Raw genomic sequence first — 144179 nt, 5'->3', positions numbered from 1 at the left:
TCACTTGACCTTAGCCCCCCCGCGCAGCCGAGGTCAGCGCTGACGCGGGAGAGGGAATCCCGGTGCAGGACACGCCCCTCTAGCAGAGGCCATGCCTCCCTTCCCCCTATAAAATAATGTGTTTACACCGGACGCGCAGCGGACGGGCGCAGCGGGCGCGCCGTCTGCGCGCCGAAGGCGCGCCTAAGGCAAGCCCGTCTGGGCCCGTCCGGGCCCGTACGGCCCTAGGCCCTGTCACCATGCCCAATTGCCCTAAGCGCCGTCTAACTTATACCCAAGACAGGCTTCTGGCACTGAACCCGCGTAAACACGCTAATTGTGAATACACCCATACTGGAGATAACTCCTTTACTTGCTGCAACCTCTGCAACCCGCCCCGCGCTGAGACAGAATGCCATGGCCCCCAGCTTGGCCTCCTCAACTGTAGGTCGCTTGTCAAACACGCCCACGAGATAAACCTCCTTATCCGAGATCACGCCATTGACATTCTGTTTCTTACGGAAACATGGCTCACACCCAACAAGGACTTTGATATCGTTAATGCCCTACCACCCGGCTACCAATCTGTTCCCTGAATAAACCTCTCGGGAGAGGAGGTGGCCTGGCCATAATATACAAAGATCACCTCACTTGCAGAATCGACAATGGCAACATTAAAGATTGCGAAAGCTGCCACTTCACTTTTCAGATCTCGCCTGCAACTTCTCTCTCTGGGTTGCTAGTATATCGTCCCCCAGGCCCACTTGCCGAGTTCCCTAGCAAGCTCATTGATCACGCCACCCTTATGGCAACCATATCCTCTAATTTCCTTCTCCTAGGAGATTTCAATCTCCACTTCCTGGACCCCACCGACACCATCGCAGCCGAACTGCTGCTGGACCTCTCTTCCGTTGGTCTATGCTTAATGAATCCACAGGCCACTCATGACAAAGGCCAGCTTCTGGACCCTATCTTCACTAATATCCATGACTTCAATACCCGCGTGCCCCTCCCTCTCCCATGGACAGACCACTTTCTGATCCCCATTGACTGGCATCTTGAGATTCCCCCCACTCCAACTGCCTAAAGCTCGAGCCCTCATCAGACGGTGGCACAAACTTGTACCGGAAGAATGGGCATCCAAGCTCAGGGAATCTACCCCCTCCCCCACTCTTGACCCCATAACCGCCGATATTGAATTTAATGCCTGGCTTACCCAATCATTGGACAGCCTCTTACCGCGATCCAGCACCCTTAAACGAGCTAAGAGAGTCAACCCTTCCCCCTGGTACACCCCTGAACTGAATGTTCTACGGAAGGAATGTAAGAGGACGGAACGCGCATGGAGGAGTCTGCAGATAAGAAAGACGTGTTCCGGACTTCCATAAGAATCTACAAACTTGCGCTTCGTAACACCAAATGTCTATTCTATGAGGAAAGAATTAAAAACTCCTCCTGCTCCGCTAAGGAAACTTTCACGATTCTAAAAGAACTTCTCCATGTCCCAGTTCCCCCAGCGAAATCCCTTGACCCCAACTCCGCGGAAGACAAATGTAACAAATTGGCAACATTCTTCAATGAGAAAATTCAAAAAATGCTCGCATCCCTACCCTCTATAGAAATCGGTTTTACAGGTGGTGACAGCTATAACTCTCCCCCCTGCACTAGTCCGCCTCCTGACACTCCTGCACCCTACCTGGACACCTTCGGTCCGGTAACTACAGAAGAGGTAGCCGCAATGTTTGCCACAATCAAAAGTGGCTCTCCCAGCGACCCAGTCCCCATGCTCTTCCTCAAGAAAGTTGCCCCCACTGTTGTCCCTCCGCTCACTGCCCTCATCAATGCCTCTCTACTGCAGGGAGAAGTCCCTCCTAGCTGGAAAGCAGCGGTTGTTAAAGGTCTCCTCAAAAAACCCTCTCTGGACCCTCAGGACTTAGCCAACTATAGGCCAATCTCCCTCCTCCCAGGGAATAGCAAAATCACGGAGAAACTAGTGAATCAAAAGCTGTCTCTATTTTTAGAATCTAACAACTTGCTCAGGAGCTCTCAGACGGGCTTCCGTCCAGGTCAGGGCACTGACACCGCCCTCCTGGCGGCAGTGGAGAAGGCCAGACACATTCTAGACACAGGAGGATCAGTGGCAGTGATCCTCCTGGACCTCAGTGCGGCCTTCGGCACTGTCAACCACCAGGTTCTAACCCAGCGTCTGGGAGATATCGGAGTAAAGGGCACAGCCTTGAAGTGGCTTGCGTCATTCCTCAATCATCGATCCTTCCAAGTCTGGGAGAATGACAGCCAATCCCCTGCAGTTCCCCTCCGATGTGGAGTGCCGCAGGGCTCGTCACTAAGCCCGACGTTATTCAACGTTTACATGTCCCCGTTGGAGGAGGTGGTCACCACGTTTGGAGTGACGATCATCAATTACGCTGATGATACCCAGCTGGTGGTAACCCTCTCCCACCCCAACCAAGAACCATCCAACCTCCACAGCTGCCTTACTGAAATTCATGGTTGGATGAACAACTCAGCACTAAAACTCAACGGGTCCAAGACCGAAATTCTGCTGCTTGGACGAAAAGGGCCCTCCCTGCCACCTAACATCTGGCCCGCCTGTCTAGGTGAACCCCCTGTCCCCAAAAATGAGGTCAAGAGCCTGGGAATATGGCTTGAGAAAGACTTGACCTTCAGAACCCAGGCAAAAAAAACGGCGGGTATCTGCTTTGGACTTCTTAGGGCAATGTAGGAAGGTGCTTTCCCTGCTCCCTCCCACTTACCGGAAATTGCTGATCCAAGGCCTTATTCTGTCTAGGCTGGATTACAGCAATGCCATCTACCTGGGAGCCCCTGAAGCCACTTTTAACACCTTACAGAGAATCCAGAATGCCGCCGCCCGACTTCTCACTAACACCCCAGCCAGAACATCTGCAAAGCCGGCCCTGAAGCAACTTCACTGGCTACCTGTCAGAGAAAGGGTGGTTTTTAAGGCTCTTTGCCTGGCACATAAGCTCCTTCATAACAAAGGTCCCCCCATCCTCAAAAACCTTATCACTCCCTACAAAGCTACCAGGTCACTCCGGTCGGACCATGAGAATTTCATCACAGTACACCGAGTGAAAAAAGCCCGGTCGGGGGGACGCCGTTTTTCGGTAAACACAGCAAAGTACTGGAATTCTCTCCCCCGGAAACTGAGAACAGAACCAAATCTTCTCCACTTTAGAAAAGCACTGAAAACTCTCCTTTTCCCTTGATCTTTCCGTCTTCTCTGCTACCGCTCTCTCCTGTTTATCTAGGTTCTAGCGCTGGGATGCCCCCGGGTTACTACGCGCTCTGCAAAACCTTAAAATAAATAAATAAATAAAAATCAGGCCAGTGGTCTTTAATGGCTACGAAAATAAAATTGTGGCCTACGCGGATGACCTCGTGGTTTTTACGACCGATCCTCAGCAGGCAATGTTGGTTCTGGCCGAACTCGCAAAGCAATTTGGTGGTCGATCTGGATATCTATTAAATGAATCAAAGACGCAGATAATTTGTACAAATAATATTGTTAAGACAGATTCTCGATATGTGGATACCGCTGTTTATCTAGGTGTGAGAATCAATGCCTCAGTTGATAAAATAGTGGAAGAAAACTATATCCCGCTTATTAGATCTATTGAGGTTGACCTGTAAAGATTAGATGTGCTTCACCTCTCCTTGATAGGTAGGGTGAACGCGGTCAAAATGACAATGTTTCCTAAGGTGCTATATCTGTTTCGGGCCATACCACTATTTCTTGAGGAGAAAATAATTAAAAATCTGGAATCTGTTTTTATCAGCTTTATCTGGCAATTTGGGAAGGTTAGGCATTCTACCAATTTGATGTCACTTCCAAGGGAAAAGGGTGGATTGGTCCTACCTAACTTAAGACTATATCATTGGGCCTGTCTTTTGACACAAATGTCGGTGCTCTTTCAATTAGAGACTACCCCCGGTTAAGCAAGCATTGAAGCCCAGATGCCCCCATCTATGTTCGAACTGTTGTTAGGAAGGAAGGCTTTGGGCTTAATGCTGTGCGAAGTTGACCGGAGATTTTATAAGAAGGCTAGATTTAAGATCTTGGACGGGGCTTGGCGTGTTTGGAAAGCTAGTGTAAAGGCTTTTAATATACCCAAGGTCAATTTTTATTTACATATATGCAACTATAGCCTTTTCTCTCAGATGGGGGTAGATAAGACCCTGAAGGTCTGGAGAGGGATGGGTATCAAGACCTTTCGGGATATTATGGAGGGAGAAGGGGCAGTGAATTTTGATGCCCTGCAAAGGAGGTTTGGAATCCCAGCAAATCATTGGTTTGTGTACGGCCAAATTATACGATCTCTGAAGGCATTAAGACCAAAACCGCCACCCCCAGTAAACATTCCCCTGCTTGATGTATTGACCAGGGGCTGTAAGAAGATTAATACTATATATAATATTTTTCTTGTGGGAATTCAAGATGATTTAGATAAGACAGAAGTAGCCTGGGCTTGGAGATTGGGGAACTCTGATGTGGATGTTGACCTGGCCCTACTCTTGAATAAAAAAATCTTCAGGGCCTCAAATCTGCAGGCTCAGCACTATAAAACGGTGTTTAATTTGTATCACACGCCCGCTAAATTATTTGCCTGGGGGGCCAGGGAAGATGACAGATGTCCCAGATGCAGGGCTGGGCAAGCAGATCTACTGCATATGTTTTTTAACTGCAGCCTGCTGATCCCAGTTAGGATTGAGATAGAGAAATTCTGGGAGGGGCTGCTAGGTCATAAGATCGATCTATCCCCTACCCTGATGATACTGGGCACAGATTCAAGTCTGAAGCTTGAAAAAGAAGAGGAAGCCCTGGTTTTTATTTTTGTGGCTGTTCTTAGGATTTTAATTTCTGCAGGGTGGAAAGATACTGTGGCCCCGTCCTTTCAAATGTGGCTTTCCAGACTTCTTGGAATACATAATATTGAGTCCTGCCTTTATGAACAAAAGGATCCGAAAACTCGGGATTTTGGAAGAGGGCTTTGGGCTCCGATTACAAAGTGGAGGGAGGCCAAGTTTTAATTGCCCGAATTTGTATGCCTTTTTTTTTTAAGGGGCCTGTTTAAAAATATTGTCTCTTGATACTATATATTGATGTTTAAGCTGTTTTTAATCCTCCTTAATTCTAACCTCTATTTATGTTCTACCATTGACTGTATATATTGATTGTGCCTGATTCCCCTGCTTGGTTATAATGTCCGGATCAAATGAATTTAATGTTTCTTTGTATTGCACTGATAAATACCAATAAAAATATCTAAAAAAAAAAAACCTCATAGGCAGGTCCTAGACTAGACAGTCCATGCTAGAATTAAAATTACATTCTCATTGTATGCCACGTAACAAGGATCATTTTTGTAAATGTAATATACATTTGAAACAGGCACTCTCTATGTGTACCCAAGGAACATTTGGATCTAAAAACAATGCTTCAGTGCCATCTTACAACACTGGTGGGGTTTTGCTTAAATAGGCTTTTTAAAGAGGAGCTCAAGAATGCCCCCATATATTTTAGTAACACTATCTCTGTCAATAAAGCCCTGATCTTTAATTAATGAAGATGCTTTTTCTAATATAAGATTTTTTTGAATAATAAGCCCATCTATCTATGGCCATTTACATCCTGAACTAACTTATCCTCAAGATACAATTTGAACTTTGATTATTTCTTAACAAAATACTTTGGGGATTTTTCAAAATTAATATTTACAAAATTTGAACTGCAATATTTTGTTAAAACAACCACCTTTATTTGCATTCCTAATGTCAATAATCCAATAAAATTAGATCATGAGCGTAAAGGAGGCAAGGAATAAGGACACCTCCAATTTTTGGCAAACTAGATTGTGAATTAATCTGTAAGTAGGATAGATCGGCTACATAAAGGCCAAAAAGGGATGGTGCCAATATATATCCCTGGCGTAGCTAATTTTTAATTTGTATTCTTTTTGAAAGCTGTCATGTGTGGTCAAGTTGCTCTTGTCCCCAGTTAGATCATCATAACACATTCTGTATGAACGATAGCACACCAACTAGGTTTTCCATTTAATAGGCTTTTCCCAGAGGCTTTTTCAATAGGCATCCTTGATCAACAGAATCAAATAGTGTTCAGAAGTCTACGAAATAACAATATAACTCTGGTTTATCTCCATTTGTTTCTGAATTATTGATCATGGAGTTAAATAGTGGTCTATCATGGAGTGACCCTCCCAGAACCCACCTTGCTCAATTAGACAAAGATAGCTATCTTTAATCCACTGATTCAAATGTTCCTAAAGCTCCTTTGCAAAAACAGTAAATGTTAAATTCAGTAACCATTCTATGATTACTATGCAAACTTCCATTTCCTTTTCATTAATATTGTCTTCATAAATGCATCTCTACAAAATGTTTGAACTTGAACAGTATTAGGTATCCGTTGAAACTAGATGACACATTTCCAGTCCACTGATTTATATTGATTTTTATTGTCACTGCAGGAATATTATCTAATGCAGTTGCTCTACTTAATTTAAAGGCTGATACAATAGTTCTTATTGTTTTCCTTTGAGAAGGATCTAATGATTCCAGTATCTGCAAAGTGAACCCAGAGAATTGGTATTATATTCGCATCTCCATATAACTTTTTTGCAAGTGAATAAATCAATTCTCGTCTACAAGCATAAAAGTGAGCACACAGTTAACCAATGTCTAATTTTTTTTTATCCATATCATTATAACATATTTAAGTTCATATTTCTGTGTGAAAAATAATACAAATAAATGAAGAAGAAATATTAATAATGAGTATTAATTACTATTTAATAAAGAGTTTAATGCAAGGTTTCGAAGTGTGTTTATTAACATGATTTAGTTATGTCACATTTTGGTTAAATCTCCATATTGGATTAAATGGATGCTGTGTCTGTCTCTGTTTCTCCTCCTGCATTTACTACCTGCCTTCAGTTTCCCTGTGCATCTTTTCTCCCCACAGGCTTCACAAAAGCGAAGGCAGCTGATGTAATGTTTTTTCAAAAAGTCATAAATACAAATGGTTATTATTGAAACTTTCGGTGTATTATATAGGTTGCAACATTCACGTTTTCTTCTACTGTGTTTCAATATCTAAGTTTAGTTTTGCACTTTCAAGACTTACCTTTGTTAAATGTTGCATATGTTTGTTCAAAACATATCTGGGTGAGAGAGACAGAGAAAAACGGAATACTTTCTTAGCAGAGGAGATCATGCTACCGTATAATGCTGTTGATGTGAATCATTCTAATTCTCCAAAGAAATGTTACATGGAGCCATGCCATGCTCAATGTGTGTGTTTTGCTAATTTCCTATACAAGAATTGTGTATAAGAGCCCTTGATTCTGGGGGTGAGCCAGAATTGTCTTTAGCTTTCCTAGATGCTAATAGGGATGCTATCCGACTTTTACATAATTTGCTGCTCATTTGAGATTTGGAATGATTTCTGATTTTTGACTATTGCATATTAACTTTGTACTGTGAACCTTCATGGTATTTATTCTGTACCATTTGATTGTGGTCTTTATTTACTAAAACGCTTTAACTATTTCCTGATCTATAACTCACTTATTGAGTGGGTTTAAGAACACGTTTACGCAATATCAAAGCAGATTGAAACTTCCTGAGTCAGGTTGGATTCAACAGGGTGGTCCACAGCAGCAGAAGAGTCCTGTTGCAGCAACATCAGGGCCTGGGCAGCAAAGCAGTACTTGGTCAGTAAGCAGGTCAGCAGGGCTCTTCTGCTGCTGTCGACCCCTGCTGAATCCAGCCTGCCTCTGTGGACCCACAAGTCCAGTAAATCCCCAAGGGTTAGTTGGCTGGCCCCCTGTCCTAAGCCACAGGAACATAACATGCTTCTTCAATGTCGACGCAACTGTCTGCATCTCAATGCAGCTCATCCTCAATGCAGATGCATCTCATCTCGAGTCCTTGCAATTCCCGGCAGTTTCCACAATGCCAGAGCAGAAGATTGTATCTCATCTCAACATTGACAGCTCTTCGACTAGTTACTGGGCGATGCATTTCCTAGATGACGGCTCAACAACCCGCCACTGCATGATGCATCTCAACACCCAACCACGCATCACAGCTCCTCGTCGATGGCTCTTCAACGCAGGCCTGCGCGGCACAAGGACTTTGCATCTCGACACCCAGGCCTCAAGGTACTTTCTAAGCGGGCTGAACTCAGTCCTGTATCAGGCCTGTGCGCCATCCTGGTCAGCCTGAATTTGTGACTTGGACCAGGTCTACCTTAACCATATATCCGCAGTTGGCGATTTTTATGGCTTGCTTTTCATGAAACATTTAAAGTTGCATATCTTAGGCTTTACTAATTGGATGTTTGTCATTTTGGTCTGAAATCATTTATTAAATTGTAATCCTGTTTTCTACAGTAGTGTGTGATTTTTTTTGTGTTGGTTTTTCACTCTATTATTGTTTGACCTACTGCATTAATTCTTTGCACATTGCTTTAAGGTAAGCCTGGCTGCTTTGTGTCAAGCTACCAGAGAGTTAAGCACATGTTAATTTGCAGTCTGCTTGTGTTTCACCCTGATAAGAACTGTGGATGCTGCTCGAATAGGGTTTCACTCCCCTCAACCAGTAAAACAATTTCTTACACTCTCCCTTTGCTTTTAGCAGCATTTCTCTTTTGAAAATTATTGCTAAAATTAATTTGTATCTGTTTGTTTATTCTGAAATACAACTGTCATCTTTTTATTGAGTTTTCTCTATATAGTAGAATGTTAATGTTAGCAGAGACTTTTAAACAACCATGAATATCATTTTGTTTTGCCAAAATTGGATGATAGGAAATCTGTTCTGATGAAAACTAATTTGCTTTTGTGTTGCATTGAGAATTACATATCAATGAAAACCCTTCTTTGAACTTCATTACTTTCACCAATATCATCATTTATATGCTTATCTTCATTTAAATCCAACACAGGTCATACGGATGTAGGGAGACAAATGTTAACTTGTTCCATTTCTACTAATATGGTTTTTAATACCTATGTTTGATATTGTTGATTCTTAAGAACTAACATCAGAACTTCTAAGATGCCTTATAGGGTACCTTGTAGTAAAATAATGACGTCTAGCAAAGATTCTGATAGATTCAAATTCATATTGGAAAATTTCATAGATGGAAGTGTGCTACTTGGCTCATTCATTAATCTGTCATTCTGTAGTGAAATTCATATGGAAACTGTATTAGCAGACTTAGGTCGCATGATTGCCTCTGATTATGACTCTCACACATTACTTAAATGGAACTGTGGCAATGAAAAGTGTGAATAAGATAATCGTGGACCATTATTTAAATATGATATTTAGAACTAATGGATCTCAACAAAACTATTCACATTTAACTCTCCTGTATCCTCACATACCACAGTATCAGCAATCATGTTATCTTTCTTACGTCAATTAAGATTTTTATGTGCTTGAGTTTGGCTAACAGAAATTATTTTTTCCAAGGGTGATACAATGAAGATTTTTTATCAGCGGTAACTTTTATAGATGTTCTAGTCACTTGTGGCACAAGCTTTAACTTCTTTTTAATCCTCACTTTTCCCTTTCTCCAACTCATAAATACTGCCAAATCTCAAAGCACTTGGGGAAGATGAGGTTTGTACCCCCATATCCCTAAATTACAATATTTTGATAAGCTTTTGGTCTTTATTTATCTCAGGCCAATAAAATATCCCTTAAGCCTTATAACATGAACAAAAAAGAGGTTCACAAAAATCAACTCAACACCACACAATAATTGGCCTGAACATATAAAGTTTGTGTAGTGTTAGCCTCCTAGATATTCATCCACTGCAATGTCTTAGTAGCTTTATGACCCTTTAAGTCACAATGAGGATTCAACTTTAATTAAAATACTTGCTAATCAAACAACATGCTGCTTCTTCTAAATCATAGCATACACAAAAGGTACTTACCTTCTTCTGTATCTCTGGGTCTCCATAAGGCTACACTGCCCTTTGGCTCAGATTTTACTCATTATGTATAAATGTAGAAATCAGTGAAGCACACAGATTTTTCAGCAATCACTTTAGATGTACACTATGGGGCAGATTTATGAAGGCCTTGCGCCGCCGGTGCGTCACTTTTTCCCATGTTAAAAATGACGCACCGGCGGCGCAAGGGCTTCATAAATCTGCCCCTAAGTATGCCCACTCACATTATAAAGCCTACAACAGTTTAGCACCAATCCCATAAGATTTCCTTTTAGAAAATATCTTCTTGTGTGCAGATACATGGCTGAGCCAGATGGTAGTCTCATATGCTCAGCCTGTACATGTGCACATGCCTGCGCTCAACTTTTCACATATAGCCATGCTAGAAACTTACCCTAGCTGCATAGCAACTGACCTTATCTTAAAAGGTCGACCATGGCAGTTAGCACTCTCAGTTATGACTTTGGCAGTCCGCTGACCGCCAGACTCACCGGGCGTGGCTGTTTCCCCACCGCCCTATTATGAGTTTGGTGGTGGAACTCCAGTGCCCTGCTATGGCCGCCATGGTCCTGCTGTTCCCTGGTGGTGTTGCAACAGTGTAGTAGCATCAGTACGCTTGGCGGACTGCTGCAGTCCGCCCAAGCATATTGTGAGTTTCCTCTCCCCCAGGGTTTTCATGTTGGTTCTTCCTCCATAAAAACACATCTAACATGGGCTTCGATTGGAATTCATAGAGCATATTATCAAGGCCATTATCGCCGCTTTATCGGCAGTTTCCTGCCGATAAAAGCGGCGATAATGTATCGCCTGTCCTTGATAATATGCCCCAAAGTTTATACATTTTATACATTTTCACACGGAGGCACAGAAGTTGGCCATTCGTCAAGTGTTTTCTCCTTCACCGCATTATACTCTTTCAGCTGGCTCAGCAAGTTTCTCCACAGTGTCACATGGTTTGTGCACACTGCAAGTTTCACTCATCACAGTTTGGTCAACTTAAAAATCATGGTGACTTGTCCATTTTCCAAAAGAACTAAAAACAGTCGTTTATTAATAAGGTGGTAATGAGACGTTCACTGTTAACCACCCTCCTTCACCCAAATCCGAGTTTCTAGTTATTCTAGCAAAGCATAAGCAAAAGCAACGTTAATTAGCATTTCTTGAGCATCACACAACATGCTTTTTAATACACCATGCTCACAGTTTGCAGTGCAAGGCATTCATAACACATTCTACTCACCATATTATTACATCCTCGGTTATTCAAGTTTGGTTAAGATAATTTCATGCATTTTGCATGGCGGTTCACCCTCATGTAATGTATACGTGTGCATTAGCATTCCATCTACTTAATATTAGTATATGTTACAAGGGTACTCAACAAGACCGGGTTTCTTTTTTCGAATCCCTGCTTTATCAGGTGCATAAAGTATTTTTCCTGACTATTTGTAATTTGTGGACTTTCCTAAGCATAAACCTCTGCATATTTTACACACAAACTTTCGATATTTCTTAGCGAGTGCTAGTCGATGTCGAAAATGGATGCGCTGTCTTCTCAAAAGTTAACTTAAAAACTCCTATACTCACAAAGATGGGGATGTGTGTGATCTATTTTTGTTACAGGAGCTTAAAGGAGGTGGAAAAGTAAATATTTTCATTTGAAAATCACATATGGAGAGCTTTGTAACCTACATGAAGTAAGTGCAAAAAACTTGTCACTACCCCAATTGGCTGCCTATCATTAGTCAACAGAGGTCAACGGATTGCATGGGCACTCGTGCACCTTCTCTAGTAGCAGAGATGCCCCAATGCTGGGGAGAGCATGGTAGCATTTAATGCTCTGATGGGTTTTGATCAAACAAAATGTCTATCCAACAGAATAAGATTAGTGACATTCCTAGCCTAGGTTCAAACATCTGGTCACTGTGTGTCCTACAAAAACGGTTGTCGCTTTTATCATACACAAATACATTTCATTTAACAATATTTTGATATTTTTAGAAATTCGAACATGTGAATGTTAAAACATTGCATGAGAACTTTCTGGGTTGTGAGATTAGTGTGAGAAAATGGGTTCGGCCCCATTTTGCCTCTCTGGATTTTTGCTTTTTGCACCAGCTGGGTTTTGGATTTCTGGTATGAGCGAGTCTCTCTAGCTGAGTCTCGTCACTATGAGTATCATAAAAATGGATTACTAGTGTGAGCTGCTGATGTGCGCCTTTGAAAATAAGTTTCACTCCTGCGCAGCTCAGCAAAGAGGCTCTGTCCAATAACTACGCACAGGTGGACTGTCGCAGAAAGAAACCTTAATGAATTGGTGATGATTCGAGCAGGCCTTATAATGTGTCCACCCTAAGCGTGGAAGGGTATACTCAGACATGAGTCCCTTGCTCATTGCACCATCAGGATTCAAGCAAGCCGGGCCGAAGACGGCTGTAATGCCAGAAACCGGTCCCCAGAAGCTTGTTTCCTTCCCAGTGTAAGAATTGGCTTTTGAAGTCTGGTCTGCCCTGTTCCCATGATGCACTGGGCCAGGGACAGACTAATTTGCATACAGCCAGGTTCTGAAACTGGGATGGTGCAATGAGCTAAAAAACGGTGTTGGATCTAGCCCTGATCTCTTGACTGGGTGAGAGTATTCTGCTTAATTCAGAGACTCTGTCCCTCACCACCCCTTGTTGTAAATATTTTTGTCCACCCTAAGCGTGGAAGGGTATACTCAGACATGAGTCCCTTGCTCATTGCACCATCAGGATTCAAGCAAGCCGGGCCGAAGACGGCTGTAATGCCAGAAACCGGTCCCCGGAAGCTTGTTTCCTTCCCAGTGTAAGAATTGGCTTTTGTAGTCTGGTCTGCCCTGTTCCCATGATGCACTGGGCCAGGGACAGACTAATTTGCATACAGCCAGGTTCTGAAACTGGGATGGTGCAATGAGCTAAAAAACGGTGTTGGATCTAGCCCTGATCTCTTGACTGGGTGAGAGTATTCTGCTTAATTCAGAGACTCTGTCCCTCACCACCCCTTGTTGTAAATACTTATAATGTGTGGGGCATTCACAATATACGTCTGCAATGCTTTTTTGATGTGTGTCATGCACTGTAGCGAGTATTATATGTGAAAGCTGCAGCTTGCCGCTGAGAGAGGGTCGACGAGTCATTTGAACTGCTTTCCGGCTTGGTGTTCCTGTACCCCAACCCACCTCCTCACCACCTCTTTACCCACTCCTTGCTGCCCCCGCGGGCCCCCGCTGCGCGGGTGCCGCTCGAGGCCAACGTCATCGGGGGATCACCGTTTGTCTGAAGAGCTGTTGGAGTCGCTTTCCGCCCTTGCGGGACTGCGAGGACCAGCGGGCGTAGCATCTCTTGACTCGCCACAGCTGGTCCTCTTCCCGCCCCCCTCCCGCCTGGACTAAAAGAGCTGCGGGCAGGGTCCTCAGCGCTTGCCGCTGAGAGAGGGTCGACGAGTCATTTGAACTGCTTTCCGGCTTGGTGTTCCTGTACCCCAACCCACCTCCTCACCACCTCTTTACCCACTCCTCGCGGCCCCCGCTGCACGGGAGCCGCTCGAGGCCAACGTCATCGGGGGATCACGGTTTGTCTGAAGAGCTGTTGGAGTCGCTTTCTGCCCTTGCGGGACTGCGAGGACCAGCGGGCGTAGCGTCTCTTGACTCGCCGCAGCTGGTCCTCTTCCCGCCCCCCTCCCGCCTGGACTAAAAGAGCTGCGGGCAGGGTCCTCAGCGCTTGCCGCTGAGAGAGGGTCGACGAGTCATTTGAACTGCTTTCCGGCTTGCTGTTCCTGTACCCCAACCCACCTCCTCACCACCTCTTTACCCACTCCTCGCGGCCCCCGCTGCGCGGGAGCCGCTCGAGGCCAACATCATCGGGCGATCACCGTTTGTCTGAAGAGCTGTTGGAGACGCTTGCCGCCCTTGCGGGACTGCGAGGACCAGCGGGCGTAGCGTCTCTTGACTCGCCGCAGCTGGTCCTCTTCCCACCCCCCTCCCGCCTGGACTAAAAGAGCTGTGGGCAGGGTCCTCAGCGCTTGCCGCTGAGAGAGGGTCGACGAGTCATTTGAACTGCTTTCCGGCTTGGTGTTCCTGTACCCCAACCCACCTCCTCACCACCTCTTTACCCACTCCTCGCGGGCCCCGCTGCGCGGGAGCCGCTCGAGGCCAACGTCATCGGGGGATCACCGTTTGTCTGAAGAGCTGTTGGAGTCGCTTTCTGCCCTTGCGGGACTGCGAGGACCAGCGGGCGTAGCGTCTCTTGACTTGCCGCAGCTGGTCCTCTTCCCGCCCCCCTCCCGTTATAACCAGGAAACGTCTTACGCGCACGCGGGACGCGCGCGGGGCCAAGCGTGGAGCGAAGCCTGGGCAAAGGGCGGGCCGTTTGAGGCCGTTCGAGGACGGCAGAGACCGGGACCGGGCCACCCCCCTTGGATTTCTACGTTGCCGCCTCCAGTACACGGGAGCTAAAATGTGTACTAGGGAGACAAGGAGCAAATCGACACTGGCTGCGGCAGGATCAGCTAAAGGTACACTTGATAACTATTTTGTTAAAGCGGGATCACTCTTGATAGAGGACATTGAAGGGCTTGAAAGACGCATTTCCCAGGAAATTGATTGGGTACGGAGATCATCGATAGGCCCATTGGCCCTGGCCAAAACACCAGAGGGAGGGCCTCTGGCCAACGAATTCATTAACGGGGCTCCAGTGGCCAACCACTCAATCACTAATTCCGACCTTGATGACATAAGCTTGTTGACCCTCCCAACGGGCCAAACACTACAAGTCACAATCCCAACCCCTTGCCTCGATTCGGTCTTAATCACCACCATCGAGAATGTCTCAGGTCTCACAAGGGGGGCAAAGGAAGGAGCCATCCAAAAAGGGAAGAGAGGAGAGTCTACTAAGTCTACTAAGGGAACTAAGGGAGGGAGAAATGTAAAAACCCCAAAACCCAATTCCATAAGGGTGCGGGATAGTAGTGCGGGCAATATATGTGAGGATAGACCAGAGGTCCCACCCACTGATATTGTACATCTAGAGCAATTACCTAACCTTAATAATACCACACTGCAATCCTCTTTCGAGGACATTACATTGACAGATATAGGTGCACTCATGAGGTCTCTTTTAAGTCCCCTAGAAGCCCGCCTGATAAAAATCGAAGCCAGGCTGGTTAAAATTGAAAAATCCACAGTGCAGCTGGCAGACAGCCTAAAACTGGAAACAAAGAGAGCTAAAGGGGGGTCAGAATCAATCCCTAATAAACCCCAGGACCTAACAACAGCAAACACAACAAAAAAAAAAGGCACATTGACTAGCGAAAATATGAAACAAAAACCTAGCGAAATCAAGACTCCCCAGCCCGTGCCAAAAGAAAATCCAATTGGCCAGCCTACACATACCCAACCGCCCCCACCCCCTGCATCAAATACAACCATCCATTCTAAAAATAATCCCAACCCTCCAAAAAAGCCACAGAGTGACCGGCAATCCCCAGGTTATAGGAAAAATAACACACATAGAACTGTGAACCTACCACCAGAGGCGTCCCCTTACACAGTAATCCTTGTGGGGGTACCCGAGTTAAAACCCACTACTATCGAGACGATGCCCTCCCTTAAAAACAAGGTCATTGATTGGCTATTTAAACATAGACCGCTGCCACCTGGAACAACCAGTGATATTCTCATGGTGAGAAGGGCCGCCGGGGTAGGCAATATGAGGAAAACGATCGGCGGGGACTGAGTCCTGGTCAGTTTTCGCGATACCATGACAGACCCATACATCTGTAGTTGGCCCCACCATGAGCAAGAGAACATCATCCAGTCCCTCTCCCTGTCATTCTTCTATCCTTCAAGCGCATACGCAATTGATGAACAGAGGTGGGGGCACCACCAGGAAACAGGGGGGGAATGGGAGATTAAAAATGGAGGCAGGGGGGATGCCTACTACAATAGGAGAAGGGGACATGAATACCCATCAATACATGATGATGAAGAGGGCTGGGAATTCCCTAACAGGAGGGGGAGCAGATGGAGGGGAGAAGTGAGAGAAGCCCCCAGGCCACACCGAAACTATCACCCAGCCTATTTTCCTACTTCTAACAGGTATAGTAGCCTTGAGACAGTCGATTGACAACTCAGGATGAATATTACAGGGCAGTCCCAATTAGAATTTATAGAGGATAGTGAGGAGGAAAACAACACCCCCGGACATTCCACGCTCCCGCGGGAAAAACTACCCTCACAGAAGGATCCCGTATCTTCACAAGATCAAGCAGATCCTACAGCAGACCAGTCCGACAGCAGCATGATTGTCGAGACAGCCGAGGGGGAAGTAGTAGACCACCCTATGGTAAATTTGGCAATAAATGAGATGAACTTTATCCCTCACTACCCAATAATGCCACCCCCATGGACCCTGATCTCATGGAACGTTGCCGGGCTGGGTAATAAACTGGACTGTGATGAGTAGGTTTCCTTCATTAACTCAAAAAATATCTGCCTGTTCCGGGAAACTTGGGCTAGAGAGGAGTACACTTGCCAGGGTTTTGCAACATTCTCAAAACCTGCAAAATTGGGTGGTCGGGATCGACTATCAGGAGGACTGGCTATTTGGGTAGCTTCCCATTTGGGCTGCAAGGCCAGCTCTTTAACTGTGGACTCGGACGATATACTAGCGATTTTGTTGGAATGGCCAAATTCTAACAAAATGGTAATAATAAATGTTTATTCGAGACCAGTACCTATAACAAGGGAATCTACCACGATTGAGGAACTCTCCACCTTTTTGAGCCAAATGCCAAGGGAGTCCCATTATTTGGTCGGTGGGGACTTGAACTCCCATTACGAGTTGCTGCCTGGCCTACTTGATGGACCCTCCCTAGAGGAGGATTCAAGATGGTTGGTACCGGCTCCGGAGTCACCCCCACCTAGGGCATGGACCCCCCTTGCCCTACAGATAACCGCCCTCACACTCAACTATGGCCTCAGGGCGTGCAATGGGCGCACCAAATCAGACAACCCAAGCAAATGTACCTTTAACAAGGTAGGAAGTGAATCTCGATTGGACTATGTCTTAGTTCAACTGTCATCCTGGGCACGAGTTATCGATTTTAAGATAATAGATAGAATGGACAGTCACCACAATGCCTTGGAGCTCGAATATGCCATGCTAGGCAATAAGGACATGGGACGGGAAGAGCAAAGGGTAAAATCAGGGCAACTTCTTGAGAACAACCGAAGGAGAGTGAAGTGGGAAAACTTGGTCTCACCTACATTCCATTTTGCTATTCTCAAATAGCGATTCCTTAAAAATCGCTATTTGGGAATCGCAAAATGGAAATTACCTACATATGCCCCTTGGTGTCACCTGAAGCAAAAATAGACCCAAGGACTTCTGACCCCCAATAGAAATGATGAATCAAGGGCTTCTGAATTCAGCTGGCACTTAAGATCTGTCTGCAGGCCAGAGGTAGTGGCCACGGACAACCTCTGAGGAAAGTAAAGGGCCATACCTGCTTGGGTGACCATAAAAAGAATGCATCAATAAGTGGGCAACCTGCAACTGAGGAACTCCTTACTGCTGCTGGCAAAGCTTCAACAAGCTAGAGACGGTAAGGATGGGGTTAAGGGAGGGTGGATAATATGCTGCAAACATAGAAGTAGGACTATAATGTTGCATTGACATTGACTGGAGGGGACAGAATGGTGCAATGAGCAACACTCAGTAACAAAGAAAAAACAAAGTGTCATTAAAGGGAATTAAATGCCACCCTCAGTTGTCAGTCTACCCACTAAAAAAACAGGACTGTATCTGATAATCTGAAATAAGGTCACCCTTTTTATTGCAAGATCACTCGCTGGTTTCTCCATGAGATGGCTGCCATCGGTAGTGAGCCACACGGACACTCTACGGCCTGACCAACGAACCCAGATATGTTACACCTCACCCCAGCCAGAGGAAATAAATAAAGGGGCCTAAGACTGCGCTAGGTCTTGTGCTCATGCAAGTAGCAGAGTGTTGGACTGGGCCCTTCTGGCAAGTTTTGCTTGTATATGTGTGACCTGGGGATGGTGATTCCCACTCTGAATGCGTGTAAATGAGAGAGGCCTGCCTCCCCATAGGGATACATGGGGAATGTGTGTGTCCCTGATAGTTCTGAATGCGTGGGGGGTACAGGGTCGAGTCTGGTATGTGTGGACTCGTGTGTTTAAATGCTGCAAGATGATGTATGCGGCGTGTGTGTGTCTAGGAGGGAAGTGCCACTTCTAGACATGGGTGTGTGTGTGCAGTAGGTGTGCTGGCGCGTGATTGGCTGAAGCCGACTGGGGAGCCTGGCTCCAAGAGTCTGTGTGGGTCTGCCCCGGTGGTGAATGGAGAGATTAACATGCTGATGTGAGGGAGGAGCTGTGCCTGTATCCTGTATGGGGCTGGGCTTTCCCCCACAATGCTGGCTCCGCCCCCCTGGGGTGCGTCTGATGACCTGTCTTGCCTGATGAATAAAAGGGGTGGTTGGGGAAAACAAGATACTCCCAAAACCAGCTGCGACTGGTTTCTCCCCCACCCAGCACCTTTAGACAAAGGAATTTATGGTATAAAAAGAGGCTGTGACCTCTTCTCAAATGTTCTTGTTCTCAACTTGAATCTGCCAGGAGCTGTTGCTGCTTGGGCTCAGGGGTGGCTTGCCCCCCTGAGCCCTGCCCTTCTCCTGGACTCCTGATGGCCTTGCCCTGCTAGGAGCTGCTGTGCTCCTCCTGAGGTCCTGGACTTTTATAGACTGATGCTATTTTTACTTAGCGCTTGGGAGCGCTCCATCTCTGCCCTAGCGCCTGAAAGCGCCTTACTTTCCACTATAGCGATGGGAGCACTGTCCCTTGACCTCCTAGCGCTGGAGAGCGCTTTTCCTGCCCATAGCGCTTGGGAGCGCTGTTTATTCGAGCCGGTGCCCACCTGGCATTTACCCTGAAATTTCCCCCGTCACCGCCGCAGCCCGGAGTCGGCTGGAGAGGCGCTGCGCCCGCCTCCCTATCCAGGGCCGCGCTGCCATTGGCGGCCCCGGAGAAGCATTGCCGCCATTCATTGGTCCCGGCCGCCGGGACTCCGATTGCCTCATTTCTGGGCCGCGCAGGGATTGGCCAGCCCTGAGGGCTTCCCCACGCGCACCCGGAAGTCCTGGGGGGCTCTACCGCCCCACCGAAGCTCTGCACCGCCGACCGGGGCTCCCATGTGAGGGGAGAGCCCCGGGGAGAGAGAGGGAGAAGAGCCGCCGCCCGAAAGAGAGCCGCCGCCGAGCACAACCCGGTGAGTGCAGAGAGAGGGAGAGGAGGGGCGTCGGGCCACATTGTCGGTGGCCGCCCCTCCCCTCCAGCTCGAGGGCCGAAATGCTCAGAGGCCTGAAGGTCCTCCCCTGAGGCCGGGTCCCCCGAGAAGGACCCCGCGCACTGTCAGGTGCCCAGAGCCCGAGAGGCTCCGATTAAAAACCGAGTCCCCCGAGAGGGACTCCGCCCCTGTCCTGCTGCTGCCCCGAGCCCAGTGGGGCTCCCACGATTCCCCGAGCCCAGCGAGGCTCCCACGATGTCCTGAGCCCTGAGAGGCTCCACCCCCCCTGAGTCCCGAGAGGCTCGTCCATCGTCCCAGAGCCCCGAGGAGGCTCCCATGTGTTCCGGCAGTACCGAGCCCCGAGAGGCTCCACCGTGGCCCTTTGTTCTTCGAGCCTACGAGGCTCAGTCCCTGCACCAGTGTCCCCGAGCCCCTAGAGGCTCCCTCATGGCGCTCATCCCTCCTGAGCCTGCGAGGCTCAACCCCGGCCCCTTGGCTTCGAGCCTGCGAGGCTCCATCGTGTGGCCCATCCATGGCCCTCAGCTGCCCAGCACTTCGTGGGCAGCTGCCACGTGTAGGTTTGTTCCTGGCTCCCTGCAGCCTGTCCTGACATTGAGACTTTGGGCGTCCTAGCCCCAGAAAAGGCCGCTGGGCTGTTGGAAGTTATTGTTTGATGTTCTATGTGATCCCTGAGAGAGTATTCTGTGTGCGCCTCCAAAGGTGCCCGTTATGTTACGTGCTTGTATTTCCTTCCCTCCTAGGTATCCTAGGTCTCATGTATATGGCTTCTGGTTAGAGTGAGTTCTACTGCTAGTTCTATTGAGTTCCAGGTTGTCATGTGTCCTAATGCTAGCCTGGTTGTTAGGTGTACTAGTACTAGTTCTAGGAAGCTCCCAGTGGTTGTGTGTCCTAATGCCAGTTCCATCAGGTGCATATTCCTGGCAGTGGTGCCCTGGCCCTGTCCTGTGTTCAGTCCCTTGTAATCCTTGCCCGTGCCCCTGGCACCTTGTAAATTGTGTATTTATCCCCAAGTATGTTTTTCAATACAAAGTCTATTTTTCATATATATCTTGTGTGGAGTCCCTTTTGTGTGGGGGCCTGGGAGGCTGTTGCTGGGGGTGCGTGCGCAAATGCTTTACACATGACCTCCGAGATAAGCCTGACTGCTCGTGCCAGCTACCAAGGGGGTGAGCAGGGATTGTCTTGAAGGGTGACTTCCCTACCCTAACTAGAAATGGTGATTTCTGCCTGGCCTTGGTGCAAGCCTTGGCCAACCAGGGATCCCATTTCTAACATTGCTGGCAGCGGTGGGATTTGGACTTGTGTTTGCGCAGTACCATAGCGATAGCCGGCCCCACTACAAAACTCTGCAGTTAGATGGTCGCAAGAAAATGAAACTATTGGTTGAGTTGCTAAAAATATTTGTTCCTGTGGAAAATGTGGTTCTGATGCACTGTGAGTTAGATGTCCCTAGCTCGGGAGGGTAGATCATCCCCCTAGTGCAATGTGTTTTCTGGATTCACCAGAAGGGTGGGATCCAGTGGTGGCAGCGAAATGGTGTCCAATGTGTGTGGTCCCTGCCCCTTCCCTAGAGTAATGGTACCTGTGCCACATGGGTCAGGTTGAGGAATCAGGGGCGGTGGAAACTGTCTTACCAGTCCAGGGGAGGGTGTGTGGATGAATGTTGAAGTTGTGCTGAATAATGGGTGTACGTTCTCTGGGATGGGGAGCATGCTGAATGATGGAGTGTAAGTTCTCTGAGAGGGGGAGCTTGCTGAATGAATGTTAAGTTGTATCCCGGACAAGGAAGCCCTGCTGACGCTGTCGCGGCTTGCCTTGGGGAGAGCTGAACTTGGAGCCCTGCTGACGTTGTCGCGGCTCATTGTGCTGTAGTGAATGTTCGGTGGTATCCCGAACAAGGAAGCCCTGCTGACGCTGTCACGGCTTGCCTTGGGGAGAGCTGAACTGAGCCCTGCTGACGTGGTCGCGGCTCATTGTGCTGTAGTGAATGTTAAGTTGTATCCCGGACAGGGGGGCCCTGCTGACTGAGTCGCGGCTTGCCTTGGGGAGAGCTGAACTGGAGCCCTGCTGACGTTGTCGCGGCTCATCGTGCTAAAGTAAATGTTAAGTTGTATCCCGGACAAGGAAGCCCTGCTGACTGGGTCGCGGCTTGCCTTGGGGAGAGCTGAACTGAGCCCTGCTGACGTGGTCGCGGCTCATCCTAGTACAAGAGGGAACTCCTGCCTGCGGAGGGAGGAGAGGAAGTATTAGATTCCAGTTTTTTTTCTTGTAAAAAGTCCTGGTGCGCCAGGCATCTGGCCGGTAGGGTACTGCCCGCGGTTGGGGAGCCAGTAGTCGGTGTTTCCGGATCTGGACGGCGGGGCGACTGTAGCCAGTGTCCTGGCCGGATTGTCTTCTAGAGGATCCGGTGAATTTAGTTCCCAGGTGGGAGACCAGTGGAGGGAGGAAGTTCTGAAACTGGTAGGAGAGCGTGTTCTGAGGGTGCTTCTCCTGGGAGAGCGCAGAACTTCAGAAGTAGAGGTAGGGTGGGGCATTCTTGCCCGTGACCTCTGGCCAGCCTGAGGGTGCGGACCCTAGGTGGAAGAGAAAGTGGTAAAGTGATACTACACGAAGAAAGGGAGTGGAGAATGGCTGTCGTGGGCCAGGGCTTACCACCCCCCCACTCCGGGTTTGCGTGGACCAGTGGTATCTGGGTGGCCTAGGGCCTGGTCCTAGCCGTGGTCCACTAAGGAGTACCAGTGGGGTAGCCTAGTTGGGCCTATGTTTTTTTTATTTTCTGTAATTTTTTATTTTTTTTGTAAAGTCTATGTGTATCGATAGATCAGCGTGGCGTAGAACTGGAGAGTGTCCCTGCAGTGCGGGCCCACGTCCATGTTTTTGCCACCCAAAGCAGGGAAGTCCATCACGGTGGTGATTAGCCTACCCTGCGTTTTGGCAGGTAGGGGGCTGTGTTGGACTGGGCCCTTCTGGCAAGTTTTGCTTGTATATGTGTGACCTGGGGATGGTGATTCCCACTCTGAATGCGTGTAAATGAGAGAGGCCTGCCTCCCCATAGGGATACATGGGGAATGTGTGTGTCCCTGATAGTTCTGGATGCGTGGGGGGTACAGGGTCGAGTCTGGTATGTGTGGACTCGTGTGTTTAAATGCTGCAAGATGATGTATGCGGCGTGTGTGTGTCTAGGAGGGAAGTGCCACTTCTAGACATGGGTGTGTGTGTGCAGTAGGTGTGCTGGCGCGTGATTGGCTGAAGCCGACTGGGGAGCCTGGCTCCAAGAGTCTGTGTGGGTCTGCCCCGGTGGTGAATGGAGAGATTAACATGCTGATGTGAGGGAGGAGCTGTGCCTGTATCCTGTATGGGGCTGGGCTTTCCCCCACAATGCTGGCTCCGCCCCCCTGGGGTGCGTCTGATGACCTGTCTTGCCTGATGAATGAAAGGGGTGGTTGGGGAAAACAAGATACTCCCAAAACCAGCTGCGACTGGTTTCTCCCCCACCCAGCACCTTTAGACAAAGGAATTTATGGTATAAAAAGAGGCTGTGACCTCTTCTCAAATGTTCTTGTTCTCAACTTGAATCTGCCAGGAGCTGTTGCTGCTTGGGCTCAGGGGTGGCTTGCCCCCCCTGAGCCCTGCCCTTCTCCTGGACTCCTGATGGCCTTGCCCTGCTAGTAGCTGCTGTGCTCCTCCTGAGGTCCTGGACTTTTATAGACTGATGCTATTTTTGCTTAGCGCTTGGGAGCGCTCCATCTCTTCCCTAGCGCCTGAAAGCGGCTTACTTTCCACTATAGCGATGGGAGCACTGTCCCTTGACCTCCTAGCGCTGGAGAGCGCTTTTCCTGCCCATAGCGCTTGGGAGCGCTGTTTATTCGAGCCGGTGCCCACCCGGCATTTACCCTGAAATTTCCCCCGTCACCGCCGCAGCCCGGAGTCGGCTGGAGAGGCGCTGCGCCCGCCTCCCTATCCAGGGCCGCGCTGCCATTGGCGGCCCCAGGGAAGCATTGCCGCCATTTCATTGGTCCCGGTGGCCGGGACTCCGATTGCCTCATTTCTGGGCCACGCAGGGATTGGCCAGCCCTGAGGGCTTCCCCACGCGCACCCGGAAGTCCTGGGGGGCTCTACCGCCCCACCGAAGCTCTGCACCGCCGACCGGGCCTCCCATGTGAGGGGAGAGCCCCGGGGAGAGAGAGGGAGAAGAGCCGCCCCCCGAAAGAGAGCCGCCGCCGAGCACAACCCGGTGAGTGCAGAGAGAGGGAGAGGAGGGGCGTCGGGCCACATTGTCGGTGGCCGCCCCTCCCCTCCAGCTCGAGGGCCGAAATGCTCAGATGCCTGAAGGGCCTCCCCTGATGCCGGGTCCCCCGAGAGGGACCCCGCGCACTGTCAGGTGCCCTGAGCCCGAGAGGCTCCGATTAAAAACCGAGTCCCCCGAGAGGGACTCCGCCCCTGTCCTGCTGCTGCCCCGAGCCCAGTGGGGCTCCCACGATTCCCCGAGCCCAGCGAGGCTCCCACGATGTCCTGAGCCCTGAGAGGCTCCACCCCCCCTGAGTCCCGAGAGGCTCGTCCATCGTCCCAGAGCCCCGAGGAGACTCCCATGTGTTCCGGCAGTACCGAGCCCCGAGAGGCTCCACCGTGGCCCTTTGTTCTTCGAGCCTACGAGGCTCAGTCCCTGTACCAGTGTCCCCGAGCCCCTAGAGGCTCCCTCATGGCGCTCATCCCTCCTGAGCCTGCGAGGCTCAACCCCGGCCCCTTGGCTTCGAGCCTGCGAGGCTCCATCGTGTGGCCCATCCATGGCCCTCAGCTGCCCAGCACTTCGTGGGCAGCTGCCACGTGTAGGTTTGTTCCTGGCTCCCTGCAGCCTGTCCTGACATTGAGACTTTGGGCGTCCTAGCCCCAGAAAAGGCCGCTGGCCTGTTGGAAGTTATTGTTTGATGTTCTATGTGATCCCTGAGAGAGTATTCTGTGTGCGCCTCCAAAGGTGCCCCTGTTAGGTTACGTGCTTGTATTTCCTTCCCTCCTAGGTATCCTAGGTCTCATGTATATGGCTTCTGGTTAGAGTGAGTTCTACTGCTAGTTCTATTGAGTTCCAGGTTGTCATGTGTCCTAATGCTAGCCTGGTTGTTAGGTGTACTAGTACTAGTTCTAGGAAGCTCCCAGTGGTTGTGTGTCCTAATGCCAGTTCCATCAGGTGCATATTCCTGGCAGTGGTCCCCTGGCCCTGTCCTGTGTTCAGTCCCTTGTAATCCTCGCCCGTGCCCCTGGCACCTTGTAAATTGTGTATTTATCCCCAAGTATGTTTTTCAATACAAAGTCTATTTTTCATATATATCTTGTGTGGAGTCCCTTTTGTGTGGGGACCTGGGAGGCTGTTGCTGGGGGTGCGTGCGCAAATGCTTTACACATGACCTCCGAGATAAGCCTGACTGCTCGTGCCAGCTACCAAGGGGGTGAGCAGGGATTGTCTTGAAGGGTGACTTCCCTACCCTAACTAGAAATGGTGATTTCTGCCTGGCCTTGGTGCAAGCCTTGGCCAACCAGGGATCCCATTTCTAACATTGCTGGCAGCGGTGGGATTTGGACTTGTGTTTGCGCAGTACCATAGCGATAGCCGGCCCCACTACAAAACTCTGCAGTTAGATGGTCGCAAGAAAATGAAACTATTGGTTGAGTTGCTAAAAATATTTGTTCCTGTGGAAAATGTGGTTCTGATGCACTGTGAGTTAGATGTCCCTAGCTCGGGAGGGTAGATCATCCCCCTAGTGCAATGTGTTTTCTGGATTCACCAGAAGGGTGGGATCCAGTGGTGGCAGCGAAATGGTGTCCAATGTGTGTGGTCCCTGTCCCTTCCCTAGAGTAATGGTACCTGTGCCACATGGGTCAGGTTGAGGAATCAGGGGCGGTGGAAACTGTCTTACCAGTCCAGGGGAGGGTGTGTGGATGAATGTTGAAGTTGTGCTGAATAATGGGTGTACGTTCTCTGGGATGGGGAGCGTGCTGAATGATGGAGTGTAAGTTCTCTGAGAGGGGGAGCTTGCTGAATGAATGTTAAGTTGTATCCCGGACAAGGAAGCCCTGCTGACGCTGTCGCGGCTTGCCTTGGGGAGAGCTGAACTTGGAGCCCTGCTGACGTTGTCGCGGCTCATTGTGCTGTAGTGAATGTTCGGTGGTATCCCGGACAAGGAAGCCCTGCTGACGCTGTCGCGGCTTGCCTTGGGGAGAGCTGAACTGAGCCCTGCTGACGTGGTCGCGGCTCATTGTGCTGTAGTGAATGTTAAGTTGTATCCCGGACAGGGAGTCCCTTTTGTGGGGGGGCCTGGGAGGCTGTTGCTGGGGGTGCGTGCGCAAATGCTTTACACATGACCTCCGAGATAAGCCTGACTGCTCGTGCCAGCTACCAAAGGGGTGAGCAGGGGTTGTCTTGAAGGGTGACTTCCCTACCCTAACTAGAAATGGTGATTTCTGTCTGGCCTTGGTGCAAGCCTTGGCCAACCAGGGATCCCATTTCTAACACAGAGTATATGTGTCTCTCTGCCAGTAGCAGAGTGTGTGTGTGGCTCTTTACCAGTAGCACAGTGTGTGTCTCTTTACCAGTAGCACAGTGTGTGTCTCTTTACCAGTAGCACAGTGTGTGTGTGTCTCTTTACCAGTAGCAGAGTGTGTGTGTGTGTCTCTTTACTAGTAGCACAGTGTGTGTGTGTCTCTTTACCAGTAGCACAGTGTGTGTCTCTTTACCAGTAGCACAGTGTGTGTCTCTTTACCAGTAGCACAGTGTGTGTCTCTTTACCAGTAGCACAGTGTGTGTGTGTCTCTTTACCAGTAGCACAGTGTGTGTCTCTTTACCAGTAGCACAGTGTGTCTCTTTACCAGTAGCAGTGTGTGTCTCTTTACAAGTAGCAGAGTGTGTGTGTGTCTCTTTACCAGTAGCACAGTGTGTGTGTGTCTCTTTACCAGTAGCACAGTGTGTGTGTGTCTCTTTACCAGTAGCACAGTGTGTGTCTCTTTACCAGTAGCACAGTGTGTGTCTCTTTACCAGTAGCACAGTGTGTGTCTCTTTACCAGTAGCAGTGTGTGTCTCTTTACAAGTAGCAGAGTGTGTGTGTCTCTCTTTACCAGTAGCACAGTGTGTGTGTGTCTCTTTACCAGTAGCACAGTGTGTGTGTGTCTCTTTACCAGTAGCACAGTGTGTGTGTCTCTTTACCAGTAACAGAGTGTGTGTGTGTCTCTTTACCAGTAGCACAGTGTGTGTCTCTTTACCAGTAGCACAGTGTGTGTCTCTTTACCAGTAGCAGTGTGTGTCTCTTTACCAGTAGCAGTGTGTGTCTCTTTACAAGTAGCAGAGTGTGTGTGTGTCTCTTTACCAGTAGCACAGTGTGTGTGTGTCTCTTTACCAGTAGCACAGTGTGTGTGTCTCTTTACCAGCAACAGAGTGTGTGTGTGTCTCTTTACCAGTAGCACAGTGTGTGTGTGTCTCTTTACCAGTAGCACAAAGTGTGTGTCTTTACCAATGGCACAGTGTGTGTGTCTCTTTACCAGTAGCACAGTGTGTGTGTGTGTCTCTTTACCAGTAACGGAGTGTGTGTGTCTCTTTACCTGTAGCAGAGTGTGTGTGTTTCTTTACAAGTAGCAGAGTGTGCGTGTGTCTCTTTACCAGTAGCACAGTGTGTGTGTGTGTCTCTTTACCAGTAACGGAGTGTGTGTGTCTCTTTACCTGTAGCAGAGTGTGTTTGTGTCTCTTTACCAGTAGCAGAGTGTGTGTGTGTCTCTTTACCAGTAGCATAGTGTGTGTGTTTCTTTACAAGTAGCAGAGTGTGCATGTGTCTCTTTACCAGTAGCAAAGTGTGTGTGTGTCTCTTTACCAGTAGCACAGGGCCCGAATCACAGAACTAACTTAAGACAAAATCCTAAACTTACTACTTTTGGTATTCACAGAAGTTAGGATTTTGTCTTAAGTTTGTCTTAAGACAGACTTAAGACAGACTTATGACAAAATTCTAACTTAAGTCTGTCTTAAGTCTGTCATAAGACAAACTTAAGACAACATCCTAACTTCTGTGAATACCAAAAGTAGTACGTTTAGGATTTTGTCTTAAGTTAGTTCTGTGAATCAGGCCCACAGTGTTTGTGTGTCTCTTTACCAGTAGCGCAGTGTGTGTGTCTCTTTACCAGTAGCAGAGTGTGTGTCTTTTTACCAGTAGCACAGTGTGTGTCTCTTTACAAGTAGCAGAGTGTGTGTGTCTCTTTACCAGTAGCGGAGTGTGCGTGTCTCTTTACCAGAGCAGAGTGTGTGTCTCTTTACCAGAGCAGAGTGTGTGTGTCTTTTTACCAGTAACAGAGTGTGTGTCTCTTTACCAGTAGCAGTGTGTCTCTTTTTACCAGTAGCATAGGGTATGTGTGTCTTTACCAGTAGCACAGTGTGTGTCTCCTTACCAATAGCAGAGTGTGTCTCCTTACCAGTAGTAGAGCAAGTGTGTGTCTCTTTGCTAGTGGCAGACTGGGTGGGTGTGTCTTTACCAGAAGCACAGTGTCTGTGTGTCTCTTTACCAGTAGCAGTGTGTATGTGTGATAAGCTACATAGTCTCTATGCTAAAATAATCCCAGTGTTGGAAAAGGCTTTTGCCCTAGGGGAAGAAACTAGCAATGGAGAAAATAGAATACAGCTAGGGCAAATACATGAGGATCTAATTAATACTTTGGAATTGGATCTCTTCGCTGAGGGAGTAGGTAGAACTAACAAGATACACAAAAAGACCTGGTACAATGCCACATGCCGAAACTCTAAACAAGATCTTTTGCTCGCTATAAAGGCGGGCCAAAGTAAGGAGGAAATCCATGCCAGGAGAGGGGCATACAAGAAACTCCTGGTAAACGCCAAGGCCGAATGGGACCAACACTATTGGGAGAAACTCTTGGGTGCACTAGTCACCAGAGACTCCCGCAAATTTTGGCGCATAGTTAATCACGGTTTGGAAGATCTCCCCTCGGCAATCGAACCTAACATCGCTCCGAGTGTATGGCAAAACCAGCCAACTACCGTCCCATCAGCCTCATCGACGTATCCCAGAAGCTCTTCGGTAGGCTGATGTTGGACCGACTCCAGAATTGGCTGGAGGACATGGATACCCTGAGCCCATACCAGGCGGGATTCAGGAGGGGGGTCTCCACGGTGGATCAGATATTTAGACTCAATCTCATGTACTGGAGGACTGCATTGGTCGACGGCGGCGCGCTGTACACGGTTTTCGTGGATCAGCGCGCCGCCTTCGACCTAGTTCCTAGACAGAAACTGTGGAGGGTTATGGCGGAGTTAAGCGTCCCAGAGGACATCTTGGCAGTCTTGATGAAATTACACAATAATAACTTTGCACGTGTCAGGTGCGGTTGAAGCGGCAAATTAACCGAAAGATTCCCCGTTCGCAGGGGGGTGAGGCAGGGCTGTGTGCTCGCACCGACCCTGTTCTGCCTCTTTGTGAACGGGGTGATCGAGCACCTGACAAGGATAGCCAACATTGACGCCCCGAAACTGTGCGGCAGCAGGGTGCCCGCAATAATGTTTGCGGATAACACCCTGCTGCTGTCCAGGTCGCCGATGGGCATCCAGCGAGTGTTGAATGTTTTTCTGGACTTCTGCGTAGCAAGGGGTCTTGAAGTAAACCCTCAGAAAACTAAATTCATGATTTTAAACCCCTCGCCCTCCAATCGCCCTAATCCCATGCTAGGTCCGGTAAGCTTGGAAAGGGTGTACACATTCGAGTACCTGGGGATGACACTGAATCAACATTTGACGTGGGGAGCACATCAAACAAAAGCTAACATGAAACTATCCCAGAAGGCGGGGGCATTCTAAGAATGGCCAGTAAATCATCCCTTCGCCCACTAGGCCCTGCATTGCAGATTTACAAAGTTCAGGCAAGGGGGGCAGTCACTCATGGGGGGGGGGAGCTCTGGGGCCACCTACAATCTCAGAGCCTTATTATTACAGAAAATAAATTCCTCAGGCAGTTGACTGCTCTCCCGCCAGGCACGCCATTACTACCCCTGAGATTGGATCTGGGGGTGAGGCCCATCACCGAGGAGCTTGGCCTCAAACCGTTAACTTTTTGGCGCCGCCTCTGGAGCAGCCAAGATCTTACTATTTACAGAACTGAGCTCCAGGAATTTTTAACATTACCTAATGTAGCCAATTTGCCCTGGCTAATTTACATCAGGAGGATCTGTGAAACTCTCAGAATGCCAGAACTGTGGTCAGACCCGGAAAATGCATGTACCAGAATCTCAAGGAAAATGCTGTCCAGAGCATATTACGACCACATGCTTACACGAGCTCTGGAGGGCGCTTGTGAGGGATCCTTATCATCTCAGTTTATCAAAAATAAGGATTCCTACAATCTGGAAGCGGTCTTGAACGATATATCTCCGCCCCTTACAAGAAAGCTATTCCTACAGTGGAGATACGGGATTCTTCCTCTCGGGTCCTTTACAAAAACATGGTCTGGCGAGTCTGGAAAAGGGACATGCCCGGTTGGGCCCAGTCTGAGGAGAACGAGGTTCATGTAGTATTCATATGCGGAGCTTACAGGAAAAGTAGAAAATACTGGCTTGTCCCCGTCCTTAAAAACTTGGGATTCGGAACACTGTTACCAGCATATAGAGTTCTAAAAACTGACTTATCCCCATTGATTGTCTTTTCCATGGCTAAATTTTTAACTGCAATGTGGTATGTTCGCACTAAACTGGTGAAGGGAGGTGGAGTCCCCCAATAATTTCTCGTCCCCATGATTAACTGAAGTTGTAATTAAAGCTGATCTTAACCATCAATGTATTTTAGAATAATGATAATTTTACTCTTCTATTTCTTTTCTCGTATTTGGGTTTTAAACAATGTAAGATAACATGTACATCTTTTATGATCAATTGATCGAAATAAAGATTTGAAAACGAAAGCTGCAGTGAAATATAGTTTGCCATTACAAGGTCCTAGAGATGAGCGTGACACACCAAACTCAAGGTAAACAAGGATCCCAAATGCAGATGTGTGCCTTTTCTTACATCTGCACTCGTTCTTGTACTTCACGACTTTCTTAATTACCTGATCCAATTCCTTAATTATTTCTTAATTTTGAATCATGGGCTAAGTTAATTGCTTTGCTGGCCAGCCCAGGGGATCAACTCTATCCTCATGCATTGGGTATTTGACAGTTATTTGGCTGTTTACTGGAAGGAGAAAATGTGGGACAAACCCTGTATATGTTAATGACTTTTTTCAGTACCTGGAAAGACTCAACCCAGGTGAAACAACGGAAAGTAGCCAGACCTACAGGCAGCTCTGTCATTTGTGGAAGTGGCTTCTGGTTTTCAGGGATCTCTTTCAACATACTACTTAAAGTAGCCATTTGGGAAAGTACCACGATACTATACAGGAGGCAGACACATGGGTGGATTGATGATGTGTCACTCTAGGATTGGGCAGAGTCACCTACTTTCTGGAACCTTTAATCCCCCCGTAAAAACCTATGCACATTTGAGAACATTCTGTACCTGGGAGAACATGTACTAAAATAATGCCCTTTTTAAAAGGACTTTGGGGCATATGTAGGTAGCCGTTTGCGATTCGGCGTTTTGACGGCGTTTTGATATGTAGGTGCCACTTAGCAAAATAAGGAATTGCAAAAATTACTTATAGCATTTAAGGAATCGCAATTTTGCAAGTCCTTTAATGCTATGTAGGGGTGCTTTAACAATTGCGATTTTTGCATAAGGAATCGCAAAATACCACCTACTTCAAGTAGATGGTATTTTGCAATTTCCTTCAAAAATGCATTTTTTTAAAAAAATTCAAAGTGCCATGTGGGGAACAGACATGCCCTAAGGGCATGCATGAGCATCATTCCTTAATTGCGATTCGCAATTTGTTAATCGCAATTAAGGAATGTTAGAGATTTGCAAAAAAAATTGCAAATTTTTACCTACATTTCATTTTGCTATTCTCAAATAGCGATTCCTTAAAAATCGCTATTTGGGAATCGCATGCCCCTTGGTGACACCTGAAGCAAAAATAGACCCAAGGACTTCTGACCCCCAATAGAAATGATGAATCAAGGGCTTCTGAATTCAGCTGGCACTTGAGATCTGTCTGCAGGCCAGAGGTAGTGGCCACGGACAACCTCTGAGGAAAGTAAAGGGCCATACCTGCTTGGATGACCATAAAAAGAATGCATCAATAAGTGGGCAACCTGCAACTGAGGAACCCCTTACTGCTGCTGGCAAAGCTTCAGCAAGCTAGAGACGGTAAGGATGGGGTTAAGGGAGGGTGGATAATATGCTGCAAACGTAGAAGTAGGACTATAATGTTGCATCGACTGGAGGGGACAGAATGATGCAATGAACAACACTCAGTAACAAAGAAAAAACAAAGTGTCATTAAAGGGAATTAAATGCCACCCTCAGTTGTCCGTCTACCCACTCTAAAAACAGGGTTGTCGGGGAAAGAACACAGTGAGATCCGCTGCTGTCAAAGTCGTGCGGTTGGAGGGGCTGGAAGCTAGGATCCGGAGCTGAATGCAGGGGAGACTTGAGTTGGCGGTGGAGATCTGCGTCTGAATGAATCAGAGGTATGCCGGGTGGGTTAATCCAAGGTGTAGCTTCAAGCAATGAATGCGGATCCTAGCTTCCAGCCCCTCCAACCGCACGACTTTGACAGCAGCGGATCTCACTGTGTTCTTTCCCCGACAACCCCGTCCTGATGATGATCCCGATTGATGAGGATCGAAACGCCGTCGACCACACAGCCTAATTTTATGGCGCCCTACCTGTTTTGTACTCCTGGAATTGAATCTTGTTTTAAGTGATTATTACTTAAATCCCTGGAGCCATTACTCTGTGTATTTTTCACTGTCACTTCGCGCCGACCACGCTGTTTTCACCCCTGCACTTGCACCACCGTCACTATTCACTGTACATATTCATGTATATATCACTTGCACCAAGTGCCACCGGGTTGTCACCCCATTTATTGTATACAGTGCTGTTTAACTGTATGATTTTGCAAAAGACCTGCCTAGCTTTCTAAATGGTGAATAATACCCGTTTGTTCTCAAATTTACAGTGACTCCTTTTTCTTTTCATTGTAATGCATATTGCATACACCCTTTGAACTGTCTTCCTATTGATACCTGTTGGGAATCTCTTTACCAGTAGCACAGTGTGTGTGTGTCTCTTTACCAGTAGCACAGTGTGTGTCTCTTTACCAGTTGCACAGTGTGTGTCTCTTTACCAGTAGCACAGTGTGTGTGTGTCTCTTTACCAGTAGCACAGTGTGTCTCTTTACCAGTTGCACAGTGTGTGTCTCTTTACCAGTAGCACAGTGTGTGTCTCTTTACCAGTTGCACAGTGTGTGTCTCTTTACAAGTAGCAGAGTGTGTGTGTGTCTCTTTACCAGTAACGGAGAGTGTGTGTGTCTCTTTACCAGTAGCAGAGTGTGTGTGTGTCTCTTTACCAGTAGCAGAGTGTGTGTGTGTCTCTTTACCAGTAACAGAGTGTGTGTGTGTCTCTTTACCAGTAGCAGAGTGTGTGTGTGTCTCTTTACCAGTAACAGAGTGTGTGTGTGTCTCTTTACCAGTAGCAGAGTGTGTGTGTGTCTCTTTACCAGTAACAGAGTGTGTGTGTGTCTCTTTACCAGTAGCAGAGTGTGTGTGTGTCTCTTTACCAGTAGCGGAGTGTGTGTGTGTCTCTTTACAAGTAGCAGAGTGTGTGTGTCTCTTTACCAGTAGCAGAGTGTGTGTGTGTCTCTTTACCAGTAGCAGAGTGTGTGTCTCTTTACCAGTAGCACAGTGTGTGTGTGTGTCTCTTTACCAGTAGCACAGTGTGTGTGTCTCTTTACCAGTAGCAGAGTGTGTGTGTCTCTTTACCAGTAGCAGAGTGTGTGTCTCTTTACCAGTAGCATAGTGTGTGTGTGTTTCTCTTTACCAGTAGCACAGTGTGTGTCTCTTTACCAGTAGCACAGTGTGTGTCTCTTTACCACTAACGGAGTGTGTGTGTCTCTTTACCTGTAGCAGAGTGTGTGTCTCTTTACTAGTAGCACAGTGTGTGTCTCTTTACCAGTAGCACAGTGTGTGTGTGTCTCTTTACCAGTAGCGGAGTGTGTGTGTCTCTTTACCTGTAGCAGAGTGTGTATGTGTCTCTTTACCAGTAGCGGAGTGTGTGTCTCTTTACCAGTAGCACAGTGTGTGTGTATCTCTTTACCAGTAGCACAGTGTGTGTGTCTTTACCAGTAGCACAGTGTGTGTGTATCTCTTTACCAGTAGCACAGTGTGTGTGTCTTTACCAGTAGCATAGTGTGTGTGTGTCTCTTTACCAGTAACGGAGTGTGTGTGTCTCTTTACCTGTAGCAGAATGTGTATGTGTCTCTTTACCAGTAGCGGAGTGTGTGTCTCTTTACCAGTAGCACAGTGTGTGTGTATCTCTTTACCAGTAGCACAGTGTGTGTGTCTTTACCAGTAGCATAGTGTGTGTGTGTCTCTTTACCAGTAGCGGAGTGTGTGTCTCTTTACTAGTAACGGAGTGTGTGTGTCTCTTTACCTGTAGCAGAGTGTGTTTGTGTCTCTTTACCAGTAGCGGAGTGTGTGTCTCTTTACTAGTAGCACAGTGTGTGTCTCTTTACCAGTAGCACAGTGTGTGTGTTTCTTTACAAGTAGCAGAGTGTGCGTGTGTCTCTTTACCAGTAGCACAGTGTGTGTGTGTCTCTTTACAAGTAGTGGAGTGTGTGTGTCTCTTTACCAGTAGCAGAGTGTGTGTGTGTCTCTTTACAAGTAGCGGAGTGTGTGTGTCTCTTTACCAGTAGCAGAGTGTGTGTCTCTTTACCAGTAGCAGAGTGTGTGTCTCTTTACCAGTAGCACAGTGTGTGTGTCTTTACCAGTAGCACAGTGTGTGTGTGTCTCTTTACCAGTAGCACAGTGTGTGTGTCTTTACCAGTAGCACAGTGTGTGTGTGTCTCTTTACCAGTAACGGAGTGTGTGTGTCTCTTTACCTGTAGCAGAGTGTGTTTGTGTCTCTTTACCAGTGGCGGAGTGTGTGTCTCTTTACTAGTAGCACAGTGTGTGTCTCTCTACCAGTAGCACAGTGTGTGTGTCTCTTTACCAGTAGCAGAGTGTGTGTCTCTTTACCAGTAGCATAGTGTGTGTGTGTTTCTCTTTACCAGTAGCACAGTGTGTGTCTCTTTACCAGTAGCACAGTGTGTGTCTCTTTACCACTAACGGAGTGTGTGTGTCTCTTTACCTGTAGCAGAGTGTGTGTCTCTTTACTAGTAGCACAGTGTGTGTCTCTTTACCAGTAGCACAGTGTGTGTGTGTCTCTTTACCAGTAGCGGAGTGTGTGTGTCTCTTTACCTGTAGCAGAGTGTGTATGTGTCTCTTTACCAGTAGCGGAGTGTGTGTCTCTTTACCAGTAGCACAGTGTGTGTGTATCTCTTTACCAGTAGCACAGTGTGTGTGTCTTTACCAGTAGCGGAGTGTGTGTGTCTCTTTACCTGTAGCAGAGTGTGTTTGTGTCTCTTTACCAGTGGCGGAGTGTGTGTCTCTTTACTAGTAGCACAGTGTGTGTCTCTCTACCAGTAGCACAGTGTGTGTGTTTCTTTACAAGTAGCAGAGTGTGCGTGTGTCTCTTTACCAGAAGCACAGGGCCCGAATCACAGAACTTACTGAAGACAAAATCCTAAAGTTACTACTTTTGGTATTCACAGAAGTTAGGATTTTGTCTTAAGTTTGTCTTAAGACAGACTTAAGACAGACTTATGACAAAATTCTAACTTAAGTCTGTCTTAAGTCTCTCTTAAGACAAACTTAAGACAAATCCTAACTTCTGTGAATACCAAAAGTAGTACGTTTAGGATTTTGTCTTAAGTTAGTTCTGTGAATCAGGCCCACAGTGTTTGTGTGTCTCTTTACCAGTAGCGGAGTGTGTGTGTCTCTTTACCAGTAGCAGAGTATGTGTGTCTCTTTACCAGTAGCAGAGTGTGTGTCTCTTTACCAGTAGCATAGTGTGTGTGTGTCTCTTTACCAGTAGCATAGTGTGTGTGTCTCTTTACCAGTAGCAGAGTGTGTGTCTCTTTACCAGTAGCATAGTGTGTGTGTGTCTCTTTACCAGTAGCATAGTGTGTGTCTCTTTACCAGTAGCGGAGTGTGTGTGTCTCTTTACCAGTAGTAGAGTGTGTGTGTCTCTTTACCAGTAGCAGAGTGTGTGTCTCTTTACCAGTAGCATAGTGTGTGTGTGTCTCTTTACCAGTAGCATAGTGTGTGTGTGTCTCTTTACCAGTAGCGGAGTGTGTGTGTCTCTTTACCAGTAGCAGAGTGTGTGTGTGTCTCTTTACAAGTAGCAGAGTGTGTGTGTGTCTCTTTACCAGTAGCACAGTGTGTGTGTGTCTCTTTACCAGTAGCACAGTGTGTGTGTCTTTACCAGTAGCACAGTGTGTGTGTGTCTCTTTACCAGTAGCACAGTGTGTGTGTCTCTTTACCAGTAGCAGAGTGTGTGTGTCTCTTTCCAGTAGCAGAGTGAGTGTGTCTCTTTACCAGTAGCAGAGTGTGTGTGTCTCTTTACCAGTAGCACAGTGTGTGTGTGTCTCTTTACCAGTAGCATAGTGTGTGTCTCTTTATCAGTAGCATAGTGTGTGTGTGTCTCTTTACCAGTAGCAGAGTGTGTGTGTCTCTTTACCAGTAGCAGAGTGTGTGTGTGTGTGTCTCTTTACCAGTAGCAGAGTGTGTTTGTGTCTCTTTACCAGTAGCAGAGTGTGTGTGTCTCTTTACCAGTAGCGGAGTGTGTGTGTGTCTCTTTACCAGTAGCGGAGTGTGTGTGTCTCTTTACTAGTAGCAGAGTGTGTGTCTCTTTACCAGTAGCATAGAGTGTGTGTGTCTCTTTACCAGTAGCAGAGTGTGTGTGTGTCTCTTTGCCAGTAGCAGAGTGTGTGTGTGTCTCTTTACCAGTAGCAGAGTGTGTGTGTGTCTCTTTACAAGTAGCGGAGTGTGTGTGTCTCTTTACCAGTAGCAGAGTGTGTGTGTGTCTCTTTACCTGTAGCAGAGTGTGTTTGTGTCTCTTTACCAGTAGCGGAGTGTGTGTCTCTTTACTAGTAGCACAGTGTGTGTCTCTTTACCAGTAGCACAGTGTGTGTGTTTCTTTACAAGTAGCAGAGTGTGCGTGTGTCTCTTTACCAGAAGCACAGGGCCCGAATCACAGAACTTACTGAAGACAAAATCCTAAAGTTACTACTTTTGGTATTCACAGAAGTTAGGATTTTGTCTTAAGTTTGTCTTAAGACAGACTTAAGACAGACTTATGACAAAATTCTAACTTAAGTCTGTCTTAAGTCTCTCTTAAGACAAACTTAAGACAAATCCTAACTTCTGTGAATACCAAAAGTAGTACGTTTAGGATTTTGTCTTAAGTTAGTTCTGTGAATCAGGCCCACCGTGTTTGTGTGTCTCTTTACCAGTAGCGGAGTGTGTGTGTCTCTTTACCAGTAGCAGAGTATGTGTGTCTCTTTACCAGTAGCAGAGTGTGTGTCTCTTTACCAGTAGCATAGTGTGTGTGTGTCTCTTTACCAGTAGCATAGTGTGTGTGTCTCTTTACCAGTAGCAGAGTGTGTGTCTCTTTACCAGTAGCATAGTGTGTGTGTGTCTCTTTACCAGTAGCATAGTGTGTGTCTCTTTACCAGTAGCGGAGTGTGTGTGTCTCTTTACCAGTAGCAGAGTGTGTGTGTCTCTTTACCAGTAGCAGAATGTGTGTCTCTTTACCAGTAGCATAGTGTGTGTGTGTGTCTTTACCAGTAGCATAGTGTGTGTGTGTGTCTTTACCAGTAGCGGAGTGTGTGTGTCTCTTTACCAGTAGCAGAGTGTGTGTGTGTCTCTTTACAAGTAGCGGAGTGTGTGTGTGTCTCTTTACCAGTAGCACAGTGTGTGTGTGTCTCTTTACCAGTAGCACAGTGTGTGTGTCTTTACCAGTAGCACAGTGTGTGTGTGTCTCTTTACCAGTAGCACAGTGTGTGTGTCTCTTTACCAGTAGCAGAGTGTGTGTGTCTCTTTCCAGTAGCAGAGTGTGTGTGTCTCTTTACCAGTAGCAGAGTGTGTGTGTCTCTTTACCAGTAGCACAGTGTGTGTGTGTCTCTTTACCAGTAGCATAGTGTGTGTCTCTTTACCAGTAGCATAGTGTGTGTGTGTCTCTTTACCAGTAACGGAGTGTGTGTGTCTCTTTACCTGTAGCAGAGTGTGTATGTGTCTCTTTACCAGTAGCGGAGTGTGTGTCTCTTTACCAGTAGCACAGTGTGTGTGTATCTCTTTACCAGTAGCACAGTGTGTGTGTCTTTACCAGTAGCATAGTGTGTGTGTGTCTCTTTACCAGTAGCGGAGTGTGTGTCTCTTTACTAGTAACGGAGTGTGTGTGTCTCTTTACCTGTAGCAGAGTGTGTTTGTGTCTCTTTACCAGTAGCGGAGTGTGTGTCTCTTTACTAGTAGCACAGTGTGTGTCTCTTTACCAGTAGCACAGTGTGTGTGTTTCTTTACAAGTAGCAGAGTGTGCGTGTGTCTCTTTACCAGTAGCACAGTGTGTGTGTGTCTCTTTACAAGTAGTGGAGTGTGTGTGTCTCTTTACCAGTAGCAGAGTGTGTGTGTGTCTCTTTACAAGTAGCGGAGTGTGTGTGTCTCTTTACCAGTAGCAGAGTGTGTGTCTCTTTACCAGTAGCAGAGTGTGTGTCTCTTTACCAGTAGCACAGTGTGTGTGTCTTTACCAGTAGCACAGTGTGTGTGTGTCTCTTTACCAGTAGCACAGTGTGTGTGTCTTTACCAGTAGCACAGTGTGTGTGTGTCTCTTTACCAGTAACGGAGTGTGTGTGTCTCTTTACCTGTAGCAGAGTGTGTTTGTGTCTCTTTACCAGTGGCGGAGTGTGTGTCTCTTTACCAGTAGCACAGTGTGTGTGTTTCTTTACAAGTAGCAGAGTGTGCGTGTGTCTCTTTACCAGAAGCACAGGGCCCGAATCACAGAACTTACTGAAGACAAAATCCTAAAGTTACTACTTTTGGTATTCACAGAAGTTAGGATTTTGTCTTAAGTTTGTCTTAAGACAGACTTAAGACAGACTTATGACAAAATTCTAACTTAAGTCTGTCTTAAGTCTCTCTTAAGACAAACTTAAGACAAATCCTAACTTCTGTGAATACCAAAAGTAGTACGTTTAGGATTTTGTCTTAAGTTAGTTCTGTGAATCAGGCCCACAGTGTTTGTGTGTCTCTTTACCAGTAGCGGAGTGTGTGTGTCTCTTTACCAGTAGCAGAGTATGTGTGTCTCTTTACCAGTAGCAGAGTGTGTGTCTCTTTACCAGTAGCATAGTGTGTGTGTGTCTCTTTACCAGTAGCATAGTGTGTGTGTCTCTTTACCAGTAGCAGAGTGTGTGTCTCTTTACCAGTAGCATAGTGTGTGTGTGTCTCTTTACCAGTAGCATAGTGTGTGTCTCTTTACCAGTAGCGGAGTGTGTGTGTCTCTTTACCAGTAGCAGAGTGTGTGTGTCTCTTTACCAGTAGCAGAGTGTGTGTCTCTTTACCAGTAGCATAGTGTGTGTGTGTCTCTTTACCAGTAGCGGAGTGTGTGTGTCTCTTTACCAGTAGCAGAGTGTGTGTGTGTCTCTTTACAAGTAGCGGAGTGTGTGTGTGTCTCTTTACCAGTAGCACAGTGTGTGTGTGTCTCTTTACCAGTAGCACAGTGTGTGTGTCTTTACCAGTAGCACAGTGTGTGTGTGTCTCTTTACCAGTAGCACAGTGTGTGTGTCTCTTTACCAGTAGCAGAGTGTGTGTGTCTCTTTCCAGTAGCAGAGTGTGTGTGTCTCTTTACCAGTAGCAGAGTGTGTGTGTCTCTTTACCAGTAGCACAGTGTGTGTGTGTCTCTTTACCAGTAGCATAGTGTGTGTCTCTTTACCAGTAGCATAGTGTGTGTGTGTCTCTTTACCAGTAGCAGAGTGTGTGTGTCTCTTTACCAGTAGCAGAGTGTGTGTGTGTCTCTTTACCAGTAGCAGAGTGTGTTTGTGTCTCTTTACCAGTAGCAGAGTGTGTGTGTCTCTTTACCAGTAGCAGAGTGTGTGTGTGTCTCTTTACCAGTAGCGGAGTGTGTGTGTCTCTTTACCAGTAGCAGAGTGTGTGTCTCTTTACCAGTAGCATAGAGTGTGTGTGTCTCTTTACCAGTAGCAGAGTGTGTGTGTGTCTCTTTGCCAGTAGCAGAGTGTGTGTGTGTCTCTTTACCAGTAGCAGAGTGTGTGTGTGTCTCTTTACAAGTAGCGGAGTGTGTGTGTCTCTTTACCAGTAGCAGAGTGTGTGTGTGTCTCTTTACCTGTAGCAGAGTGTGTTTGTGTCTCTTTACCAGTAGCGGAGTGTGTGTCTCTTTACTAGTAGCACAGTGTGTGTCTCTTTACCAGTAGCACAGTGTGTGTGTTTCTTTACAAGTAGCAGAGTGTGCGTGTGTCTCTTTACCAGAAGCACAGGGCCCGAATCACAGAACTTACTGAAGACAAAATCCTAAAGTTACTACTTTTGGTATTCACAGAAGTTAGGATTTTGTCTTAAGTTTGTCTTAAGACAGACTTAAGACAGACTTATGACAAAATTCTAACTTAAGTCTGTCTTAAGTCTCTCTTAAGACAAACTTAAGACAAATCCTAACTTCTGTGAATACCAAAAGTAGTACGTTTAGGATTTTGTCTTAAGTTAGTTCTGTGAATCAGGCCCACAGTGTTTGTGTGTCTCTTTACCAGTAGCGGAGTGTGTGTGTCTCTTTACCAGTAGCAGAGTATGTGTGTCTCTTTACCAGTAGCAGAGTGTGTGTCTCTTTACCAGTAGCATAGTGTGTGTGTGTCTCTTTACCAGTAGCATAGTGTGTGTGTCTCTTTACCAGTAGCAGGGTGTGTGTCTCTTTACCAGTAGCATAGTGTGTGTGTCTCTTTACCAGTAGCATAGTGTGTGTCTCTTTACCAGTAGCGGAGTGTGTGTGTCTCTTTACCAGTAGCAGAGTGTGTGTGTCTCTTTACCAGTAGCAGAGTGTGTGTCTCTTTACCAGTAGCATAGTGTGTGTGTGTCTCTTTACCAGTAGCATAGTGTGTGTGTGTCTCTTTACCAGTAGCGGAGTGTGTGTGTCTCTTTACCAGTAGCAGAGTGTGTGTGTGTCTCTTTACAAGTAGCGGAGTGTGTGTCTCTTTACCAGTAGCATAGTGTGTGTGTGTCTCTTTACCAGTAGCATAGTGTGTGTCTCTTTACCAGTAGCGGAGTGTGTGTGTCTCTTTACCAGTAGCAGAGTGTGTGTGTCTCTTTACCAGTAGCAGAGTGTGTGTCTCTTTACCAGTAGCATAGTGTGTGTGTGTCTCTTTACCAGTAGCGGAGTGTGTGTGTCTCTTTACCAGTAGCAGAGTGTGTGTGTGTCTCTTTACAAGTAGCGGAGTGTGTGTGTGTCTCTTTACCAGTAGCACAGTGTGTGTGTGTCTCTTTACCAGTAGCACAGTGTGTGTGTCTTTACCAGTAGCACAGTGTGTGTGTGTCTCTTTACCAGTAGCACAGTGTGTGTGTCTCTTTACCAGTAGCAGAGTGTGTGTGTCTCTTTCCAGTAGCAGAGTGTGTGTGTCTCTTTACCAGTAGCAGAGTGTGTGTGTCTCTTTACCAGTAGCACAGTGTGTGTGTGTCTCTTTACCAGTAGCATAGTGTGTGTCTCTTTACCAGTAGCATAGTGTGTGTGTGTCTCTTTACCAGTAGCAGAGTGTGTGTGTCTCTTTACCAGTAGCAGAGTGTGTGTGTGTGTCTCTTTACCAGTAGCATAGAGTGTGTGTGTCTCTTTACCAGTAGCAGAGTGTGTGTGTGTCTCTTTGCCAGTAGCAGAGTGTGTGTGTGTCTCTTTACCAGTAGCAGAGTGTGTGTGTGTCTCTTTACAAGTAGCGGAGTGTGTGTGTCTCTTTACCAGTAGCAGAGTGTGTGTGTGTCTCTTTACCTGTAGCAGAGTGTGTTTGTGTCTCTTTACCAGTAGCGGAGTGTGTGTCTCTTTACTAGTAGCACAGTGTGTGTCTCTTTACCAGTAGCACAGTGTGTGTGTTTCTTTACAAGTAGCAGAGTGTGCGTGTGTCTCTTTACCAGAAGCACAGGGCCCGAATCACAGAACTTACTGAAGACAAAATCCTAAAGTTACTACTTTTGGTATTCACAGAAGTTAGGATTTTGTCTTAAGTTTGTCTTAAGACAGACTTAAGACAGACTTATGACAAAATTCTAACTTAAGTCTGTCTTAAGTCTCTCTTAAGACAAACTTAAGACAAATCCTAACTTCTGTGAATACCAAAAGTAGTACGTTTAGGATTTTGTCTTAAGTTAGTTCTGTGAATCAGGCCCACAGTGTTTGTGTGTCTCTTTACCAGTAGCGGAGTGTGTGTGTCTCTTTACCAGTAGCAGAGTATGTGTGTCTCTTTACCAGTAGCAGAGTGTGTGTCTCTTTACCAGTAGCATAGTGTGTGTGTGTCTCTTTACCAGTAGCATAGTGTGTGTGTCTCTTTACCAGTAGCAGAGTGTGTGTCTCTTTACCAGTAGCATAGTGTGTGTGTGTGTCTCTTTACCAGTAGCATAGTGTGTGTCTCTTTACCAGTAGCGGAGTGTGTGTGTCTCTTTACCAGTAGCAGAGTGTGTGTGTCTCTTTACCAGTAGCAGAGTGTGTGTCTCTTTACCAGTAGCATAGTGTGTGTGTGTCTCTTTACCAGTAGCATAGTGTGTGTGTGTCTCTTTACCAGTAGCGGAGTGTGTGTGTCTCTTTACCAGTAGCAGAGTGTGTGTGTGTCTCTTTACAAGTAGCGGAGTGTGTGTGTGTCTCTTTACCAGTAGCACAGTGTGTGTGTGTCTCTTTACCAGTAGCACAGTGTGTGTGTCTTTACCAGTAGCACAGTGTGTGTGTGTCTCTTTACCAGTAGCACAGTGTGTGTGTCTCTTTACCAGTAGCAGAGTGTGTGTGTCTCTTTCCAGTAGCAGAGTGTGTGTGTCTCTTTACCAGTAGCAGAGTGTGTGTGTCTCTTTACCAGTAGCACAGTGTGTGTGTGTCTCTTTACCAGTAGCATAGTGTGTGTCTCTTTACCAGTAGCATAGTGTGTGTGTGTCTCTTTACCAGTAGCAGAGTGTGTGTGTCTCTTTACCAGTAGCAGAGTGTGTGTGTGTGTCTCTTTACCAGTAGCAGAGTGTGTTTGTGTCTCTTTACCAGTAGCAGAGTGTGTGTGTCTCTTTACCAGTAGCAGAGTGTGTGTGTGTCTCTTTACCAGTAGCGGAGTGTGTGTGTCTCTTTACCAGAAGAAGAGTGTGTGTCTCTTTACCAGTAGCATAGAGTGTGTGTGTCTCTTTACCAGTAGCAGAGTGTGTGTGTGTCTCTTTGCCAGTAGCAGAGTGTGTGTGTGTCTCTTTACCAGTAGCAGAGTGTGTGTGTGTCTCTTTACAAGTAGCGGAGTGTGTGTGTCTCTTTACCAGTAGCAGAGTGTGTGTGTGTCTCTTTACCAGTAGCAGAGTGTGTGTCTCTTTACCAGTAGCAGAGTGTGTGTGTCTCTTTACCAGTAGCAGAGTGTGTGTGTCTCTTTACCAGTAGCAGAGTGTGTGTGTCTCTTTACCAGTAGCAGAGTGTGTGTCTCTTTACCAGTAGCATAGTGTGTGTGTGTCTCTTTACCAGTAGCATAGTGTGTGTGTGTGTCTCTTTACCAGTAGCGGAGTGTGTGTCTCTTTACTAGTAACGGAGTGTGTGTGTCTCTTTACCTGTAGCAGAGTGTGTGTCTCTTTACCAGTAGCGGAGTGTGTGTCTCTTTACTAGTAGCACAGTGTGTGTCTCTTTACCAGTAGCACAGTGTGTGTGTTTCTTTACAAGTAGCAGAGTGTGCGTGTGTCTCTTTACCAGTAGCACAGTGTGTGTGTGTCTCTTTACAAGTAGCGGAGTGTGTGTGTCTCTTTACCAGTAGCAGAGTGTGTGTGTGTCTCTTTACAAGTAGCGGAGTGTGTGTGTCTCTTTACCAGTAGCAGAGTGTGTGTCTCTTTACCAGTAGCAGAGTGTGTGTCTCTTTACCAGTAGCACAGTGTGTGTGTGTCTCTTTACCAGTAGCACAGTGTGTGTGTCTTTACCAGTAGCACAGTGTGTGTGTGTCTCTTTACCAGTAGCACAGTGTGTGTGTCTTTACCAGTAGCACAGTGTGTGTGTGTCTCTTTACCAGTAACGGAGTGTGTGTGTCTCTTTACCTGTAGCAGAGTGTGTTTGTGTCTCTTTACCAGTAGCGGAGTGTGTGTCTCTTTACTAGTAGCACAGTGTGTGTCTCGTTACCAGTAGCACAGTGTGTGTGTTTCTTTACAAGTAGCAGAGTGCGCGTGTGTCTCTTTACCAGTAGCACAGGGCCCGAATCACAGAACTTACTGAAGACAAAATCCTAAAGTTACTACTTTTGGTATTCACAGAAGTTAGGATTTTGTCTTAAGTTTGTCTTAAGAGAGACTTAAGACAGACTTATGACAAAATTCTAACTTACGTCTGTCTTAAGTCTGTCTTAAGACAAACTTAAGACAAAATCCTAACTTCTGTGAATACCAAAAGTAGTACGTTTAGGATTTTGTCTTAAGTTAGTTCTGTGAATCAGGCCCACAGTGTTTGTGTGTCTCTTTACCAGTAGCAGAGTGTGTGTGTCTCTTTACCAGTAGCAGAGTGTGTGTCTCTTTACCAGTAGCATAGTGTGTGTGTGTCTCTTTACCAGTAGCATAGTGTGTGTGTCTCTTTACCAGTAGCAGAGTGTGTGTCTCTTTACCAGTAGCATAGTGTGTGTGTGTCTCTTTACCAGTAGCATAGTGTGTGTCTCTTTACCAGTAGCGGAGTGTGTGTGTCTCTTTACCAGTAGCAGAGTGTGTGTGTCTCTTTACCAGTAGCAGAGTGTGTGTCTCTTTACCAGTAGCATAGTGTGTGTGTGTCTCTTTACCAGTAGCATAGTGTGTGTGTGTCTCTTTACCAGTAGCGGAGTGTGTGTGTCTCTTTACCAGTAGCAGAGTGTGTGTGTGTCTCTTTACAAGTAGCGGAGTGTGTGTGTGTCTCTTTACCTGTAGCACAGTGTGTGTGTGTCTCTTTACCAGTAGCACAGTGTGTGTGTCTTTACCATTAGCACAGTGTGTGTGTGTCTCTTTACCAGTAGCACAGTGTGTGTGTCTCTTTACCAGTAGCAGAGTGTGTGTGTCTCTTTACCAGTAGCAGGGTGTGTGTCTCTTTACCAGTAGCACAGTGTGTCTGTGTCTCTTTACCAGTAGCATAGTGTGTGTCTCTTTACCAGTAGCATAGTGTGTGTGCCTCTTTACCAGTAGCAGAGTGTGTGTGTCTCTTTACCAGTAGCAGAGTGTGTGTGTGTCTCTTTACCAGTAGCAGAGTGTGTTTGTGTCTCTTTACCAGTAGCAGAGTGTGTGTGTCTCTTTACCAGTAGCAGAGTGTGTGTGTGTCTCTTTACCAGTAGCGGAGTGTGTGTGTCTCTTTACCAGTAGCAGAGTGTGTGTCTCTTTACCAGTAGCATAGTGTGTGTGTGTCTCTTTACCAGTAGCAGAGTATGTGTGTGTCTCTTTGCCAGTAGCAGAGTGTGTGTGTGTCTCTTTACCAGTAGCAGAGTGTGTGTGTGCCTCTTTACAAGTAGCGGAGTGTGTGTGTCTCTTTACCAGTAGCAGAGTGTGTGTCTCTTTACCAGTAGCATAGTGTGTGTGTGTGTCTCTTTACCAGTAGCATAGTGTGTGTGTGTCTCTTTACCAGTAGCGGAGTGTGTGTGTGTCTCTTTACCAGTAGCAGAGTGTGTGTGTCTCTTTACCAGTAGCAGAGTGTGTGTCTCTTTACCAGTAGCATAGTGTGTGTGTGTGTGTCTCTTTACCAGTAGCATAGTGTGTGTCTATTTACCAGTAGCGGAGTGTGTGTGTCTCTTTACCAGTAGCAGAGTGTGTGTGTCTCTTTACCAGTAGCAGAGTGTGTGTCTCTTTACCAGTAGCATAGTGTGTGTGTGTCTCTTTACCAGTAGCATAGTGTGTGTGTGTCTCTTTACCAGTAGCGGAGTGTGTGTGTCTCTTTACCAGTAGCAGAGTGTGTGTGTGTCTCTTTACAAGTAGCGGAGTGTGTGTGTCTCTTTACCAGTAGCAGAGTGTGTGTCTCTTTACCAGTAGCAGAGTGTGTGTCTCTTTACCAGTAGCACAGTGTGTGTGTGTCTCTTTCCCAGTAGCACAGTGTGTGTGTCTTTACCAGTAGCACAGTGTGTGTGTGTCTCTTTACCAGTAGCACAGTGTGTGTGTGTCTTTACCAGTAGCACAGTGTGTGTGTGTCTCTTTACCAGTAACGGAGTGTGTGTGTCTCTTTACCTGTAGCAGAGTGTGTTTGTGTCTCTTTACCAGTAGCGGAGTGTGTGTCTCTTTACTAGTAGCACAGTGTGTGTCTCTTTATCAGTAGCACAGTGTGTGTGTTTCTTTACAAGTAGCAGAGTGTGCGTGTGTCTCTTTACCAGTAGCACAGGGCCCGAATCACAGAACTTACTGAAGACAAAATCCTAAAGTTACTACTTTTGGTATTCACAGAAGTTAGGATTTTGTCTTAAGTTTGTCTTAAGACAGACTTAAGACAGACTTATGACAAAATTCTAACTTAAGTCTGTCTTAAGTCTGTCTTAAGACAAACTTAAGACAAATCCTAACTTCTGTGAATACCAAAAGTAGTACGTTTAGGATTTTGTCTTAAGTTAGTTCTGTGAATCAGGCCCACAGTGTTTGTGTGTCTCTTTACCAGTAGCGGAGTGTGTGTGTCTCTTTACCAGTAGCAGAGTATGTGTGTCTCTTTACCAGTAGCAGAGTGTGTGTCTCTTTACCAGTAGCATAGTGTGTGTGTGTCTCTTTACCAGTAGCATAGTGTGTGTGTCTCTTTACCAGAGCAGAGTGTGTGTCTCTTTACCAGTAGCGGAGTGTGTGTGTCTCTTTACCAGTAGCAGAGTGTGTGTCTCTTTACCAGTAGCATAGTGTGTGTGTGTCTCTTTACCAGTAGCATAGTGTGTGTGTCTCTTTACCAGAGCAGAGTGTGTGTCTCTTTACCAGTAGCGGAGTGTGTGTGTCTCTTTACCAGTAGCAGAGTGTGTGTCTCTTTACTAGTAGCATAGTGTGTGTGTGTCTCTTTACCAGTAGCATAGTGTGTGTGTGTCTCTTTACCAGTAGCATAGTGTGTGTGTGTCTCTTTACCAGTAGCATAGTGTGTGTGTCTCTTTACCAGAGCAGAGTGTGTGTCTCTTTACCAGTAGCGGAGTGTGTGTGTCTCTTTACCAGTAGCAGAGTGTGTGTCTCTTTACCAGTAGCATAGTCTGTGTGTGTCTCTTTACCAGTAGCATAGTGTGTGTGTGTCTCTTTACCAGTAGCATAGTGTGTGTGTGTCTCTTTACCAGTAGCGGAGTGTGTGTGTCTCTTTACCAGTAGCAGAGTGTGTGTGTCTCTTTACCAGTAGCAGAGTGTGTGTGTCTCTTTACCAGTAGCAGAGTGTGTGTCTCTTTACCAGTAGCATAGTGTGTGTGTGTCTCTTTACCAGTAGCATAGTGTGTGTGTGTCTCTTTACCAGTAGCAGAGTGTGTGTCTCTTTACCAGTAGCAGAGTGTGTGTGTCTCTTTACCAGTACCAGAGTGTGTGTGTCTCTTTACCAGTAGCACAGTGTGTGTGTCTCTTTACCAGTAGCAGAGTGTGTGTGTCTCTTTACCAGTAGCAGAGTGTGTGTGTCTCTTTACCAGTAGTATAGTGTGTGTGTGTCTCTTTACCAGTAGCGGAGTGTGTGTGTCTCTTTACCAGTAGCAGAGTGTGTGTGTCTCTTTACCAGTAGCAGAGTGTGTGTGTGTCTCTTTACCAGTAGCACAGTGTGTGTGTCTCTTTACCAGTAGCAGAGTGTGTGTCTCTTTACCAGTAGCATAGTGTGTGTGTGTCTCTTTACCAGTAGCGGAGTGTGTGTGTCTCTTTACCAGTAGCATAGTGTGTGTGCCTCTTTACCAGTAGCAGAGTGTGTGTGTCTCTTTACCAGTAGCAGAGTGTGTGTGTGTCTCTTTACCAGTAGCAGAGTGTGTTTGTGTCTCTTTACCAGTAGCAGAGTGTGTGTGTCTCTTTACCAGTAGCAGAGTGTGTGTGTGTCTCTTTACCAGTAGCGGAGTGTGTGTGTCTCTTTACCAGTAGCAGAGTGTGTGTCTCTTTACCAGTAGCATAGTGTGTGTGTGTCTCTTTACCAGTAGCAGAGTATGTGTGTGTCTCTTTGCCAGTAGCAGAGTGTGTGTGTGTCTCTTTACCAGTAGCAGAGTGTGTGTGTGCCTCTTTACAAGTAGCGGAGTGTGTGTGTCTCTTTACCAGTAGCAGAGTGTGTGTCTCTTTACCAGTAGCATAGTGTGTGTGTGTCTCTTTACCAGTAGCATAGTGTGTGTGTGTCTCTTTACCAGTAGCGGAGTGTGTGTGTGTCTCTTTACCAGTAGCAGAGTGTGTGTGTCTCTTTACCAGTAGCAGAGTGTGTGTCTCTTTACCAGTAGCATAGTGTGTGTGTGTGTGTCTCTTTACCAGTAGCATAGTGTGTGTCTATTTACCAGTAGCGGAGTGTGTGTGTCTCTTTACCAGTAGCAGAGTGTGTGTGTCTCTTTACCAGTAGCAGAGTGTGTGTCTCTTTACCAGTAGCATAGTGTGTGTGTGTCTCTTTACCAGTAGCATAGTGTGTGTGTGTCTCTTTACCAGTAGCGGAGTGTGTGTGTCTCTTTACCAGTAGCAGAGTGTGTGTGTGTCTCTTTACAAGTAGCGGAGTGTGTGTGTCTCTTTACCAGTAGCAGAATGTGTGTCTCTTTACCAGTAGCAGAGTGTGTGTCTCTTTACCAGTAGCACAGTGTGTGTGTGTCTCTTTCCCAGTAGCACAGTGTGTGTGTCTTTACCAGTAGCACAGTGTGTGTGTGTCTCTTTACCAGTAGCACAGTGTGTGTGTGTCTTTACCAGTAGCACAGTGCTTGTGTGTCTCTTTACCAGTAACGGAGTGTGTGTGTCTCTTTACCTGTAGCAGAGTGTGTTTGTGTCTCTTTACCAGTAGCGGAGTGTGTGTCTCTTTACTAGTAGCACAGTGTGTGTCTCTTTACCAGTAGCACAGTGTGTGTGTTTCTTTACAAGTAGCAGAGTGTGCGTGTGTCTCTTTACCAGTAGCACAGGGCCCGAATCACAGAACTTACTGAAGACAAAATCCTAAAGTTACTACTTTTGGTATTCACAGAAGTTAGGATTTTGTCTTAAGTTTGTCTTAAGACAGACTTAAGACAGACTTATGACAAAATTCTAACTTAAGTCTGTCTTAAGTCTGTCTTAAGACAAACTTAAGACAAATCCTAACTTCTGTGAATACCAAAAGTAGTACGTTTAGGATTTTGTCTTAAGTTAGTTCTGTGAATCAGGCCCACAGTGTTTGTGTGTCTCTTTACCAGTAGCGGAGTGTGTGTGTCTCTTTACCAGTAGCAGAGTATGTGTGTCTCTTTACCAGTAGCAGAGTGTGTGTCTCTTTACCAGTAGCATAGTGTGTGTGTGTCTCTTTACCAGTAGCATAGTGTGTGTGTCTCTTTACCAGAGCAGAGTGTGTGTCTCTTTACCAGTAGCGGAGTGTGTGTGTCTCTTTACCAGTAGCAGAGTGTGTGTCTCTTTACCAGTAGCATAGTGTGTGTGTGTCTCTTTACCAGTAGCATAGTGTGTGTGTCTCTTTACCAGAGCAGAGTGTGTGTCTCTTTACCAGTAGCGGAGTGTGTGTGTCTCTTTACCAGTAGCAGAGTGTGTGTCTCTTTACTAGTAGCATAGTGTGTGTGTGTCTCTTTACCAGTAGCATAGTGTGTGTGTGTCTCTTTACCAGTAGCATAGTGTGTGTGTGTCTCTTTACCAGTAGCATAGTGTGTGTGTCTCTTTTACCAGAGCAGAGTGTGTGTCTCTTTACCAGTAGCGGAGTGTGTGTGTCTCTTTACCAGTAGCAGAGTGTGTGTCTCTTTACCAGTAGCATAGTCTGTGTGTGTCTCTTTACCAGTAGCATAGTGTGTGTGTGTCTCTTTACCAGTAGCATAGTGTGTGTGTGTCTCTTTACCAGTAGCGGAGTGTGTGTGTCTCTTTACCAGTAGCAGAGTGTGTGTGTCTCTTTACCAGTAGCAGAGTGTGTGTCTCTTTACCAGTAGCATAGTGTGTGTGTGTCTCTTTACCAGTAGCATAGTGTGTGTGTGTCTCTTTACCAGTAGCAGAGTGTGTGTCTCTTTACCAGTAGCAGAGTGTGTGTGTCTCTTTACCAGTAGCAGAGTGTGTGTGTCTCTTTACCAGTAGCACAGTGTGTGTGTCTCTTTACCAGTAGTATAGTGTGTGTGTGTCTCTTTACCAGTAGCGGAGTGTGTGTGTCTCTTTACCAGTAGCAGAGTGTGTGTGTCTCTTTACCAGTAGCAGAGTGTGTGTGTGTCTCTTTACCAGTAGCACAGTGTGTGTGTCTCTTTACCAGTAGCAGAGTGTGTGTCTCTTTACCAGTAGCATAGTGTGTGTGTGTCTCTTTACCAGTAGCGGAGTGTGTGTGTCTCTTTACCAGTAGCAGAGTGTGTGTGTCTCTTTACCAGTAGCAGAGTGTGTGTCTCTTTACCAGTAGCATAGTGTGTGTGTCTCTCTTTACCAGTAGCATAGTGTGTGTGTGTCTCTTTACCAGTAGCGGAGTGTGTGTGTCTCTCTTTACCAGTAGCAGAGTGTGTGTGTCTCTTTACCAGTAGCAGAGTGTGTGTCTCTTTACCAGTAGCATAGTGTGTGTGTGTCTCTTTACCAGTAGCATAGTGTGTGTCTCTTTACCAGTAGCGGAGTGTGTGTGTCTCTTTACCAGTAGCAGAGTGTGTGTGTCTCTTTACCAGTAGCAGAGTGTGTGTCTCTTTACCAGTAGCATAGTGTGTGTGTGTCTCTTTACCAGTAGCATAGTGTGTGTGGGTCTCTTTACCAGTAGCGGAGTGTGTGTGTCTCTTTACCAGTAGCAGAGTGTGTGTGTGTCTCTTTACAAGTAGCGGAGTGTGTGTGTCTCTTTACCAGTAGCAGAGTGTGTGTCTCTTTACCAGTAGCAGAGTGCGTGTCTCTTTACCAGTAGCACAGTGTGTGTGTGTCTCTTTCCCAGTAGCACAGTGTGTGTGTCTTTACCAGTAGCACAGTGTGTGTGTGTCTCTTTACCAGTAGCACAGTGTGTGTGTGTCTTTACCAGTAGCACAGTGTGTGTGTGTCTCTTTACCAGTAACGGAGTGTGTGTGTCTCTTTACCTGTAGCAGAGTGTTTTTGTGTCTCTTTACCAGTAGCGGAGTGTGTGTCTCTTTACTAGTAGCACAGTGTGTGTCTCTTTACCAGTAGCACAGTGTGTGTGTTTCTTTACAAGTAGCAGAGTGTGTGTGTGTCTCTTTACCAGTAGCGGAGTGTGCGTGTCTCTTTACCAGAGCAGAGTGTTTGTCTCTTTACCAGAGCAGAGTGTGTGTGTCTTTTTACCAGTAACAGAGTGTGTGTCTCTTTACCAGTAGCAGTGTGTCTCTTTTTACCAGTAGCATAGGGTATGTGTGTCTTTACCAGTAGCACAGGGTATGTCTCCTTACCAATAGCAGAGTGTGTCTCTTTACCAGTAGCAGAGCGTATGTGTCTCTTTACCAGTGGCAGAGTGTGTGTCTCTTTACCAGTAGTAGAGCAAGTCTGTGTCTCTTTGCTAGTGGCAGACTGTGTGGGTGTGTCTTTACCAGAAGCACAGTGTCTGTGTGTCTCTTTACCTGTAGCAGTGTGTATGTGTGTGTGTGTGTGTGTCTCTTGACCAGTAGCAGAGTCTGTGAGTCTTTTTACTAGTAGCAGAGTGTATGTGTCTGTCTTTACCAGTGGCAGAGTCTGTGTGTCTCCTTCCCAATAGCGGAGTGTGTGTGTCCTTACTAGTAGCAGAGTGTGTGTGTCTGTCTTTTCCAGTGGCAGAGTCTGTGTGTCTCCTTCCCAATAGCGGAGTGTGTGTGTCCTTACTAGTAGCAGAGTGTGTGTGTGTGTCTTTACCAGTAGCAGAGTGTGTGTGTCTTTACCAGTAGCAGAGTCTGTGTGTCTCTTTACTAGTAGCAGAGTGTGTGTCTCTTTATTGCTGGTCCCTGCTTTGGCCTAAGTCCACGTGGCTCTCCCGATAACCCCAGCACACTGTTGACATGAACATACCTCGTTGCTCTTCCTAAATTGCATTGCGCTCATCAATATGTAAACACAACTGCTCCGCCATTCCACTAACACGTTGGCTAAATACATGATGTTTAACCACCAATTAGACAGTGTTGAAGTCTGACTTAGAGACTCTCAGGCATCATTATGCTAACGAGTGATGATGTTTGGAGGCGGTGCTGGTAGCTTCATTAGCTCAGAATCCCCAGGATGCTGCTGGTTGTGGGGAGACATAGAAAACTCACTAATTACCAGGAAGGAGGGCAGCTGCTCGGGTTACCAGGTCTTACAGGCTGCCGCCATTTCAGGTCTATCCGCAGCTCCTCAAGCTTTGTAAAAGGGCAGACGGGAAGTAGCGAGGGACAGCTTGCTTAATTGTCAGGGGTTCTTTTCGCTCTTCAAAATGGATTTTAATTAGACAAGGTTTTCACCCGCAATGTCATTAGGGTCTATGCAGACCAGGAGGCAGCATTCATCATTTGACAGATGTAATTGTAGTCATTATTAGTTAACTGGGAAGGTACTTGAAGATGGCGGCCTTAGAGCAGACAGACCGAGAACATCCCTGCATGTTCTTGAAAGAGCCGGATTCCATGTTCTAGATCTGCTCTGAAACCTCGGATCGATGGATCTTTTTATCAGCATGAAAGCGTGGCGGGGAGAGAAATCGTTAGCCAATCAATCATTTTAGTTCCAATTTACTGTGACTCTTAAGAATCACAGACTCCCAATTATGTTCTGTTAGTTTATTACAAAGCCGTACATACATGCACCTCAAGGTGTGGGTGTAGAAATACATCGGAACTAATACAAAGAAAAATCCATGGATGAAGTTAAGGCAGTGCAACATGGACAGGAACATCAGTTTGAGAATCAGGATACAAAAGATGACTGAGCAGATGTCAAGGGTCCCATTTATTGGAAGTTCCTGGGTATAAAGCATTAATCTGTCCCTACACTATCACTAGCATGACAACCCTACATGGCACTTCCCAAGCCAACGTTCATTAAGGTGTCAGCGTGTGAAACCTTCCTAAAAAGTCTCTTCACATCAGAAGGGTAAAGTAGCATAAAGCTATAGAGCTCGTTCAAAGATGCGCTATCTCTTAAGGCTAAAGGTAGAAGTCCCCAAACGCTTTCCCTAACTTCGATACATCAAAGCCACAGGGACTATCCCAAGATGCATTGTAGCATTACACCATCCAGTTAAACCACTTCCTTGTAGGTGACTTTCCATTAGGCAGCGATTCTCCCTGGCCTTGGCGAGATGACCTTGAATCCCGGCTTGCTCCGATGAGAATGTACAATAGTTCTCCATTATCAGTATCATTAATGCTCAATATATCCTCTTCTCCCTAAGCCTAACTCCTAAAACAAAAACATTATTCTAACTAACAAGGATTAATTTTCCATCTGCAACAGAAACGTGAGAAAAAACATACCCAACATGCACATGAAATTCAACTAGTAAATCTAATGCAAGAGCCCCAAGGGAAAATGAATTTCAAGCCTACAGAATTTGGCCCTCATAAGAGAATAGCACACAGGACTCATAAAATTGCATATAAAATTAACACTTTTACTCAGCATTTCTAAATTAGCAGGTTACATAAGCACATTAAATGTGTAAATAATTGTCAGTAGCAGTTACGGATTCTACATGTAAATATTTTCAGCGAAACACATCTAGGTTCAATGTTAATTTATTCTTGTAAACATTGAAAATATTCCTAACACATCACCTTTCACATTATTACAGTTGATACCCTACTGTCCCAGTTTAATACGACCAAGGATTATTTGTGGGTGCGGACTACCCTTGATTATGATGCACCCCTACAAACGTTGTAGCCATAGTCATATATAGCTTAATAAAGAGTCACACCGAACAACATAACAGTGTTTAAACAGATAAAAACAGCAAGCATCAAATTCATTTTATTAAATATAGTATTGACTACAAAGCAGTATAATCGTAAAATCTAAATATTAAAAAGTAATCTATTAAATTCATTCAGGTACATTTAAAAAGATTATAAACATGAGCACAGATTGCTAAAAGACAACTAAATACCCAGAGTTTTATTACGCATACCTAAAAATGGTTAACGTGCATTAGTACTGTATTCTTCCTATTGCCTTCCCATTTTTATTGTTCCCCGAGACCTTAGCATCCATACCTCTTTGGTATATAATCCCATTTTGTTCTAAAGAGTGCCTGATGTCATGTTCTTTCTAGCATAGAAAACTGCCCTAAGAAAGATGACATTCTGCAACAGATCTCCAGTGTTGGTAATGATTGCAGGTACAAATAAACAAGAAAACATTGTTTAAAACGTAGCTGCCTTATAATTGGAAAAATATATTGATTTCTATATTTAGAGTAGAATTTACACAAGCGAACCACATGCATAGTGTTCTGCAACATTCTGTCATCACAAGAACAGTTCACCAAATCTGTTGACCACTCGCTCATAGCAGGAAAGGTGCATAATCTATTAGATATATCCAGTCTTAGATGTGTAAGCCCAAACCTGTGCCACAAATTTATAGTGGTCCTGAGATAAGGCTGCATATTAAAAGTGGTTAACATCAATTGGTTATGTTAAACTGAATGTTTAGGAAGTTCGATTATCAAATAAAGTTTTTCCAAGTGAGCCACCACCTCGCTGGAATGGATTTATATGCACTTAAATTCAAACAATCTGCAATTATAGCTCGATTGAGAGCTGTATAATCTGAAGTCCATATTTTGTGCCACAACAGGATTGGTTCTAGCTTGATCAGATTTGTAAGGAAAGGGGGCACTGAGTTTGGAATGGAGTGCATATGCTGACGTGCTTTTGGCGATTGCTAGAAGATACCTAAATAAATTGTAGCCAGTCTCCCCTGTCAAAACCTCTTTAAGCACTTCAGATTCTCATAGTAACTGTCCTGCAGTCTTTCCATTATCCTTTCCCTTTCTCTAATAGAAATTTCAGCTTGTTAAGACTGATGCCACTTGTAAGCCTTTACTGTTCCCAACAGCAAGATGATACAGATCACAATTATTACAATTGATTTCAAGATATAACCAATGATTCCTTTCCCAAGATTCGCAAACCAACTTTTCCAAAACCTTTTCCAACCCTATCCCAAATTCCCTCAGTTGCCAAGTCATGTATCTCAGTGATGTTACTTATGTACTTCCTCAAATCCTTTCTATGGTCTGGGATAAAAAGTACAACACTGTTGAACCCTCAACATTTAACAGACTCCGCCCTGTTTAACTAAATAACACGTCTAAAGCCAGACGGTTTTGCATACCGAAAGCCCTTATCAAAACCATCTGTTCATCTACAACTGACAATTTATCTACTATAATTGACAGCCTTCTAATCTTGACATAATTTAAGACCACTCCCAAACTAGGTATCATTGCTCCAAATCCATCCCCTACGCTCTGGTACTATGTTTCTTTCTGTGCTGTGTCTTCTCTTCCAAACTCTTCAAATTCTCCACGTGGTATATCTTAGGAAATATAACAGCCACATAGCAAGTACCATTCCAATTATTCTTTAGTCAGACATATGCATTCTTCCCACACACAAAGTACACATTTGACACCACTTGCCCTGCATCCTGCAGGAACTTCTTCGAAGAGGCATCAATCAAAAATGTGTGTTCACATGCACTCTGTCCCACAAAGATGCTATGATAGTTTGATATGATATGATTGACTATACCTTTAGGCCACAAGGGAGCAAGATTGACCCCGTCTAAACCCTGGTTCTCTAACGAACTAAAAGAACAGAAAAAAGCGTGTAAAAAGCTTGAACGCAGTTCCGTCAAGCCTATTGCCCACTGGCCAAACTAGCACTCAGGAAATGCCAGAATAACTACTATGCTGCGGTCAAGAGCGCCAAGGGCTTGTTTTATGCGGAGCGCATTGCACAATCTAGGCACAACTCTAAGGAAATCTTTTCGATGGTCCAGAGTTTTCTGAAGCCGTGTGCAGAATGCAAGGCCGTTCCTGCCTCCAATTCTTGGTGCGAGCAGCTTTCGGATTTCTTTATTGATAAAATACAAGCCATCCAGGATGGCTTTGGGCCGGCTTGTTCTGGGCTGGGGGAACACTCGCCCCAGACAGTCTGTGTGCTAGATTCTGCCCACACTACTTTGAAAGTGTTTACACCTATACTTTTGCCTTACACTCTGGCCATCCTCAAATTCCTTAAATCTGGGTCCCAGCAGATCCCTGTTTTGCCAGGTAGTTAACCCCGAAGTCAATAATATCATCAATTTGTCTCTGCAATCCACCACGGTGCCCAATGTATGGGAACAGGCCAAATTACTCCCCTTGCTCAAAAAACCCTCATCTAACCCCAACATTTTGGCTAGTTACCGACCAATCTCACTCCTTCCGGCGGTGGCAAAAGTATGTGAGAAGGCAGTCTACAAACAACTACATGCGTCTGTAGAAACGTCTGGTACCCTGCATCCGGCTCAGTCCGGTTTCAGGGCCTCCTACAGAACAGAAACTGCTCTGGTCGAGAAGACGGAGGGGATTAGGGAATGCCGTGATTCTGGCGGCAGAGCAGTCCTGGTTTTACTGGAACTCTCTGCTGCATTTGATATGGTTCCCCATCGTCAGTTACTTGCCCGTCCGTCCAACATTCAAATTTCAGGCAAGGTGTGGAACTGGATTGAATCCTTTTTGGCTAACAGAACACAGCAAGTGTGGTTGCCGCCTTTTTCATCCACTCCTAGAAGTATTTCCACAGGGCTCAACATTGAGCCCAATACTCTTTAATGTTTATGTGACATCACTGATTTATCTGGCGGAAGGGCTGGGCGCTAAAATCATAGCCTACGCTGATGATACCCAGCTGCTCTTTACCTGGAAAAAAGATGAGGTATCTCTTAACTCCGCTAAAACCTGCCTGAGGTTTTTAAATGGTTAGCGCAGGCACAACTCAAATGTAATGAGGATAAGACTGAGGTTCTCCTCTACGGGTCTTTCCCGCAGAATTTTAGGGATGACTTGTGGGCAAAGGGCTACCCTATGCCAAAAAACATGGGTAGCCCAGCTAAAAATTTGGGGGTATGGTTTGGCGAGGACCTTAGATTCCTTACACAGATTAATAAACTTGCGGGAGTGTGCTTCAGCACTCTGAAAACTCTGTAAGAAATGTTTGCCACTAGTGCCAAAAGCAGCGAAAGAAATGGTGGCCCGCGCTCCAGTGGTGTAACGAAACTTGAGGGGGCCCCCCTGCAAAGCACATGGAGGGGGCCCCCCGACGGCACGGCCCACCATGTACCACTTTGCCATACCACCCAGAAATCTAGCATATTTTGATTTGAAACCTCCAACATTTAAATGAAATGCCTTTATATTGTCTTTCTGGAAGTTCTAATGAGAAAGTGCGAAACACAAAAATCGGCCCGGGCACACCCAAAAAAAGTGACCAAGATTTACGTATTGCCTTTCCGCAAAACACTGCTTCAGCGAAGTTTTATGAAAAGAAAAAGGAGGTGGGGGCATGTTTTATTAACTTCACATCGATAAAAAAAATGCACAGATTAGTTCACACTGCTGAGCCACACATGAATGCAAGTGAGTCTACTTGTGCTCAGTCCCTCTGCCCCCGCTCAATCAGTATATGTTAATGGGCCGGCCCGGTGAGAGAAAGGGAGTTATACCTCCACCTATCTGCCTCGCGATAGGCCACTCAGGCACCCACTGGGCCGCTGGTGGCATCCTCACAGCACATACAGCCCCCTGGCTGCCCAAAAAAGCAGCCCACAGCTAGAACTCGGCTACCGACCCTTCCACCATTTCCTGAGTGCCCGCGGTACCAATACGACCCTGGTTTCCTCCTGACGCCACCCCTTGTCTTATACCAACTTTCCCTCACACCATTGGTTAATCCCTGCAGCAAATATTTTCCATTCTCAACACTGATGGAAAGCCTTGATTTACCATTCATAAGAGCACTCCCTGAAAGGCAATAAGGAAAGGAAGCATGCTTGAGACTGGGCTGAGGAGAGATGGCTTAATGGCTAGTACGGCCGACTTTGAAGCTGGTAACCAGGTTCGAGTCTGCCAGGAGGCTCAAACATCCTGTGATTCTGGGCAAATCGATTCATCTCCACGTGTCTAAAAAAATGAATGAATCTGTAATGCAACTGGAGCTCACGTAAAGTGCTCTGATACCTTCGGGTTAAGTTTGCGCTATATAAAACTGACAAAATAAAAAAAAAGACCAGAATCACAGCCCCTGTCCTAGAGAGAACGCTGGGTCCCAAAGTAGACTAAACAAGAGAGAGCAGATGGAGGCAGAAGTCAGAACTAAGGACAAGAATTCCAGTCAGTGGCACTGGGCAAGAGACACACCCCTTCACGCTTCTGCCAAAAGGACAAGACCTCCATCCCCACCTTGCTGCTTGAACTACATAACATCTGGCTAAACATGGATCCGGCCTATCCATGTTACCAGTCTCTCCTCCCCCTCTCTGAGCGTATAAGACAGGTGGAGTTCACTGAAGGACCACATGCAAGTGGTGGTGGCGGCCAGGGAAAGGAACCTGATACGGACAGTAGAAACACGCTTATGAGTTTAAACACCAATCATAATATTTTATATAGGACAGAGAAAACAGACGTTTTGACACTTAAATCTATATATTTTGATCGCCGGTGTTTTGGGGGCAGGACCACTAGTGTACTGGGTTCACCAGCTCTGTCCACTGTTTAGCACCTAAATTCCACCAAATGCATCCATTTACCACCAGTTTTAAGCAGGTGGGGGGTCTTTATTTTCACCCATAGAACAGGTAGTAGAGAGTAATGGGCAGAGAGAAACACCAGGAGTAGAGAAGAGTGCTGACAAATCATTTTCTGAATTCCCTTGTTGCAGTAGTAGGTCGGGTGCATGGAGTTGCAGTTGCCTACATCACTAACTCCTCTGTCAGGTCAAGTGCCTAAGGACCCAAGATTACTAAATCCAGTATTTCCAGGTCTCATACAACTCCAGAGCGAGGCATTGAAAATCCTGTAATTATCCAGAGCAGTACCCCATCTGATATTCTGCTCAGGTCAACTCAAAGTGAGTTAATTGTGTTTGTTACTACCCAGATGAACCAATTCAATAAGAACCTGTAGGGATGCAAACCTCTGCCTTGCATCTCACATGTAGTGGTTTGTAGCAGTTGCACAGCTCACTGAGCTATGTTACCAGGACTCGAACTTGTTACTCACAAATAACACAAGGTGTCATTCAGCAACAAAAGCAGTAACCAGCTGACCTATCTTAAAATACACATATCTACCTAAGATTACAACACTGAGAAGCAGATCTCCAGAAAGTGCGTTAACCAACAGAGTAGTGACAAGCATGAGAATCATCCATTATTTACAGAGCTTCAGAATGACACTACTTCACAAAGCACTACTCTCGAGTCGAAATTAGTTATTCATACTGTATTGTCTTATGACTAAAATAATACCGCTCTCCAGATAGGATGAAATGAGTAATGGCAGCATCACGTAACATGGAGGCAGGATGGGGGTGAGGACATGGTGCGGAAGCATCACGTCTCTGTGGAACTGTACATGCTCGTCAATCATTAGCCTGCACTTGTTGGAGCCACTGTACAAATTCCCCCCACGCCCACCGACAGCACGCAGTGCGTTCTCGTTGGGAATTCAACCGATTACAAGCAATTTCTCCCCTACAGACGAAAAAAAATGCACAGGCAATGTGCTGCATGTGAGCACTAAGCAGGACACGACATACTCGCACGCTCACCTTAGGCCTGGCTGGCTTGCAGCTTTGAAGGCGAGGGAGGCCGAGGCGGGCAGCAGAAGACTCGGCCAGGGGGCAGGTGTTCGTACTCTTTTAGTACCACAGTTGCCGCACCCTTCTGGCTTCTTCTAAGTCAGTACTGAAGTCACGCGCACTTTTACAAAGCACATGACAAAATTGGCACCCCGCCCCCACCCTGAACACCGCGGGACCGCGGCGCGCAGACCCATAGACAACAACTACGCGCCGCCACGCCCACGGACCTTAATTATGAAGAAGAGCCGTACTGCGCAGTGCACACCAACTATTTCAATCATTTAAAATGGCTCAGGCAGGCCGGCAGGGCGTGCGCACACGGCACCATAATTAATGTTTAAAATAGAGGCCCAGGCACGTCACCGTCCTTTGTGTGCGTGCGCATACTGTTAATAGACCTGGCTTGCCTTGCTTACTGCGTCTTCCTCTGCTGAGCGTGAGGGGCCCCCTGGCTGGAGCGTGGGGCCCCCCTGCGGGGGCCTGTGTTCATATCCCCCCATAATTAATGGTTACATTGAGGCCGTCACCGTCCATGGTGTGCACACTGTATATAGCTTAGCTGGCCTTAAGTTCTGCCGAGAGTGAGGGGCCCCCTGGAGAGCTGGGCCCTGAGGAAAGGAAAATTGAATTTTGCCCTGTCATGTGTCCCTACGTGTTCCCCATCGTATGTTATATGTGCATGATTAATATGCATATGTTCCCCTTTGATCGAATAAAGACGCAATTATAGTTGTGTCCAACGTTATTATGCCAGTTATCCAGTCCTCCCGTGAAAGCAACGTGAATTAGGCTTCTAGGCCTATGTTGCCAACGTCTTTTCATTGTGCACGTTAAATCATCGAGTTGCACCCGTTTCTAGGCCTCACGGGGCCCGGACACCAGATTCAGGCCTCAAGTCTCCTGAAACACTCTGAGGAGCGATGCAGCCCCTCCCGCATCCCTGACCCTTCACTTACTTCCTGCCAAGCAGCGCGGTGCCCGGCCTGGCCTGCCTGCCTGTCTGCCAAGAATATGTTATGCCTACAGTTATCAGTTCAGCTCCCCGGCTTCGCATTCCTAAGCTAACGAACCGCATAAACATCCTCATCTAAAGTCTAGTCTTTCTGTCTCCATGCAAGAAAATTACTGAATTAGTATCCATAGAAGATTCATAGCACACGCAATACATGTAGAATATATGCATGCACCAGCCTTAGTGACAAGTAGCCTTTGCCCTGATAACTTTTAGATTCAAGCAACATGTACTCCAAACAAGAGATATCAGATATGCTATAGGTACATGTCGTCCTGACATCCCAGACTTTAGTCTCCTCTTCTAGTGCTAGAAGTCAGAGCCCCCAGCTCTCCCCAGTTACACGTCATGGCCCGTTTGCGCGCACCAGTAGGTTAAAGGTTCCAGTTGCCCAGGTAGCCCCCTCCATGTATCCACCAACTTATGACACTTCTGTGACGTTTACATCACATGTCTACGTGCACGCCCTGTGCACGCCTTCTTTTCACGCCCATGTGTTCTTATCTTTCGTTTGTCACTTGTTACGCCTACTGTATGCAATGCAATTATACTGTTTTACTATATATACTGTATGATGTTAATATGATATTGCGGCTTCCCTCTTTTTCCTGTGTCTGTCCCTTCCTGAACCTTTGCAGGTGATGGAACCCGATGGTCCATTGGCTCGAGCCATCTGATTAAAGCCCGTATGACTCAGATACCACGGATTCTGCCTCTTATTTATTGAGCTATCCTTTTCAGTTAATGCATAGAAAAATAGTACCGGTAATTAATTATTTATTTACCACATAATGGCACCCGAACAGGGACGAGCCCCTTCCCCACGCGCCGGCGATGTAACGCAGGCCCCCTGACCCTTCTACAGCCGTGACGGACCCCTACCGTGCACATGCAGATATTTCTGCTTCAAGTCTCCCTCAGGCCCACGGAGGAGACGGAGACTGCGGTCCGGCATCCAGACGAGGCGGTGAGGAAGGCGGATCGTCCCGACCAGAGCCCAAGCCGAGAGAGCAAGGTCCGAGGTATCCGGAGGCCCACCTGTTTCCGAAGTCCGAAGCCCGAGGCGCATGCGTAGTGCGTAGCAGTAACTAGACGTCGTAGCAGTCCAGTCCAGTCCGAGGCCTTCAAGTTTTGCTTCCCGGTGAGTACCGTTGCTGGGACGTATCTAGACGGGTTCATTAATTTGTGCCCGGTCCGACGGGTTTGGGTACACAGGTCCGGTCCGACGTGTTCACCTAGGTGGATACGGTATGACGTGTCTCTTTAGGAGACCGGTATGTTCTGTACTGGTTTAGCAGTGCATCCAGTAATTCTAGTAAGTCTGTTCTCTGGTATAGCTCCTCGAGGAAGTTCCAGTATTATGTTTTCGAAGATACTATCTATCTGTTCGAACTGTTATTAAATGTGTTCTTGATGTCGTGGTATGAATGATCGTTTTGCTATTTATTACTGTGTTCATTGTGTATTGTGTTCAAGTACGGTTCAAATATGCCTCTGTTTTCGAAGTTACATCAGATAAAAACGCGAAAAGCAGTACTCGAAGAATCAGTTCCTGTCCCTCCTAGGGACAGTCCTGGACATTACATGTATCATAAGCATGGCTTAGATGCCATACTGTATCTAGATTTATGGGTTGACTACACGAAAGATCTCGAAGAGAAATATAGATGGCCTGTTTCAGGAACATGGGATGCCGAGTGCATCATGAGAGTAGAAGAAGCATTATGGAAAAAGAAAGCCAGACAATCCCAGAAAGATGCCATAGAATTATGGCGTAAAGAATCCCACAAAAGAACAGAGAAGGAATTCAGAAAAGCAGAACTAAGTAGGGAATCTTCAGAAAAAGCCCAAGAAAGGGAATTACTAGAAGAAGGTGAACGAGTTAGAGCAGAACAGTCAGACAGACAGAGAAATGCCCTTATTAAAGGTATGTATCCCCTTCTCGCCGAGGGTTTACCGAAGGCGACCCCGGAAACACCTCGTAATTTACCGCCACCCTTGGTCCCGACTAAGCTACGTCATAAACCGACTGCAGCTGAAATTTTCCTTTCTTCCTATTTAGACGACACTGTCCCCGAATATGCTAATACGAATCCTACTCCGCCAGTTCAAGTCCACCACCCTGTTAATAATGTAATTACTGTGCCTCCAGTCGTTGGTCCCGGGAATAATGTTAATGTGCCTGTACCCCAGGATCAACCCACATTACGTACTCCTACTTTGCCAGTCACATTACCAGCAGCCGTACATTCAGTATTACCTGACGATTCCAGTACAGGAGGAGCAGGGGGAGGTACTCCTATCACCCCGCCTCAAACAAGGCGACAGACGCTGAGAGATGTAGCATTACAGCGTACGCCAAAACTGACTACGTACGAAGCCCTCAAAAAGTATCTTAATGAGTGTGGAACTAATTGTAGATATGACCCAGTGCCAGGCGAAGATAACATGATAATATATTCCATACGTTTACGACGAGTTGCAAGTTTCTTAGTCACCATACCAGGTATGGAAAAACATCTAGACAGAATATATCATTTCATCTGCACAGGGGAGAAACCAGAAAGTATTCACGAAGCTATGGTACACAGGAAAGTCGAGATTCAAGGCATGATTTTGCAATTTTTAATAAATTGTTTAATAAGAGAACAGGATTATCCTGATAAAGACAAAGAAGAGATGAAAGTCCTGACAAGATGGAGTGACAATATAGCAGAAGGAAAACACAGAACACAAAATAGTATAGACACCATGTACAGAAAGATTCGTAAAGAAATCCTAGGTATACATGAAAAGGAGGAAGCAAGTAGAGCAGCCGAGAAAGAGAATGACTCTTCAGACGAAGACATAGACAACGAGAATCCCACCAGAATAGCGTATGTAGGTAGAACGAGACCTTCTGATAGACATACACGCCTAGATTACAAGAAAGCTTTTCCTCCTCCCGTACCAGAACAGTGTTCTCTTGAACAAGTATTCCAGGCTACCGATAAAGTTCTGAAACTACGAATAGGTTACAGTGAGCTTAGTACCATGCACGAACAAGAACTAGCCCGATCAGCAGTTCGATGGATTAGTGATTCTGCCACGTTCTCAGACGAAGTAGTGGCTCAAATGTTTCTGAAACTGCCCCCAGGCGAACAGCGACTGTTGGGTATGTATATGATCCAGCACCTCATTACACTGTACGAGAGTCAGCATTCTGATCCAGGCCCTTTATTAGGTCTCGCCTGTCGATGCGCATGCGCATCGAGCTTGCGAGCCTATTGCGGCTTAAACAACTTTTAACTAAGAAGCAAGGAATCGTGGCGATTCCTTGCAGTGCCCGTGACTTTTAAGCTCAATGCGCATGTGCATTGAGCTTAAAAGCGCGTGCACAGCCGCAATCGCCGTCAGCCGCATTCCTCCGACACCTTTTGAAGTGAAGCTTAGCTTCACTTCAAAGGCCCGGCTTCTTAACACCCACATGCCGCTCTCCCCGCTCCGCCCCCTCCCCTGCCCGCCTTGTGCATTTCTCCCGACTGACTGTCTGCTCTCTGTGCTATCTTGGCCCGGCTTCTTTGTAAAGGGGATTGTTGGGGGGCGGGGTGTTTGCAGATGACAGAGGCGCTTACACTGCCGTCTAGTGAAATAGATGGCTTCCACGCCATGTCAAATCTCCCATTCGGCTCCGCGGTCCCTTTATAATCTTACATTTCCGATATGTGGCAGTCTTCTCTCATTCTGCCTGCATTGCTCTTAGGTCTCTTGGAGTGGCGCTACTGCTACAGCAAGAGGTTTGCTTGGGGGCAGGAACGTGGCGGGACTGGGAGATGATGCTGGTTTTACTCCTGACTACCGAGGTTCAACAAAAATCTTTACATTTTTGGCAGATCGCCTCATTTGCTCGTGCATGTAAACGTGAATGTAACATGCATGTTTGCTAATTGCACGTTCACCTCTGGAGCTTCTTGGCGCTGAATAACCGAGGTTTACTGTTACCCGCCGCAGTGATACTCATTTTATGTTTCATGTAAATATGTCATTTAAAAGCACTTGTATTTTTTACTGTCCCAATCACGCGTACACCCCTCCGTTTTGTGTAATCTAATTCACAGCACTGCGCTGCGCCAGATATACAGGGACGTGTCTGTAGAGCTCTGTTTGTCACTGCAACAAGATCTACGCTGTGTCGGTCAGGGGGTTTGCTGCAGAGGCAGTCTTCTGAGGAACTGCCTCAGTTGTGTGATCCTGGGCAACTCGCTCTGTATCACTGCGTTCAGATCGGCATTCATCAAAGTGAAGCAAACCAAAGCCAGTGCCTACCATTGTGTGAAAATAGGACAGTGTGTAATCTTATTTCAAGCAAAAGTCATACATCTCAGGATGCGCTCACAATCCCTAAGTTATCACAAATTCAACACCCTGCAAGTGGAATGTGTTAATTTGTGTGCGTGTGAATTCGAGATCCTACATTTTTTAATTAAATAGTGGAAAGTATGAGGTCCTAGAACAATGCCCTCGAGGGACCCCTCTGCCACACCCTGAAAACGCCCATTATTATATGTGCACACATGTTGGTTCTATGAGAGCAGTTACTTCACAGCCTTAAGGCCACACTCCATGTGACATCCCTTTTATGCACCATATGAACATGACCTGCACTTGCTTAATTCTTAGATGTTTGTATTTAGCCCCTATGCAGAGGGTTGAGGCGATGAGGAAGGTCACGTGCCCAGTAGATGTCCCAAGATCGTGAAGACAGGTTGTCTTTTATTCTGAACCCTCTCAGATGTATGCATGACCTTAACATATGCATGTTCTTTCATATGCCTGGCCCTAAGATGTCCTCAGACATGCCTGACCATAACATACTGTGAACAGAATATGAATGTACTTACATATTTTCTCAGAGATGTCAGATGCTCTTGGGTGGTGTGCCTGCATGTACGCAAGAGCGTGTGTTGCTTTGACTAAAAAAAAACAAGCACTGGTGTTGCCAATAGGTCTCGCAGTAGGAAAGTTGGAGCTATTGGTTTTGTACATGACAAAGCCCTTTATGTTTTTAAAATTAAAACAAAAATAAAAGGCATTGCTATTTGCAATTGTAATAGCTCCAACTTTCCTACTGCGAGACCTATTGGCAACCCTTCACCCTCAACCTCTCACTCACCCTCACTCACCCTCACTCACCCTCAACACCTCAGCCTCACCCTCACTCACCCTCACCCTCACTCACCCTCAACCCCTCACACTCACTCACCCTCACCCTCACTCACCCTCAACTCCTCACCCTCAACTCCTCACCCTCACTCACCCTCACCCTCACCCTCACCCTCACTCACCCTCACCCACACTCACCCTCACCCTCCCTCAACCCCTCACCCTCACTCACCCTCAACCCCTCACCCTCACCCTCAAACCTTCACCCTCAACCCCTCACTCACCCTCACTCTCACTCACCCTCACTCAGCCTCAACTACTCTCACTCACCCTCAACCCCTCACCCTAACTCACCCTCACCCTCACTCACCCTCAACACCTCACTCACCCTCACCCTCACTCACCCTCAACACCTCACCCTCAACCTCAACCCCTCACCCTCACTCACCCTCACCCTCACTCACCCTCACTCTCACTCACCCTCAACCCCTCACCCTCACTCACCCTCAACCCCTCACCCTCACTCACCCTCACCCACCCTCACCCTCACTCACCCTCAACCCCTCACCCTCACACAGTGCAATAGGTCTCAGACCATTTCAGTTAGAGCTTTAAGAAATGTTTATGGCTTTTTTTATTTGTAATTCTTTAGCATTGGCTACAGGAAACAAAAATGCTAAACATTTACAAAAAAACCCCATAAACAATTCTAAAAGCACTAACTCTAATGGTGCGAGACCTATTGCATTTTCAATGCTTGTATAATGTATTGAACGAGTTACTCCTAAACAGATGGAAAGGTCTAGGTACCGATTTAATTAGTGTCATTTTAGAACAGCGCCACAAATACAGAACGTTCCTGACTCCGCATTTTGTTCCTGTTTCACCCCCATTTTACATAGACAGACAGAATCCGTTGCGAGAAGTGCATCCTGTTAAGGGAACGGGGGGTAATCTCGAACGAGTATTTGTTTACACCCCTATAACGAAAATAGAACTACTAGAAATGAAAAAGTTAGTGCCCTGTCACGATAAAGATCCAGCAGGTTTCCACCGTGAATTAAAAGACATGCTCCGTATGGGAGAATACACGTATCCAGATATCATCAAAATGTTAAAGGTCCTGTTGCCTGCGGGCATATATGAAAAACTGAAAGAAAAAGAATGGGAGGTGGGAGAGAAAAAGATTGATTGGACAGCGTTAGAGAACGAAGATAATGCACGAGTCCCAGGTACTGGTCTTGGGGATAAAGCCAAAGAGTTGCCCGAACTGTTAATACAAGTCTTGCCAAGATTACTAGCCACGAAAAAGGAAGATTGGGATGCCATCTCTGCCTGTAAACAGAAACAAGACGAAGACACTAGTGATTTTTATTCCAGATTCGAGAAATGTTTCATTATTAATAGCGGTCTGAAAACAAGTAGTGAGTCGTATCCACATCTTTTTGTTACCAAACTAGTTGAAAATTCTTTACCACAAGTTAAAAATCGAGTATTGAAAGTCGAGAGTACTTGGCAAGCTAATACCCCGTCACAAATGCTCCAGATGTTACAGTATCACCAGAACCGAATCAGGGAAGAGCAAGAACACGAAAGGAGACGTATGAAAGATACAAAAATGAAAGTTCTAGTTGCACAGTCTGTTCAACCAGATAGTCAGAAGAGGGGTACGAATCAAACTAGTCATTCTGCAGCTCCCGTTAAAGGGACATGCAATTACTGTAAACAGCCAGGTCACTATATAAACGAATGTGCAGTTCTGAAACACAACATAGCTACAGGTAAGACGAAAGAGAGACCGCGTCCTCCTAGACAAGAACATGTTCCGCAGAATTCCCAGCCACCGCAGAACGCACAACAGACAGTTACAGTACCGCAGCCTATAGCTGCCACACAACACGTTACACAACAGATGTACCGGTATGCACAGTCAGATTATCCAGAATATCAGCAGTATTCATGAAACAGCCTAGAGAGGGAGATTGGCTTGCCTCTCATCGAGGTTCCTGTCGATCAAGAGGGTCCCTATGTACACAGTCAAGTATTAGGGAAAGACAGAAAGTTTCTGATTGATACAGGGGCAAGTAGGACTACCATCAGTCAGGTTCCAGGGGCTCCACTCTCAGGCTCAAGAAACGTTTCCCTGGGATTTTCAGGAAAGCCGATTGTTAATGAAATATCGAAACCAGTTTCCCTAGAAGTTGGTCCATTGTCCCGAACTACAGACTTGTTACTTACGAAATCCTGTCCTGAAAATTTACTTGGTATTAAAACATTAAAAGAATTAGGAGCTGTAATATGCTGCTCTCCGGAAGGAGTGAGATTGTTTTTACGTGATTTTAAAGGTCATTATGTATTACGAGATTTTGATCCAAGATTACTGAATGTACCACAGCATTTATGGGCGCAAGGTCCAACTGATGTAGGTTGTATGCACATTACACCATATCGTGTCACTCTGAAACAAGGTGTTGTATTACCACGAATCCAACAGTACAAATTGCCACCTGAGGCTGTAGCAGCCTTATCGAAAATTATTGACGAGCTCATTGCTCAAGGAGTGGTTGTAGAAACTGACTCCAATGTATGTAATTCTCCTATCATTCCGATTCTTAAACGTACTGATCCAAATGCACCTCCCGTTTATCGATTAGTGATTGATCTTCGAGAACTCAATAAATGTATCATACCCCAGTACCCAGTGGTTCCAGATATCTCTTCCCTATTGACTGCCATTGATTCTGAAGCTACGTTCTTTACGGTTATTGATCTCAAGAACGCATTCTTTAGTGTCCCCATACATCCAGACAGCCAGTTTCTCTTTGGATTCTGTTTAAATGGAAGAAGCTATAAATTCACACGTGCTCCTCAAGGTTTTACAGAAAGTCCTAGTATTTACAGTCAAGCACTTAAAAGACAACTAGACAGTATTCACATGCCAACTGACACTGCCCTGCTCCAGTATGTCGATGATCTATTGATCACAGCCCGTACAGAACGTGACTGCGAACGTGCGTCACTGACAGTCCTGTATTTTCTGGCAGAAATGGGGCACAAGGTGTCCCCTTCCAAATTGCAATTCTGTGTCCAGCAAGTGGTATACCTTGGACACTTGCTGTCCAAGAGGGGTAGACAGTTGACACCTGACCGTATCAAGTTAATAGCACATCTTCCACAGCCCAAGACACAGAAGGAGGTACGAGCTTTTATTGGCCTCACTTCTTACTGCAGACAATGGATCCCTCAGTATGCATATCTAGCCAAACCACTGATAAAGTTAACGACACAGGAGGCAGCCACATCGACTGTCCTCCCTTGGACCCAGGAACATACACTTGTTTTTAATGAGTTAAAGAAAGCTTTCTGTAATACACCTGTGTTAGCGACACCAAACTACAGTAAGCCTTTTACACTTTTTGTTACTGAACGTGATGGTACAGCATTATCTGTTCTCACACAAGATCAAGCAGGACAACACATGCCTTGTGCTTATTTTTCTAGCACATTAGATCCGGTAGCCCAGGCTCTGCCTGCGTGCCTCAAGTCAGTTGCAGCCACAGCTCTAGCTATCAGACAAAGTGATTCCATAGTGTTAGGACACTCCCTGACAGTACAAGTTCCACACTCCGTGGAAGTTCTTTTAAACCGAACACAGACTCAGCACTTGACAATTGCACGACTGACAGGATATGAACTGACACTGTTTCAGCCACACATAGAAATCAGACGCTGCAATGTATTAAATCCTGCTACACTGTTACCCTCGATTACATCAAACCCTGCCACACATGACTGTGTGGAAGTTATTAACACCATGACAAAGCCAAGACAAGACTTGACGGACATTGCATTACCTGATCCAGACCTGACACTTTACGTGGATGGTTCATGTATGAGAACAAGTACAGGAGAGTTAGTAGCCGCGTATGCCGTGACTACTGAAACTGAAGTTATAGAAACACATCGTATTGATATCCTGTCTGCTCAAGCAGCAGAGCTCATTGCTCTGACCCAAGCCTGCATACGAGCCAAGAACCTGAAAGTAAACATATATACAGATTCGCGTTATGCATTCGGAGTCGTTCACGACTTTGGAGTACTCTGGCAAGAAAGAGGTTTCATGACCTCTCATGGAGCCAAGATTCAGCATGGCCCCCTCATTCAAGCTCTGTTAGAAGCAATACATTTGCCGACAGCCATTGCCATTATGAAGTGCAAAGCACATACGAAAGCCACTGATACCATTTCCCAGGGTAACGATCTAGCAGATCGAACAGCCAAACTTACAGCTCAGACTCCAGACATTCCAGTTAACACGACAAAGACAGATGTTCCAGATCAGACAACTTGTATGACAGTTAAAGACCCTACACGAGATGTACTAGACATACAGACACATGCTACCCCTGACGAAATCAAGAAATGGTCTGAACAAGGAGGGGTCCAAACAGATCAGGGATGGTTGACGAAGGGAAAAGCCACATGGTTTCTCCCCGACTCTATGGTTCAAGTCATTATTAACACCGCACATAGTCCAGCACACTTAGGAGAGAAAGCCATGTTAGACAGTATCCAGAACATTTGGTTTAACAAGCATTTACGAGCAGCAGCTAAGCAGAAAGTACGTACCTGCATGATATGTTGTCAGTTCAATCCAGGTAAAGGTGTTCCGGTGGAACAAGGTGGATTCCATCCTCCTGACCACCCTTTTGAAGTCCTCCAGATGGATTATATCCAGATGGATCGATGTCGAGGTTTCAAGTGTGTCCTCGTAGTTGTATGCGCTTTGTCCCGATGGACAGAAGCATATCCAGTCCCAGATTACACTGCCGCGACCACTGCCAGGCAGTTGGTTCGTGAGTACTTCCCACGCTATGGTTTGCCCAGGGTCGTGTATTCAGACAACGGACAGCCATTCTCATCCGAACTCATGAAACAAGTATCACTTCTGTTAGGGTACCAGTGGAAGTTCCACTGTGTACGACACCCCGAGGCAGCTGGCCTCGTTGAGAGACATAATCAAACTCTGAAAATCCCTATTGCAAAAGTTTGTGCCGAGAAAGGTGTAGATTGGATGGTAGCCCTGCCAGTCGCCCTTTTTTATATGAGAATGGTCGCTCACTCCTGATCAGGTCTGTCACCGTTTGAAGTTGTCTTTGGTCGTCCCCCGAACATGTGGGGTACACCTATGCCACGTAAAATTACTGATGTTGACAGTAATATGCTGACAGATTACCTAGCTTCCTTGATGTCTGCACTACTCTCTTGTCGTTCACAGGTCGCGGCTGCCTTTCCAGACAACACCCAGGTGAAACCGCACGAGGTCATTCCAGGCGACCTCGTCCTTGTGAGGAATTTCGATCGTTCGAGTCCGCTGGAGCCTCGCTGGAAAGAGCCGAAACTTGTTCTCATGACCACAAGGACCGCAGTGAAACTGGAGGGCCGCAAGGGGTGGCTACACTCCAGCCACATCAAGCGTTTTCATGGACTCCGTCCAAAGATTTTTCTCAAGGACTGCCCCGATACTGACTCTAAACTTCCCCTGTTAGAGAAAACTCCGCAGCAGGAGTATAAAGTCAAACTGAGGTCTAGCAAGTCAGACAGTTTAATTGTCTAAGTCCTTCTCGGGTGAAACGGTTAGACAGGTTCCTGACATGTATGAGATAGACCCACATAGTGAGAGAGTTAGTCGAAACTCCAAGAAAATACGTTATTGCAAGAATCTGCGCAGCAGATGCGTTATTACATTATTGTTTATGTTATTTCTGAGTCTTACGATTACATGCATAAGTTATGTTTTACATGTATTTTTTCCTCCTATTGATTCACATGTACATCTTTCCTCTAATGTTACAGTAGAGCACACTTTTAGTGAACTACCCCCTCACGAGTTATCCTATCGACTTGCCATGCGCAACAATACTTTTATACGAATGCTACACTATTCACACCAGACTAGCAATGCTACTAATTGTTGGGTGTGTGGTCGACTCCCCCCTTTCCAGACACCGAAGGGAGTTCTGCCACTCTTTCCCTATCCGTTTTCACACAATGGTTCGTGTGGAGCATGGTTTACGATAACATCATCCTCAGACGATAAGTCCCTTTTGAATAGAACATGTTTCCCAGACAAGGAAGGTCTTTCCCATAGAACAGGGTTGGATCTAGAAAATGAAGTATATGATTTAGGTAACTTCTCCTCGAATTTCATGGTTTTGAATGTTCAGTCCGAGACTACTCCAGACTTGCCTGCTATAACAGTTTTGCCAGTGAAAGGCGAATTATGTGTTAGAAGGAATGGTTCAGTACATCTAGGACACAGTGATTGTAATACTGTGGTCGAGTATAGTGACAGTGGGAAGTCTACTTTCAAAGCCTCACGTCATTCATATTTTGTATGTGGTCAGACCGCATATGTACGTCTGCCCCTAGATTGGGATGGAACATGTTACATTGCCTTCCTACTGCCACCAGTTTTCCTAGCCCCATCCGATTATCACAGAAATACACATCTAGTACACGTCAGACATAGAAGGGAGATCGAGTCCCCAATTGTCGATCAAACTGAAACTGCATTAGAACAGTATACAGACTTCAATAAAGGTTTCTTTTTTTTCATAGGACCTATCCAGAATAGTAAGCTAATACGTAGGCTAACCAGAACCCTTGAAGCAGTAGTGAATGAGACTACTTCCGCTCTAGGTAACCTAACAGAAGAACAGTCTGCTATGAGATTTGTCGTTCTTCAGAACCGCCTTGTTCTTGACGTCATACTGGCCGATAGGGGCGGAGCTTGTAGAGTCATCGGATCTAGTTGTTGCGTTTTCATTCCTAATAACGCACCGTCCGTATATTCAGCTATAACAAGACTTCATAAGATAGCCCATCAGTTGCACCAGAATCCAGGCACCTGGACATGGTCCGGTTGGCTCTGGAGTGTAATATCTGCCTGGGGATGGAAAGTATTGTCATTCCTAGGAATAGTAGTAATGATCATATTCAGTTGCTGTCTCTGTTTACAATGTGGCCCTGCGATTTGCGGGTTGTGCGCTACATCATGTATTCCAAGTCCAAAGTCCCGTTCCAAGAAGATTAAAGACGAGCAAATGATGCTCTATGAACAGATAGATGGTCTCATGAATATTGATGTTTCCTGAAGGAAACGTAGGGAACAAGGAGGGAATGAGGAAAATTGAATTTTGCCCTGTCATGTGTCCCTACGTGTTCCCCATCGTATGTTATATGTGCATGATTAATATGCATATGTTCCCCTTTGATCGAATAAAGACGCAATTATAGTTGTGTCCAACGTTATTATGCCAGTTATCCAGTCCTCCCGTGAAAGCAACGTGAATTAGGCTTCTAGGCCTATGTTGCCAACGTCTTTTCATTGTGCACGTTAAATCATCGAGTTGCACCCGTTTCTAGGCCTCACGGGGCCCGGACACCAGATTCAGGCCTCAAGTCTCCTGAAACACTCTGAGGAGCGATGCAGCCCCTCCCGCATCCCTGACCCTTCACTTACTTCCTGCCAAGCAGCGCGGTGCCCGGCCTGGCCTGCCTGCCTGTCTGCCAAGAATATGTTATGCCTACAGTTATCAGTTCAGCTCCCCGGCTTCGCATTCCTAAGCTAACGAACCGCATAAACATCCTCATCTAAAGTCTAGTCTTTCTGTCTCCATGCAAGAGAATTACTGAATTAGTATCCATAGAAGATTCATTGCACACGCAATACATGTAGAATATATGCATGCACCAGCCTTAGTGACAAGTAGCCTTTGCCCTGATAACTTTTAGATTCAAGCAACATGTACTCCAAACACGAGATATCAGATATGCTATAGGTACATGTCGTCCTGACATCCCAGACTTTAGTCTCCTCTTCTAGTGCTAGAAGTCAGAGCCCCCAGCTCTCCCCAGTTACACCTCATGGCACGTTTGCGCGCACCAGTAGGTTAAAGGTTCCAGCTGCCCAGGTAGCCCCCTCCATGTATCCACCCACTTATGACACTTCTGTGACGTTTACATCACATGTCTACGTGCACGCCCTGTGCACGCCTTCTTTTCACGCCCATGTGTTCTTATCTTTCGTTTGTCACTTGTTACGCCTACTGTATGCAATGCAATTATACTGTTTTACTATATATACTGTATGATGTTAATATGATATTGCGGCTTCCCTCTTTTTCCTGTGTCTGTCCCTTCCTGAACCTTTGCAGGTGATGGAACCCGATGGTCCATTGGCTCGAGTTATCTGATTAAAGCCCGTATGACTCAGATACCATGGATTCTGCCTCTTATTTATTGAGCTATCCTTTTCAGTTAATGCATAGAAAAATAGTACCGGTAATTAATTATTTATTTACCACAGCCCCCCCGCACCGCGTGGGCTGCGGGGGCCTGTGTTACGCCCCTGCCGCGCTCTTATCCTCTCGCGGCTGGATTATGCTAATTCTCTCTACATTGGCCTTCCCTGTTATCAGCTAAAAAAGCTTCAGATCATTCGGAATGCGACCGCTAGAATGCTATTGGGTATTCCGGGTAGATCCAGTATTAATCATTTTCTTCAGGATTTGCACTGGCTCCCGGTTGACCAACACATTCTGTTTAAGGCATTGACTATTGCCCATTCTGCTCTCTACAAAACAGGGCCTCTATTCCACAGGAAGAGCTTCGAGTTCCATGTGCCATCGAGTCATCTGAGGTCCTGGGGACAATGTTCCTCGCTACTGCCTCACCAGAATGGGAGGTAGCTCCCTCTGTGTAAAGGCCGCTTTGGCTTGGAACAGCCTGCCTTTTGAGCTCAGGAACATCCATGACCTTAGGATGTTCAAAAAGCAGTTAAAGAATTTGCTTTTTTAGTTTTACAGTCATGTCTCTCACTTCCGCTCTCCCCTGCTCAAGTTTTCGTGCCGGGACACTTCTGAGTAGCCGTGTGCGTTACAAATGCTGGCTAACATACCATAACATAACATAAGATAGTGCCTCTGTACTTGTCGAATGAAAAGCTCCCCATGCTGTTACCAATTCAGAGCTATTGGACCATAACTTCTCTTAGCCTTGTGAGCTAGCTCTTTCTTGGTCCATTTGAAAATCTCCTCCCTGCTATCAAGTTTGACTGTTAATCTCCAATGTCTATCTTCTACTTGATCTACAAACATCTTTTCTATCTCAGTTACAGTATAGGTTCAGTTGTGTCTACGCACATAAGCAGTATCTAGCGTAACAGTAGTTGCAAAATACTTTCCCATTCTCTCTTCTTGCGTGTAATAATCATATTTGTTCAGATGCTTGTAGACAGGAATTTCTGAAAGCAGCAAATCATAATTTGAGAAATAGTACTCATAATGACCCTTTCCATACACTTACTGAGAACCAAACTGCAACTATTGCCATTCTTCAAGGGCAGGTGATGATATCTGATGCCCTCCACAACTGAGGCAGGCAATTGCATGCACACATAACAATCCCTCACATCCATGGTATGCACATACTCATACAGCCCCTTTGCTTTCCGCATTCAGGTTATTATCACGTTTGGACAAATGGATTCAGATGATTCAGATTTGGGAGCAAGATCTCTTTCTGGTGCAAGTCTCAAGATTTGCCTTTTCTGTCTCACTGGCCACGATTCTCTTGTGACCCCAGTTTTCTTTCATAGCACACAACCACCTTCCGCACCAGTCTCTTCAGCTGAGTCAGATTCTATACCGCTCACGTTACCGTCTCCCTCAAAGTCTATACCTGGGCCTTGTGCAGCGTGACCCCCCTCAGCTCGACTTGGTGGGTAACCAGCCTCTTCAGGAACTCTCACAGCTTTGCTTGTGCTCTCCAAAGCTCTTGCAACTATGGCTGGAGTCACTTCAGGGAGAGGAGCTGTTTCTTCCGAAGGTCCTTAAACTCGTCAGGTTTGCGAGGCATGTATCCAATTGGGCAGACCTCCACACTTCACATCAGTATTCTTCACCAATATCACCAGGCATGGACCTGGCACATTTGCATCAAGGCAGCTCTTCCTCACATGTTTTCATGCCAGGACCCAATCTCCCGGGCCCATGTCATGGCAGAGGTCAGTTCAGTCACAGCTTCAACCTGGTGAGACACGGAATGAACCACATCAGCCAGTCCTTTGCAGTAGTCAAGAACTATATAATTGGTGATGTTAATTAATGCTGTGGATGGCATGCAGGCAAGCGCCTTGCTCTCCCCATGAGAATTTTATGAGGTAATAGCCCAGTCCTCCTTTCGGGAATGCTGCACAAACTCATCACAACCAAAGGCAATGTATCAGGCCAGTTCAGAGACTTCGAAGAGCACACCTTCTCTATTCTGATCTTCAGAGTCCTGTTTATTTGCTCCACCCTTCTTGATGCTTCTAGCCTGTAGCTACAATACAGTCGCAGTGCACAACAGGTTCATGATCTCACTATGAAAGTGAGTTTCTCTCTCTGACTCCAATGATGTAGTTGTAAACCCAAATCAGGGGTTAAGCTCCCTTACCAATAACTTGGCAACTGCGAGGCTATCACATCTCTAGTGATAAATACTTCCACCCACCATGAAAACATGCACCTAACAACCAGGATGTATCTCAAACCATTGCATCTAGGCATCTTGACAAAATTCATCTGTATCCAGTTGAAAGGGCCTCCTAACCTTCCAATGTTACTCAAATCAACCACAGTGTTCTGTACAGCATTCATCTGTTGACATGGGACACATCAATGGAACACTGCAACAGCAACCACACGAAACCTCGGATTGAACCAGCTTGTCTCAACACTCGCACCATTGCATCTCTACCAATGCGTACTGCTCCATGAATCTGTCTCGCCATAGGACTCAATAAACAATCTGGCAACACCGCTCTACCATCAGTTGAGACCCAAATGTCACCTTCCCTCTTTTCACATGCTGCTCTGATCCAAACAGCATGTTCTTGATCTGACGCTTCTCCCTGCAGATGCCTGACTCATCCCAGGTATCAGCAATGGCTAGTCTCATGCTGAGCTTGGTACTCTCTGTGCTCTTGCCAGAATATTCCCCATTAAAAATACATGCATGAGGTACACAAAAGCGGGTGACTTCATCAGCGTATCGATTTCCCACAGTCACCAAATCTTCCCCCTTCCCATGGACAGCGCACTTTACGACCGCCACTTACTTTGGGCGCTGCAAGGCTTCAAACAGTTGTGTCACATACTCCCCTTTCCTAATGGGAGATCGTGATGACATCAAGAACCTCCTCTGTGACCATAGCTGTCCAAACAAGAGCTACACAGAAAGAGTACAGTCTATCGGTATAGATGGTGACTCAGATCTGATCAGAAGCAAGGAATGCACGGGTCAAGGCAATGATTTCAGCTACTTGTATGGAGTATACTCCCTGTAAGCAAGCAGCTTCCACAACTCCAGAAATGGTACAGACAGCTAAAGCTGCTCTTAGGTAACCTCATTGTATCTAAAGCATGAACCATCCACAAAAAGGATTTGGTCAGAGTTGAGCAGTGGTTCATCGACAATGTCAGATTTCGTTTTTTGTGAACAGTTTAGTCACATGCAGACAGTCTTGGTCCTCACTATCTTCCCCCACAGCATTTGGAATAGGCAACAAGGTTGCAGGATTTAACCAGGAACACCGCGTCAGAGTGACGTTCTCAGCAGCCAGCAAAATGTGCTCGTACCCATTATTCATCAAATGTTGTGTCTTGGTTTTCATCATCAGAAGCTGAACTGAGTGTCGAACATAAACAGTAAGAGGATGACCCATCATGATACTTTCACACCTTTGAATACTGATACGTGTTGCATCAACAGATCTGAGACATCCAAGCAATGCTTAAGATGCAGGATCTAATGTGGCTGAGAAGTAGGCCACTGGTCTACATACAGCCCCATGTGTCTGGGTGAGTACAGATAGAGCACAACCCTCCCTCTCACAGAAGAATAGTGAAAATGCTTTGTTGTCATCAGGCATTCCTAGAGCTGGTGCACGGCAAAGGCTCTCTGCTCCATGAAGGCCAACAAGGAGTCGTTATCCCAAGGTACAGGATCACTCACATCTTTGAGCATCAATCTCTGTAAGGGTTTCGCCTTCAACAAGATGTTTGGGATCCATTGTTGGCCGTAGACAATCATTCCCAAAAACATACTCACTTCCTTTTAAGTGGTCGGCACGTTGTTTTTCAAGTTTGCCTCAATGTGGTCTGGTCACACCTTTCTCTTGTCTTGTTCGATGCGATGACCCGAATACGTAACTTCTGTTAAGCAGTACTGAACCTTGCTCGGCGACACCTTATATCTATTTTCAGCTAAATGGTTCAATAAGGCAATTGTATCATCCTACAAGCCTCTTCTGTCTCCAATGCAATCAAGAGGTCATCAATGTATTGCACAAGCACTGAGTTCTGTGGAACCACCTAGCTTTTAAGATTCTTTTTTAAAATGTGGTTAAAGGTAGATGGAGTTTCAGGATACCCTTGTGGGATACAACACCATGATAAAACATGGTTCTCCAGCTGAAGAGTGAATAAAAATTGACTTTACTCATACAAAGGGATGGAGAAAAATGCTTGCCACAGATCAATCACAGTAAGCACAACAGATTTGCAAGGTATCTGAAATCGGATCACAGATGGATTTGGTACCACCCGACAACATGGAATAACAAACTGATTCACCTTCCTCAAATCATGAACTATGCAATATTTCCCGCTCAGTTTCTGCAACCCCATTATAGGCGAATTGCTTCGACTTCCTATTATCTCCTTTGAAATCATGGAATCATTCACAAGTGAAATCCTTGCCCCTGTTTCCTGGGTCAGGTTGTATTGGAGCGTTCTTGGAAATTCTGCATTTCGCTTAATATGTATACGGATTGGCTCAACTCTTCAACTCCTCGAATCAGTCCTATCTCTTCTCCTGAGAAGTCCCACACCACTGGAGAGATGGTGTCTCTCAAATCCCAAGCATTATGTTAGACGCCCTGTGGAGCTGTTCTGTTCAGCTATTGAGGAGGTCGGCCTTGGTTCATCCCCTTGACCATCACCTACCCAGCCGGAATTTGGGCACAGTTTCTCCCCGTTTCCCTGTTTCGCCCATCCCCCAATTTCTATAATTCTGCTTTTTCCTTGTCTCCTATGTTTTGATTGTACTTAAACTAATGTAACATGTTTGCCTGTAACTCTGATCCTCATGTAAAGCGCTCTGATACCTCCGGGTCTACCCAGCGCTATATAAAACTCAAATAAATAAATAAATAAAATGTCCTCCACTGTTAATACACAGTGGTTCTGGTTCCCCAATTTGAATGCAATGTCATCATGATTAGTCTGCAATTCAACTCCCTATAGCATACAATAGATGGTACAGTTCAGCTGCCATAAGAGATTACGTCCTAACAAACAGACTGGGATCAAATCGCACCCCATTAACTGGTGTTGATCCTGAGAGTTTCTTAATTTCACTGGCATTTCTTCTATAAATGGGGTTTTCAGTCTCTTATTGGCAAATCCTACAACTTGGATCACTTTTCCTGAAAGGGGTAGATTTGGGACTGCTGCAGATCTCACAGTAGAATGGGTAGCACCAGTATCAATCAAGAATGTGATGGTATGACTGCCTACATCTGCCTCCACATACGGTCCACTTTGGTCTACCTCCAAGACTGTTCCAATGGTATAGTCTTTCTCCCTCTCAGGTACTGGTATTGTGAAAGGTCCTGATATAATCTGTCTAAGGTTTCCCTAAAGGGCATTTGGTGGTATGCTCAATTACTCTGCGGAACTCTTTATCACATCCGGCACTTGCACTAACTCTTCCTCTTGCAAATGATTTTCTAGATTTAATCAACACTTGTGCTTCCAATGCCAGATGCTGTGACAATACTGACAAGCAGCCGTTTTCTTTAGTGTGGCAATGTCTATACCTGTTTTGTGGTCTATAGGGACACCACTCTCTTTTCCATCTCAAGAATTGTTTGGAGCATTTTGAACCCCTTCTTGGTTATTTTCCGGATCCCGACCCATTGTTCCCCCAATCTTCGGCACCTAATCTACTCTGCACATTCCCTATTTAGACCAGAAACAATGTATCCTTAATTCTCCTGTGCTTCGAATCACTGTAATACCTGGCATACCGTAGAATTTCATCCACTTACTTGTTTTGCCATCAGATTAAATGTTGCTGTATCATGACGCTAATTTATGGCCTCAAACCCATCATGAATTTGGAAACAAACTGTCCAATATCTTTCAGATCAAGCGCATCTATCCCACTGTATTGCTTGAATGCTTGAAAGCTTGCAAAAGCCATTCATAGTGAGCATGTACTGATTCTGTGGGTTCCTGCATCGATCGATGTATTTTAACTCAATTGATATATTTTGGGGATATTTTGGACTGCAACCATGTAATCAACTGTTCAAACTTTGTTGTAACCAAGGGTGAAGGACCATGAGTAATAGGATCTCTGCCTGGTTCAGCATAAGGCCAATCAATAGCAATTTTACAAGCGGATCATAAATCAGTGGGAACCACAATCTCAAACATGTTCAGATCAATCCTCAACACCTTAGAGATCTTTACAAATCGATGGACTTGCTTTTATCATTCAGCAGGCTTCTCCCTTAGCTGAGAAAAATCATTTGTGAACGCTGCCAAATCACCCCTGCTCCAAGAGACATGCACATACTCTCCATTAGGCACTTCTCACATAGGATAAGCCTGGAGGTAGTGTTTCCCCCGGTCACCTTCATAATGCTCTTTTTCTTTGACCATCATTCTTCCCATTTGTCAAACATGCTCTATGTGTTTTTCCCTATAATCAGCTCTAGAATGTGTGTTTTCAAGCCTGTTACCCCTGTCTCTTCCAATTCCTGATCACTGTAGTTCAACCCATGGTTTCACTGTAACATTTTCAATTTAGACAGGCCTACATCATATTTTTGAGCCAATTCGGTCAATTTTTCATATACTCACCTCACCTTATGGGAAACATCCTTCCCTGCAAAGAACAGCTCATCCTACTCATAAGTGTATTTCCTCTCCAAGTTCCCACTGATTATATCATCCAACTCAGCCTTCAGACTCACTAGTTCTAATAACTTTGCCTTTACCGCAGCCTTAATTGATCCCTGACTCAAGGTGCTATTCTGTCCTCTATCAATGGTCCGATTTCTTTGCCAATTCTCTAAATTTGTGGTCTCCAAGAAATTCTGATTTCCAGGGGTTCTTTGACCTACACCTGCTTCTGATATCCTTCCCATGGGTCCTTTGAATGGAGCTTCCCACATCCTCAAATCTGAATTTGAGTTTGATAAGGACACAGATCATATGATACTATACCCAAAGTATTCTCTTGAAGGATCTGCAGTTGCTGGCAACAGGGCACTAGGTTCGATGAGCCCCAAAAAGAGATTATACACACTCATGGTCACATTCCCTCCTGAGCTGATCCTTTCTTCCAAACCTGACTGTTGCTGACTCAAGTTTTCCACTAAGCTCGGGTCATACACAGAGACTACAGGTCTGATGGTGACCGGTACAGTAAGGGCTTACGGCAACTGCAAGCCAGCATTGACTCCACTTGGCTCTGCACCTCCTAAGGCAGGTATTCCTGTTCCTTTTACGCCTGTTAAAATCCTTCCCACTATCCCTGCACTAGGGCTGGTCTGTGTTGTTACCACTCTTTCTGTATTTGCTGCAATTGCCAGTTCTTGCCTTCCTTCCCCTGAATGTGGATTGTAATGTGGAGGACACTCTGACAATACCCTGCCCAACAAGTTGTCATACATGCCACTTCCATCATTTCCACTTTCTCTTCCATTTCTATCCTGAGTATCTCCCTCTTTCACCAGCATTGGGTACAACCTATCTCCCTCGATGGTGTCTGCTCTCCATGTCTTAAGCTGTGCATCCCATCATGCAGTCTGATAGGCCTTCATTGCCTTTTTCATCTTTCCGTGAAAAATGTTCTTTGCATGTGCTGCTTGCATCTACGCATCTAATGCCTCAAACTGTATAGGTCTAGGTGGAGGTAATAGCAAAGACATCACTTCCCTCAACTGATACAACACCTCCAATCTAAGAGAACCATAATGTGGAAATGCCAAGTCACCCTATTTTTTAGTGATTTTATGCCAATTTTGAAGTCAAACTATAGCATGGAGTCCTACATTTGTTGCCATATATATTGTGCTGGAGTATCCTTGGACGGAGCTTCCTAACCCACTCGAGTAAACACTTCTGATCCCCACTGAACAGATCTCGTAACACACTAAAGCATTGCATGATTAGGTCTACATTTTCTTTCAATAGCCAGCTTTTCAATCACAGCTTCCTGATGAATACCAACCAATCCCAGAGCGACGTTACACCAACCGACCTATCGCAGAATGGCACACTCCGACATCACCTTTTCCCTCCTCACAGAGGTACACCCTCCTTCACAATTTCTCCATTCACGTTCCCTCACACAATCACAACTCTGTAATTGTCTGGCTTTCTAAGAGATCAATAGAATTCAGTCACCCAAGAACTATCACGCAGAGCGACCCTCAGCCTGCTCTTGTCACCTGAATCAATATAGTTTGCCCCTGTACACAAGGTTTACCACACGATTCCCGCACGTCCCAGTCCCACAAAGTTCCCTGTCTTTGGTGGAACTACTGATTATGTCTCTCGACAATTCCTCAAATCGGCAGTCAGACAATCATCATAACTCTGTGTCTTCTACACCGTTCAAATTATCCCGGGATCTTAGGCCACTGTGGGACCTAAAACTCAAATCTCAATCCTTGGACCACGTCCAGCCTGAAACCACATTTACTCAACTTTCACAAAAACTCCGCCAGATATCACACAATCATAATACTCCCGCAATCTAACACACAACACATCCCTATTGATACTTACTCCTCCGTTCACCGCTGTTCTTACCACACCATCAAGCTTAGTCGGTCTCTGCCAAAGTCAGTCATTCTCCGCCCTCGAGCACTGGGCTCTAATTTGTGGCTCTAGGAAGGTAGGAGTTTCTAGATTTTTCTGGATTCTTTCCCCACTTCATGTGAAAACCATCCTACTCTGCAACTAACTGAAAGAGCCGGGTTCCATGTTCTACATCTGCTCTGCAGCCCAGGGTCGATGGTTCTTGTTATCGGCAGGAAAGCGTGTAGGTTAGAGAAATCTTTAGCCAATCAATCACTTGAGTTCTAATTTACCATGACTCCAAAGAATCACAGACTTCAATAAAGTTCAGTTAGTTTATTACAAAGCCAAGAACAGCTGGACAGACAGGCACCTCAAGGTTAGGGTGTAGAAATACATCGGAACTAGTGCAAAGCCAAATCTATGGATGAAGTTAAGGCGGTGGAACATGCTCAGAATGATTCATTCGAGAATCAGGATAAAAAAGATGACTGAGCAGATGTCAAGATTCCCTTTCATTGGAAGTTTGTGGGTATAAAGCATTAATCTGCCCCTATACTATCACTAGTGTGACATCCCTACATAGCACTTCCCAAAGCAAGATCCATTAAGGTGTCAGCATGTGAAGCTTTCCTAAGAAGTCTCTTCACATCAGATGGGTCAAGTAGCATAAAGCTACAGAGCTTGTACTATTCGTAACTTTGATACATCAACTTAACAGGTAGTATCCCAAGATGCATTGCGGCACTAAACCATCCAGTCAAGCCATCTCCTCGTAGGTGATTTTCCATTAGGCAGCAATACTCCCAGGCCTTGCATAGGATGCATTCCTGAGTCAATCCATAGATTATAGTTATTGCTGTTTTGCAAGTGTGCTACCACATCGTAGCGGAAAATTAAAACAGTCTCTGTTTTTCAGACGTTTTTCTTACTAACTCACACAACATGCCCTCTCTCACTCTCCACACTTCACTTGCCCTCACCTTCTGCAAGTACTTCATTTCCCAAGGATAGGACTTAGTACTCATCATGGGCCCACACCCCAATGCCTGGAACGACACCTGGTGGCCCCCCACCCTCGGAAGCCCACCCACCCGCACGGACCACGCACGCAACCTCAGAATCATCCTGGACTCCAAAATCAAAATGGACCACCAGATCAACTCTGTCGCATCCTCCTGCTTCCACATCCTCTGCCTCCTTTGCAAGACCTTCAAATGGATCCCCCTCGAACACAGAAAGACCGTCACTCACACCCTCATCACCAGCAGACTTGACTACGACAACGTACTTGACGCCGGAATCAACAAAAACCTCACCTGCAAGCTACAAAACATCCAAAACGCTGCTGAAAGATTAATCCTCAACTTGCCAAGATGCTGCCACATCTCCTAGCACCTGCGCACACTCCACTGGCTCCCCATCGAGGCTAGAATCACCTTGAAGATTCTCACCCACGCACACAAAGCCCTCCACAACACCGGACCAGCTGAGTCGAATTCCACGCACCCCAAAGGACCCTACGATCAGCCCAGCTCTCCCACACCGTTGTCCCCCGCACCAGCAAGTCCAGATCAGTGTCATGATTCTGTCACATCAGATTCCTGGTGCACCTTGTCTAGCACCTGTTTACTGGTTTTGATTGTCTTTGCCAATGCGTGTTGTGACTTTTGCCACTTGTCTGTGCCAATGCTTGTTGCAGACTATGATGTTATCTGTTTACTGTTTTCTAATGTTTTGCCAATGCTTGTTGTGACTTTGTTACTTGTCTGTGCCAATGCTTGTTGCAGACTATGATGTTATCAAGAACTTTTGCCCCTTCTCAGCTCTAATAGTTTAGCTGTGAGCTGGAATCAGGAAGCTAATAGGTACTACATCATGTTCTAGAAGCTTCTTCCTGAGCCCTTTAAATTTGGGCCACAGCCTGTTCTCATTGCTGGTTATGAGAACCCTGAGCTTGAGCAGCAGCTGTTCCTGTAAGAAGATTCTGATTGCAGCAAGAAGACTTCTGTTTCCTTTTCCCAGGTTGTAGAGCCTCTCTCAGCTACAATCAGGTAGGATCGTTCCTTTCTTAACCAACAGCATCGTGAAAGGAACTTCGTGCTGTTTTTGTTATTTTGCATTTAGAAAGAAAGTTCCATATTGTGCTAAAGTGCTTTTGATCATTTACATGTTTGGTAATTTTGGCACTGTTGTACATTGCGTTGAAGCACTCTTTAGTCATTTACATGTTTGGTAATTTTGACACTGTTTTACATGTTTGATGATTTTGGCATTTTTGTACATCACGCTGTAGCGCTCTTTGATCATTTACATGTTTGGTGATTTTGGCAACTTGGCACATCGTGCTGAAGCGCTCCCTTGGGCGTTTGAATATTAATCTTCCTCATTAGCATATGTAATGTGTTGTGTATTGCAAAAAGGTTGTTGGAAGTACCACTGTGATATTTAACAGTGGTTAAAGCACATCATTACGGAAACATTTTGTCTAAAAGCCAAGTGGCTGTTTATATGAGTGTGTGCTTTGTTTTAAAACATAGTTGTTTAGCCATAACATTGTATCCTTGAGAATTATAGGAACAGAAATTGTCAGTGAAGCCTGAGAAGACGTACACAACAACTGTTCTTTGCGTGACCTGCTTTTCTTTTACAGGTATGTTGTCATTGCTTAACCCATGTTAAATATAGTCAAAGAGTTTACGAAGCACGAAAGGAAAGTTAATGAAGGACAACATCTCGTTCCAGGTCTCCTTCCCCACAGTACCCACCCTAATTCCCTTCTCCCTGTCTAGCCACTTTGATACTCAGTGCTGTTAAGCTTGAGTCAAGGATGCTGGAAGGTGGGCTTCTTGAGGGTACTGCTCGTGAGGAACGCAATGGAATTTGATCAGTTCTGACATTCAGGAGGCTGCTCCTTCTCCATCCTCGCAGCCAAAGCCTGGAACACCCTACAGCTCCACCTCAGACAGACGACCACTCCACATCTTCACAAAAAACTCAAAACAGGGCTCTTTGATAGACCTCCTTCTTAATGAACTGGATCCTGCACATCCCCTCCACCCCAGCGCCTTGAGACCCTTATGGGTGAGTAGTCGTGCTCAACAAACCCATGATTGATTGATTGATAGTAAAGCATTTGTTATTGTGGTTAATGCACCTATTGCACTCTTTTGTAACTATATTTCGCAACGTAGTATATTGTGTTATTATTTTATATATCTCATGAAAAATTGCTTAAAACAATAGAATTTAGAAACAAGCTTACACCCTTTTATCTGGATGACTTATTAGTTCCAGAGACATGGCTCAGCAAACAGTCTCCACCTATTGTAACTATCTTGCACAATGAAGGCTAACTATGTTTTGTGTAGAAAAAAAGAAAAATATAGGGCAAGAAGTGGGTTTCTTTTCGAGGGACTCTTTTAAATGCAACATTTTACAGGAACTGAACGCTTAGAACTTTCAATTTCTTGATGTAGAAATCAGACCTAACACCTTAATTCCAGTGATGTGAAATGTTATCTGTCACAGCCCCATGCATAATAACCAGCACATGGAAACATTCATGGAATACATCCTGACACCAACCATATATTGTTGCAAAACTTCAACATTTACTGAAAACACTTCACGCCTCGCAGCTAAACAATCCTTACCTCTAACAAAGAAATCTCATCTCACAGAATGCTTAGTCTTCTGCACATTCATTAAAATCTCCACATTTGACATAGTCATCACTAAACATGGGCAGGGTGCAATCCGAATTTTTCTCAACTATCCAAACCATCCACTGATACTGCAGTACAATAAATATATTGTCAGAAAGGGATCAGTGTGGCCCTCTAGGTGAAACTGTAGGTCTCCCAAGAGGATGAAGGCGCTGAAGTCAATCATGAGGGGAGCGATGAAGCCAGTTATGTTGCTGGTGATGTTGGAGCGGGGTCCTGACTGTTTGTAAACCAGGGTGTCCCACAGGGTTAAATTGGCTTTGATATGTATCTTGAAGGTGAGGTGTTTCTTGCAGCTGATTTTGGTGTCTTCAGAGGTAGTACAACTTGTGGTGTTGTTGTAATCTACCTTCACCTCATGCCAAGAATGTTGGGGTCTCCATGGGGATGTTGGAGAACGGTTATTGCAGCAGTGCTGGTGAGCAATGCAATTGGTGGTGTGAAGTGGAAAAATCACTTTGGAAAGTAATCTGACTCTGAGTCATAATAATGGCAAGTCATAATAATGGCAACGAGCACCTGATTGAGGACAGAAGTTGTACACCACTGATTCTCCTACTATGAGGAAAGGAAGAAAAAAAGAATCAATTTGACAATCTCCCTTCTGGAAGGAAAGTGTCTACAGAAAAACTTGTCAATGCGCCTTGTGAACAAGAGGAGGTGAGAGTGTACACAAATCATTGCTTCTTTGATGCTATATTGTAGCCAATTTTAAGGTTGGGATTAAGCTTTTCCTGCCGTTACTCGAGCCTCTACATGCACTGGACCTCGTGCTTGACTTCAGAGTCTCCATTGTCTCTACGTGACACCAGGATCAGCTGTGTTCACCGTATATGTTGCCTCATTACGGCCGTCTTACACACAACGCATGTTGCACAATGCGATGATGTCATACGTATAGCAACGTGCCGCCATCTTGGTTGATCATGAAATTTGATCACACTGCATCTGAAGTCAGCATCGATGTGGATACATTTTATGAAATAATGGCGTTACAAGGCCTGTGGTGAGATTTATGTTTTCTGACTCAAGAAACTTTTCCTATTGTGGACAACCTTGTGCACAGTTGTATTTGTTGCCCTACAAAGATTGTGGCGAGATTTCTAGATAACCCTGTGCACAATTGTACCTATTACCTAATAAAGATGGTGGTGAGATCTCCATAGTGACAATGACAACCACCAGCATGTCACAGTCCCCTGCATTTCTCTCAAGAAGGGCAAACCAAGTTTTCCCTGGAAAAGATTAAAGAAACTTTTTGAATCATATATTACAACACTATAGCCACTGGTGGAGAAAGCTCAGCCTTTAGAAAACAAGCTATTCTGCTACACATCTTGGTGTTGAAGGGAGAAACATCTATGACATTATTGATGAACTCCCTGTTGGTAATGGTGATAAGGAACCTTCAGATGTGTATGATATGTTCATGACTATGCTAGAACAATATTTCGGGCCTCCCATTAATGTTGTGCTAGAGCATCAGCGATTTTTTCCAAGAGTACAAGAGCCTACTGAAAAGGTGGGCAACTACGTGGCATCTCTGAAGAGATTGGCACATAAGTGTGAATTTGGAGAGTTATCTGACTCACTATTCAGAGATCAATTGGTCAGATATACCAACAGTGATAGAGTCCCGGAGAAATTGCTTTTGAAGAATCCACCATTGGCGGAAGCTAGAGCCATTGTTGAAGGGGTGGAAAATATGTCAAGTTGGGTTAAGGAAATGAGAAAAAGCTCAGGGGACAAGAAAGATGCACAGAGTAGTATTTATGGGGTGATTAATACTGATGTACACCAGGCTAGTGGTGATAACATTGCCAAAGTTTTCTCCAACATAAAGGGGAGGGTTGCTGAACGTGACGCACAACCACGTGGCCCTGAATGTGATCTTCAGGGGTGCGGTAGTGCAGATTCATAAAGAATCAGATGTGGAAGCTTTTCACACATGTGCAATAATCCAAATTGTTATGCCAAGGGGTTGGTGCGTTAGAAATGTGGCATCAAGGGACACTATGCGTGAGTGTGTGGATCTGCTGAGAGAAAAAGATTGATGAATAATAAATCAGAAGGGGTACGCACCATTGTTTTGAATGTGAATGACAAGCGTAGGAAGGTAATAATACCAGAGTGTGACATTGAGGTGGATGGTAGAGCTTTTGTGGTGTTAGCTGACTCTGGTTCACCTTTCACAATGATTGGGAATAAACAGTGGGACGAACATTTTGACAAAGGAAGTGTCAAACTGCTCCCACCAGACATCAACCCAGTCAGCTATGGAGAGTCACGAATCAAAGTGCTGGGATATGTAGTTGCTATTTTTTTGTACAAGAATCGACATACTATTGGGAAGGTATATGTGGCAGAAAGGGGTGACAATCTTTTAGGGTGCAGGCACCAGCATGATTTGGGGATTATTTGAAATCACAGCACTAGCAACCGAAAAGACCTGTTAGAAGTGTTGAATAGTTTTCAAGGATTATCCTGAAGTGTTTGGTGATGGGTTGGGCCTTCTCAAGGGTTTTCAACACAGGATTATTCTCAAGAAGGATCTAAGCCTTGTGTACATAAGGTGCACAGAATACCCAACATGATTGTTGAGCCGTTAAGAGTGGAACCTAGGAGGCTGTGGGACTTGGGCATTATAGAGAAGATTGAGACAACTGAGTGGTTAGCCCCAGTGGTTCTGGCACCATCCAGGGATGGAGGTAATAGTATCAGGATTTGTGTTGACTTGCGGGGTTGAATTAGTGGATTTGGGTGGACCGCCAACCTCTTCCAAACATCTTGGAATCCATCAGTATGTTGAAAGGTGCAAAGGTTTTCAGTGTTTTGGATCTATCGTCGGCGTACCACCAAATGATGCTACATCAAGATTCTAGGCACCTAACTTTGTTCGTAACCCCATTGGGAGCATACCATTTTGTAAGAATGCCATTTGGTCTGGCCTCAGCGGCAGCCTGTTTTCCACGGATTATGAAGATGGTGCTTGGCGATTTGAGTAACGCCCTCCAAAAGCTAAAAAGCCGTTTTACACTTCTCAACAGATAAACGCCACTGCCACTGGTACGAGGAATAGAACTCAAAACGAAACCAGTCACGTTCTCCCCAATACAGTCAATAAACAGTAAGTTAATTGGCTGTTCATTTAAAAAGTGTACCACACTGATTAAATAACGAATGTGATACATGTAGCAACCTGGGACAAATGGTTGGTCTCCTCTTCTCATTTAGAATTATTATTTGTTGTTGGGGAAAAACGGCAAGAGTACAGAATCAAGACACAATGTGTCTATGACAGACAAAGGTAACTATGGAACTTACCAAGACGAGGTTGGACAGAATGAAGGAGAAGGTAAACATACTTAATTGTTCCTTCTGCATTATCCGACAGGTACCCAGTCCAACCCTGATGAAAAACCCGGGAAATTACTATGGGGTTTGGAAACGCGTCGGCTTTTTTATGAATTTTTATACATATCCACAAAGGGCCAATAGAACATCAGCGCAAATTGTAGTGGTGGACACATACTACACAGCTATATTGCTTATTTAAAGAAAAGATTGTCCCTTGTGAGAACAGTCCCTGAATGCATTAAATACAAGGGAGTGGACTGTTAGGTTAAATAGCACTGGTGTACTGCTGCAATGTATGTTTTAATTGCAAGGAATTGTTTATAATTGATTTGTCGCACTTTTTTTGGTGTATAGATTACTTTGAAAGAATTATGTATAATGTTGAATTGTTTTACATGGTGTCAAAACTTGGACATTTTGAAAGCAACAATTGTTTAAATTGACATGTGTTTAAAACTGTTGATGATAAACACGTCAGTGCCTACGAATAGATGTATCGAGGTACAGAGTCTGCTATAAATAAAGAGCAGCCTTTAAATAATCGAGACCAGGTCTTTTATATTACTCTTTTTCCTGGACGACATCTTGATATATGGCCAGGGTAATGAGGAGCATGGGAATGTTGTGAGGCATGTGTTGAGAGGATGAACGAGACGGGGCTCACAGTAAAAAAGCAGAAATGCTGGATTGGGGTGTCATCAGTTACATACCTAGGCCATGTCTTCTCAGGCGAGGGCATACAGCTAAAAAACTCTGCAAGGTATGTCCGTTCTGGGAATTGCAGAGTTTTATTCTAAATTCGTCAAGTGATTTGCTAGTGCAGTTCAACCGATCAGAGAATTACTGAGGAAAGCAGTGCAGTTCAACTGGTCTGAGAAGTATGAACAAGCTTTTGCAATGATCAAGTCTGATATTGGCAAGATGCCAACGTTGAGACATTTTGACTCTATGCTCAAGACTCTTCTACCCAATTAGGCCAGCCTCAAGGGTTTGGGTGCTGCGCTCTCACAGTTGGTCGAAGGGGAGGAGAGTGTGGTCGCTTTCGCGTCTAGAGCGCTTAGGGATGCTGAGGTACACTATTACTGTATAGAAAGAGAGGCATTGAGTATATTTTGGGCAGTGAGACACTTCAAATTTCATCTGTGGGGCATTCCCTTCTCAGTGAGGACTGATCACCGGCCATTAGTTCAGGTTTTCTCTTGTCATCATAATTACCATATGACTCCCAGACTCGAACGTTGGAGTGAAGGACTCCAGCAGTTTAAATTCTGTGTTCAGTATCTACTTAGATCGCCAATAGGTCTGCAGACTGTTTATCACGGTTGTCCTTAGTGTGTAAACATGGTGATGAGGATGATGAAGGTGTGAATTATGTAATGGAACCGACCTTGTTGGAGGAAGAGTGGTTAAATGGTATAGGTGAGGACATTGTGTTTTCTGTACTCAAGTCCTTTATCACCAAGGGGTGGCCTGAGTTCAAGGCACTGGATCAGGACATGAAGCCCTTTTGGGCAGTAAGGAATGATTTGACCTTTTGTCAGGGTAATCTTATGAGAGGTGACAGAGTGGTTCCACCTTGTGTTTTGAGGGACAAAGTCATAAACCTTGATCATGAGGGGCATCTTGGCAGGAGCCTTACCAAAGCTCACGTGAGGGAAAGATATTGGTGGCCTGGCATGGACCATATGATCGAGAAGGTGGTTAATGAGTGTCATCTCTGTGCACCCAATGACAAGTCTCACGTCACCATTCATGCTCCATTGTCTCCTTTTGAGGTTCCAGAGATAGTGTGGTCTAAATTGGTTTGGACATAATGGGTCCTTTTGAACTAATGCCTGCAACTGAGAGATTTGTGCTTCTTATGGAGGATTACAAAGCCTGAGGCTGACCCATCAGTATTTAGCAACTATCGTCCCTTCTCGCTCCTTCCCAAACCTGCTAAAATACTGGAAAAAGTCGTACAAGAACAACTGGCAGAATTCCTGGAGACAAAAAATCTCCTCCACGACTCAGAGTCCGGCTTTAGATCCGGTTATAGTACGGAGACAGCCCTTCTGGAAGTCACAGAGATGATCAGGGAGAGCGTGGACAGAGGCGAGGTAGCCATGCTGGTGCTCCTCGATCTGTCTGCGGCTTTCGATACCGTCTCCCACTCCATACTGCTAGACCGGCTTCACAAGATAGGGATACGAGACACTCCTCTGGCCTGGATTAAATCCTTCCTGACTGATAGAACACAATAGGTGTGGTGCCGGCCCTCTTTTTCCAAAGATAAAAAAACCCCTTAGTTGTGGTGTCCCTCAGGGATCGGCGCTCAGCCCCCTCTTCTTCAACGTCTATCTGTCTCCTATAGCAGATGTAATAGAGGCTCACGGAGTCAGAGTGGTCTCATATGCTGATGATACTCAGCTTATTTTTACCTTCAGAGACCACTCTGACAATACACTCGTGAATTTCAAGGCCTGCCTCTCTAATATCGTATCCTGGATGACACTTAATACCTTGAAGTTAAACACTGACAAGACAGAGGTTTTATTTTTTAACCAAAAATCTCTTCTACCGTCGACGATGTGGTGGCCTCATGACCTGAATCCACCCCCCCCACATCTCCGTTGAAAGTGGCTCGTAATCGAGGCGTCCAAATGGAAAATGAGTTGGCATACAAAATCCAAATCCACAAAGTGACCTCTGCCTGCTTTGGCATGTTGCGTATAATAACAAAGATCTCATCATACCCGCCCAAGGACTCTCTGAAAACGATTGTACATGCCCTCATCACCTCCCACCTAGACTACTCCAACATCCTTTATGTGGGCGCCCCAGCCTATCTCCTGCACCGGTTGCAGATTGTGCAGAACGCTGCAGCTAGGCTGATTTATAATGTTCCCTACCGCCACTCTATCTCCCCTCACTTAAAGAACCTGAACTGGCTTCCGATATCCGCCCGCATTCAGTTTAAGGCCCTGGTCCTTACCTTCAGGGCCTTAAACGGGCAGGGCCCTGGATATCAAAGAAGTAGACTGAAGCTAGTACACTCATCGCGAGCACTCAGGTCCAACCACCTCCGCCTCCTGCGACCCCACCGCTTCCTCCGCTCTAGAAAAGGAGGCAGAGCCTTTGCTGTGGTTTCATCTAAACTTTGGAACTCCCTCGCCCTGAGTATTTGACTGATTGAGTTAGAATCTCAGTACAGATGTAAACTCAAGACATGGCTGTTCTCCAGCTACTAACTTCTTGGTTCTTGCTGTTGACCGTCCACAGCGCCGGGACACCTCCGCTCGGGGTAGCCGCGCGCTCTACAAATCTCATAAATAAATAAATTACACCTCTAAATTGGTTGTGACTAAATGTATGAATGTTGTCAATGCTGGAACGGTGATTACGTTTATTAAGGATGTTTTTGTGAGCCTTGGTGTGGCAAGATACTTAGTGACTGACAATGGAGTGCAATATGCGTCACAAGAAATGCAAGTTTTCCTCAAGGGCCTTGGGACTGTCCATCAGAAGATGGCTCTCTATGTACCACAGGCCAATGGTCTGACGGAAAGGATGAACACAGTTGTTAAGAGTTGTGCACAGAGAGCTTTGGAGTCTGGTGTGTCTTTTAAGAGTGTGTTAAGAGAGACGTGGTGGGCCCATCGGACGGCGTCCAACCGTATCACTCAGAAGTCTCCTTTTGAAGTTCTCAGGGGAGGATGTAAATGTAAATGTATTGCAACTTATATAGCGCACGTATCACCCGAAGGTATCAAGGCGCTTGCTTAGGGAACCCGTCCTGGTATTCCCCTGTGAGATACCCTGGCAGGGTACACACAAGGTGAAAGCCAGGCATCCCGCCGCGAGGGGCCGTGGTGGAGATTAAGCAAGCTATTGCCCAGAGTCTCAGAGTGTGACCCCGTGAGTCGAGTAGGCACCGGAGCGAGAATTGTCGAGTCCGTGGAATTTTGAGCCCGAGACCCGCCGAGGCGGGGAATCGAACCCTGGTCCACGGCTGATCTCAGCTTCCGGGTCTGCTGCCTCTAACCACTGAGCCACGATTCTCCACTGACTGATGACTAACTCTAAGTTGAATCCTGCATGGTTGCCTGTCAAAAGCAAGTGTGGTTATGGTGACGAGTAAAGTAAAAAGTAAAGTCCACATTTGTAAAGCGCACAATCACCCGTAAGGGTCTCTAGGCGCTGGGGGCCGTCGGGAAGATTAAGCGAGCTATTGCCCAGAGTCACATGGTGCTGGGCTAACCTGCCGCCGGAGCCGGGGCTCGAACCGTGGTCCCCAGTTTCCAGCGTCAGTCTCCCTGGCCGCGGCGCCACACGACAGACTTTTGTCTTATCAACAAGAGTACAAACCTAGGTGTGATGCTAGGATGTCAGTCAGGACAAGAAAATGGAACTTGGGGGATCAGGTCTTTGTGAAGAAGCCGAGGCAAGGGAGAAAGTGAACACCTGGCTTCATGGGCCCTTACACCATTACAGCCATAAAGAAAAATGTAGTGACTGTGAACACAGATGGTACTTAGAGTATGTTCAGGTTGGTCAAATATGCAGGAGGGTGTCCGAGCATCATTGCTCGTGATGGCAACAGTGGTGATTCTGCTGTATTGTGTAGACCCTCCTTAACGAGATACAAGGAATTACCTGCAAGGTCTGAAGATTATATTTTACACTGAGTTACTGTTAATATTGTGTGCATATTCCCCTTTTGTTGCTAAGTTTTCTCTTGTTTTGCTTTCTTTTCTTTTCTTCTTGTTACGGAAAGGGGATGTATTGTAATCTACCTACACCTTCAAGTCCGCCAGCTCATGCCAAGAATGTTGGAGTCTCCATGAGGATGTTGGAGAATGGTTATTGTTGCAGTGCTGGCGAGCAATGCAGTTGGTGGTGTTGAAGCGGAATAAATACTTGGAAAAGTAAGCTGACTCCACGTCATAATAGGTGTCCTTGAAGATTATGGTGTTGGCTGTTCTCTCTGATAATATTGCATCTGGCCATGACGATGCCTAGTGTCAATGCTGGGTTTAGCCATCTTTCTGTAAGGAATAAGAGATCCAGAGAGTGGTCACCCAGCAGGTCATGAATCTTCATGGTGAGTTTGTTGAGTAAGCGGTTGTTGAGGAAAATGCATGAGAGAGAGGAGTGGAGTATGGATGGAGACTGGTTTCAGTGGGCCTCGGGGGGGGTGCTGGGCACTGTTGGTGCAGTTGAGGTAGTTGTTGGCATGAGTGTGAAAGCAAAGCAGCACAATGAGTGGAGGCAAGAGTTGATTGCCATGAAAAGTGCCGCAGGATAACCATGGACTGGTGCTCGGTCGGTCAAGGCGGGAACAGGTGCAGATAGTCTTGCATTTGGTGCACCTCTGGCTACAGCTGCCATCAAGTAGGTCCTGAAAGGAGTGCAGGGGTGCTGGGTGAGACTGTTGGGGGGCATGGGAGGTGAAAAGCGGGAAAATAGGTAAGGAGCACTGTGGAAGGGAGCAGGAAGATAGAGCAAGAGGAAGAGAAAACAAACAAAATAGGCACAAACACCATGAGGCAGGAAAAAAAATTAAATAGGGGCAACAGTGGGCGTAGGAAACACAGAAAGAAAAGGTACAAAGAAAACTATTAGAAACAGAGAGAAACAAGAATTAAAAAATATCCGAACAGAGGGGGGAAAAGGCACTGGGACAGGTCACAAACAGAAAGAAAGACACAAGGAATGGGTTCAGAAACTGCAAGAAAGGGAGAAGGAAAATGGGTCGAAAACAGAGAGAAATAGGCGAGAGAGAGAGAGAGAAAATGCGAGAGAAGAGCGATACTGGAGCCTCGAGGAGCTGGAGCTGGGTCAAAAAAAGTCTTGAACAGTCAGACACTGGTCTCAGATAAATCTCTGGGGGCAGGGCTAAACATCTGCGTAAATACTGAGAAATCTGAAACATTTTTGTTTTTTTGATGAAAGTGGCCAATAATTTGATATCATTATGTAGAGCAATTCTGATGATACCCTACTGATAAAACTATAGCATTACATTGATTAGCACCTTTCACCAGTGAGAGTATGTCTGTAATATTCAATATTGTAAGTCTATTGATGACAATATTCTTATTAAGGTCTCTTAGGTCTATACAGTGTCTAACTCTTTCACTGGCATGCTTGCTACTACCAATGACACAACCTGTTGTGGTCGACCCACAGGCTAAATTATTTCAGCATCTAATAGTTCTTTAAGTACCTCTTTCTTGTTCTTCCTTATAGGAAATGGCATACTCTGTGTCTTATGTACTCTAAAGATGGCATTAACCTTTAAGACTGCAGCATTTTAATCCAACCATTACCAACTTTACCACTACATTCTTTAGGAAAATGTTCAAGCATTCCTTGCCCATATGCTCATTCTTCCACATAATCAAGACTTGCACTTTACTATTTGGATCAAGAACTGTTTTAAATTGTATTGTCGTGACATCCTAGTACTCTGGGGCTTTATTTGCTACATACAACTTGCCTAATGTGATTCAAACTTTAAAACTCTATACCAGAGCATGTCATAACTCTGTTCCCCAATCCTCCTTACAAACTACTCTCTCCACAATATTTCATCAATTAGTGTCTATGAGTATTCTATGTCAACACAATTTATATACCTATTCCTATGGTAACATAACACTTTGGCTTGTTAGACTCTCATTCATTCTTACATTCAACTCAATATCATCACTTGACTCAGCGTTTGTAATGCTCTTGTCACCTTTTACACACTTTTTTGTACTTTTCGTCTTACCCTTGCAAAATAACTATGCACACTGAAATTATTACATCTGTGTTTGTCTGCAGGGCACTTCTTATCAGGAGATAAGATTTAATGAAATCCACAAGGTCAACAGTTACTTTTTGCATTCAAGACACTTCCTGAATAATTTTTGTGTGATCTGCTAGCTGGGTTCACCTTCTCAAGCACACCTTAATCATTGTTGGGTAGGTTACTTTTAATTGCTTTGCCACTACGGCCTAAAATGTCTACCTTTCAGACAATAGCTATGATAGTTGTGAAACTTGCATTCCCATTCTTTCATAACATTTCTTGAACCAGACTATTAGAAGTATACATGCAATCTGATCATTGATTAGCTCACCAGTTAGAGGATCAAACTTACAATTTAATGATAACATTATCAAATGTGTGATATATTCATATATACTTTTGTTTTTGCTTTCTTTGAGAAGAAAGAATGGCTATGATTAGTAATATATACTTTACGTTCAAAATATGCATTACATTTTTCAATCACCAAAATAAATGTATTTCTATCTTCTGAAGTTGACACCATTGCTTTTGGTGCTTTTCAATTTTGTCTTTATTCTTCAGGACCTAAAAGGTGTCAACGTGTTTTATATTTTTTTTCCCAGAGGTACACCTTCTTTGCCATCAAAGATTGAGATTTAATTTAGACAATATTTTCAATATTTCTCCCATTGCATTGATGGCTTTACTGCACATAGTAAAATCCTTTGAGGCTTTAAAATATGTGGATCAACTGATACTTGACAATTACTGCTGCTTCATGCATTTTAACAAACATTTAATAGGGTCTCCTCTTCCAAGTCTGAATGTGACATGGTAATTCACTCCATGCCTGATGCTTCTGTTTCTTTTTATGATTTTTCTGTAGAAGCTAAAGCATTCACAATCTATAGTATGTTTAGTATTGAGGCTATACCCAGTGACTAAACCATTGTTAAATGACAATGGGAAAAAGATTTCCAACATTTTTATCCAATACCTTTATGGAATAAAATGTGGTCCAAAATTCATTTACTACTCGTTCAGCTAGTATTACTTGAATGTTATTTTTTAAAATTATAATAGGTTACTTATGACTCCTTTTTTTAATAATATGAAACTTTCTAATGATAGTAAATGTTGGTCTTGTCATGCGAATGATAGAGATGTATTCCATATGTTCTTTGGATCCGCATGTGTCCAATTGCATTGGCTACAATTTTGGGATAGAAGCAGATATATATATATTCTGTAAAATTATCAGTTGATAAAGTATCCATTTTCCTAGGTTGATCCTCCAGCGTGTAAAATGTTGCTATCATAATTGGGGAATTTATGGATTTTCTAATTAATTGGTATTGCATTACAGACAATAACCTCAAATAGGAAAGACACTATGCAGATCAACTTCACAAGATGGCGGAACATGATCTGTCATACCCACAGACTAGACAAGGCTTATTCGTCTTCTACACAGACAATAATTAAATGGGATTTGTTACAGTGACCACTCACCTCTTTTCCATCAATGCATGGTGATAGACCATATAATGAAAATGTGGTATTTGATTCACCTTGATGCTTTGGTAGTTGTTGTTTATGATGCATGAATTTTACATCTATTTCTGCTTGTTCCATCTCTACGTTCTCTGTTATTTCATATAAGGCTTTCCCTTCTATATTTTCCCCTTCCCTTCTTTCTTCTTTTTATCTAAACTTGTCAAATGCTTTATTTTGTTTAATCTTTTTCATCCATATTAATATATTGCACTCTGTTACTACCATTTGTTTCGGTCTTTACTATTTGTAATATCTCTTCTGGCCAATTTCTCATATGGTTGTATTTTTTTAACCTTTTGAATAAATAAGGCATTGTTAAACTAATAAAAATGGTTGGGGCAACACCAATATACAATTTGTTGTTCTCATACTTTCAGAGAGAGTGTTCCTGTCTGACTGTTCAAATGTATGTGTTGTTTATGTAAACATAACTGGAGACTTTATTCACAGTGTTTGCATATAATGTTCCACCACAGTAATCAATTATAAATTCCAATACCTTTATTTTAACAACTCAGATGCTATCTTTCTTAAACTCTCCTAAAATTCGATCCAGTATATTTGATGCTCACAATATCTTTAACCCTTTCAGTGCTGCGCGAATTTCGCTGCGGTGCTGAAGGGTAATAAATCATATTGACTCATGACGGAAATGTTCCGTCAACAGCACCGGAGCACCGACGCTGATGACGGAACCGTTCCGTCATGAACATGGAAGGGGTTAAAACAAAAATAAAATATATTTGAAGGTGCGCTTGTGCACACCCTTTTGTAAGCCACTGTCATCTAAAAATGAGCACTTTAACATGCACGCAGGTGGAGGTTGTGCTCATTTCCAGCTGTGTGTGTTAGAATTGTAGCAGTAATGGGCGCCTAATTGAGGTATGGCTTCCCCAAATCTAAGGCGCAAGTACTGTTACTAGTAGTACGCTCCTACCATTTCCAGAGAATTTCTTCACTACTCTTTCAACAGCTTGGTAAAACAGCCTCACAGCTGCTATTCGGAAGAGCACAGCTTCAGCAGACTTCAGTCAGCTGGAACGGGTGGCCAGTGGGTATTGGAGAATTGTCGCCAAATTGTAATATCATTAGGACCATGAAGATTGAGTTGTAGTTCAATTCTTTAATCTCCAAACCCAACATCCACTTCACTGACCACTGCTAACCGATACACTAGCACATGATTGCATCCCAACATTTCCAAGTGATTACATACTAACATTTCTAATAAGTAATCCAGTTTAGGAATATTCTTAAAGGAATTCAATAATCTAGAACACACTGCAACACTTCCCAGATAATGTATATATTCTTAAATTCCAAATACATATTTCACATTATACATGTCTACATTAGGCCTCATCAGACTTTTCATTACAGAGGAGTGATCAGAGAAATTTGGCACCTCTGCATAACTCCTTGGTGCTGAATTACAGATAAATATGTGATTACGCCTTCTCACATAATTAAAAGTAATTTTGGTGGAAAATCTTACAGTGATAGAATATTTAGCGAACAGAAGCTGTCACTCACACTCACTTTTCCCATTCTGCTGCATTTAGCACTGATTCTGAGCGCAAAATGCAGCCTTACATCCAATTTGGACGTGAGGGTGCCATTATGCTATAAGAAAATAGCACTACATACCAGTAGTATGTTGAGGAAAAATCCTACCCCAAGAATACCTTTAGCCAGTTCGAACCACTGCTTGTGCTTTCTATTTGTGTTCTATTGCATTTAGCACTGTTTCTTAGTGCAAAATGCATCCTCCCACCCATTTGTACTCTGAGGCATATTTTGTGCTGAATGCCAGTAGAAAACTGGGGAAAAACCTTACCCCAAGAGCACATTTAGAAAGGACCAGTGGCTGCTCATACTCACTATTCATGTTCTGTAGCATTAAGGGTTATTTCTTAGCGGAAAATGCATCCTCAAATCTATTTTGGATGCGAGGGGGCATTTTTGTGCTAAGAAATAGTGCTAAACACTGAATTACTTAGTTTCAGTTTTTATTGACTGCTTATATCATGCCTAAAAAGGCAATGCAAACAGTTCATATATACAAGTAATACAAAAAAAAGATCATATTAAAACTTGTCTTTTTGCAATATGAAATGTGTTACTAGCATAACTTAACCACCCTCATAGTAACATTTAAAATCAGCAAATATTAATTTTACTCGCTACCTGATCAATATCTAAAAACATTAAAATCTCTCCTTTTTCCTATCCATGGTAATCATCAGACCTTAACACCCTTGCCACGGGAGTATTTCATCAATCTTATTTCCAAACAGGGTTAACATTATTATTGTGCAAATTGTAATACACTTATGTGTTAACTAGAGCAATAGTACTATAAATGTGGTTAATTTTTTATCTCATGAGGAAATGAGCAAGTTAGACATTGCATAAACAATTCACCACATACAGAAAAAATGTCTTATATTCAAGAATAATCAATCGTAATATAGGAAGGATTATAATTCTACAATCATCGTTATACTATAGACACTTAATCAAAACAATCATTAGACTCTTCTTTATTAAAAATGATTGATTATTAATGTGCAAAAAGCAATTTTTTATCTACCAAGTAAAGCAACAAAAGTGAAAAATACATGTACTATTATACAAAATACTGTTTAAAAATGACCTTTTCACAAAATACTCTGTCGTATATTGAGGATGTAACTATAACATATACCCATTCCATAACTCTAATGCAGCAAACCTTTCTGCTTAATTAACTGATTATAAATGACAGACAATAATTTCCCTACTGCATAACACAAGATATATTATCCCATCTTAAAATTAATTACATTAAACCCTTTATATAGCGGATCTGAATCAATATAACGGTCAGTAGCAACAATGTTCTTCTACTAGCAGCAAAACAGAAAAAAGTTATAAGTAAGTACAAAAAGGTCAGTGGTACCCATAGGCAGAAGGAACACTTACCTATATCCAACGCTACTTGAAGAACTAGTTTCCATTGTATATAAGCTGGTACCTGCCTAAATATAAACTTCAGTGCCCACCTCGTTATATAGGTACTCTTTATATCCTGCAGGTAAAGTTGAATATGCCCCCATACCTTATATCCTTTAGATGACTCAGATTATCTCTTGTGCACACATCTTCTAAATTGCTCCTCTCAGAGGCCCACTTTACTAAATGCTTTACAGTTTGCTTCTGCTGTGTAACAGACAGCCCTTGGAGTTCCTCCCCAACTGCAGCATCTAGGGATACCTTAATATCCAGTAGGTCAGCCACTCACCTGTCGGCATACTTCTCCTGCAAGCAGGGTTTTAGAATTTGCCTTAAGGAACCCTCATCCACTGTAAAAGGCCAACCAGGTAGTTACGGAGCTGTTGCTTGTACTTAAATAGTACATTACTGAGCCCCACTTCAAACCTCAGGGCATTGTTTACAGTCCCTCTCGGTAGGCCAAGCCATCTCTTCCAAACATTAATTTCTATGATTTGCATCATTCTTACATATTTTATGGGCAACACCCATACAATAGTAAACTAACAATTTTAGCATTATATGTCCCTCCAAGCACTTCAGTGGATGTGTGGCCCAAGGCAGCATCCATCCTATATAATGCACCTACAATGGCCTTAATCCTCCCCTCCTGGATATAAATTTGTGGCATAAAGCTAAGATTGTATCTAAAAAGAAGGCCAAGATTAAGCGATATTACTTTTCCTCTTTTTCTGGGACACAATTTAGCCAACACTTAGACATTCTCTTCTGTACCATCCCTTTATACAAAACACATTACCTCAATCTTTGCTGTATTTATTTTCAGAAAATTGGGCTTACCATGCTCAGCGAATGTATCCAATTGTCTATACAGAATTACTCTTCTTGCATAATCCAAACATAATCTGGCTGAATTGTAAGGTAATTCCACCTGATAACACTACACAGAATTATCCACCCCTAGTCTACATATGCGTTTCTTTTGTGTATATAATATACTCAGATGTTGTCTTCTGGACTTCAATGAAACCTCGACCTCCTAGCTATTTCTCTGTCTCTGTTACCTTTACAGATGCATCTACTGTAACGGCATCTCCTTTGTTTTGGTTGTCACTGGTCTCTCTCTTTGTAGCCAATTCTAACGAGTCTTGTTCTAATTTTATGTAATTATAGCCACAATATGTACTGTTTTAATGTCTCAGTGCCTAGTAGCAATTTATTTCTGCAAGGTGCACAATACAAGCAAACTAAACATAAATATAAAGCACAATATAAACATCCATTTGTTTTACTTTTGAGATTTCCTTTATCAGGAAATGTACCTGTGCTATTTTGAGTACTAAATATGTTTTTTAGTATTCTCCTGCAGCATGGCAAGCTACTAAAGCAAGCAAGAGGTAATTTACGGGAGTGGGGGTGAAGTTATTTCCTTTACAACATAGACCAGACCTTGGTTATAGCATGTTCCCACTCTTCTAGCTCTCTCTTTCTCTGTTACTGAGCCCCTGACTTATTCATAAACAACATTTGAACTTTCTAGATTACCTTAGAATATGTCTTGTTGCAAGTGCCTACCTTGTGCAGGACATTGCTTTCTACCCATACAATATGTGCATGGCTGATTCTAGGTGGAGTGCCAGGTCATTGGTTTAACCCTGCACCCAGCCCTAATTGAGGTAAAGCCACTGTACACAGAATTCATGTCTTGAAATAAGTCGCCAACGTGCAGCTTTCTCACTGCAAGGCCTTTATTTTACCACCTGCATTCAAAGATTCCACTGTTTTGGCCGTCAGATGTGCACAGTGGTGAATGGTCGCAGGGCTATGCCTGGCTCCACTATCACTCTGGCCATGAGCAACCAATGTCCACAGAAACCATTGAGCAGCCAGTGTCTACAGAGCCCACTTTGCACAGCCTTTAGTCATGCACAACCAGTGTCCACAGAACCCACTGAGCACAGCCTTTGACCCAGGACTGTGGGATCTAGGCGCAGGGCGTAGCCATTTGCAGCAAAATGTGCCTTGCTCTGGTAGCTGTCAAAACAGAGGAAGGAGGAATAATGTGAGTAGAAATAGGGTCTGAAGGGAAGTCGGAGGAATATGACTGAGTTTCAGGGGGAAATGAGATCAGAAGAGGAGTTAGCGATGTAGGCAGGAGGAATGGTCTTTGGGTGGAGAAATTGCGAGGAAGACTGAAAGAGGATATTCAGGGAATGAGAAAGGGAGGTAGGGTAGGGCATGGTAGTTAAAAGCTGCAGGAGGTGACTATCTTAATTTTAAAGTGGTAGGAGTGCTGCTGGTGGAATTCAATGAGCTGACAGTAGGAAAGTAGTGTGGAGGGACCCCAGGATTTGGTATGGTGCCTGTTGGGATGAAAATGTCCTCTATATAGAAAAGACATGTACCTCTGCCCTGAGTGCCCAGTTGTACTGTTGTCTGGATCCCTAATGCTTTTTTTTCCTTTCTTTTTTTTGTCCTCCTACTGCCAAAACTCAAGATGGGATACCTCCAACTACTCCATGCCATTCTTTTCTTTACCGGCACTTCGGGAGAGGCGATGGAGCCAGATAGAGCCTTACCTCCAAGATGATGCTGTTACCTTCTCCCACTCCTGTTCTCTTTATTTGGTTACTTCCGCCCAGGTTAGTGGGGAGGCTGTACCCTTTTCTCTCCAAAATAGCAGATCTGCCCAGGTCTTCACCTTACTTTTTGGATCACAAGCCATATCAGTCTCACTAGTACAAATAACATTTCTTAAAAATTTGGAAAAAGTCGGGGGTGTTCTGATTTCCAGACCCTGCAGATTTCTCTCCCTGCCAAAATGATCACGTAAAATATAAGATGAAACATAGGTGTAATCATACAATAATCATTTGGTAAACCAAAAAAAATAAGGCTGGTACTTATATCAATTGGTCTGTCCAAAACAGATTCCGAAAATTCACATACCTCCATCCAATAAGGTTTAATTTCTGGGCATTCCTTAAATATATGAACATCATCCGCATCTGGATGTTTACATCTTTAATAATAAAGGGGCTTGTAAAGCGCACTGGTGACGCCATCCCGGCGTGTCCCCGCGCTGTGGAGAGAGAGACAGAGCAGACCGAACCGATACTACTGAGTGAACAGGTGGGTTTTTAGAAGCTTCCTGAATACCGTTTCGGTCGTGGCCATCCTAATGTCGATGGGAAGGATATTCCACTGGTTGGCTGCCAGCACACGGAAGGAACGACCACCCATTCTGGCCTTCTTAATGCGTGGTACCTTCAGAAGGCCCATGCCCAAGGAGCGAAGTGCTCTGGTGGGCTGATAAGGGATGGCTAAGTCCTTCAAATAATCCGGGGCTTTTGAGACGGTAATCCTGTAGCAGAATAACAGTGCCTTGAACAGGATCCTTTTTTTATAGGAAGCCAATGAAGGGCAGACAGAGCGGGTTTTGACGCCGTTCTTTTGGGGAGTCTGAGAACTAGCCGTGCTGCAGTTTTTTGTAGCACCTGGAGCCGCCTAATGTTTTTCTCAGTAGTCCCCAGAAGCAGTACATTCGCATAGTCCATGCGGGAGGTAACTAATGCTTGGGTCATGGTGCGTCTGGCCTCCAGGGGCAGGAGGTCCAAGGTGCGGTTAAGGGTCTTCATTATCCCAAAGCATTTCCCTGCTACTTTGTTGACGTGGCTCTCAAAGGACAGTTTTGGATCCACCCAAACTCCCAGATTTTTAGCCTCCCTGCCAGGGATCGGCGTAGGGCCAAGGCAAGGGGGCCACCAATCCTGAGTCCAGCTGGCATCCTTTCCCCCTATCACAATCACCTCAGTTTTAGAGCCATTAAGCTTCAGGCAGTGTTGGTCCATCCAGCCTGCAAGCGCCTGCATGCAGGTTTTAAAATTGGCCGCAGCTAAAGTGGGCGACTGTGATAGGGAAATTAGCAGTTGGGTATCATCGGCGTAGGATACTAATTCTACGCCGTATGATTGGACCACCTCTGCCAAAGGAGCCATATACAGGTTGAACAGGGTGGGGCTCAGGGCAGAGCCCTGGGGCACCCCCTGTTCTAAGGCTATGCTGTCAGAGAGAAACGAGCCTCTCTGGACCTGAAAACTGCGGTCAGAGAGGAAGGCCTTAAGCCAGCCCCAAGCCGCCTTGGTGACCCCCGCACTGCTCAGACACTGTAGCAAGATGGAGTGAGCCACAGTGTCGAATGCAGCGCTGAGGTCCAGCATAATGAGAGCCATAGTGTGCCCTTCGTCTGCACCAATCCGCAGAGTTTCGGTCGCACGCAGGAGAGCCGTCTCGGTCGAGTAGTTCTTTCGAAAGCCAGATTGGGAGCTATGAAGAGCCTGGTTAGCCTCAAGATGGTCCATGAGCTGTATGTTAGCTAGTTTTTCGGTCACTTTAGCAAGGAAAGGCAGGAGGGAGATGGGTCTTAAGTTCTCTAGTGTGTCCTGGCTAATGTTTGGTTTCTTTTTTATAGGCAACACTATGGCCTTTTTCCAATCTGCCGGGAGGGAAGCCGAGGAAAACGAGAGTTGGATGATGTGCCTAAAGTAGGGCTTGAGTACTTCCAAACTGGCTATCAGAACTTTAGGGGGGGCAGGGTCACGAGGGGAGCCCGATTTGACACCACGGCACACGTTTACCAGTACCTCCGGCGGAGGAACCAGGAAACTGTGCAGACAGAGCTTCGTGGGGCTAGCCTCACTATTTGCCACGAGGTCATGAGTGGTGGTAAGGTTGCCAGAGAAGCTAGTATAGATATCCGAGATCTTTCCCGAGAAGTATCTCGCAATCCGATTGCAGGTGTCTACAGAGTCACTGGGAGACGTGTTATCAGACGAAAGTACAGAGATCTCTTTGAAGATTTTAAAAAGCTCTTTCGAGGAGTTTTCTGCCTCATTGATTCGATTTTTATAGTGGGCGGCTTTGGAGAAGCGAACTTTTCTGTAGTACTCCCTCTGCATTTTTTTATATTTTGTTTTCATCAATGGGCAAAAGTTGACACGCCATACACGCTCCAGCTTTTTACAGGCAGATTTAAGTGTTTGGAGTTCAGGAGTGTACCACGAAGAGGTTTTCCTCATATTTTTGGGATTAATGCCATTACGAATGGGGGCGGTTTTATCAAGGGCGCCTAAGATGCGGGATTGTAGGTGGCTGTATGCAGTATCGCAGTCCGTGCCTCCTAACGGACCACCTGTTGTAAGATGTTCATTAAAGGCGGCCTGAGAGAAGGATTTCCACTTCCGCCGCGGATACCGCTGCTCAGATTCTTTCTTAGAGTCAGCCTCAGAGAACAGAAAGGCAAATGGAATGACAAAATGATCGGACCAAGGGACTGGGATCGATGTAGAGGATAGTACTCTAGAGTGGTTACCGAAGATAGGGTCCAGGAGGTGCCCTTGTCTGTGAGTGGGGCCCTGATTTATGAGATCGAGCTGTAGAGAGTGGAGTGCGGCCCTAATGTCGCTCGCCTCCCTGTCTAAGGGATCATCAAAGTGGACGTTCATATCGCCCAGCACAAGGAAGCTCTTTTTCCTGATCGCATGGTGCGCAGTGACCTCCAGCAAACTGGCGATAAAATCATACATCCTACCCGGAGGTCTGTACACAAGGATGCCAGAGAGGGAGGTTTGCGGTCCCATGTTTATCGTGAATGCACCAGCTTCACAGTGATCAATATTCAGAGGCATTAGGGTGCATTGCATAGCAGCCCGCGTAGCAATAGCAATACCCCCCCCCCTGCCTTCCTTCCTATCCAGTCTAGTCAGGGAGTAGCCAGGGGGCAGGGCCTCTATGATGTCAGGATCAGAGAGTTCACCCAACCACGTCTCGGTAAGAAACAGTATATCAAGGTCCTCGTCCTCGAGTAGATGGTAGATTTGAAGACTGTGCTTACCGAGAGAGCGGCAGTTGATCAGTCCTGCCTTGGCCTGCCTATTTACAAGAGCAGCCTGTGAAGGACTGAAGGGTTTGAAGGAACATAGGGGGCAAGCATGTAATGATAGCACCTCCATGGAGTGTATGCAGCTGAGGGAGAGTTCAGGACGCAACGCAAGCAACTCCTCTCTATCATAGCGTCGAGTGGGGGATGGTGATAGACCAGGGTCCTTGGCCCCGCGCCCCGTCCTGTCGCGGACGGGCGCAGACGGGCTGGACTTTGGCTCGACTTCGGCGCGCTTCCGGCGCGCCCGCTGCACGCGTCCGCTGCGCGCCCGCTTTCCCATACACATTTATAGAAGGGTGAGTGTCTGCTAGAGCGCTGACCTGTCTCCGCAGAACCCGGAAGTGAAGTGCTCCTCCTCGCCCTCCGCAACAAACGCCAGGAATGGGCGCGGCGGACCAAGGTGAGGATTAGCGAGGGTGAGTAACCCCTGAGCTATGACTCAGCCCCAAGGTTAGGTGCGCAAAATTAAATTTACATTTTTTTCCTGTGGCAACAAACAATTTTTAAAAATGGCCCAAGATCGCCAGTAATTAAAATAACGCTCGTATTCAGCGCTTACAGTGTCGCCCAGCGCAAGTAGATCGAGTTAGCCTCTGCCACCGGCTTCCTCTTCTCCACCTCGCCTCTGTGCTCCTCCCCGCCTTAAGTAGACTGGACTACAGCGCTGCTAGAGCGCTGACCTGTCTCCGCAGAACCCGGAAGTGAAGTGCTCCTCCTCGCCCTCCGCAACAAACGCCAGGAATGGGCGCGGCGGACCAAGGTGAGGATTAGCGAGGGTGAGTAACCCCTGAGCTATGACTCAGCCCCAAGGTTAGGTACGCAAAATTAAATTTACATTTTTTTCCTGTGGCAACAAACAATTTTTAAAAATGGCCCAAGATCGCCAGTAATTAAAATAACGCTCGTTTTCAGCGCTTACAGTGTCGCCCAGCGCAAGTAGATCGAGTTAGCCTCTGCCATCTTTGACAGCAATAAGCCGTCCCAGTCACCTTGGACAATTTTTTCGGAGACCAATATACTCTATAGATGGTATATAGATGATTTCTCATCAATGCTGCTGGTTTTACTATGTCCTGTAACATTACAAAGGAGTCAGACCACACCTTATATACATCCACTCAGCTCCCTTCATATTCCTCCCCCCATAATCTGCGTACTTCCGATTCTCCCTGATCTTCAGCGTTCAAAATTGCCGCATACCAGAAAGAAACTTCCTTTTTCCAGGTACCTCTTTTTGCCACTTGATCTAGTACATTTAAATTAGTCTCCTCCTCCTGCCAACTTTGCGTCAACCAGCAAGATGAGATCTGATAATATTTGAACCTTGACAATGATCCTTGGGTTAACCTACTTAATGCCTCCCAACTAATAAGATAGCGACCATCTTGTAGGCCACCCCAACACTTTATTCCCCCTACTTTAAGTGGCCAACTCAATTTATCTTGAAAGCTCTCTCGAGTGCCAGGGGAGTCCCAAACTGGCGCTTGCGTGGTGTAATACGGACTATCCATTTTTTCCCTTAAAAACATCCAAGTTTTCAGAGCTGTTATCAATATTTTTAACCTGACTTTTTTGTTAAATTTTGGGTCACCATATTTATATAAAAAAAGAAACCTGCCCTTGAACCACATCCTTTAGCATGGCTTCAAACAAAAGACCTATGGTGAAGAGTCAGGTTTATTTGCCATGATCCATACATTTTTAAAGTGGAAGGCATACCAGTAAATTAGTAAATTAGTAGATCTGGTAAGGCTAGCCCACCCACCTTGAGGCCTTTTCTTAATTTTTCCAGGCTATCCTGGAACTTTTTTTTGCCCATATAAAAGTACCTATTTTACCTTGCAATTTGGTTATATCTTCTGTCTTAAATGTTAATGGAATTGTATTGTATAAGAAGGTGATTTTTGGCAAAATTATCATTTTTACAAGATTAACTCTCCCAAATATGTTTAAGGGGAGATTTGCCCATCTTGTAAGTAAACTAGTCACCTCTTTCGAGGTCCTCCTCCAATTAACTTTTGGAATATCCTCTAACTTCTGCACTAGCTGGACCCCTAAATGCCTCATTTGACCCTTCACCCCTTGATAACTGTTAGGTTGGTTCCACTCCATTATTTCCGTCTTGTCTTTGTTGATTTTATAGCCTGAAACCTGCACAAATGTTTCCGCCGTCTCAAATAACCGTGGTATGGTCTCAATTGGATTAGTAGTATATAGGAGCAAGTCATCTGCATAGAGAACAGTTGTAAGTTCTATCACTCCCATCCTGTAGGGCTGAATAACAGTAGCCTGCCTAAGCATGGTAACAAATGGTTCAATGTAGAGATTAAATAAAAGTGACGACAGAGGGCATCCCTGTCTTGTGCCTCTCCCGATGTTAAACCAGTCTGACAACATTCCATTCGCCAAAACCTTATCTTTGCGGCAAAGGTAAACATTCTTAATTGCTTGAACAAAGTTATGGGGAAAACCGAATCTTTTTAAGGTTCCCCAAAGATATAGCCAATTAACTTGATCGAGCGCTTTAGCAGCATCTATAGCTACTATTGTCAAGGGAACTTTCTTAATTTCAGCCATATCAATAGCCCCCATTACTTGAAAGATCAGTTCGTTGAGCTGCCTCCCGGTATAAAACCACTCTGATCCGAATGGACTACCATCTTGATGACCTTTGCCACTCTAGCCGCCAATATACCAGTAAAAAGTTTATAGTCAGAGTTTAATAGAGATATAGGTCTATAGGACTCTATCAATTGTGGATCTTTGTTAGGTTTTAGTATTAGTGTACCTGTGGCCTCTGCCCATGAGCCCGGGGTATTTTTGCTGTCCATTTAGATTTTAATAAAAAGCATTTTCAAAGTTGGTATTAAACTCTCCAAAACAGTAGTAGAATTCACTGGGGAGCCCATCCGGACCTGCTGCCTTTCCCCTGGTTGTTCTTCTACATCTCTTCATCTGTAATACCAGTTTGTAGAAGAGTGCAAAATTCTTCAGGGCAACTGGGGAGGCGTAACTAATTCCAACCATCTTTCTACTTCCTCCTGTCCTAAGCTTATATCTCCTTTATAGAGGTCATTCATGAAACTTCTTGCTTCCACTAGAATCTCATGCTCACTACATATTGGTCTACCTGAGCCCTGCAAAATTAAACTCTTTATCAGATTCCCAGCCCCATCCGCTCTAGCCTTTGAAGCTAACAAAGGACCACATTTTTCTCCATAAGCGAAATGCTGAAGCTTACCGGCTTTCCACTTATCTAATAGTTTTTTATCAATTTTAGCTTGAAACTTCTTTTTCTAGGAATAGGACAACTTCTGGGGTCCCTCTGGCATCGATGGATGCTTTCTGTAATTCTATTTCTTTGTCTTTAATCTTCTTAATGTTTTCCATTTCTTCATGTTTCATAACTCCCTTTCTGCCGACCAAAAAAGAACTAAAAACACTTCTTATATAAGCTTTATAAGCCTCCCACACCGTCTGAACTTTCCCTGTGCCAATATTAAATTAAAAAAACTCATCTGTTTTCTTAATCATCTCTATTATAACTTCACCGTCTAATAACATGGCTCTATCTAGGGTCCATCTTCTTTGTACGTCCTTTTGCTTAAGTCCCAAGGTCATCTCAACTGCAGAGTGATCTGACAATATGGCTGGAATGTGTTTTATATCTTTGACCTCTGAACACAATACTTGATCCATCAGAAAAAATAAATTCTCGAACGATGCTTGTATTTTTTACTATAAAAGTATAGTCGCTGCCACCATCATTTGATCTTGTCCATATATCAAGTAAATTGAAATCTTTAAATACATTTTTCAATATTGCAAATGCTTTTGGCGGATTATTGTATTTTGCTCTAGAAGTACGATCCTTCTCCTTGTTTAAAACCAAGTTAAAGTCTCCCCCAATTATTATTGGCCCTTTGGTATTCATCAGACTAACCTCTAGTCTTGTGAGAGCTCCTGGATTATCCTCGTTCGTGCCATAGTATACTGCACATATTAGGGATGAGTCAAAAACTGTCAGATCGCGACCAGCCACCTTCCTGAATTATCGGACTCTTGTTTAATGACCCTGATACCTGCATTGCTCCTAATAATCAAAGCCACCACCCTAGTAATCCCCCGTTGATCAGAACAAAGAACTTCCTGGACCCACCTGTCCTTCACCAAACTTTGCCTACATTCCTGAGATTCTAAGTGAGTCTCTTCTAGAAAAAAGTGATCTGCTTTACTATTCCTCAAGAATTCCATGACCCTAGACAATTTTCTCCTTCCTCGCAACCAATTCACATTCCATATTATTAGCTTAAGTTTCTGTTGGATTTTTATTTATCCCCGCTTCAGCCTTTCTACTACTTAGATCTAAACTTTTTGGGCATGTATGAGAAAATTTGTTTTGCCTTTTCCCCGAATGAGCCCACCACCCTGTGTGCTACCCACTCCCCTCCCATGAGGAACCCTCTTACTATTCCCTGTGCGGATTACCTACCGCCTTCGGGACCTACCCTCAGTAGCTGAGAGATCATCTTCTTGTTCTACACAAAAAAAATATTCAAACAGAGACCCACCTAGTGCTATAATATAACAGAGGAAAGAAAACATACAACACCCCAATTATTTTTTTTTCGTAGACTTTTTTCTTTTCTTCCCCCAACCCCTTACAGTCATCACCAGTTGATTTAACCATTAGTTAACGATAAGGCTCCTCAAACCCCACTCCTTGTATATCAGCCGTGGTCTGGGGTACCGGCTCCTCCTAGTCTACTATCCATTGTTTTCAGAAAATAATCTACATCCTCAGGGGAGCTAAAATTATACATTTTGTTTTTTCACATTATTTTTAACATGGCTGGATATCTCATCTGAACTTGAGCCCCCCGACTTCTCAACTTTGGCTTCCTTGTACCAAGGTCCCACGGCCTCCGAGCAGTTCTTTTCCCAAGGTCTGACCTGATTTGATAATTGATCAAACCAAATTGTTGCACAGATTCTTTCAGGGCCCTCCCCAGTATCAACTCTTTAACCGAATACGAGAGAAAAATAATCAGTATTTTCCTTTGTGCTTTTCTTGCTGGGTTTAGTTTAAAAGGATCCCTATGGACTCTCTGGATCTCCTTGTCCAAATCAATATTCACTCTGTCCTTACGGATTCCTTCTCTAAGGATCTGACATATAAAGGTTTTTAAATCTCCCCCTTCTGCCCCCTCCGGAATTTTTAGAAGTCTTAAATTATTCCGTCTTACCTGCATTTCTAATCTCTCGACGTCATCCTGTAGAGTTTTATTTTGAATCTTTACATTTTCTATATCTCTGGTATTGGCCGATACCACTTCTGAGACACTCTTGACCTCAGATTCTAGGACCCCTGTACGGGAGACTATATCATCCATCTTACCCTCCAAGACCTCGCATTTGTCATGTATACCTCTCAGATTGGCCTCGGAGATCTCGAACTTTGAGAATAAATCCCCTCTCAAACTCAACAAAATAGACTCCAGGTCAGGCTTCCCACCAGCTGCTTCCAAAGAGGCATACTTTTCTCCTCTTGACGCAGGGCTGCAGTCTTCCTGCGCTGACGTCAAGGGCGTGGACACACTTGGAAGAGACCCTACTATAGGGGAACCCCCCTCCGGTGATCTTTCTGTTTCAACTTCGCATGTTTCGCTGACCCCATCCCCACCGCATTCTACTAATGGGATGTAGCGATTCTCTAATATGAGGGGAGAGGAGGCCTGCTGCAAGACTTGTCCTCCTTCCAAAGAACTAGTCACCTGCTCCACTATTTTAAAATACAACTGGATCCCTAATGCTGATTTATTTTGTTATAGGCAAACATGGATCATGCGTGTGCTGCATGACATAAGCCTGTCTCAAGGATTGCTGTCTTGGACCGGGAGGCGAGCCCAAAGAACTACCCTTATAGTGGTGGAAGGCTTCATCCTTCACCAGGAGTTAAGCAGCACAAACGTGGTTGTGGCAACATACCATGTAGCGATCAGAAGTAGTGAACAGGACCTTTCTACACTGTGTCACTGGAATGAGGCCTACGGGCAAACTCATCTTTTTAAAAGTTCCGTAGCTGGGTGCCTAATTTACCGTTGGCCTACATCAGGTAGATATGGAGTGCTGTGTAGGATAGCTGACTCTGCGTTGGCTGTATGAGTGCCTAGGAAGGGTTTGGTACAGGAATAGAGCAGTACTGTGTAGTACACATGAGATTAGTGCATGTGCTGTGTGTATGTATGTCTGCAAAGAGTACATGGCATGAAAGATGTAGTGTTGTGCAGTGATTGTGCAATGAGAGCATGTGCTGGATATATGTGTTATTTCATGAAGTGTGCACCTGGTGAGTGTGTGTGCTGGCAGTGTGTGTCTGTAATAGCACACTGGCTAAATATAGAAAAGCTTCAGTGCTGAACTGCGTGCACAGACTGAGTGTGTGTGCTGAATGCATGTGTACAAGTAATGATACACTTATGGAGGTACTAGTGTTGGAGAGAAAGTGGACTGTGAGTGTACACTGAGTGAGTGCACCTGCAATGGTACATTACATGGAGGACCCTGGGGTCCATTTTGGGAAGCAGAGCCCTGCCTGGTAGATATGAGGAGGAGAGGAATCCCCTCAGACAGATTTATGTCTTGCTGCATTCCTGTGATCGGGGAAGAACGCACACATTGGGTGGGAGAAAGAAACCCCTTTTACATTTCAAAAGACTGCTCTCTGATTCAGTCATAGATCACAAGAATGGGGTCTGGACACAAGTCAGGAAGAGAGCTGGGCTGATATGAGAATCTTAAAGAGTAGGGCTGAAGGGCTGGGATTAATCTTTTGATGCGCATGTCACTGTGGTTGATATTCAGATGTGAACTCTGGTCACTCTCATAAATTGTGTTGTGGTACAATCATCTGTGGATTACTACGTGATGTGACAGACATCCTTCTGAGTAAGAAGAAGGGGGAAAAATGTAAATTTCAAAGAAGTAGAACCCTAACATAAAACTCCAAAGACTCAGACCCTGAATTATATTTAGTGTCTGGAAATGCACTATAAAAAGAAGAGATTGATTCCTCAAACATTTATCATATGCCAAGCAGCCAGAAGGGCTGAGTTATAAGGGGAAGCTTTGCAAGACTTCTGCCTGTGACCAGTTCTAAGGGCCAAGGGTGCTAGTCTCCATGCTGGGTGAGGGGACACCTGCTCTTGAGCCATGAGTTACAGGGTGCCTTCTTATTAGTTTATGTTCTGAGTTTTTGGAGTATTTTGAAAATATTGGATGAGTAAAAAATTCTGAAATTGAGGCCAGATTTTAGCATGGGATTGTTCAGGGCTGCTGGGTTGTTGGGAAGTGGAACCTAGTAACATTGTAGTTTCCAAATAAACAGAAGGGGGCGTCAAAAGAGGGAAGACAAGTGAGGGCAGCTGAAGTAGAAAGAACCCCCAGAAAAGTAATGATGTTTATTAAAAATAACACGATTGAAGTAAAATATGAATACAAATATGCACAGGAATAAAGTAACAAAGGGAGAATTCCAGTATATATCAATCAATAAAAATTCAGATGAGGAAAGCAAAATATTTATGAAATAGTAGCTACCAGTCTATTATAGACACTGCTAATGTGAGAGGTAAGACGTAAAACTACAGTCCCTGGAAGATTAAAAACCAGTCCTACCTGGACCATGGCTGTAGTACTTTGAGTCACGCGTTAATTGAGGCCACTGTACATCCATGCCTTGACGTAAATTAAGTGAGCCTAGGTCAAGGAGTAAATATTCTAGATAAAAAATATTGCAATTAAAGTCCGTATCATTATTTAGGTGTTGGTTTTAACACAAGTTTCTACCATAACGCTTTTTTGCTCAACTCTTTGTGTAATCAATAAGTCTGAAATGCTAAGGGCTTCATTCACCAGAGTTGCGGGGGAGTTTCCGCACTCTGGGTGGAATCTCCGCAATGAGAATTCTCATTGTAGAAATTCCATCTCAAGTGTAGAGCAGTGGCGGCTGGCATATATTTACGGTGCTAGGGTGGGGAACATAGGGGTGGCATAAAGATAATTTAAAAAAAGGCACTTACATTGCAGACTTGCTACCCAATGTCCACCTCACTCAGGTGTCTTCGCTCCTGGAAGCTCCAGACCAGGAAACTGCATTCTCCAATCCTGGCCTATCTCTCAGCATGAGGGAAGCCTCAGGATTGGAGGCAGTGGTCTCCAGCAGCACTCCTTAGAGCACTGGAAGTTTAAAATACGCATGTGTGGCTGGCCATTGCAAGACGGACACCAAAGAGACATGCGCACTTTAAACATAAGTGTACAGCAGCCTGCTGCCACTCAGCAGCACTCACCCGCCTCGTCCTGACACTCAGTTCAGGTTGGGTTAATTCGAAATAATAATGGAAATAAATAAACTTTATTACATTTGATTTTTTAGCTGCTCTGGGCATTTTTTTAAGGGGGCGACACTCCTCCGCTCTCAGGGAGGAGGTGCTCGTGGTGTGGGGACTCCAGCACGGTTGCGGGGCATCTGCCACGTGTGCAGAGGCCCTTTGTGATTCAGGCCCTAGGTGTTCACAGAGTGAAATTTATATTAAGTCTCTTAAGGAAAATACACATTAAATACAGTGGATACAATGCAATGCATGCTGTGACTGTTACTAGTATAATGCAACTTGTAACAACAATGTTCCAAGGGCCCACTGTTCTCTGAATTCTAGGAATGTCTGACAGCCGCGTCTACTAATGATGAATAGGTGTGATTCTTGCTTCAAAGGACATTTTGCCTATTCTAGGTCAGCTAATATATTGGCAAACTCTTCTTTCGTTCCTGAATTACAAGCACATGAATTCATTCTTATCTGGTCTCTCATTCTTCCAGACAGCTTAGAGTTGTCTCATGCCTGGCACTGTGCCCTTCACTGTGTTCATTCTCTGTTCTTTGTGTTAATATTTTGATTTATAAAGACATGGAGACCAAGAGTCCTTAATCTATCATGCATTGATTGATGATGCTGTGCTTGTTTGAGGAGTAAAGTTCAGATGCATTAGAAGGCACTGTTCCAGCGTGGGTGGGTTTGCAAATCCAGTAATCCCCCACAGAGGCCCTTATGTCTCTGTCCATGCCTGTCTGGGCTTTTATCATGCAAGCCTTCAGTAACGAATGCTGCTGAAAGCCAAGGGCAAGTGCTGATTTGTGCTGATTTTGGGTGCTGGTTGGTACTGAGCCAGGGGGGCCCTTGTTCACTGAACGGTGCTTTCTTTACTGTGGCTAATTGGCAGGGGATCATTTGAAGTGCTGCAATGCAGCATGTTTCCCTCAGCAAAATACGTATATATGTAAATAGATGAAAATATATAACAGAGAAGGAAGCTACTCTCAGATCAAAGATATTGATGATAAGCTGCGAAAGGCTCGATTAACTAAGGGCTTGCATTGCCATTGCGTCATGCAAGGTGACACAACGCAAGCCCTTAATTCAGATTTACTAAGCCACACAAAGCCACCTTGTCTTGGCACTGCCTTGTGCTACTCTGCATTGGGTGGGCGTTCCATGGGTGGAGTGTGGGCATTCTCACACAACTTCCTATGGTTGTTGGCATATTTCCAGATTTACTAAGAGTAGTAAACCGGGGATGTGTAAAAATGGTACGTCTTCCCAATAGAGGCATAACTAGGAGAAATATGAATATTTCTTCTCTTTATATGTGTGCTCCATTCTGCAGCACACATGTTAAGAGGAAAATGCCTCTAAAGATTGTTTTTGTGCAGAAAGGTGTCCCTTCCTGGTCAAAAATAATCCTGCGTGCAACAGAGGCTGGTGCAAGGGTGACTGCTTTGGTGCTAGGCAGAACTCAGTGCGCCATGGGAGGCAGTGAGCAGGAATGTGTCATCTTAGTATATATGGTGCATTCCTGCTCTGTCCATGTCACACAGTGCAATGCAGCATGTTGTCCTGCTGCTTTGAGTTGTGTGACATTTTAGTAAATCTGGGTCCTGGCCTCGGAGGGATGCAATTTGAGTGAGTGAGAGCACATCCATCTTTGATGACATAGAGATTGTTGTGCCAGAAGTGGTCACCCTTCAGTGACAACTGAATGCCATTTGCCTATCAATGAATGGAGATGCCTACACACTAACACTAATAATTTACAACAAGGGGTGGTGATGGACAGAGTCTCTGAATTAAGCAGAGTACTCTCACCCAGTCAAGAGATCAGGGCTAGATCCAACACCGTTTTTTAGCTCATTGCACCATCCCAGTTTCAGAACCTGGCTGTATGCAAATTAGTCTGTCCCTGGCCCAGTGCATCATGGGAACAGGGCAGACCAGACTACAAAAGCCAATTCTTACACTGGGAAGGAAACAAGCTTCCGGGGACCGGTTTCTGCCATTTCAGGCGTCTTCACCCGGCTTGCTTGAATCCTGATGGTGCAATGAGCAAGGGACTCACATCTGAGTATACCCTTCCACGCTTAGGGTGGACAAAATAATTTACAACAAGGGGTGGTGATGGACAGAGTCTCTGAATTAAGCAGAGTACTCTCACCCAGTCAAGAGATCAGGGCTAGATCCAACACCGTTTTTTAGCTCATTGCACCATCCCAGTTTCAGAACCTGGCTGTATGCAAATTAGTCTATCCCTGGCCCAGTGCATCATGGGAACAGGGCAGACCAGACTACAAAAGCCAATTCTTACACTGGGAAGGAAACAAGCTTCCGGGGACCGGTTTCTGCCATTTCAGGCATCTTCGGCCCGGCTTGCTTGAATCCTGATGGTGCAATGAGCAAGAGACTCACATCTGAGTATACCCTTCCACGCTTAGGGTGGACAAAATAATTTACAACAAGGGGTGGTGATGGACAGAGTCTCTGAATTAAGCAGAGTACTCTCACCCAGTCAAGAGATCAGGGCTAGATCCAACACCGTTTTTTAGCTCATTGCACCATCCCAGTTTCAGAACCTGGCTGTATGCAAATTAGTCTGTCCCTGGCCCAGTGCATCATGGGAACAGGGCAGACCAGACTACAAAAGCCAATTCTTACACTGGGAAGGAAACAAGCTTCCGGGGACCGGTTTCTGCCATTTCAGGCGTCTTCGGCCCGGCTTGCTTGAATTCTGATGGTGCAATGAGCAAGGGACTCACATCTGAGTATACCCTTCCACGCTTAGGGTGGACAAAATAATTTACAACAAGGGGTGGTGATGGACAGAGTCTCTGAATTAAGCAGAGTACTCTCACCCAGTCAAAAGATCAGGGCTAGATCCAACACCGTTTTTTAGCTCATTGCACATCCCAGTTTCAGAACCTGGCTGTATGCAAGCCCTGATCTCTTGACTGGGTGAGAGTTTTCTGCTTAATTCAGAGACTCTGTCCATCACCACCCCTTGTTGTTAATTATTTTGTCCACCCTAACCGTGGAAGGGTATGCTCAGACATGAGTCCCTTGCTCACTGCACCATCAGGATTCAAGCAAGCCGGGCCGAAGAGGCTGAAATGCCAGAAACCGGTCCCCGGTAGCTTGTTTCCTTTCCAGTGTAAGAATTGGCTTTGTAGTTTGGTTTGCCCTGTTCCCATCATGCACTGGGACAGGAACAGACTAATTTGCATACAGCCAGGTTCTGAAACTGGGATGATGCAGTGAGCTAAAAAACGGTGTTGGATCTAGCCCTGATCTCTTGACTGGGTGAGAGTTTTCTGCTTAATTCAGAGACTCTGTCCATCACCACCCCTTGTTGTTAATTATTTTGTCCACCCTAAGCGTGGAAGGGTATGCTCAGACATGAGTCCCTTGCTCACTGCACCATCAGGATTCAAGCAAGCCGGGCCGAAGAGGCTGAAATGCCAGAAACCGGTCCCCGGTAGCTTGTTTCCTTTCCAGTGTAAGAATTGGCTTTGTAGTTTGGTTTGCCCTGTTCCCATCATGCACTGGGACAGGAACAGACTAATTTGCATACAGCCAGGTTCTGAAACTGGGATGATGCAGTGAGCTAAAAACGGTGTTGGATCTAGCCCTGATCTCTTGACTGGGTGAGAGTTTTCTGCTTAATTCAGAGACTCTGTCCATCACCACCCCTTGTTGTTAATTATTTTGTCCACCCTAAGCGTGGAAGGGTATGCTCAGACATGAGTCCCTTGCTCACTGCACCATCAGGATTCAAGCAAGCCGGGCCGAAGAGGCTGAAATGCCAGAAACCGGTCCCCGGTAGCTTGTTTCCTTTCCAGTGTAAGAATTGGCTTTGTAGTTTGGTTTGCCCTGTTCCCATCATGCACTGGGACAGGAACAGACTAATTTGCATACAGCCAGGTTCTGAAACTGGGATGATGCAGTGAGCTAAAAAACGGTGTTGGATCTAGCCCTGATCTCTTGACTGGGTGAGAGTTTTCTGCTTAATTCAGAGACCTTGTCCATCACCACCCATTGTTGTTAATTATTCACACACTAACACAACATGTATCTATGTACCTGTATGTTATGTTATGTTATGTTATGTTATGTTATGTTAAAGTTACTTGTTAGGCGCGTGTATGCCAAGTAGTTTCATGGCGCTGAGAGAGGGATGGCGACAGAGACACAAAACAGATGCTTTTACTCGTATGCCTGAGAGAACAACAAGGTCTTCAGTAGTGTAGGGGGCTACTGACCTCATTCCAGCAGGAAGTGAATTCCAGAATTGAGGGGCCAGGACTGTAAAGCTGAGGCCACCATGTTTTTTTACGTTTAAAGGTGGGGATGGTAAGCAGATTAAGATGAGAGGAGTGCAGTTCACGAGATCGGGTATAGCGCTGAACCCTTGAGGAGATGAATGCTGCATCGCCTTTTCATGTGTCCATCAAGAGTTGTGGACTTTCGTCAGGGCAGCAGGTCTTAAACTTGCCCATTGATGGTGTGAGACATACAAATAAGTTTATGTATGGACCATTAGTCTAAGATAAGAAGGTCATTTGGCATTGTTAGAACAAAACTGGCACTGAAAAAGTTATTCTGGTGGACTAGGGTTGATATAATCCTTGAAAGATGTGTGAGTGAGTGCATTAATTGTTCCATGGCAGACAAATCATTGAGAACCTAAAGGTCTCCTACAGGGAAGAACTAGTCCTAATCACCCTTGGGAACCTGTAACAATGGTATTATGAAGCCTGTAGGAGTTTCACCGAAATATATCATTGCTCTAATCGATTTGTCTTCACGACAGCCAGGGATGAAAGTAGTGAAGTAAGTGGATATTGACTTGGTATTAGAACATCTGGATCAAGTTTTTATTTCCGAAGCAGCTCTGGTCACTCTGTAGAGTGATAATGGGGTACAAAGTCACGAGTACTAAGGTTACAGAACTGTCTCCTGTTGACATTTTTAGAGGAAGGAAAACCTGGAAACAAGTATGATCTTATAGGGTGTTTTCAATACAAGGAGGTCTAATCAATGGTTGGTGGAAGCAAAATGTATGAGGGTCATTCAAAATTAAATAGTATTATGATACTAAGAACAGTACGAGACCGGTGAGCATGAAAGTTGGTGAATAGGTCAATGTGAAGAAATCTGACGAGGTCATAAAGGGTTAGAGTCAATGTTAGGACCCTGCAGAATTTGTAGAGGTTTTGCCAAATGAATGAGGTTGAGTGATCACAAGTTATGGAATCTCATTGGTTTTGCTAGGTGGGTTGAGTGAGAACTGCAAGAATTTCCCTCACACAATACGTGAATATAACTCTGTATTTTTTTTTTTTTAAACAAAGACCTTTATTGCAGCACAACACTATTACACAGCTCAAGGCCTACAACCCAAGGGGCCGGCCGCGTTGATACACAATTTCAATTCCGTTTCGCTGGAGTAACAACGCCCGTCAGCCGACAACCCTGGGTCCGGCGGCGTATTGAAGGAGCATTAGGCATTTATGTCCGTGTAAGCTGCAGAAAAAGTATTGTCTTATTTTTAGTGTATATAATGCAATATTTCACCAATAGTGATCAATAGTAGTAACCAAACAGTAACTCAGGCAGTTGATATTAATTACAAAAATGCAATTGGTATTCAGCATTTGTGCATGGCTATGTGTACACTGGCTGCGTCACCATATCGTATTGAGACGTTCACAAAGGTCACGCGAAACTGCAGTCGCCAATACCCGCAACTTTCAGGATAAATTAAGTTCGTCCTCTTCTTCTATCTCGTCATCGGAGTCTGAAGTGGTCTCTTCAGGTAGCGGGTCACACAGGTCCCCCCTATATACATTCCATGGCAGCCAGATCTTGTTCCACTTACGTGGACATGCCCTTGTCGCATATACCGCTCTTTCTGTGAGCATTAGTACATCCCTATTTTTACACCAGTGTGCTAGTGTAGGTACATCGGCCGCTCCCCATTTCTGTGCTATGTCTCTTTTAGCTATCATCATGCCTATCGTTCCCCAGATTTGACCATGGCGGGACAGATCATTTGGTTCCCATATATTCAAGAGACATTTGCGGGGTTCAGTTAGGAGAGAAACCTCTAGTGTTTGGGAGATAGTACGCATCACCTGCCTCCAGTACTCCAGCACGCTTGGGCAATCCCAGATGGTGTGCAAAAAGGTCCCCTCTTCTCCACACCCACGAAGACAGTATGGATGTTGTGTATGGTGAAATTTATGTAATGTGGTCCTGGTGTGATATATCCGGTGCAGTATCTTAAGCTGCACCACACGGAATTTGGCAGATATGCCTATTTCTTTCGGGGATGCTAGTGCTTCATTCCACTCTGTGTCGTCCATGTCGCCCAGTTTGCTCCCCCATTTCTCTCGCAGTTTAATAGTAGGGTCTGGTAAGTTGTTTGTCAGCTTACGGTATGTGAGGGAGGTAGCGCTGTGGTGCATAAAGTCCGTCAGCAGTCGGTCATCTTGCGGGGAGGCTTCAGGGATCTCTTTGTCCGCCTGTATCGCAGTCAGTAGTAAAGCATGCCTAACTTGTATGTACCTATAGAGCTCGGTAGGGCCTAATCCATAGGTTTGCTGAAGCTGGGGGAATGGGATTACTGTCCTGTCTGCCCACAAGTCCCCCACTGTTGATATACCAATATTATCCCACTGTGTAAAGCCCCTGCTCTGCCTTAGGTGCCCCAGTGCTTTGGTGTCCCATAATGGAGTTTGTTTAGTGATCACGCCATTCCATCCAAGTTTCGTCTGAGCTGCGTACCATATGTTCACCGTGTGCTTCGTGGGTCCTATAAGTTTTGCCGCCAACCCTTTGTGGTAGAGTGCCGCCAGCAAGCTGTGCATGCCCAGCTGTATTCTATCTTCCTTATATGCTGGGTCTTCCTGGGGTATATGGATTCAGTGATTAATGATCTTAAGCTGCGCCGCCCAGTAATACATCTGTATGTTTGGCAATGCGATTCCTCTCCCATACCAGCTCTTGTTCAGTTTTACATGCGCTATACGTGCAGAGTGATCTCCCCACAGTAGGCCGGAGACCATAGCCGTTACTTGTTGGAAGTAGCGTGGTGACACCGGATATGGGGTGTTCTCAAGTGCATAGAGGAAGCGGGGCAACGCCATCATTTTCTACAGTGCCGCTCTCCCCAGTAGCGTCAAGGCAGACTTGCCCAATATTGCACATCACGTCGGAGTCGATCGAGTGGTGGTTTCAGAATTTTATCATAAAACTCTGATGGGTCCTTAGTGACATATATACCAGTTGGCACCCTACGGGCAGGACTGGTTCCGGCCCGTGTAGTACATAAATCACGGATTTTGTCCAATTTATCGTATAGCCGGATGCCGCCCCATGAGTGTCGCATAGTACAAGGAGCTCTGGTATTCCGCGTTCCGGCTCCATCAGATAGACCAACATGTCATCTGCGTAGAGGGAAACTCTATCTTCCCATCCCTCTCTCCAACTGATTCCTTTCAACAACGGGGTAGTTCTAATCAAGGTCGCCAGCGGCTCCAGCACCAGGGCAAATAGTAATTGGGACAGGGGACACCCGTGACGAGTTCCCCTCGCAAGTGGGATCGGGTGCGAAATGTGGCTGTTTGCCGTTACGTGTCCAATCGGATGAGCGTATAGGAGTCGAATCCAAGATATAAATTTAGGACCGAACCCCATATGCGAGAGCACCGCAAAAAGGTATTGCCACTCGACCATGTCAAATGCCATCCTTGCGTCCAAGGAAAATATCACTGCCGCTGTCGACAGTTGTGGCGCCCAAGCCAATACTCCATGGACTCGCCGAAGGTTCAGGGCTGTACTCCTATGTGGCATAAATCCCGACTGATCCGGGTGGATCAGTTGTGGAAGGTGGGCCATCAGTCTAGGTGCAAACAGTTTCGCCAAGATTTTTGCTTCCGCGTTTATGAGGGATGTGGGACGATAGGAGCTACATTCTGTTGGGGGTTTACCGGGTTTCGGGATCGCCACGATCGTCGCGGTCCTCTGATCTAGTGGGAGCTCAGTGAGCGCCAGACTGTCCGTTTACATTGCCAACAGCGGTGCGCTTAATGTCTCAGACATTAACTTATACCATTCAACAGGGATCCCGTTGGGGCCCATCGCTTTCCCGGACTGCACTGCCTTAATGGCTGATTGTATTTCATCCACTGTGAGATCGGCCTCTAGTTCCTCTGAGGCTTCTGGTGCAAGTGTTGGGGTTGGTATGTGGCTGAGGGAGGCTACAGCCTCGTCCCTTATTACCTCCCTAGTCGGGGTGTACACTGTTTGGAAATAGTCTGCCATGGTGTCGACTATATCTGCTGGGCGTGATCCAAGTGTGCCGTATGGGCGCGCAGTTGTAGTATACGTTTAGTGCCTCCCCCTTTTTTATCCAGCCTGGCTAACATTTTCCCTGCCTTGTCCCCTACATCGTAAATTCTGTGTGTGGTTGCCGCAATATTGTCAATGGTCCAGTTCTTCAGGTGGTCCCCATACCGTTGCTGACATAACTGTGGTGTGTGTAGGGATTCCGGTGTAGTTTGTGTTTGCTGCGCGCAGTGCGAGTTCTAAGTCTGCCAATTCCCGCTGTTGCGACCGTTTGTACCCCGTAATGGATGTTATGGCTTGGCCCCTCAGGACTGTCTTGTAGGCCTCCCAAAGTATCGAGGGAGAGGAAACAGATGCTGAATTTTCAGTGAAATAATACTGTGTTGCTTTCCGCAAGTCCTTCCGAATTGTGGGGATTTTAAGATACCCCGGGTATATAGGGTATATTCTCTTGCGGGTTTTTTCCTGGCTTGTCAGTATTAGGGTCATCGGGGAGTGATCTGAAATTCCCCTAGGGTGAATGTTTACGCTGTCAATGGTCAGTGCACAAGTAGTTTGTGTCAGGAAATAATCAATGCGTGATAGGCTATTATGTGTTGCTGAGTAATAAGTGTACTGTTGTAGGGTGGGGTGTATGTGTCTCCAGACGTCTGTCAGTCCCAGCGCCTCCAGGAAACTGGTGAAGTGAGTAGGCCCCTGAGTCTGTGTCCGAGCAGGGAGGCGATCAGCTGCTTCATGTGCTGTCACGTTAAAATCGCCACCTATTATAAGGTCCCCTGCTGGCAATTCTAAAAGGTGCCGGAAGTGCAATGGAGTGGAGCGATGGCGGCATGTAAACCGACACCACATTCAGTGCTCTACCTTCCCACTGTCCCTGGACGGCCGCAAAACGGCCCTGATCATCTGTTTTGGTGCATAACACCATGAAAGGGAATGTCTTCCGCACCAGACAACCTGTCCCTCTCGAGCCTGATGTAAAGTCGGAATGAACCGCCATTTTGTACCCTCGCCTATCTAGCGCCTGATTTGCCTTACCAATAATATGTGTTTCTTGCAATAGGACCAGTGCCGGCCCCCTGATGTCGTCCAAGCCCTGCCATCTGGCTACCCATCAATAGGTTGGACCAGTCAGGTAAGGGAGATGGTGGGTGAGCCATTCTATACAGGGAAATGCTCAAGTGGTCTTTCATACCTCTCAATACTCCAAACTGCGAGAGTCTGCTTATTTCCATGGCGCTAAATCACACCTTTACTTTCTCGGGATTCCTTCTATATAGGCCCCTCAGCCTATACCCTCATGTTACACAGGACTGCCCTCAACTGGTCTGGACATAAATGGACATAATTTTACCTTGCCTGGTTGCTTTAATATTTATGCTAATGATATCAACAATGCCGCTCTGAGAATCTTTTACAGTACCTTCCTTCTTTTTAGTTTACACAGCTGGTTGAGGGCCCCACTCACAAGAAGTCGACATTATTGACCTATCATTAACATCCCCAATTTACAGGTGCAAAGCCTCCTACCACTACATTGGTCAGATCACTTTCTACTCTTTTTCAAGCTACCTATTATTCCACCCAATCACTCCCCCCTTACCCGGGCAGACGGATGGATCGCCGCTGGCCTAAATTGAACTTCAAGGACTGGTTAGCTATTCCGGAGACAAGCAGACCCGACCTCTCAACCAAATCACCCTGTCCACTTGTAGGTTAAATGAGTGGATCACTAACTCACTGGACACGGTCCTATCGGCAAGGTTGTACCACTGTGCCCGATGAGGCAAGAAATCCCCTTGGTTCAATCCTCATTTAATGATCTTGAAAAATAAGTGCAAATGTTTAGAGAGAAGGTGGAGAACATCTTATGATGATACTAGCAAACTTGAATACAGAAAAGCCGTCAGAATCTATCATGCATGAGTACATCCTCACAAGCCTCCTATGTCTCCAACTCCCAGCGAAAGAGATCGTTCGGAACCTTTGGTAGATCACAGAGCCAAAGCCAACAATCCGCACTCCAGCGGTCTCTGTAAAGCATAGCAACAATTTGGCACTCTTCTTCCAAAAGAAGATAATGGACATATGCTCCTCTTTCTCGGACATGCCAAATCTGGATGATTCCCAATCCAAAAGGCCCCCTTTGGAGCAACCAGATGGTAATCATTTGACCTTCCCCAAGCTCAGTATGAGCCTTTTCACTAACCTTTTAAGTGCAGTCAAATGTGTCTGTCCCTTAGATCCGGCAACCCCTCCATATCCTCTGCCAAGGATCAGAAAGTATTGCTCCAGGTTTAACAGACCTGTTCAATTTATCACTTATCAGCTCAATGGAAGCCCTAGGTAGTCAAACCACTACCAAAAGGTCCAGCCTCAATCACCTTTTTTTGGGCAAGTACAGGCCGATCTCTTGTTACCAGGAGCTTCCAGGTTCCTGGAAAAACTTGTTAATAAACATCTCTTCCTTCCTTGTATCCAATGGAGTCCTCCACCCCACCCAAATGGGGTTTAGGGCACTGCAGAGCACCGAAATAGCTTTCGTGGTAGTAGTAGAAAATCTGAAATGTCTAATGGATCAAGGAAGTTCGGCAACCATTATTCTTTTCTACCTTTGTGTGGCCTTCGATACAGTAGAATATCAAATGTGGGCATTGATGGCAGAGCACCAAAAGGCTCACCTTCTTCATGGAGAACCGAACCTTTCTGGTACTGTCCCGTTACTCAGATAGCCTACCCTGAGCTCCTGGGTAACCCAGGGATCCTCCCTGAGCCCCACGTGTTTTAACCTTTATATGTATCCCCTGGCAAAAGTTGTGCATTCCCATGGGTTGTCATTGGTCTCCTATGCCGATGACACCGAGCTGGTCATGTCAATCTCCCTATAGCCAAGCTCAAGTCACCTCCAATTGACCCCATGTCTTGCACATATACTTTATTAATCTGATAATAATATTTATCTTCTAGCAGTTGTGGACAACTTAGAGTAGGCTTCAAGGACCCTCAGAGGTTTCTGACCTTATGGTCACTAGTACGAATCACTGTGAGTCACTGACCCTTTAATCCTTTTGCAGTTGATAAACTGTGTACAATTGAGGCGTGTAACAAACAACTGTCATTCAGAGTCCGTATACCCTTCAGAGTGAACGTGTGCTCTACAAATATTCATTTATGTTATAAAAGAACTCTTTATCAAGCTTTTTGGGGTAGGAATGTTCCCCAGAAAATTACTGAAGTTATCACCCAATAGCATGACCTTTGCCTTGTTACAATTTACATTTTAAAAATGTCCTTCTAATTTTAAGAAATTTGAAAACGGAGGCTAAAAATGAAGTTGGTATCTCTATTTTGATTTGTGGGAGCAGCGCAAGTGCAGCAAAAAAGTACTAGCATGACAGACTGCGGACCTCAATTGAAGCACTGGTATGCGCTGACAAAAAGAGAGCATGCATTAGAAGCAAAAAAGACATAAATTTTGAAGAGCTCCAAATTTCCTTGTTAGACCTGGTATCCTTGGCGTGGTTTTCCCCCTAACTTTTTGCCTCCGGACCTCCTGTTTTGTTGGCTTAATTTTTACTGGCTTTAGGACTGCTAACCAGTCCACTGCTAAAGTACTTGTGCTCTCTCCTTAAAACATGTTAGATTGGCGTATATCCAATTAGCATAATTAATTTACTTGTTTGTCCCAGGTAAAGAGGCACTACCTGTGTACAGGGCCTGTAAGCTAAATGCTACTACTGGGCATACAACGCTGATTGTGCGACCCATCTAAGCAACCCTGCAAACATGTCGCAGTCCCGCCATTGCAGCCTGTGTGGCAGGTTTAAACTGCCATTTTGACCTAACAAAATAAATCTTTTATGAAAAATGTCAATGTACGCTCCCTAATTGTGAAGAAGTATTCAGGTCTGTTAAAGAGTGCCCTCACACACCCCGGAGGATGTCATGCTTCATCATTGGGACCGCTCCTTGTTGGACCGGGTCTGCAATGCCCAACAGGCACCTGCGAAGGGGCTCATTAGCGGAGATCTTTTTTTCATGAAGCCATTGGATGTGTGAGGGTATGTGAGCAAGGTAGTGTGGTGAGTGTGCAGTGTAGTTTAAAATAGGTCAAGTACTGCCCTTGTCATTAACTTTATTCTTGGGGTGCACTAACCTAACTAAAAACTGTGAGCCCTGTCTGGAAACAATGATCCTGGTGCAAGTGGTCGGCATGTTTCTTGCCTAAAAAAGCCCCTAGCGGGTTTGGTAGCAATTCATCAGGACCGTGGTAAAAAGGAGAAGGGGATCTTGACTCTTACACTACCACAACGCTGGTTCTGGACGTCAAGATGTAACCAGCGTTGCTGTTTTTCACCAGATCGATTGGCCTGGAGTTTTGAGACGTGAAATGAGAGTAGTAAGGATGCAAAGTGTTAAAAACAATGAAAAGTGGTTGTGATGTTGGGTAAGCCCATATTTGTCTCACCGACTTCCTAGTGAGAGGAAAAAGTGATGACTAGACTAATCCCTCGTGAAGTGCCTCAGCTTGCCATTGAAAGTACCTGTGGAGGAGCAGCCAGAAAACGGCTGCATGCATCTTATCTGATAGACAGAATCAGTATAGTCCATCTTTTTGTGGTCTGAGCCCATATGAGGCATAGACGTGCTCAGTATTCAAAATCACGGTGTTTAGAAACACGGGGAGAAAACACTTGTTTCAATGGCTTTAAATTCATTGTGAAGCCATAGGTATTCTCAATTGATATAATCAATATCACTGCCAAATCGTGGTGATAGTCAAACACAGACAATACAACAGATATGGTGGGTAACAAATAGAGTGATTGCCATATATGTGTGGATAACTCACATGCAGGAACGAGAGGTAGCCACCTCACCCATACTTTGAGCCATATGCAAGTTCACACATATAGATTAGAACAAAACATAGCGTCTTATGCCAGCACGAAAGAGTATACATTTGTTCTCAATAAAGCCATGGGCTTCTGAAGTAAATGCATTATGAGCCCGGTCCATATTGGACTGATAGGGCACCCACTCACCCCTGTACTCTGAGGTCAGAGATGACCGGGGGTGTCAGCAGAGCACTATGTTGCTTGTACCCTGTGGAAAGGAAAGAGACGAAGACGCCGAGCATCTGGGTGTGAGCGCACATTGTTGTAATCTTACAGGCAGAGTATAAATCATAGCCGTACGGCAAGTCCCTGTGGCTGGTCATACTCTTGTAGGGTGGTGTGGAGACTAGCTTTTGTCCTACCCTTGCTCTGGTCCCCTTGTGTGTGCCTCTGAATCCTGCGTATATGTGATGGCACGTTTTAGCATCCCAGCCTCACAACACTAGAATGTTAAACGTGCGGCCATCTTTGTGGTCAACTTTATTGAACCACACAGTGTTACAGGAGTCAATGTGTATCTTTAATCAGATAACCTATACTAGTTGTAGTTAATGTGACCTTAACTGTACCTTAGTGGGTAAGGTAAATGACAATGGTTGAAGTAGTCACTGTACAACATCCCTGACTCCTCCCAAACCGGCTTCAGAAAGAACCAAGGCACGGAAACCACCATCCTCACTGCAAGAGATGACATCCGCTCCCTCCTGGACAGAGGAGAGACAGTAGCCCTCATCCTCCTCGACCTTTCAGCGGCCTTTGACATAGTCTCCCACCGCACCCTAACACACAGACTTCAATACGCAGGGATCCAGGACAAGGCCCTTGACTAGATTTGCTCGTTCCTCTCCGGCAGAATGCAGCGGGTCAGACTCCCTCACTTCCTCTCGGACCCCACCCTGACCACCTGCAGAGTCCCCCAAGGATCCTCCCTCAGCCCCATGTTGTTCAACATCTACATGGCTCCACTCGCCCCCATCGTTAGAACCCACGGACTCAACATTATTTCATACGCAGACGACACCCAACTCATCCTCTCCCTATCCAACGAACCCAACGCAGCCAAACACAACTTTCAAAAGAGGCATGGAAGCAGTCGCCAAATGGATGAAGAGCAGCTGTCTACAACTTAACATGGACAAAACAGAAGTACTCTTCATGGGCCCATACCTCGACGCCTGGAATGACACCTGATGGCCCTCGGAAGCTCGCCCACCCTCTCGGACCGTGCACGCAACCTCGGAATCATCCTGGACGCCGAACTCAAAATGGACCGCCAGATCAACTCCGTTGCATCCTCCTTCTTTCACACCTTCCGCCTCCTGCGCAAGCCCTTCAAATGAATCCCCCTTGAACACAGAAAGACCCCCACACATGCCCTTGTCACTAGCAGACTTGACTATGGCAATGCACTTTATGCCAGAATAAATAAAAAACTCACCCGCAAGCTACAGAACATCCAGAACACAGCTGCCAGACTAATCCTCCACCTGCCACAACACTGCCACATCATCCAGCACCTGCACACATTCCACTGGCTCCCCATTGAGGCAAGAATCACCTTCAAGATTCTCACCCACGCACACAAAGCCCTCCACAACACCGGACCAGCATACCTGAATAGCCAACTCACATTCTACGTACCCCAAAGGACCCTAGGATCAGCCCAGCTCTCCCACGCCGTGGTCCCTCACACCAGGAAGACCAGATCGGGAGGCCGCTCCTTCTCCTTCCTCGTGACCAGAGTCTGATACGCCCTCCCACTCCATCTCAGACACACAACATCACTCCACAACTTCACGAGGGATCTCAAACCATGGTTTTTCAATAGACCTCCTCCTTGATGGACAGGACCCTGCACCCCCCCCCCTCACCCTCCCTCCCTCCCCTAGCTTGAGACCCTTACGGGTGAGTAGTCACGCTCAACAAACCCATGATTGATTGTCTGGCAACATTGTAAGAAGGCCCTATCTTTGCTGGTATAAGATGTCTTGAAGTATCGTCCCATACCTCATGTAGCTTAGTGTGTAGCTTAAAGTGCCTCGTTATCACTGGTGGCCACATACATAATACAGCTGTAACGGGGTCTCTCGTGCCCACAGATTGGGAGTAGTTACACCAGAGGTTGACTGGGTTCAAATGTACTACATGGTGCTAGGTGTATATAATGGTCACTAAGCATGGTAGATCCCAATAAAAGGATGTCATTGTGAGTGGTAAGGCTGGGTAATCGTGATCACTACGTCTAATAGGAGGAGTATCACTGGAGGAAGACGCCCACTCATTGTGGGTGAAAAATGCAGAGTTGCTATGTCCATTATCTGTAATGGGAGAGGTGTTTATAGGAAGAGGTTGCCCAGGTCTGGTGGTATGTGAGTATAATCAATTAAGGTTCAGTTCCACCCAAGGGATATCATCGTTGAGACCTGAGATATGGGTCGAAAGTCTAAACATCCATTGTTCTTCTTTCCTGAATAACGCTTCCTTCCTAATCTGGGGGTGCGATTCCAATATTGTCCAGTGCAGGTCATCTGTAGTGTGATTCATTGACTGGATTTTTGTTGTTTTGGGCTTATTTTATTTATTAAAAATTACCCTATTTTTCTAATTTGGCGTGGGGTCGTTTTTGTGGTGTGGTGTCTTTCACTTTATCACTGTTTGAAGTGTTTCACAAATCCTTTACACATTGCCTCTAAGTGAAGCCTGACTGCTCTGTTTCAAGGTACTAAAGGGTTGCTCACAGGTTAATTTAAGGTTTGCTTGTGCCTCACCCTGACAAGGATTATGGTTGCCGCTTGACCAGGGCTCACACCCCAATCAACCAACAATCCAATTTCTTACATTCCCATTAAAAATTAAATTTCGATTTTTGTCATTTTTAAGTGAACTAAATACAAAATGTCATCATTTGTGTATTTGTACAATGTATACTCGTTTCTGTATTTTTGTGTATTGGTTTGTGATTCAAATTGTAGAAATTGCTTAGGCGGGGTTCCCAAGCTTCCAGTGGTGAGTCAGTGGAGGTCCACAAAAATTAAAAAGCCTAGAAAACATTGATCTAAAGGACGTTAATGGACTAAAATGATAAAAACGTTCTTCTGTGAACAAACAAAGCTATATTGAGATCAATATGCCCGTTTTATCTTTAATTCAATATGTCTTTCTTTCAGTTAATCCGTATCTCTCCTATTTAAGTAATGAGCAAAACTATTCAGGCAATTAGTTGAAAATGAATAGATACCTGAGTAGGAAATAATATTTTGCTCTGTTGATATCATCAACATTCTACTTTGCATTCAGAAAGCACATGAGCTTGGCAGACATTTGGCAATCATCTCTGACTGCCTTCAATAACCCCAAGGACAATTTCAAGATTACAGGATCATACTTCACAGCTGTGCATTCAATTATTGCCACTCTTTTTTCGTTTATTTTTTAGTGATGCAGAAATACATACATTTTCCACGCACTGTCCAAAGCACAGAAGCCATCAAAGATAGTGAAAAGTATAGGTAGAGAACAAACAATAACAACTAGAAGAAAATAATTGCAGCATTACGAAATATGAAATATAAAAACAAAACAAAATGAATTTAAGAAAATGAAATAATTTGCACTTTTATGCAACCCCAATAATGTGAGACAAATGAGTCAATAGAAGTGAGGACAGAGTCTTACGTCACAGACAAACAAGTACAAAGCAATGAATCCACTGATTGATAGTTTGATTGACAGATAGAATCCTGAGAGATTAATAGCAAATAATGCATCCTCGCCCTTAGACACATAGCGGCAGCCTGAAAATGTCATTGCTAATGAAAAGTAGACATGCACAAATAATAAATTCAGCAACCAGGCAGAGCAAACAATGAAACTTGCTTGAGAAGCAGAATACAGGCCTTCGAGGAGTGGCACTTGGGACCTGTATGAGCAGAACATAGTGAGACTGAATGAAAACAACTACCTTTAAATTCTACACCCTCATCCCCCATGAATGCTACAAAGGGCACCATCGTGTGAACTGAATTCGTTTTATTTAGCCGTTGTGATTTAGTCGAAGCAGGAGGGACCCCAATCAAAGCCAAAGCGACTATCCTGCCAAGAAGACAACGCCTGAGTTTTTGATGGTGGAGTGGAAGTTGTTGTATTCTTATGCTGTACCAAGGCGGTTTTTAAAATGTATTTTTGGTAGCACGAACAAGGCCTAAGAGCATTATAACGCTTTACATGACCACCAGAGTTTGTGACATATTTTTTTGGTACAGAAATAATAATACATTTTCAAGAATCAGAGAATCTTGAGTCAAAGCCAGGGCTCGAACCTGCTTCTGCAGTCCCAAAGTGTGCTTCTCTGACCACAAGGCACATCTCTAGCTCCAGCTACCTCGCTTTCTCATAAAGGAAAGGGCTGCATGGTTACAATCAATCAATCAAAGAACATTCATATAGCAACAGAAGCGTCCTGGCGCTAAAAGCAGAGATTGACCACTGAAACGAGTGAAATGCAAGATGGGCCCATTTTTACTGCAAAGAAGTGGCTCACTGGCAGCGCGTTCCATAGATTAGATGTCAAAATTGAAAAGTATCTTTTTCCCTGTCTGGCTTTGAAGAATTTTGGGACTTGCAATATTGGACGACTATTTGCCCTAAGTGATGGACATTGCTTGTATGGGTGAAGTCTCTTTCTCAAGGAGGCAGGGCCCTCATCCGAAATGGCCCTAAACGCAAGAGCAAGGGGTTAGAATTGGATTCGGGTTTTGACAGGCAGCCAAAGAAGGTGCTTAAGGAGAGGTGATGGAGACTGCCGGTGCGAAGTCCTCGGATCAGTCTGGCTGCGGCATTTTGGACCATTTGAAGTCTTTGAATTATGTGGGCAGGGAGGCCTAGACACAAACTATTTGCATAGTCCAGACAGGAGGTTACCAGCGAGTGGACCACTGTCTTACGTGCATCCTCTGGAATCAAATGCAGTAACATCTTTGCAATTTGAGTTTAGCAAACATTCATAATATTGATGTTTTTGTTTTGCATATGACTCAGACCACGAGGATCATAAGCTCTATAATGGACCGAGGGCCTGATTTAAAGTATGGCGGTCTTCACGCGGTCTGTCGGGGTGGGGAGAACATTATGCTTGTCACCCTGATGGACAGAGGACTGACACATTTAGAGAGCACTGTCGGCCAACCCATGATACCTGTACCTGGAGAGGTGTGGTGCAGCGGCCAGCGTAGCTACCTTCGGAGCACTGGGTTCATGGTTTGATCCCTGCCTCCAGCCTCAGCTCAGCACCATGTGACTCTGGGCAATAGCTCACTTAATTTCCATGATGGCCCCCATCACCTTGAGTCCCATAAGGGTGAGTAGTTCACGCTTTACAAATACGGATTCATTATTTACCTTCAGGGATTTATATTTACCTTCAGAGGAACTGTCATCGCGGCAACTTCTCTGAAGGTACCAACATTTGGGGGGCCCATAGTTTTTTATGACTGTTCTCCAACAACTTTTTTTTCAAAAACAAAATCCAAAACTCAGAGTTTGTTTTTGAAATACAAACACCTAATGACTCTCACACACAGGCAGTATGCTTTCCATTGACAGAAGCAATGGGGGCAAGCTAATGGTCGACCTGACTCTAAATAGAACAAGCGGACTGAGGATTTGGCAGACGTTACTCAGCCATGGTTGTGATGGCTTTGTCCACCAAACTGTAAATCAGGGCTTAAGAACTCTCCCTATTCAGTGTTAAATTCCACTTTTGAATCAGATTCACTTGTATTTTGATGATAGATATAACCAATCATGTTCCCAAACAAAGCATCAAGAAATATAGGAAATATAGGAAATCAGTGCAAGCTTTGATGGGATCAGTGGCAAAAGATAGGAACCTTGTGCAGAGTATGATGAGGTGAAACGAGAAGAACGGTCACCCAAGCCCTCGTCAGCAGCCGGTTGGACTACGGAAACGCCCTCTATGCAGGAGCCAAGGCCAAACTCCTGAAAATAACTTCAACGCATTCAGAACGCCTCTGCACACCTGATCCTCGACATCCCTCGCCGCAGCCACATCACACCCCACCTGAGAGACCTGCATTGGCTCCCCGTCAATAAAAGAATTACCTTCAAGATCCTCACCCACACACACAAGGCACTCCACAACACCGGACCAGCGTACCTCAACAAACGATTCAGCTTCTACACTCCCACCCGCCAGCTTTGCTCCACCGACCTCGCCCTCGCCACAGTCCCCCGCATCCGAAGAGTGACCTCAGGTGGCAGATCGTACTCCCATCTCGCCGCCAAGACCTGGAATACCCTCCCCATCCACCTCCGGCAGACCCAAGATCTGCTGACCTTCATAAGACTCCTCAGGACCTGGCTATTCGAGCAGTAGCAGCATCCCCCACCCCCCAGCCCCTTGAGACCATCACGGATAAGTAGTGAGCTTTACAAATGCTATGATTGATTGATTGATTGATTAATTGAGGGTCCGTGAGACTCCCATGTCTCCTAGGAAGCCCCGCTGCATGCCAGGGCTGCTGCTGCCTGCTTTTCATGTGTGATAAGCTATGTTGCACGGCTGGAACTACATGGGGAGGTTATAAAAATTACATTTTACTTTCATTTCCATATTTATATTCATTCTCTGAACTAGTGTCAATTAGGATGTTCAGAAATAAGGTTATTCCCTCAGAGTTGTGCAGTTAATCAATTATAGCAGTTTTCTAAGGCCATTATGCTAGGGTGTCCATCTTTGGTCTATGATGGTCAGGGTTACGCAAACGTGCCAGGATAACCACAAGAGATAATTTTTCATAAAATAAATCTGATTTGTAATACTTTAAGTAATCAGTATTCATCTGCAAAATCAACCATACCAAAGTTGGTCAGCCTATGTCATGCTGCTTTATTTCACTACTTAGACCTGATTACAAAAGAATTACACTTGAAGAGTGAGTTTGGCCCACAATTCGCATCTGATAAAAAACATGCCATACATCACTGATGCACATTGCACACAATTATAGTCTGTGCAACAAAAGACCAGGTGAAATAATGCACAAATTGTGCATAATTTATTATTTTAGGGGGTCGGGAGGGGGTCGTTGCAGGTAGACACTAGCAATTGTGTGCAAAATGCAAACTGACCATGTGTGCATTCAGCACTCAGGGCTTTAACATGCCCTGTAATTAGGGGCTTAGTAGCGACAGAATATTTCTAAACACCTTGGCTAGTAGTCACCATGTCCCACACGTATCTTGTTGTCTTTCTGCCTCAAGCAGTATTTTATTGTACTTGAGCAAAATTCATCTATTATGTTGCGCATGGAGTTTGAAACTTGGAAATATTTGGAACTTGATTTCACATACTTAAGTTGGCATCAATCACACTACATTCATCCTAGGGCCATTGTATTTATTAATGCTACCTTGTCAGAGAGCATTTCCATTCATCGGTGCACTGGACAGGGATACCTTCTCTCTCCTGGGCTGTTTGCCTTACACACTGAATTGATTGTTTACAGAATAAAAGCTTCTAATTCATTTTACATCTTGCACTTGGATAGCATTCAAAGAAATCAATGTTATAACATGAATCTGGGTAGATGTCAGTTTACTGAGAATGAAGTAGAGGATGCCATAAATCAGAGCATCAGTAGCAAGTCCCCAGGCCCTGATGGTGTTACAATAAACCTGATCAAATGTAATACTAATTTCTGGGCTCGATTATTTGCAAAAGCTTTTAATAAATGTGTCCACTCCTCTGTGCCTGTTTCCTGGTCAACATCAGTTATCGTGCAATATTTAAAAAAGGGGACCGGTCCTATCCTGGATGCTGCAGGCCCATCTGACCAATTGATACTATGGTTGAAATTTTAGGGAGGGTAACATATAATAGAATGAAGGAGTAGATTCAAGTTGAGTCTGTTTTATATCCCTGTCAGTAGGGTTCAGAAATCGAGTAGGGTTGATTGTGCAATGCCTAATTCTGAATGTGGTTCTCGACAAATATACCATCGCCAAGCAAACTCCTCTATACTTGACATTCATAGATCTGACCAAGGTATGACAAATGCTCCTTCCTCGAGGGCCGGTCGAAGCACTTGCACACTTTTTGACCTATTTGCACAGAGCTATGACAGCCAGTATTATAATTAGTACTCAGGTAGAGTTTTCTAGAGATACAGATATTTGTCGCGGCATGAGGCAGGGGTGTGTGGTGGCCTCCCTTTTAATTATTTTATTTATTAATGAGCCCCACCCTTTTTTAACTAGTATTTCCCCTGATGTACCTAAAATATAGGGCATGTTGCTAGTGACACTTTTATATGCAGATGATGTAGTGTTATGGCTTGTACGTCAAGGGCCCTCCGTCAGGTGGTGCAGACCTTCGTGCTTTTTATGGCTGCTTTAGACCAACAAACAAATTTCACCAAATCCTACATTATGGACTGTGGTCTGACGTGCAAACAGCTCTCAACCCTTTCTGTTGACACTGACTGTCTGAGAAGCAGTATTACTCTTTCTTCTTTGGGGGTTACTTCTTCCGCCACAGGGTTTTGGACTCCCAGTATTGCACTGTGCAGAATAAAGCTGTCAGGGGCAATCAGCTCTTTATATAGTCTTCCACAGCCAACAGGGGGAGGTTCACTCATCCCAGTGATACAGATCTATAAAAGCCAATGCATTCCTATTACAACATATGGAGCCAAGCTGTGGGGTATCTTGAAATGTGAGGCCAAACAGACAGAAGAAAATCATTTTGCAGGAAACTCCTCTCAGCCCCACATCATCTCCTTATCTAATTTACCAGGAAGAGTTGGACTTGTCTTACTTAGAAGATTGCATCAGAGCCGGACTGGCATTACTGTGGCTGGGAATTTGGAGTAATGAGGAGTCCTGTCTGTCAAGAGATATTATTCTGGATCGCCTTGCATGCGATGGAATTCCCAGGCGCGCATATCGTAAATCAGCATATTTGTTGGCTTATTATTGGCTTGCAACATGCTTTACAGAGCCGGCAATCAGCAATAATTCAAGTAAAAAACATACCCAACAAGCATATATACCTGTAAGAGCTCTTTCAATCAATCAATCAGAGGCTTGTAAAGCGAGGCTACTCACCCGTCCGGGTGTCAATGCGGGTGGGTGGGGCAGCTGGTCCCTTTTGGAAGGGGATCGCTCTTTAAGATTTAACAAGGAAGAGGGGAAGCCTAATATTGAGGCATATTATTAAGGGGGTTTATCTCCGCTTTTTTGGCTTTAAAAGCCAAGAAAGCGGAGATAAAAGTATCTCCCTATTACCTAGCTGTCTCTAACACCAGTTAGCGACAGCTAGTAGGAGATAGCGACCATCTTGGGCCCCGCTTTGCATGTCAGAGATATTTATCACTAATGATATGCAAAGTGCCAAGATGTTAGCGACTGGAAACAGTCGCTAACATATGCTATCTCCTATTACCAACATTTGGAGATATTCGCGCTAATCGTGAATATCTGCAAAAGCTAACACCTGCCCTGAGCAGTTCTTAGCCATGTTATCCATTGGGAGGTGGATAACATGGCTAAGAGCATTAGCTCGGTAATGCATGAATATCGCTGACTTTACAGCGATATTCATGTATTTCGGCCGATTTTTTTCGCTTAGGAGATAAACCTTGATGATAGCAAGGCTCCTGAGCGATAAAAATCGCCGCAACGCAGCGATAAAAATATTGCCGCTAAGCCAACATAGCGATAATTATTGCTAGTTGTTGGTAATATGCCCCATAGAGTTTAATTGAGTTGGACTCCAGTGAGTTGCCCCACAAATGACCTTTTGTGTCCACGGGGGCGCTGGGAACGCTTCCTACTGTTACACTTTTCAGCAAATTCAGCAAAATACTTGTTGTGCTTCCCACTGGGCTTTAAGAAGAATTCAGATGTTAGCCCATGACTCTGTGATGGCAAGTCCGGGCAATCTATGCTGCACTTGGCATTTTTTTGCAAATTTTATGCATGATGTTCAAAACACCTTTTAATCACATTTTTTTAAATGTCATAACTTCAAGCAATTAAGGCCTGCTTTTACCTTTTGTATTACAATTCACAGATGATGAAATGATGAAACTATTTTGCACGTTGTTTCATTTTTAGATCCGCTGTGAGAGTTCTTGGCACTGTGCTCTCATAACTATGCTGCCATTACTGTTTTATTGTACGAATGTACCTAGCTGCTGTTACATATAAAATTATTATTCGCTTAACTGATTTTACTTCATGTGATTTTAATTGTTTATGGATTGTTTTGCTACTTTTATGGCTGTTCATTGCATCTGGATAAAGATTTCTCCGATCTGATCTGAATGTCAATGAAAACAACATTATGTCTTTAAACTTCCATTATAGCTGCAACCTATTGGTTAGAAGTTAATTACAACTGAAAAGAAAAAGAGGCATGGGGTCATGTAAAAGTCCATGCACTTTTTGGGGAAAATATGCGTGAATTTGGATATTGTTAAACCTTAAACATGAACTCACCTAAATTCTAGCAACCTCACACATCCTTTAACTCACTGCTAGATGACAAGAACGGGCATCATATGACCTTTGATCCCAATCACATTACAGGAATTAATTTCACCTGATCATCGACCCACACAACATCACGGAAGGAAAGTGATGTTATTGACATGAAATAGTTATAAGTCCTCTTGTGTTAAAGGGTTGTAAGGGGGAGCCAAATGGGTAGTCTCTGGGAGTGCCTAAAAAAGCAAATCACCGCAGCTTAAAGCCTCAGCCAGGGGAGAGTGAACTGGACGGGTCAGGGCTCGTGCAGGGCACACCAGGGAGGAGGGATGTTTGACTCATTTGAGATGTGAGTATTTTGGGTTTAGACTAGAGGTGAAAGCCCCAAGGGATCTGTCTGTCCTATTTTAGCACCTCAGCGGCATCGTAACGCCTTCTTGTTTACTACTTCTCTCCTTTAGTATGGGAAGCAGTCTAAAGGCTAAACTGTTGGCTTTTTCACAAGGAAACCTGGTTTTAATCCTGGTTTTCACTTGAACAAACTGTGTGAGCTTGTTCGCGTTCTTTTCTCCTTGCTTCTTAGCTTCTTTGTCTAACATAACCTGAATGCGCCTAGAGAAAATTCAATTCTGTAGCATATAGAGCAATGCAATTACTGTGTGCCACGCACCGGTGTGACGTCAAGGAGCGTTGACCTTCTCACGTTTCTGGGCTCAGGAGCTGGTCAATCCATTGCAGTCTGACAGAATTGTAATGTGTGTCCTCTGGCACAGACAATCTGGTCCAATCTAAAGTTTCAGTTAAAATGCATCGACTTGAAGAAGGTAGTAGATCTGAAGAGGAAAATGGCAGTTCTTTCACTAATATTAGCGGGACAGCCTGGGTCGTCTGAGAGGGGATTGGATAGGCGTCTGCCGCGTCTTTGGATAGAAGTTGAGCTATATGAACCAAATGAATTTTGCAAAATGGGAGGACAGTATTCAATTCCAGATCACTTCTTCCCACATTAAATGATCATGCAAATTAATTTCAAGGTTAATTGTTATAGCGAGGGGTGTGGTTGAGTGGTGTCCTGCAGAGCGTGGGTCATACTGTTGTTGAAAAAATATATATTTTCGGGCTCTCTGGGACTGTAGCTTCCAGTGCTCAGGGGAGTTGTAGATAATATTCAGTTGCCTTCTCTAGACCTTTAATCTCTGCTTTACTACCAATATAATTGTTTGAATGTGTTTACCTTTCTGTCTCCTCACAGAGACAGAAGTTTATCACTGCACCTCTCATCTACCTCATGCCTATGCAATCTGTACATACCAGTGATAAAGATTGTTTTTAAGAAAATGCATGTTTTTAACGTGCTGATCACAATATGAATTGTAGTTTGTTTGGAAATAGAGGAGAAATAAAAATGTAAAAAAACACCAAACCATTGTTAGTGTTACCAATATTGACTTCAGTTTCCTGCATCTTATGCACCAGGTACTGAATGATTGGCTGAGTCATTGTGCCTACCTCCCCCAAAACTAAAGTGATCTGCTTCCCAGCATTCTCTGCCCTTGTTACTCTTGCGTTCCTTATCTCCTTCGCACAAAGGGGGCACCGTGTTCCATCTCCTCCATTACAACTAAAGCCTGTCAGGACCCAAAGAATGGCCAGCAAAGTTCACCCATATCTTGCTTTCACAAAAACAAATCCCTGGTCAAAACCATGTCCATGAGCAAGATCGAGTAACTCAATAGACAACTGATCATTCAACAAGCCTTCTACTCTCTGGACAAAACTATCAACTTACTACTCACACATTTTCTGTATTCACAGTGAAGCACACATCGACAGCTTAATATGTAAACCAGTGGTGGCTGCTAACGATCAGGGGTGGTGGGGGCGGTGTGGAGGGGAATGAAAAAAAAGGCACTTACCTGGGTACTGCCCTGTCTCTCCTCAATCGGCTGTTATCCGTCCACGAAGCAGGAAGCACAGAGGCTTCCAGATTCTCCTAGCCAATCAAGATGCTGCGTGACAGCAGCGTTGTGATTGGTCTGAGCGCCATGGTTCAGCGCTCAGACAAGGACTGGGAAGCTATGCTTGTTCTCCACCCAGGCTGTGCAAAACAGCCTGGTGGAGAACATGCAAAGTGCTCATGACTGTTTGGCCGGCCCACGACAGCTGGTCAAATTGTCATGCCCACCACTCTCCCCCCCTGCTCTGGTCAGCCTCATCTCACACCCTGTTCTGCTTGGGTTCTCAGATTAGATAGAACCAGCTCATCAGAGCCTTACTGACCCAGCCAGAACGTTACCCTCTGCCCCTCCCTAGGACCTATTCACATCAGGTATCTACCCCCTAAGGACAGGGAATTCCTAAGATGCATACCATGTACCTCCTATAATATTAGCAATCAATGGCCTCGCGGTCCCATTCGAACCCAGACCTCTCTACCCAGACGGCAGTATCAGAATCGGCGATCTCGCGGTCCCATATGAACCCAGACCTCTCTACCCAGACGGCAGTATCAGAATCGGCGATCTAGCGGTCCCATACGAACCCAGATCTCTCTACCCAGACGGCAGTATCAGAATCGGCGATCTCGCGGTCCCATACGAACCCAGACCTCTCTACCCAGATGGCAGTATCAGAATCGGCGATCTCGCGGTCCCATACGAACCCAGATCTCTCTACCCGGACGGCAGTATCAGAATCGGCGGCCTCGCGGTCCCATTCGAACCCAGACCTCTCTACCCAGACGGCAGTATCAGAATCGGCGATCTCGCGGTCCCATACGAACCCAGATCTCTCTACCCAGATGGCAGTATCAGAATCGGCGGCCTCGCGGTCCCATTCGAACCCAGACCTCTCTACCCAGACGGCAGTATCAGACTCGGCGATCTCGCGGTCCCATACGAACCCAGATCTCTCTACCCAGACGGCAGTATCAGAATTGGCGATCTCGCGGTCCCATACGAACCCAGATCTCTCTACCCAGACGGCAGTATCAGAATCGGCGATCTCGCGGTCCCATACGAACCCAGATCTCTCTACCCAGACGGCAGTATCAGAATCGGCGATCTCGCGGTCCCAATGGACCCAGATCTCTCTACCCAGACGGCAGTATCAGAATCGGCGGCCTCGCGGTCCCATTCGAACCCAGACCTCTCTACCCAGACGGCAGTATTAGAATCGGCGATCTCGCGGTCTCATACAGACCCAAACAACCTACCCAGACGGCAGCTTATCCTATGATTACCATTATATAAAGGGATCAATCTCACTATTCATCAGGGTTATAGAACTACAATATCCCGGATCACACAACGGTTGCCAATTTAGATAATGTACGGTATGATCGTTAATTCAAGGGGCTCCTCTCTCCCTTATTCAGTTACCACTTATCTGATCAGGGTTAGCATCTGTTCACATAGCAGCATCTGACTAGAAGAATAGGTTACCCTCTCATACAAGAACACACGGCACATGTCGGTTCACTAAGAACTGGGGTACTTTATTTCCCATCATTACAAACAAACATATAACACCATACTACAACACATAGCCTGCAAAGAAAAGTAAAAGATTAGGTTGTACGCTCTAATAAGAAAGGGTCGACATCACCTTATTAATATGAAGTCCACACTCAGCAGTCATCTAGGTTCCCTTCTCGTCTGGGCCTTGGCTCGTCTTGAAGTCACACCTGCGCAATCACGGGTACACGGCTGCACCGCTATGCGCTGTTCCCTTCACCCTTCTCCAAGCCCCTGGGACCTTCCTCTCATCGGCTACTCTCCTTCCCTGGCTGTTCTGCTAGGATAGTATCTGTCTCTCGATTCTTCTCCGCTTTTAGAATGGTGTCTGTCTTCCCTGGAATAAGTAATAGGTTTGCCACTAACGGCTAGATGCCGCCTACGAACTGACTGCCCAACTATCTCGGGCTTTCACTAATATAGAAGCGTGTTTCTTCATGGAAAATTCCAGCCAGGAACCTGCCGCCCACCAAATTCTTGTACCTCCCCGTACCAAGGACACGTTCCCAGCCGGCCGGCCTGATGTTGTGTCTTCGGCATGAAGAAAAATACAATCCTTCGACAAGGGCCGGCCTGAACCGGTTCTCTCCAAGCGAACAACACCTCGTAACTAAAACATTACACTTGACCTAGAAGCATCCCAAGCTGCCGAGGCAGAAAGAAAGATGGAGTCTCTCCCGTTTGAGGCCTACCAGGCCCGAATTCAGCATAACTCCATGGAAAGTATAATAATACCCTAACTAAAGGACGGATTATCCCTGATACTAGCGAATCTATCCCCCAGCCTATAGGTATAAGTTCTAATCTAGGGAGGAGGATGCAGAATTATATCAAAGTGCCTCGTAAATAGGCTCTATCCCCTACTCTGACCCTTGCACTGGAATGATAAGAGACTGAAGTCACCATCAATCACCTTTCCTCAAAAGAGGGCCGGGAAAATCAAGCAGAACATCTCACCCTTGACTTCAGTCTATTATACATTCATCAAACAGAACTAACATCTGTGGAAGAATAATAGGAAACAAAACTAACTGATCTATGTCTAGTACCAGGCTTGCAGTATTGAAGTAGAGAAGGAATACACTGAATAAAGCAACAGATAGCAATCAAAATGCTAATAGTAATCAAAATCCCCCCTAATATTTGACGCAACATATGTAAATCAGGTAGCCAATTAAAGAGCCAGTCAAACCAGCCCTGGTCAATGTGTTTTCTAACCTCTTCCGTCAAGTCATGAAGTTTGTCAATATGAGCCTGAATGGATTTTTTATGGTCAGACTGGTTAAAACAACAAAGACCCTCAAAATCAGAACAATCATGACCATGTTTAAGCAAAAGATAATCAATAGCCGCCCGGTTCTGCAAGATAGCTCTATGTTCACCCTGGGCGTCTAATAGTATGTCAGACAAAATTGTAGAAGTATGATTAATGGATTTTACCATCCAGCAGGCCATTTTCCCAATAGACTTGGCATTATAGACCGCCAAGGCAGGAACACCAACAATTGAGAAAGCTAAGCTAAGGTATTCAGATTTGGAATATAAATGCATAGACGAATCACAGTCCACCTGTAACATTACAGCATCTCGGATCACACGGGAATTAGCATGAGGATGTGAGGAGAACATCAACAAACTCAGTCTGGTAATGGCACAAGGGCCTCCGGAAATGTTCGCGGGAATATATGGCCAGGATATATTAC

This window comes from Lissotriton helveticus, chromosome 2_1 (assembly GCF_964261635.1).
Source record: "Lissotriton helveticus chromosome 2_1, aLisHel1.1, whole genome shotgun sequence".
Taxonomy (NCBI): Eukaryota; Metazoa; Chordata; class Amphibia; order Caudata; family Salamandridae; genus Lissotriton; species Lissotriton helveticus.
Note: the sequence above shows the minus strand (reverse complement) of the source record.